The sequence below is a fragment of the Epinephelus lanceolatus genome, chromosome 8, assembly GCF_041903045.1.
Source record: "Epinephelus lanceolatus isolate andai-2023 chromosome 8, ASM4190304v1, whole genome shotgun sequence".
Lineage (NCBI taxonomy): Eukaryota > Metazoa > Chordata > Actinopteri > Perciformes > Serranidae > Epinephelus > Epinephelus lanceolatus.
In genome coordinates, this window is record NC_135741.1 from 43,318,438 (window position 1) to 43,430,431 (window position 111,994).

At 40.6% G+C, this 111,994-nt stretch overlaps 3 protein-coding genes across 4 annotated transcripts; 2 read left to right on the forward strand and 1 right to left on the reverse strand.

Moving 5' to 3' along the window:
• Positions 1-32,850: 32,850 nt before the first annotated feature.
• Positions 32,851-34,888, forward strand: pdyn (prodynorphin). Its single transcript, XM_033630078.2, has 3 exons — positions 32,851-32,980; positions 33,322-33,458; positions 34,082-34,888. The coding sequence occupies exons 2-3, from the start codon at positions 33,336-33,338 to the stop codon at positions 34,646-34,648; spliced, it is 690 nt and encodes a 229-aa protein (XP_033485969.1). The 5' UTR covers positions 32,851-32,980; positions 33,322-33,335; the 3' UTR covers positions 34,649-34,888.
• Positions 34,889-44,065: 9,177 nt separating this feature from the next.
• On the reverse strand, positions 44,066-72,361 carry gmeb2 (glucocorticoid modulatory element binding protein 2). Of its 2 annotated transcripts, none has more exons than XM_033630066.2 (10): positions 72,054-72,361; positions 69,927-70,079; positions 61,245-61,330; positions 60,762-60,886; positions 59,822-59,925; positions 53,979-54,136; positions 51,721-51,789; positions 51,475-51,612; positions 48,261-48,383; positions 44,066-45,079 (listed from the first exon to the last, which is right to left on the reverse strand). In XM_033630066.2, exons 2-10 carry the CDS (start codon positions 70,067-70,069, stop codon positions 44,454-44,456), a joined length of 1,572 nt encoding a protein of 523 aa, XP_033485957.2. In that variant the 5' UTR covers positions 70,070-70,079; positions 72,054-72,361; the 3' UTR covers positions 44,066-44,453. The 2 variants fall into 2 exon arrangements, with proteins under 2 accessions (XP_033485957.2, XP_033485955.2); XM_033630064.2 differs by having other exon boundaries at positions 61,233-61,330.
• A 2,227-nt stretch (positions 72,362-74,588) lies between these two features.
• tpk2 (thiamin pyrophosphokinase 2) lies at positions 74,589-102,172 on the forward strand. Its single transcript, XM_033630071.2, has 8 exons — positions 74,589-74,786; positions 74,885-75,126; positions 94,480-94,543; positions 94,617-94,747; positions 94,931-95,049; positions 100,556-100,688; positions 100,825-100,921; positions 101,036-102,172. The coding sequence occupies exons 1-8, from the start codon at positions 74,717-74,719 to the stop codon at positions 101,080-101,082; spliced, it is 903 nt and encodes a 300-aa protein (XP_033485962.1). The 5' UTR covers positions 74,589-74,716; the 3' UTR covers positions 101,083-102,172.
• The last annotated feature ends 9,822 nt before the right edge of the window (positions 102,173-111,994 follow it).

The window sequence follows — 111,994 nt, forward strand, 5'->3', positions numbered from 1 at the left end:
GGTCCAGTATGAGTGTTTTTGCTGGGTAGCAAAACATTCTGGTGCAGACTATATACTGGTGTTTACCAGCCTGTTACTCATGCGGCATTTGAAGATAATTACAAGCTCAGCTCTTCTTGAAAATGAAACAGGGCCTGTGCAGGCTGCACAGGCAATACAGCTCCTCCAGGATGGCACATCAATACGTGCAGTCGCAACAAGTTTGCTGTGTCTCTCAGCACAGTCTCAAGAGCATATAGGAGATACCAGAAGACTGGCTGATACACAAGGAAAGCTGGACAGAGCTGTAGAAGGACATCAACCCAGCAGCAGCACCAGTATCTGCTCCACTCCGCCAGGAGGAACAGGAGGAGCACTGCCAGAGCCCTACAAAGTGACCTCCAGCAAGCTGAGTAAAAAGCAAAAATTTTCAACTTGTGTAATTCGTTCATCAAGATCTGATGTGTGATTTAGGTGTTCCCTTAATTTTTTGAGGAGTGAGTTTTTGTATACTGATTTTTGTTTATGCTGATACACATTTTTGCTCTCATAAACTACTTAATAAACAATAAAAAGAAATATAAATAAAAACTGCAGAGTTGGTGATCAGGTAGTTCTGGTGTTGGGTGATTTTAACCATGTAAGCTTGAGAAAAGTGCTTCTAAGTGACAAGGACAATACTGCCCGAGAGGTGACAAAACAATCGACCAACAAATTTCTTTGTGCTATTCCAGAGGCTTTTTCACACAGTGGTTAGAGCTCCTCAAAGAGAGGTGGACCACACCTTGGTCTGTCTCAGTACATGCTTCCATCAGAAGCTAACACAGAAAACACACAAAGCAGCGGCAAAGTATAGCGCTTTTACAATAATTAGATATTCTGCAGCTGGGAGGTGTTTTTATGTGTTTCAGGAGGAAAGATATTCTTTGTAACATAGGTCAGCACGTCTCAGAAATCACAAGACCGTGTTTATTGACTGACTGGCTAAGCCATATGGTCTGAAAGGTGTTTCAAACGTAACTTTATTATTTAACATGTGGGTGTCATGCAGGAAGAAGAAGACTCGGCACCAGGTCCCCTAAGGTGCAGACGTCTGTGTGTACTGTATGCTAACGTGATACCACCCCCTTTCCCTGTGATTGAATTTTAAGAGGACAGACAGAAATGTGGATTCCAGGAACCAACATGTTTCGATTGTAATTTTATGCTTCACCTTTCTTTCTATTTCAGTGCTTATATACATACACATGTATATATATCTGACGTTATAACATGATCACCATGTATAACATTTAAATCTGAATTAGTAGTGTCCGTTGACCACTTATTTATAAGTTGGTAATACCCTGTTGCAGACAATGTGTGTTTGGTACCATTCAATAGCAGACAGCGCCACGTTTGTAAATATGGAAGCAATAGAAATGTTCCAAGCTGGGGCATCGGTAGCATAATGGATAGTGCCGGTGCCCCATGTACAGAGGTGATGCCTCGACGCAGTGGTTGCAGGTTCGAGTCCGGCTTGCAATCATCTACTGCATGTCACCCCCCACTCTCTCTCTCACCCCATTTCACTCTGTCCTATACATTAAAGGCAAAAAAGCCAGAAAAAACTAATCTTTAAAAAAAAAAAAAAAAAAAAAAATGTTCCAAGCTTCATTAATCATCTAGGAAGCAATTAAATTAAACTTTAAACTAAGCAAACGTACAGGAGGGGAGGAGTGAAATGTCCTGCCAGTGACAGTGAACTGCTCCTACTGGACTCAGCCTGACACAGGCAGCTGGCAAGGCCAATCACAGTGCAGAGGCCGGAGCCTGCCTGCCAGTCTCAACCCCTTGGAACAACTATAAGATGAGTGAGGTTAAAAAAACAGAGAGAGAGAGAAAGAGACAAAGAATCTTGAAGAAGAACTTTTGAGAAGCCGGCGGGCCATGCTGGGCCCCACCTGGCGTGACCCACCGGGCAATTTGATGGCATCCTGAGCAGAACTGAACATGCTGAAACCCAACAGAAAGAACTTTATGCCACTCGGTCTGCCTAACTCCTGCGTCCTGGACCAACAAGGTCAGGACTGAAGAAAGGCAGACTCCCTCACCCAAGCCAAGGTTGCCATGTGTGCTCAGGAACGCCCAAAACTGCCCCGTGGGACAGCACCAGGAGCAGTTCACACCAAGGAGCAACGCTGCTTCTCCTGTTCCCCCTCCAGAGCATCTTCTTTCTGGTCTGCTACAACTCAGGTGAAACAACATAATTTTCCTGTGCTGGGGTTTGATGTTTAGTTTAATCAGTATGGTAGGGAGCATTAGATAAAACTAGGTTTTCCCCTAAGTTTTCATATGTTTCCCTTTTTGCTTCCCATGCCTCTCAGTTGTTGAATGGTGCTTTTCACAGGTCCATATCAAAGTTTCCTCTGATAATTATCTTACCATTGCTCACTGCTTCATCTGGTTCACTCTGGTCATTCATTCATTCATTAGCATTGCTGTATTCATTTCATTCCACTCATAGTTGCATTTACTCATTGTCTTGTCTGCTGTTAGTTGTATTGCGTCTTAGTCTCCTGTGTCAGTAGTTTAGAATAAATGTTCGTCTATAAAGTCGTTGTCTTGGTTTTCTGTAGGATTACATTCAGTCACTTTACGGGTGCAAAGATTCTGGCTATTTGAGCTCTATTTGAATTGACAACTGATAATTAATAATTTCCCCAAAGTGCGTTTAACATTTTTGTCTGATCAACAAGAGGTGTGGTTTTATTAGTCTGACTATGAAATTATATCACTGGACGAATAATTAAAGTGGTTATGTCTAATAATTCTTATTAACGTCACTTTTTGCTAATATTGAGCTAATCAAACCAGTATTCATGGTGAAAACGTAGGTACCTGAATAAACTGTTTATAATAAAAATCAAAATTTACATATATGTAATGGTGGAGAATTTTGGTGAACATTTATTTAATAAATGCTGCCACAGAATACATTATAAATTATGAAACATCAATATTTCCTACAAAAGCTTAAATTACAAGCCAAAATTTACAGGTCACAGTGTAAGCATGATAAACCACATCTCGTTGCCGTCACCATCAAAGACAACAAGATAGAGGATCAGCATTGTTCCACTGAAGTTAAGGTTTTTGGCTCAGAATATGAGAAAAGGATAACGGCCTTTTTACCATTTTTACCAAGAGTGTCTCTGCGTTAGTTTGGTGCTACAGTATTTACAGTGAAAGATTCAGCATAACGTTTGACAGCCTTTGTTATCACTGCGATTACAGATAAGTTAATGAAGCTAAGCCCCAGAAGTTAATGTTAGTTTAACTAGAGCCCTATTGACAACAGCTAACAATGATGTACGATAACCAAAGCACAAAAACTAGAACAAAATAGGCTAATGAACTCCCAGCAAACAAGGTGACATGATGAAAAACGCAGCTAGGAGCTAACGATAACTTCATATTTCTTTCCAGCAAAGTGACAATATGTCACCTCAGACACGATGTTGACTTACCTCGTTAATCTTATTCACGTTGAGTTGATGTTGTGGTCTAACGTTACCACACAACTTTATTCAAAGGAGACACTTTCCTCGGTTGAGATGTGGTTTAAAGGGTAAAAAATACACCTTGTCGCCCAGCCTCTCAGGATACCTTGTGTCGGAGTTGCATGTACCCCATGCACACCGTTTGACCATTTTTAAACTTCAAATCTCAGAAAAAGCTCATAAATCCGAACAAAACTGACTTTCTGTAATGCATTTCAATGGACGTCCAGGCAGAGAATGTCCAAGTGTATGGGAATGGCTATACGCACTGTGATTGGCTCATTGTGTTTGAGGGCGGGGCTTAGCCATAGGTCAATTGAGATTGCCAATGTAAGAATGTAAACTATGTCAGATGACAAAAAAGGACTAAATTACAGAGCACAAGTTAAGGGAGCTGATGGGATCACATATTACTGGAGTTGTACCTTGTATTATTTCCATGTGACAAATGATTGATTGATTGATTGATTGATTGATCATCGCTATTTAATAAACAACAGTAGTTTTCAAATCAGGAGACAAAGTACACAAAGTATTCAACTATGAATTGAGAAAGGAAGTGTGAAAAGCTATGATAGAGTATAAAAACAGACTTAAAAATGAATTTTATTCTAATTATAGCAGAGATCAGTGGGAGGGATGTAATTAACCACAAACTATAAAACAAAACCTGTCATCACATATTCTGATTCTAACCTGCCTGATGAGTTGAATACATTTTACTGCAGGTTTGTAAACCCATGTAAACCCATGTCCACAGACCCAGAGAGCTACAGCTGCCATGTGCGAGACTTGTCTAGGACTTATCTTCAGGATCTTTCTGAATCAGAGGATGTGAGCCACAAGACTGGAGCCAGTCCGGAGGATCCAAGAAACTGCAAGCTGTGATGTAGGACTTTACAAAATATACCTATATTCTTATTGGCAATGCAATGGTCTCAACCCCTCAAAGTCTTGGTCTTGTCTCGGTCTTTATACACTCTGGTCTTAGTCATGGCTTGGTCTTGGTTTTGGTGGTCCTGACCATAACACTGGGATCAATGGATGATAAAAGACAGTAGTGTGTAAATAGAGCTTAAGATGGGAAGAACCAATAAATTGATTATAATTAATTTGTTATTATACAATATTTTTATTGATATTTATAGTAGTCGAGCATTTATGGTGACCTTGTTTGGCTTTGTTGTCTTTGATCATATAGGTGTATGTCTATGTGTGTGTGTATGTACAGTAAGAGCTAAAAAAGGCTGGAATCAAATCCTTGTATGTGTACACATACTTAGCCAATAAAGCTGATTCTCATTCTGATAAATCAATACTGCTACCTCAACTGTCACACAATGTTTCAGCCAACGCTACACTGAGCATCAGATCTAGACACAAGCGAAAGAAAAGAGGAGGGCCACAGACAGAAATCCCACTCCAGGTTGCTTAGGAACCTTTTGGCAAAGTGACAAAAGCTCATTAAGAAGGAGATAACGTGATGCTTAAACACTTGCCGCATGAGCCCTTGGAGAGGGACACAGACGAGATGAATAACGTACAACAGAGCTTCTTCATCATATTTAAATATGAATAAAGGAAATACAATGCATATTTTGTCACTGTGTAGGCAATATGTTCTGGACACATGGTCAGCAGCAACAAGCTCTGTGATACCCTTCTTCATTTTTCATTGATTCTTTTGAGTCTAAAGAATTACAATTTCACACAACCAGTGCCTTACAATAAAGAATTCTTTATTAGATTATACAAATGTCAGTGAAACCAACTGTCAGTCAGTGTATGTTATTTTAATCACTGTATGAGCATTAGAGAGATGCCACTCCCATCCGTGCATATTATTTACATACCCCAATTTTCAAATGTTCTGGCTGATATATATATTTGAAGGTCAATTTTGTGTTGTGTGCATTTTTGTGTTTCTGTGTTAATCTTGGAACTTTTTGTATTATTTTAGTTTGTAGACATTTTTTCTCTTCATAGATGAGTATCGTCCATGACATATAAATAAATAATCGTAAACTAAACTAAGGTGCTGAGAGTCTATATTTTAGTCCATGGCATTCTCCATCTTTTTCCCTTCATTTCTTAGTCAGCTCTCTGCTGTTGGCATGATAAACCATGAAAGCAAATAGAAAACAAGAAACTTTTAACTAAGAACCGCCATGTTTAGTTTTTCCTGCGTTCTTCTTCTACAGCATTCTAATAAATTAGTGTGTATGGGCCCCCTTTTGATTTTTGATTGTTTTGTTGTTTGTTTTTGCAAAGTCACTTTGCGCTCTCTGCCTTTTTGTCTTTCTTTTCTTTTTGGAATCCAGGGGTCCATTTCAGAAAGGAGGTTCAACAAACTCTGAGCCTAACCCTGAACTCTGAGTTGAGTAACTCTGAGATGGGAAACTCTGGGTTATGGGTTTCAGAACAGGTGATTTCAATTGGTTCGATCAACACAGAGTTTGTTCACTCTGAGTTAAGCGCATGAACCACGACTTTAAAAAAACGTCATCAATGGAGCCCTGATACCACGATTCACCATGGCAACAAGTTACAAGAAAAGGTTTGCATTTTTTTTACTCCTCTGGAGTTGGATATTTTAATGTGTTCATACAGCGAATTTGAAGCTGTTTTCAGGAAGAAGAGTAACACGGCTGCAGCAGCGAAGGAACGGGAGTTGGCGGAGAAAATTACTGCTCGAGTCAATGCGTAGCCTCAGTTTAAATTTATTTTATACATTTATGCAATCACAATAATGTTAGGCTACAGATGCAAACTGGAATGGTGTTAAAGCTAAAATTTAGTTCACTTAGATGCAATCCCACCTAATTATTTTTCAAGTGAAAATGGTCTAAAAACAAGTTACTTTTAGGTGTGATTTGTTTTGACTAAAAATGAGACATTTTGACTAGAAATGAGACACATATTCTTGGTATGATTTTGAGTTTTTGCAGTGTGATGCAGTCTGACATTTTGAGACAGTCAATCTACCTGCACATTAATGCTGTGAGTGGACTTACTATTCACATAGTCTCCTTAATTTTGTGAAGGGGCAATGATGGGAATGTGGGTTCCATCAATGCACCCTATCACACCGGGAAATCCTAAAAGAAATTAAAATGACTAATCCCAGTCTGAGGTTGCAGCACCATGTCATTAAATGAATATGATTTATAATCATAAATTTTAACTGATTTCTACATCATTCACCTGCAGTCCTGTGGAACTCCTCCTTGATGACCCTCACAGGTTTATGTCCAGGGAACACAACAAAAGAGTTAATAGATGTTTCAGAGCTAGGGACACTTTTCTCACGGCTCTGCAGACAATGGTCTTACTGATATATTCTGCATCTCCGATATTATACAGAAAACTCCCGTTCGCAAAAAACACGAAGAGCAACACAAAGAATCTGGGTAGATGAAAGTGCACGTCCACGGTTGGTGACGTTGGTTATGTCACGAAGAATGAGGTTATGGATATAAATGATGGACTGTGATGTGAAACGGTACCGTTCAAAAAGAAAATGTTCTGGAAGTGATAATATGTCAATTCTGGGCCTGTGAATAATCTCACGACGAATGCCTAACTCCCTCCTCAGTAACACTGCCTCTTCGTCCACAGGGTCCTCCAAGAACAGACATGCCATGGTCGAAAAAAGTAGATTTAGAACTAGAACACACTTTAGGATCCGACTTTACCTTGAGGACAGATGATCAAACTCGCTGAAACCCGCATGACACTAAACGAATGAATGAATGAATCACACTGCGTGTGTGGCGTAAGAGGGAGGAGACAGCTAGAAACTCGAGGTTCATTGAAGAAAACCTGCTCCCAACCAGGTTAGGTTCACAGAGTCAGTTGCCATAGTAACTGACACTGAGCTTCAGTTACCTCTCTTTCTGAAACGGGCTGGAGTTACTCCGCTTTCTCTGGTTTAAGTAACCTCCCTTTCTGAAACGTAAAACCCAGAGTTTCCCTCATTTCAGGGTTAACAGACTCAGAGTTTTCACTAAACCTGCTTTGTGAAACGGACCCCTGATTTCTTTTTGTTGGGGAAAGACATGACAGTGTGCGTCAGTGACCCAGCAGCGTGAGGAGCCACTCACTGGGCTCTAGCCTAGTGAAGGGGGGGGACTAAACAATTTTGCACCTTTAAGGAACAGTTTTTTTATTTATCAGAGGAAGGGGATGGCTGGGATGTGACTTTGTTTTTTTGGTTTGTTTGTTTTTTTACCCTCCCAGAAGCTACCACTGTTTCTTCGTGTGTCACCCTGAGTGACTGCTGGAAAATGCATGACCCTTCCTCCCAACACCTTGTTGTACAGTTCTGATTTCACAGGAAATGTACAGTTTGCATACAGTCGCTTTCAAAATAGACACACTACGTCGGGACAACATTGCAAATTGATGTTTCTTTTCCTTCAACAACAAATGCACGTGGTTACGTTTTGCACACAATTGGTTTTAGGCAACAAAAGCACGTGATTGGTTTTAGGAAGAAAGAACAAGGTTTGGCTATACAATCACACCTGAAGACGGGCCTTCCGAATGAAAGTCAGTGATTGTTGGACCCATCTAGCATTTTCCATTGACACCACTGGGCGCTGTTAAACAATAACAGCAACCAGCCGCGTATCATGCCGACATAAAAGGATGGCTTTTTTCATCCGTGTCTGGTGCCAGAAGTCACTGACCAAGCACCACTCTTCGACAAATTTAGAGTGAGACTGGGTTTACCCCCCCATCATAAATGAGTTATTCAATTTTAAAAACTTAACATTGGATGTTTAAAAGTTAAAAATCAAACACGAAATCCTGGGGTTGACAATAACCTTGGCTTCTCACTCTTGTTGTGCATGCCACTAAGTTTGTGCAAACAGTTTATTTTAATTTTAAATGAGACGTAGAATAAAGTGATTTTGAAGAAATATCACTATTTTGAGCTCAGATTTGGTTATGTTTTTTTTTGTGAAGCATCTGTCTCCTATGATGAAGTGCCGTTGGATATTTGAAAGTGCAGCGTAATTTCTGTTTTTACAGTTTCTGACTATGATAAATGGTGTCATTTTGGTGATTAAAAAAAACAAAAACAAAAAAACATCCCTGTTTCATTTAACAATAGGCTCTGTGCACCAGCTCCACTACTTCCTGAAAGGACGTAGGCATGAGTGTTTCCTGTCCTATACTATTGGATTAAGTGATTAATCAGGTGTGTGCTGGGTGTCCCGCACACCTGATTAATCACTTAACCCAATGGGACAAAAAGGAAACAGTTTCTACAAAATGTGTAACAATGTGTCATAAAGCCAAAACATATACAAACAGAATTTTGATAGTTTGGTAGTGTTTTAAATTTATTTCACCAGTGTTTAACTGATGCTCTATAAAAGGTATTCATATAATAGCTGTGTGTATTGTTTTGATGGAAAGAATCCGTTTTGAGAAGAGAGAACGTGGTTGTGAGTGCAGTGTTTCATTTTGTGGAGTTTTTCAGTTCTGTGTTTAGAGTTCTAAGAAATCGAGCTATAGTTTCAGGAAACATATTTAAAAGATTAGGAAAAACTGTGAAGTTAATACAGCAACATTATCAGAGTTCTGAGAATACACAAATTTTATTTATTTTGGCAAAACTTACAGTAATTGAACTGATATATAAAATGAGAAACACTAATGTTTAGACTGTCTTTCTGTGTTGACATCATATGGATCCATGTTTTACAACAGCAAAATTATATCAAAACATCTGTTTACAAACTCTCATATAAGTCATGCAATATAATCCACATGTCATTTATCCAGTGGTATGCTCAGTACTTCCCAAACACATGGTGTTTTTAAAGAAGACTCCGATGATTTGGGAGTTATGCCCTTTCTCTATCATTTTCATAGTGAGACAACATGATCGATATCATTTTTGTGTCTGTACGTCCCGTGGCTGGGTCACAGCGGTTAGCGTTGTGGCTTAGCTTAGCGAATACAATTGAAGTCTGTAGGGGGTCAGTAGCCTACTCGGTAAAAGTGAACAAATAAACGTTACAGAAACCCTGAAGCTGGCATTTCTGCACGTGCATTTAAAATAAACATGTTTAAACATTAATTTGAAAAACGAGGGTCCTTTTTAGTCGTTTTAGAAGAAGTTTGATACACGGAAGTATAGTGTGTTTACGTCCTGCGCTGTGATCCGCGGAGGGATACACCTATGGCAAGCCGTTTAAACATTTAATCGCCAGACTGGATATTTATTACTGATATCTGCAACATAATTTTGCCTAGTCAAAACTCTTATTCAAGATATCCGTAATTCAGTTTTGACTAGTAAGATTCAAACTACTTTTGCCATTCATGTGTATGGGGTTTGTCATTATAGATATCGCCAATGTAGTTGCGGATATCTGCAATTGTTATTGCGGATATCTGCAACTGAATTGTGGATATCTGTAATTAGAATTTAATTTTGACTAGTCATAATTCAAGTTCAACATGTCTTTAATTATCATCAATTGAAGATATCTATATGGTCCTTTCTAGATATCTTTTATTGAGTTTCAGATAGTCAGAATGACGTAGATATCTTGAATTCGAAATATGACTAGTCAAAATGACGTTGTAGATATCTGCAACTGAATTATGACTAGTCAAAATGACGTTGTAGATATCTCAAACTGGAATTATAGATAGTCATAATGTAATTGTAGATATCTATAATGACAAACCCCATACACATGAATGGCAAAAATAGTTTGAATCTTACTAGTCAAAACTGAATTAGAGATATCTGTAACTGTAGTTTTGACTAGTCAGAATGACGTTATAGATATCTTCAATTAAAATTCATACTAGTCACAATGACATTACTACTAGTCAAAATCACATTGTTGATATCTATAATGGTAATTCCGGATAGTCAAACTTAGCAATTAAATGTTAAAATGGCTTGCCATAATACACCGGTGAGCAGGCACAGGCACAGACGTAGCCTGTTTATTTAGCTTAACGATATCTCCGGACTATAGCAGTTGCAATGGACGACTTTGAACGCAATTTTGAAGAGTTTCTTGCAGCGGACACAGATCCAGAGCCATACCTGTTTGAGCCGGAGTATACAGATGACGGAGGTCAGGGGAGGATTGGTGGTGTAGCTGTGGGGCTTGCCAACCTATGCCTACGGAGGTGGAATCATTTTGCTGCACAGAATGGGATTCGGTGCTACCATCGTTGGGGAGGCTAGAGATATATCATCAGGAGGAAAACCACCACAGAGAGTGCATCACAATCAATCAATCAATCAATCAATAAATTTAATTTATAAAGCCCAGTATCACAAATCACAATTTGCCTCACAGGGCTTTACAGCATACGACATCCCTCTGTCCTTATGACCCTCGCAGCGGATAAGGAAAAACTTTAACGGGGAAAAAAAATGGACAGACATGCAATAGATGTCGTACAGAACAGATCAGCATAATAAATTAACAGTAATCCGCATGACACAATGAGACAGAGAGAGAGACAGAGAGAGAGATGCAGGTAATGACAGTAGCTTACAACAACATTATTGAAAGTAATAATATTATAGTTATAGTTCTGGCTACTGTGGTACAATATGTTGAAAGTATGTATTAATATCTGGCAGTATACATGTGTGACAATAGTCATATGTGTATAATAACAGTAGAAGTATGACTAATGACTAATGATGGCAGCAGCAGCAGGAGGCATCTGGCAGGACCACGGCAGCAGCACAACCACACACGTCACGTTGTCCAGGCACCGCTGCGATATGAGTTAATCTGAGAGACAGTGGAGCACAAAGGCTCCGGAGAAGAAGCCGAGTTAGTGACATCCAGAATGGCCGAGTTAGCAAGATGCAGTAATAGAATACGAGAGAGAGAGAGAGAAGGAGAGAAGGTGCCCGGTGTATTATAGGAGGGGGGTCCTCCGGCAGACTAGGCCTAAGTCAGCCTAACTAGGGGCTGGTACAGGGCAAGCCTGAGCCAGCCCTTACTATAAGCTTTATCAAAGAGGAAAGTCTTAAGTCTAGTCTTAAATGTGGAGAAGGTGTCTGCCTCCCAGACCGTAACAGGAAGATGATTCCACAGGAGAGGAGCCTGATAGCTGAAGGCTCTAGCTCCTGATCTACTTTTGGAGACCATGAGTAACCCTGCGTTCTCAGAGCGCAGTGTTCTGGTAGGATAATATGGCACTATGAGCTCACTAAGATATGATGGAGCTTGACCATTTAGAGCTTTATAAGTTAACAGTAGGATTTTAAATTCAATTCTGGATTTTACAGGGAGCCAGTGCAGAGAAGCTAAAACAGGAGAAATATGATCACGTTTCTTAGTTCCTGTTAGTACACGTGCTGCTGCATTCTGAATTAGCTGGAGAGTTTTTAAGGACTTACTAGAGCTACCTGATAATAGAGAGTTACAGTAATCCAGCCTAGAGGTAACAGAAGCGTGGACCAATTTTTCTGCATCTTTTCGGGTCAGGATAGGCCTAATTGGTGCTCATCCAGGTTTTTATGTCTTTAAGGCAGTTATGGAGTTTAGTTAATTGATTACTTTCTTCTGGCTTCATCGATAAATACAACTGTGTATCATCCGCATAACAATGGAAATTCATAGAGTGATTTCTAATGATGTTGCCTAAAGGAAGCATATATAGAATAAATAGGACTGGTCCGAGCACAGAACCTTGCGGAACTCCAAAACAAACTTTAGTATGTAAGGATGATTCATTATGAATGTGAACAAACTGAAAACGATCAGATAAATAAGATTTAAACGAGCTTAGTGCAGAACCTTTTAGGCCAATTAAGTGATCCAGTCTCTGCAGTAGAATTTGATGGTCAATAGTGTCAAACGCCGCACTAAGATCTAATAAAACAAGTACAGAGACAAGTCCTTTGTCTGAAGCAATCAGAAGGTCATTTGTAATTTTAACTAGTGCTGTCTCAGTGCTATGATGCACTCTAAATCCTGACTGAAATTCCTCAAATAAATTATTATCATGGAGAAAATCACACAGCTGGTCTGCGACTACTTTCTCAAGGATCTTTGACATAAAGGGAAGATTAGATATTGGTCTATAGTTGGCTAACACCTCTGGATCCAGGGTGGGCTTTTTTAGTAGAGGTTTAATTACAGCTACCTTAAAAGACTGTGGTACATAGCCTGTTAATAAGGATATATTGATCATATCTAACTAAAGGAAAGACCTCCTTAAGTAGCCTAGTTGGGATGGGGTCTAAGAGACACGTTGATGATTTAGATGAAGAAATCACTGCTGTCAGTTCTTGAAGAGAAATTGGGGAGAAGCAATCTAAATATATATTAGGTCTTACAGCTGTGTTTGAGGTTAGATAGGTACTATCTGAGGACAGGAGGTCATGAATTTTGCCTCTAATAGTTAGAATTTTGTCATTAAAAAAGCTCATAAAATCATTACTCCTAAGGGCTAAAGGAATACAAGGCTCAAAAATCACAAGGAGTGTAAACTTTGCAGCAATCACTAATCCTGGCGTGATTGAAACATTTTTTCATCTTCCTAAGATAAACTGGAAAAACTCACGTTGTGGATGTTATATTAATGGAAACACACTGGACATGAAAACGAACAGTACGACATGACCCAGATGTGCTGATCACCAATAACCTTCTATAATGTAGTCTGTAGTGAACATAGACTGTATAAATAAGGTAGTGACATGACACCACACAACAATCTTCAGTGGATATTTTTTTCTGGTGGCACACTGGCGGAGGTGAAGCAGTGTGGATCAGTGTGGGTGAATGAAAAATAAAAACAATAAACAGTTATGCATTACGTGACACTGTAAATGTAATAATATTACCAGAAATTCTGTTGGTAATGTGTTATATTACATTGTCACTGCAAAAATGTAATATATTTCTGTAAAATGTTACCCCCAACACTAGCCATGTGTATAGATAGAAGAAACAAAAAACTTTTAAAAACAAATGAACAGACAAAGCATTGAATGTTGCCAGGAAACCTGTAAACAAACGTCACAATGTCTCATATCTTAAGATAGAGACAGTAGTGTTAGCTTAAAGAATAACGAGAGATCAGCACCGTAAAGAATGATTGGTGGGACAGAAAAACAGCAGCTTCAGATACAACTCCTCTGTGCTGCGTCTAACCTGTGTAACCAAAACACTGAGGGCTCTAGTTTCCCGGCGCAGCGCAGGTGGCGCAGGGTGGCGAACCCCGTGCAGAGCTAGTTTCGAGCAGCGCAACTTCAGAGGCGCGTTCAGTTTGGTAGTTTGGCAGACCGAGGTGCGCTGAGATGGGCGTGGCGGCGCAGCAGGGGGAGGTGTCGACAGATCCAGCTTGGCGCAGTGACAGTTTCGTGCCAAAAGGCTTCACCGAAGATGCGCTAAAAGCTCACCATCTGAAACCAGGTCTACTGTCTGCGCGGGGGGAGCGCAGCCGGTGTAAGCCGAAGTTTGGCTGACCGGCGGACAGTGCACACACGTCACCAAAACCTCACAGGCAGGTTTCCAGAATATCAGGCACATTAACCATGCAATAAATAGCCACAAAACCACTATTCAATGCAACTACTGTATCTGCAATCAGCACATAAGTGTATCTCTATATCGACTGTCCCGTCACATCTGATGTCAGATCAAAGGGGATTGGCACCGTTTGGCACGCGTAATGGAAACCCAACCTGATTTGATTAACACAGCCTGCAAACTAATGGGTTCACATCCCTCTCAGCCAACCACAAACAGCCACAGCATCAGATAGGGACTATATATTCAGGATCTGTCATCTTAGAAAAGTCAAAAGAAAAGAAACAGAGTGAGACTGCGAGAGAGAACGAGCGCACGTGCGCGCGCGCACACGAGAGAAACGCAACATTGACTTACAATTGTGGTGACCTCTTCCCAGGCTACCTTTGCATCATCAGCCCGTGGAGGTCTGTTCGCAGTTCCGTATATTCGGACACTGCGAGCTTGGACCTCCCTCCCGGACCAAAACATCAGTTTCCTCCTGGGAGAAGTTTGGCTGTCTGACACTACTGCTCTCTTCTGCCATGGCGAATTGAGTAAACTCTCATTACACCTTCACGCGGCACATTTAAGGGCGAGGAGAGGGGCTCATTTGATTGATGTGATGTGTGTAAAACCCACTCCACGCCTTCTCTCCTCCCTCTTTCCGACTTGCGCCGGTAGGAGGGACGGAGGTGGAAAAGAGGAGTAGCTGCGCCAGGGCGCACCGTGTGCCAAACTTACAAAATCCGCCTGGCCACACCCAGTTGGCGAAGCGCAGGTGCGCTGCGCCTCCACCGCGCCCGGTCTGCGAAACTAGAGCCCTGAATCTCATATTTAAATTTTAAATCTTGAATTTGGAGAAAGTATGCTGTTCCTGTGTTTCTTTTATACAGCTCTTTGTCAGGCATTGGGCCTCATGCAAGAAGCAATATTCGAACAAATTTTCTCTTATTTTTTTTTTAGTGGCCAAGAGCACTCTGCAGTGGTCTGTAAACCATTTGTCCAATGTGAGGAAAACTTGAGTTGAGGAAGAAGTTGAGGATCATAAAAAAATGCACACATATGCAAAAATATATGATTTAGATTATTATGTTTTAGAGTAACTGAAATGATTGGATTAATAAATATGTGGGCTAAATAAATAGCCTACTATTAGTCAGTTGATCCCAGTCATTGTAATTTCAGTTACTGTGCTTCCTTCTGTTGACCAGTACTGGAATGTAAGTACAATTACTCAAGTACTATATTACAGTAAAAATTTAAGGTACTTTTACTTTACTTGACTATTTTAATCTCATGCTTCTTTCTATTTCTATTCCATCAGAAGGATATATACTATACTTTTTACTCTTCTTTAATTATCTTACAACTTTAATTACTAGTTGCTTTACCAATTAAGATTTTTGCACACAACCCATATAAAAATGTACAAATGACAGCTGAAACAATGAGTCAGTTGATTAAAAAATTAATTGTCCGCTATTTTGATAATATTTTAAATCATTTTTCATGCAAAAACATTTCATGGTACCAACTTTTAAAAAATGATGGCTTGCTGCTTTTCCTTTTCATTATTACTTTTGATTGATTAAACACATTACACATTTCACATACACATTTCCAGATTGTACTTTCATATTTTTACTTAAGCAACAAATTTTAATACAGGGCTGTTACCAATTACAGAGTATCTTTATAGTGTGGTATTAATACTTTTGCTTAACCCTCATCCTACCGACTGGGGTCCCCGCAGACCCCAGAGTTATACTTTTTGTCATATCTTAAAGGTGTTTTATTCGATCATTCCAATTTTTTATGACTTCGTCAGTCATTTTGTCCCTAATGACGTCATATCATTTTGTGTTTCTGTTGTAATTAGTCCTTTTTAAAAACACAAATATATTGGGGTCCCTGGTCACCCCAGTCAAAAGCATTCACTTTCGCCTATGCAGTTTTAATAGATGGAGCTATTTATTGAGTTCATGTTTGCCATGGTTCCTAAGTACCACACACTGTCAGGGGGGTTGGGGCACTCTGTCAGTCATTCTGAAGGAGACAGCAATGAATTCATCATCTGGATAGGGAACTTCCCAGACTGGAAGTTTTCAGAATGTGGCCAACGTCACTGGATCTACCTGAGACAGCTGGGACATGCCCTAGTCATGCCACACATGAAGAGGAGAGCTGATGCAGCCACACTCCAAGCCCCAGTCCGAGCAGCAATGGCCATCCTGGGATGAGGAAAACTCCACCTGCTGCTATGGACGTCCAACATTCTGTTGGAAAATCTACTCGGAAAAGGTGCTGCCTTTGCTCCAGAAGTACAGACAGGAGTACAGGCAGCAACTGTTTGCTCCTTCTGTCACCTTTGTGAGACAGTCAGGTTTCTTTGCTGTAGCTCATTTAAGTGTTTATTGGCCTCATCTACCAACACCTCTAATTCCATAGGGTCGAATTTTACTTTGCGCTTTCTCTCCAATCAATCAATCAATCAAATAAACTTTATTGTCCTTTACAGGAAATTCACCATGCTGCAAACCATAAAACACGCAAAACCCTCATTTAAATAGGGTGTCTCCAATACGTTTGCACCTCTTATCATTTACACAGTCACTCTTAGTAAATCACCCGCAAACCGCAATTCAGCCCCACACGCAAAATTCTAGATTGCACAGGCAAATTAGTACACACAAATTGGGATCTGAGTAGTGTCATATGTAGTGTTTTGGGGACATTACCAATGCTAATAGGTTACCTATGATCAAGTGGGATTCATCATTCAGCACACCTGGGTAAGATTTGGATGGTTAGAAACACTTGGTGCAACTGGAGTTCTCTTATTTTTTCTCTTAACAGAAAATTAAGAGAATGCTGCTGCATGAGGCCCACTGTCTCGGATTCTGAGCCTATTGGTCAATAATACCCTAGCATCGGCCACCTCTGACAAGGGACAAAAACACAGCTATTGTTTGAGATTTCCTTCATTTTCAGGTAGGTTTTGTAGATTTCAAGCTAAACGTTGTGCCTCTGGCACATTGGGTGTGAATCTCATTGGAAGGAGATAGATGGTTTTTTTCCCGTTCCAAAACCAAATTCAAACTGTAAACAGTGAAGGAATAGCTAGCTTATGCCGTTCTAATAAACTGTTGGTATGTTTTCCTACAAAAATGCTCCTAAATTCGTACACATCCCACATATTTTGAAAGGCTGTGATCACATGACCAATGCGCTGACAAAAGTAAACAAGGAAGCAGCCCTGAGCAGTCCTGTAGGAGGCACGCTGGGGTGGTAGACAGGTCACAAATACATGGACTTTCCACCAGGACTTTCCCCTGGACACACGTGTTTGGATCCATGTGAACTTTGAGTGGACTCATTTTAGGGTATGTCCTCACCATGTTTCTTTTCCTAAACCTAATCACAGTAACTTTACATTAATTATATACCTGTATGTTAAGGACATACCATCATTCATGGGACACTTATTCGAAGGATATCATATGAACAGTTGTGCATGCATTTTCATAGGATATCACACAAACCTGAGAATTTGTTGGCTAGCGAGCTAGCTACTGACGGTATAGCCTTCTGAATGTGAACACATGCCTCCTTTGCTTTGTAATGATTAGAACATTGTATAAAGACCCTCCCTGCTCTACAGGAACCAGTGAAGGAAAACAGGGAAACTTAACTGATTTTCAACCAGCTGTGTGTCAGTGTGTTCCTAGCTGTTGCTCATTTTTTCCCAAGTATTTAATAACTCTTCAAGGAGTGCAGTTAGTGACACTGTGGACTCCATGCTAGCTCGGACAGCTTGACAAACCATCCCAAAGGGGCGTGGCTCAGCGAAGAGTCAATTTACAGCCACCTGACCAGGGCTATGTTGTTCTAGACCAAAGTGTTACACAGACTGACAAAAGCCCCATTTTCACTAAACATGTCTAGTATAGTACCTTTAGAAACAAAAGTAACCCTTCAGACATGGTACCTAGACTCTAAGTCTATTTAACATTTCCACCACAGACAATACTCTTAAATATGGGCGGGATTGTTGTCACTCACTGCTCTGTCCAGCACTCACTGTATTTACTCAGTACCAGTGACAAAGAGGGAAGTCTGCACCTTGTTTATCATTCACCGAAAAAGGTTGTACACCAATGTTTTCAGAACAAAATGGAACAGGCTATAGTGAAAGTCTCTCTCCATGGGTTATTTAAGGTTTGTGCATTTAGTCCTTCTCAGACAAGCTCAGGGGTTTAGTGTTGCTGTAGTCCACAGGAAGGACACTCTGCTACACTTTCACTTTTTTTTCTCCAAGTGAGGATTAGAATATATGTAGTTCACATAATTAATTAATGAAATTAATACATATATTTTAAATAAGATCCACTCATTACTAAAGGTGTATGTCATCCAAGAGAGACAGTTAAGACTAACAGAATGGTCAGCGATGTCGTATTGAAATTTAAGGTGTACTGATGGATTCACATTGACAATTCACGCATTGAGTAACATTACAAGAAAACATTCCACCTTAAAAGTTGCCGGCAGTCAGCCCAGTTAATTAAGTTACATTTTTCTCAGACTACAGCTGGTGTGAGAGGCAGCAAAACATCCTTTCATTTTATAGTTATAGTTTACTACTTGCCACGGTATGAACAAAGGTTACGCAAGCTTCAAAACCAGCCACAACTCAGCCCTGAGCAAGAGTGAACGTTTGCTATTGACCAATCAACAGACAATAGTGTTTCTAGCTCCACCTTTTAGTACCTGATCTAGGTACTACCTACCTACTACCACCTACTACCTACCTTCAAATAGCATCAAATAGCCTATCAAATGGAGTTTAATAACGTGTGATATCTACTATCCATAACAAGCCAAATAAATCTTATTTCTCATTTTGGAATAAGAAATATCAACTTCAATCCAAGTGAAAGACTTGTTATCATACTGGAGTGACAACCACTTGTGGACTGTAGCATGTGCTGTATGTTGTTGCTCCACTCAGTTGTAAGCCCAAGATTTCTCTTCGTCCCTCCCATAAACAAAGATAGGACGACCTTGGCCCATCAGTGAGCTGCGAAGGGTTCAACCTTGAATGAGATGAGGCCCAATTGTCATGTGTGGATCATCTCACCGGGTCCTCCCACTATACAACACAGAGCACTTGCTGACCTCACTGCTGCTTATCTCATACACAAAGAACCCTGAAGGCATTTACCGACCACATGAACCACATGAATGTAAAGATGACACACAGTAGGTGTAGATTTAGAACATATTAGTCAAAAGAAATAATCTGTGCCAGACTTATGTACTGTTTTACTGTTGCTGTTTGGCAAAAACCATGAATTTGTATTTACCTTGAGGGCAAGGTATCGCTGTATGGGTTGTATTCATGTTTCCATTAGACAGAATATCATCTGTTGGAGCAATACATGAATAGACATGAAACTACCCTAGTTGCATCAAGACAAGGTTCATTCCTATTATGAGGCAATATTTCTGTCCCCATTAACTACTTCCTCATGTATTCTTTTTATTGTCTCACATGTTTATAACAAATGGCTTACATTAAAGATATAGGTCATCTTTATCACATACACATAGTTTAATGCATATATTATTTTTATTTTTATTTTTATTTTTTTACTTTACTGAGCTTTTTTGGTTCATTTGCTCAATTTTACCATGTCTTCCAGTACAAAGTAATCAAATTCTACAAAATTAACATGACATAAATTATAAAATACTAGACATATTCTTTAATTTTTGATTATTTTTTTTTTTTAATCCATGGAGTGTGTCCTTGTCAAGCTCGGGTCCTCTATTAGAGGCTTGGGAGTTTGAGGGTTCTGCGCAGCATCTTAGCTGTTCCTGGAACTACACCATTCTGGACAGAGACATCAGATATGATTCCTGGAATTTGCTGGAGCAACTCTCCCAGTTTGGGGGTTACAGCCAGAAATACTCCTGTTACCACTGGGACCACTCTGGACCTCCCCTTCTGTTCTTCTGTTCCAGTACTTCTAACACATTCTCATTCCAAGTCATGACATATCGCCACTTTGTCAGTGGCCTTTCACGTCTACATATTACGTGCAAGGTATCCTCCTTTGTCTGCTGTTAATGTCCCAGTCCCACTGCTACCAATGTCAGGACATCAAAAAAAGCACATGGTTAGGTTTAGGAAACAAACAATGTGGGCTCAGCAAACAATGTGGGCTTAATTCATGAGATTTCTGGGGAAAACCTGGTCTGATTAAGAGAGACGGCATTCATCCCACTTTGGATGGAGCTGCTCTCACCTCTAGAAACCTGGCCAAGTTTATTAGTAAGTCCAAACCTGGATAACCCAGAGTTGAGACCAGGACACAGAGTCGCAGTCTTAAACGCCTTTCTGAGCTTCCTCCTGTGCAGTTACCCACCCATAATGTTATAAAAAACAGTGTCTGTCCCCCGACCACCTAAATTATTTAAATCTAAAGTTAAAAAATATAAAAGCCTAATAAAAAAACACAGGGAACTTAGACACAGCTGTAAGAACTGATATATATTTGGATTGCTTCTGTCTGATTGACCTTCAACAACTAACCTTAATGATTTACTCTCCTAAATAATCAACGTGTCTCTTAGACCCCATCCCAAATAGGCTACTTAAAGAAGTTTCACATTCTTCTCTTTCTTTCAAAGATCCTAGAGAAAGTAGTCACAGACCAGCAGTGTCACTTTCTCCACAACAATAATTTATTTAAGGAATTTCAGTCAGGATTTAGAGTGCATCATAGCACTGAGACAGCAACAGGAAAAATTACAAATGATCTTCTGATTGCCTCAGACAAAGGACTCATCTCTGTGCTTGTTTTATTAGATAATTGACCATCAACAGAGACTGTAACATTTGATTGGACATAAAGGTTCTGCATTAAGCTAGTTTAAATCCTATTTATCTGATTGATTTCAGTTCGTTCACGTTCATGATGAATCATCTCTACATACTAAAGTTTGTTTCTGAGTTTCACAAGGTTCTGTGCTCGGACCTATTCTATTCACTTTATATATGCTTCCCCAAGGTAACATCATTAGAAATCACTCTGTAAATTTCCAATGTTATGCAGATGATACATAAGATGGCATTGCTCTGGCCTCAAGCACTACTGTAAGGAACCTCAAAGTAATATTTTACCAAGATTTGTCCTTTAAATCTCTTTTAAAATAAACTTCACAGACTACGTTCTTTCATCTGCGTACTATTGCAAAGATTAGGCCTATCCTGACCCGAAAAGATGCAGAAAAATTGGTCCATGTATTTGGTACCTCTAGGCTGGATTACTGCAATTCCCTATTATCAGGTTGTTCTAACTAGTATTTAAAACTCTCAAGTTGATCCATAATGCTGCGGCACGTGTACTGACAGGAACTTAGAAAAGAGATAATTTTTCTTCTGTTTTAGCTTCTCTGCACTGGCTCCCTGTAAAATCCAGAACTGAATTTAAAACCCTTCTGTTCACTTATAAAGCTCTGAATGGTCAGGTTCTATGGAACTATATTTGTGTCTTTATTACATGCGAGAAAATAAATGATACGAGAGAAAAAAAAATGTTTGAGAGAAAAAAAAATATTTTAGAGAAAAAGTTTTCACACTGATAGCAAAAAATAATAATATTTGAGACTAAATTTTTTTTTAGAGATTTAAAAAATGATTTCCAAGAAAAAAAAAAACTCTCAAAAAAGTTTTTTTTACTCTCAAATATTATTTTTTTGCTATCAGTGTGAAAACATTTTCTCTCTCTCTAAAAAATGTTTCTCTCAAAACATTTTTCTTCTCTCTCTCAAAAAAGTCTTTGCTCTCCTGTCAGGATTTTGCTTTCGCTGTGAAAATAATGTCATGGGTGGGGCCACGTTCCTATTGGCCAGTCTCAATCGAATTGACAGCTAGGTGAGGATCGTCTTGGGAGTCAAATTCAACTGAATCATTCATCCACCATGGTGGATTCACCGGCATAGATGCGCTGCGTTATTTGGGAGCGGATATGCATACATTAACGTTAGCATGTGTGGTCAAATGGAGAGGAGAGGGAAATGAACCAACAACGCCACCTGTGGAATTGCACCCCAGGGAATACACTCAAACCTGTAGACTACTCTTAACAACAGAAGGTCACACAGATTCGTACACTGGTAAATATGGGGACAGGAGATGGACTTCCAAATATAACAACACGGAGGTCCAAAGCCGCATGAATGCACAGCCGCGTTACAGTGTGCTTTAATCAGTCTGTGGAAAACCGGCAGAACAGCAGTGGAAAATGGAGCGGCCGCACCGGGGCTGGAGGCCGTGGATAGCCGTCCTTCAGGATGCCCAGCTGACGGCCCACGTCACCGTGCAGCCCCACACAGTGCGCAGAGGAGGAGAAGAGGCATAAGCTGTGGCCTCAGCTACAGCAGGACAGAGAGCAGGACAACCTGTTAACATAAAGTTAACAGAACTAGCAGGAGTAGAAATAAAAAAAAACAGAGCGAGCTTACCGGCGCGAAGGGAGCTTAACGCACAGCTCAAACCCAGTCACCGTCTCGCAGTGAGGAAGAGCAGACACCACGCTTTTCAAAGTCCCCTCCGAAGCTACACACAACAGGAACGGCCAACGTCGCTGTAAAGCGAAGAGTCACGGCAGCTGTGACATCATAATATGCTTTAATAGTACACAAACACTGCAGCACCCATGCCTACCTTATGAGTCCCAAGTTTGGGTACAGAAACCGGAGCACGACACACACAAAGCAACGCTAACCGGAGCAGGCCACACACAGCCCTCGCCAGGTAAACACCAGGTAGAAGTGAGCGCGCCCGTGAGGGGAAGACCAAATAACGCAGGTGCCACCACTGTGCAATTAGGCTCCGACAACTGGAAATTAGGCCCAGCTGATGCCAATTAAGGGCGGAGGTGTAGCAGCGCTCACCATGCCACACATGGAATGTTGGAAGAGAAAAGGACCGTAGTAAAGTAACGTTAATGGGATAACCTGGTTTACGGTAGCTAGCTAGAGTTAACACTAGCTGGCTAGTGCAGTTAATAACACAATCTCGGTAAAATAACGTTAGGTGAGAAAAGTGATTCATTATAGGAATGATTTTGATAACCATCTTGCTCAGCTAGCTACCCATCGAGTTGTGTGTGTCATCATCTTACCCAAACATTGGAGTCTCCACTCCCAAATAACGCAGCGCATCTATGCCGGTGAATCCACCATGGTGGATGAATGATTTAGTTGAATTCGACTCCCAAGACGATCCTCACCTAGCTGTCAATTCGATTGAGATTGGCCAATAGGAACATGGCCCTGCCCATGACATTATTTTCACAGTGAAAGCAAAATCCTGACAGGAGAGCAAAGACTTTTTTGAGAGAGAGAAGAAAAATGTTTTGAGAGAAACATTTTTTAGAGAGAGAGAAAATGTTTTCACACTGATAGCAAAAAAATAATATTTGAGAGTAAAACAAAGTTTTTGAGAGAGTTTTTTTTCTCGGAAATCATTTTTTAAATCTCAAATTATTTTTTTTTATATTCTATGACAAAATCCTTTCTCTCCAAACTTTTTTTAGTCTCAAATATTATTATTTTTTGCTATCAGTGTGAAAACTTTTTCTCTAAAATTTTTTTTTTTTTCTCTCAAACATTTTTTTTTCTCTCATATCATTTATTTTCTCGGATGTAATAAAGACACAAATATAGCTCCATAAGGTTCCCTCTATCTAGCTCATAGTGCCATATTATCCCACCAGAACACTGCACTCTGAGAATGCAGGGTTACTTGTGGTTGAGCAGTAACAGTAGACAGTAGTAGTAGTAGTAGTACAGTAGTAGTAACAGAGCAGCAGAGCAGAAGCCAGAGCCCTCAGCTAGTAGGCTCCTCTTCTGTTGAATCATCCTCCTGTTTTGGTCCAGGAGGCAGACACCGTCTCCATATTTAAGACAAGACTTAAGACTTTTCTTTCTGATAAAGCTTATAGTTAGGGCTGGCTCAGGCTTAGCTTGGGCCACCCCCTTGTTAGGCTGATATAGGCCTAGTCTGCCAGGGGGACCTCCTCTGACACATTGAGCCCCTTCTCACCTTCTCTCCTTCCCTCATTCTCAGATTCTGAAAAGTTGGTTCTTCTTCATTTTCTAACATTCATGTTCTAACAGTCCATACCCACTGAGTGCACAGTTGCCCACGTACAGTTTGACATGGTGTGTGTTTGGGATACAGGTCATAGGAAATTGCAGATTAAATAGTCAACTGAACCCATTAAGAAGAGCAATGTATTCAGACAGAGTTTTTGTGAATAACAAAACTTCAAATTTTGTGAAAAAAAAAAAAAACGGTAGAAACCTCAAGAAGAGCAACTGCGGAGGAATCCCTCTTCCAGGACGGACAGACGAGCAATAGATGTCATACAGAACAGATCAACAAAATAAATTAACAGTAAACCGTATGACACAATGAGACAGAGAGAGAGAGAGAGACAGAGACAGAGAGATGCAGGATAGATGGTAATGGCAGTAGCTTACAACAACATTAATGAAAGTAATAATATTATAATTAATAATAATATATTAATATCTGATAGTATACGTGTGACAATAATCATATGTGTATAATAACAGTAGAAGTATGACTAATGATAACAGCAGCAGCAGGAGGCATCTGGCAGGACCACGGCAGCAGCACAACCACACACGTCACACTATCCAGGCACCGCTGCAATACGAGTTAACCTAAGAGACAGTGGAGCACAAAGGCTCCGGAGAAGAAGCGGAGTTAGTGACATCCAGAATGGCCGAGTTAGCAAAATTCAGTAATAGGACACGAGGAAGAGAGAGAAGGAGAGAAGGTGCCCGGTGTATTATAGGGGGTCCTCCGGCAGACTAGGCCTAAGTCAGCCTAACTAGGGGCTGGTACAAGGCAAGCCTGAGCCAGCCCTAACAATAAGCTTTATCAAAGAGGAAAGTCTTAAGTCTAGTCTTAAATGTGGAGACGGTGTCTGCCTCCCGGACTGCAACAGGAAGATGATTCCACAGAAAAGGAGCCTGATAGCTGAAGGCTCTGGCTCCTGATCTACTTTTGGAGACTTTAGGGACCACGAGTAACCCTGCATTCTCAGAGCACAAAGTTCTGGTGGGGTAATATGGCACTATGAGCTCTCTAAGATATGATGGAGCTTGACCATTTAGAGCTTTATAAGTTAACAGTAGGATTTTAAATTCAATTCTGGATTTTACAGGGAGCCAGTGCAGAGAAGCTAAAACAGGAGAAATATGATCACGTTTCTTAGTTCCTGTTAGTACACGTGCTGCTGCATTCTGAATTAGCTGGAGAGTTTTTAAGGACTTACTAGAGCTACCAGATAATAGAGAGTTACAGTAATCCGGCCTTGAAGTAACAAAAGCGTGGACCAATTTTTCTGCATCTTTTCGGGTCAGGATAGGCCTAATTTTCACAATATTACGCAGATGAAAAAATGCAGTCTGTGAGGTTTGTTTTAAATGAGAATTAAAAGACAAATCTTGATCAAATATTACTCCGAGGTTTCTTACGGTAGTGCTAGAGGCCAGAGCAATGCCATCTAGAGAAAGCATGTCATCAGATAAAGAGTCTCTGAGTTGTTTGGGGCCAAGAACAATAACTTCAGTTTTGTCTGCATTTAACATGAGGAAATTGGTGCTCATCCAGGTTTTTATGTCTTTAAGGCAATTATGAAGTTTAGTTAATTGATAACTTTCTTCTGGCTTCATAGATAAATACAACTGTGTATCATCCGCATAACAATCGAAATTTACAGAGTGATTTCTAATGATGTTACCTAAAGGAAGCATATATAGAGTAAATAGGATTGGTCCGAGCACAGAACCTTGCGGAACTCCAAAACAAACTTTAGTACGTAAGGATGACTCATTATGAACATGAACAAACTCAAAACGATCAGATAAATAAGATTTAAACAAGACAGACAATCACACAGCTGGTCTGCGACTACTTTCTCAAGGATCTTTGAAAGAAAGGGAAGATTAGATACTGGTCTATAGTTGGCTAACACCTCTGGATCCAGGGTGGACTTTTTTAGGAGAGGTTTAATTACAACTACCTTAAAAGACTGTGGTACATACCCTGTTAATAAGGATATATTGATCATATCTAACTAAAGGTAAGACCTCCTTAAGTAGCCTAGTTGGGATGGGGTCTAAGAGACACGTTGATGATTTAGATGAAGAAATCACTGCGGTCAATTCTTGAAGAGAAATTGGGGAGAAGCAATCTAAATATATATTAGGTCTTACAGCTGTTTGTGAGGTTAGATAGGTACTATCTGAGGACAGGAGGTCATGAATTTCGCCTCTAATAGTTAGAATTTTGTCATTAAAAAAGCTCATAAAATCATTACTGCTAAGGGCTAAAGGAATACAAGGCTCAATAGAGCTTTGACTCTCAGTCAGCCTGGCTACAGTGTTGAAAAGAAACCTGGGGTTATTTTTGTTTTCTTCTATTAATGCTGAGTAATAGTTTGCTCTGGCATTGCGGAGGCCCCTCTTATACATTTTGAAACTGTCTGCCCAGATTAAACGAGATTCTTCCAGTTTGGTTAATCGCCAATTCCTTTCAAATTTTCGTGATATTTGTTTTAACTTACGGGTTTGAGAGTTATACCAAGGAGCAAACTTTCTTTGCTTTGTTAACTTCTTTTTAAGAGGAGCTACAGAGTCGAGTGTTGTTCGCAGCGAGCCTGTGGCGCTATTGACAAGATGATCAATACGGGAGAGGTTAAAGTCGGCATGGGAAACCTCTGTTACTGAAGGACTTGGTATTGAATTTAACAACGGAGTAATCATTTCCTTAAATTTTGCGACAGCACTATCTGATAAACATCTAGTATAGTAACTGTTGCTGAGTGGCGTGTAATCAAGTAAAAAGAAATCAAAAGTAATCAAATAATGATCCGATAGCGAGGGATTCTGTGGAAAGACTGTTAGGTTATCAATTTCAATTCCATACGTCAGAACTAGATCGAGGGTATGGTTAAAACAGTGAGTGGGTTCATGTACACCCTGACTGAAGCCAATGGAGTCTGATAATGAGATAAACGCGATAGCCAGGGAGTCATTATCAACGTCGACATGAATGTTAAAATCGCCTACAATAATAACTTTATCTGATTTAAGAACTAAACTGGATAAAAACTCTGAGAATTCAGAAACAAATTCAGAATACGGGCCAGGAGCACCGTACACTAACAACAAATAAAAGTGGCTGCGAGGTTTTGCAGGTCAGATGTAAAAGACTAAGAACGAGGCTTTCAAATGAATTATAATCTAGTTTAGGTTTAGGGCTGATTAACACACTAGAGTTAAAAATGGCTGCAACTCCCCCTCCTCGGCCGCTGCCTCGAGGAATGTGGGTATTATTATGACTGGGAGGAGTGGATTCATTTAGACTAACATATTCATCTGGACATAGCCAGGTTTCGGTGAGACTGAGTAAATCAATATGATTATCTGAAATTAATTCATTTACTAACACTGCTTTAGACGATAGAGACCTGATATTTAACAGTCCGCATTTAATTCTCCTGTTTTGTCTTCCTGTCACAGAAGAGGTTTTAATTTTTGTGAGGTTGTTATGCACAACTCCTTTTTGTTTAATTTTGGATTTAAATAATTTAGGTAGTCGGGGGACAGACACCGTTTGTATAAAACTATGAAAACTATGGCTGGGTAACTGAACTAGAAGCTCAGAGAGGCGTATAGGACTGCGACTCTGAGTCCTGATCTCATCTCTGGGTTGTCAGGGATTTGAATTACTAATAAAATTTGCCAGGTTCCTAGAAATGAGAGCAGCTCCATCCAAAGTGGGATGAATGCCGTCTCTCCTAATAAGACCAGGTTTTCCCCAGAAAGTTTGCCAATGATTAACGAAACCGACATTGTTTGCTGGACAGCCAGGGATTAAATGATGACATGCGGCTAAACATGTCATCACTGGTCAGATTTGGGAGGGGTCCAGAAAAAACTACGGAGTCCGACATCGTTTTTGCATATTCACACACCGAGGCAATATTAATTTTAGTGACCTCCGATTGGTGTCATTGCCGCCGACATGAATAACAATCTTACTGAATCTACGTTTAGCTTTAGCCAGCAGTTTTAAATTTGATTCAATGTCGTCCGCTCTGGCCCCAGGGATACATTTGACTATGGCCACTGGTGTTGCTAACTTCACGTTCCTCAGAATAGAGCTGCCAATAACCAGAGTTTTATCCTCAGCGGGTGTGTCGCTGAATGGGGAAAAGCGGTTGGAAACGTGAACAGGTTGGTGGTGAGCCATGAGCTTTGGCTTGGAGCTATGCCTCTGGCGAACGGTTACCCAACCTCCCAGCTGCACGCTGAAAAAAAAAAAAATTCAATCGGTTGCTATAGCGCCCCCCTTTGGCCAATTGATGTAATATTGCTTCATTCGCATCCTCCCATGACCCTCTACCACTGTGCCAAATTTCATATGGATTGACCAAGTCAGTGAGGAGAAAAACGTGGAACAGACACACAGACACACCCACAGACAGACAGAGTTTTCATCATTATATAGTAAGATAGTAAGATTACTGCATGTCACTAACTCAGCTTCTTCTCTGGAACCTTTGTGCTCCACTGCCTCACAAATTCCCTTGAGTCGCGGCTATGCCTGGATCGTGGATCGTGGTTACACTGCTGTTGTGGTCCTGCCTGATGCCGACTACTACTGCTATTATTATTATCATACTTCTACTATTATTGTACACATATGATTATTATTGCCACATTCATATACTGTCATATACTAATATTTACTTAGAACATATATGCTACCAAAATACTCTTTTTATTATATTATTAGTAAAAATCAGTGTTATCATAGCTATTGTCATTAGTGTCTGCCCTGCATCTTTTTGTATAATTTTGTCATATGAATTACTGTAAATTTATCATGTTGATCTGTTCTGTACTCACAACATCTATTGCATGTCTGTCCATCCTGGAAGAAAGATCCCTCCTCAGTTGCTCTTCTTGAGGTTTCTACCATTTTTATTCTCCATTAAAGTTTTTTTGGGGGGGAGAGTTTTTTCCGCTGTGAGGGTCCAAGGTAAGAGGGATGTCGCATGGTGTAAAGCCCTCTGAGGCAAATTGTGATTTGTGAGATTGGGCTTTAGAATTGAAATTGAATTGAATTGAAAAGCATGTCATTCGGTTTAGAAAAAAAACATCATGGTTTGGCTCTACATTCATACAGGAAGCGGACACTGCGCTCTAGGGTGAAAGTCCAGGCTTTGTTGTATCCATCCACCACCCCTCCAACATAGGGACTTTTCCAGCTCCTTATATTACATTGTTACCAGCAGCGTTTAAATCTGACACTGTCCAGCTGCGTATCATTTGGCTGCAACAGGTGCCATCCGGCTGACTGGTTGCAAAACATTACACCGCAAAAGGTAGCTTTTGGCGTCAGGTGTCCAATGCTGAAATCACTGACAAAGCGGTGGAATTTGATGACTTCGGAATGAGAATGGACTGGTACTTCTCAATTGTTTATGGGTTCTTGAGGCAAATTCCTAATGAGGAGAGGCATCTCTGTGCAAAGTTTCATGTCTCTACGACATACGGGGCACAAGATATGCCCATTCAAAGTTTGCAATTTCAGTCGGTTGCTATAGCGCCCCCCTTTGGCCAATTGATGTAATATTGCTTCATTCGCATCCTCCCATGACCCTCTACCACTGTGCCAAATTTCACATGGATTGACCAAGTCAGTGAGGAGAAAAACGTGGAACAGACCCACACACACACACACACACACACAGTTTTCATCATTATATAGTAAGATAAGATAAGATAAGATTAGATATAGTAAGATATAGCAAGATGAAAAAGAAAATAACAGTCTTTTAATTTATGCCTTAGCAATAGCCACTCTTGGAGAAGATCTGACTGAGGGGATTCAGGCCTACTTTTCATGCTCAGGCTCTAAATTCTTTCTCATCCTGCCATTCACCCTTTGCACACATGCTCACTCACTGTCTCTAGGTGTCATTGTCTGGGTAGGTCAATTGAGTCATGAGTTGATTCACAATCAACCAATAGCACAGCGACACACCTTCTCTGTCAGCCTATCATGTTACTGCTCCTCATTTCAAATATGGTTCTTTCTCTGCCTAGTTTTTTCTTACTACCGTCGCGCACCCTCCAGCTATCCATCACTGCCCAGTCTTTATGGATTCATCACCCTAATATCCCTCTGCAGTCAGCGGCCTCAGAGTTAGCAAAGACTTCTATTAAATCTTAATCAACACAAACCATCTGTTAATTTGTACACTCATATTCTGTATCAAATATTATCTTTACTCTCCTGTCTCTCCTGACTGACCTGCTTTCATCACTTTTTGTGAGAACAAATGAATGTAACATTACGAATGCCTTTGAGAAGAGGCTGTCCAAAAGTCTGCAGCGTTTCCCCCATGTGTGCAATTCACTGCATCAAGACAGCAGACTTTTCATTCCACCTTTGAGTGCTGCAATTTGGAACAGGTATAACAACACATTCTCATCTCCAAGTCATCAAATACCAACGCTTTATCATGCCCCCTCTGCGTCTCATACTGACATACTGGGCATCTTTTAACATCTTTATGTGATGCGCAGCTGTCTCCTGGGTGAAACCAGCCCATTCTCATTCCCAATGCGTCAAATACCCACATTTTGTCCGTGAATTCAACGTCAGACACTGACACATAGAGGCACCTTTCAGTATGACATGCGCCAGGTGGTGGCAGTTTGTGATGCTGGCAGCAACTACCACTCTTTAACGAGCAAGAAAGTCTGTATAGGGAGGGCATGAGTGGAGGTGGAAGGGTCAGAGAAACCCTGGTGCCTGCTGTTCGTTTCCCGTATGAAACCAAAAGGCAATAGTTTTTTTACAACAAAGTGTGTTAGCATGTATAGCATGCTATGGTAGAGACATATCATATGGTGCATGTCACGTGATGTAACATTACGTTTGTAGCAACGATACTTATTTTAAGTCAAACTATGACGTTTTTTTCTAAACCTAATCGTGTTTTCATTGCTTTACCCTAAGATAATAAACCTAAATATGAAGTGTTTTAGCTACATTTTAAATTTTGTTTGAAAAAGACAGTATGCATGTAATGAGCAGAAACTGTACTATTCCTGTGAAGGGAACCTAGAACGTCATAGTTTGACATGTATGTCCACAGACAAAGCGGTGGTTTTTGACAAGATGGGATAAAAACATGTTGGTGACAATGTAGCACATGGTTAATGTCGTCAGACAGTTAGGTTTAAGCTACAAAACTATTTGGTTAGGTTTAGTTAAAATGTCATGTTTTTGGATAAAATAAGTACGTTATGTAATTTGTGAAAACCCAATCAAGCCACCTACAACTGATGCCTCTTTATTTTTGATGTTACGGTACAGTTACACCTACAGCACGTGCTTGGAGTGGCCAAAAAGAAAGAAAAAAGACCAGAATTTCAGCATAGTTTCTCACATTTGAGATACCAACTGAAATAACATTGTGCTGCATATTATGTAAAATCCAATTATAATAAAAAATCTGTTATTTTTATTTAGCTGCAAAGTTAAAATATCATCAAATTATCATCTTTGGCTTGTCATAAAAACCTTTCCTTCATGGGTTAAATGACATTTCAGCCTGTTTTCGTTCCAGTCTTCAAATACCGCCACTTTGTCAGTTTCAGTGTCAGATACCTGACAGCAAAAGCCACTTTTGCATGTATTTTGAAAACAGACAATGCATGTAACAGGCTGAAGTTGACATGGCGTCCCAGAACGTCAGCAATCAACGCACCCAGGGTACCTTGCACATCAAATCTCGATGTGGGAAGTCCATGACCAAACATCAATATGTGATGAGGTCGGAGTGATAATGTGTTGATGGTTGCAGCGTCCCACAACATGAACAGCAGACGCAGGAGAATACCTAATGCATAATATGTAGACATGAATGTCCTGACAAAACAGTGCTATGGGATGAAGTTGTTGGACATTTTCAATGGATTTCCGTTCAGGATGAACCTAAATATGAGCATGCAAAGGTTCATATGGTTTGACTGTATAGTTCTTAAGAAATAGAAAGGGAAAGACGGCTCAAATGACATTACAGAGGATTCAGAAGTTCCTTATATTTATCCAATTTCATGGTGGTGGACAATGATAGGCCTATAGTATGATGTGGTTTGTTGTAAGGTTCCATGTTACATTCTGTTCGAATATGGTGAGCTATAATTCAACAGGTTATGCTTATTATTATGTTGATAATTTAAAATATTGTTCCATGTGCCTCTTTTTGACTTTGAGCACCTACCCCTCTGAGGGTCTTTGCACGGCCCTAGATTTTTGTTCATATAAGTGTGTTCTACTCAGCTCAGGTTTCAGTTAATGGCTGGATTCAAAATGATTTCTCTCTTGTACATTAGACTTCCTCTCAGTTTTAGTAAGAAAGAGAAAACAATTTGTTGGTTGATGTCAGTGTGATTTACAGCCCAGGGTTTGAATCCCGTAGAGATGGAATGATGATGATGATGATGAAGATGTGCTGATGGGATAACAGCGCTGCTGCTCCTATACCTTCACTGTGTGGGCGTTGTTAAAAACTCCCGAAGCGGGGAGGCGGTGGGATTATTTACGCAGTATATTTCCATCCTATTGGTCCCTTTATAGGGGCTGCTCTGATGCGTTGCGGTGACACAGCCAAGTCTCCGGCGATAAAAAGAAAGGCGACGAGCCACGTTAAGAGAAACTCAAGTGTTGGAGGGCGGACATTTGATGGTAGATGCGCCTCTGCGAGTCTTAATACGGCTGGAAGAATCTGTTCAACTCCTGAGGTACCGAATCAACACTTTATAATTCATTGTATTTCTAGTCTAAGTTAAATCCGCGTGTCATGTTTCTCTGTTTGGTGATAATTGATAAAGTGGTGAAAGTAAGACTTGGCGCCAGTGCACAATTACGCACTGCGCACAGGTCTACATGATCCATAACATCGGGTGTTTTGAGTTATTATCAATAGAGTGTTCAAGAAATAAGTAACTGTCATTAGCACAGGTGAAAGTTACTTCTTGAATTTCTAGAGTCTGGCAATCTTGAAACCAAGCCGGTCCAACTCTGAGCCAGTCTCATTTCATCCATACTCACCGGGACTGCCTGTGATGTTTTTGTGTGTCAGGGATCTGGTGAAGAATGGAGTGGTATGTCCTGGTGCTGATGCTGAGCTTGCCGCCCTCCATCCGTGCAGATTGCTCTGCACAGTGTCAGAAATGCGTGCAGCAGATCCTCAGCCCCGACGCCGTCTTCAGCAGCCTGGTAAGACCACAGAGACAAACTTAACACGGAGCTCATCTAAGGTGGAGAACAGTTACTGGGCTTTTATTGCGTTCTTTTGGCTTCATGTTAAAATCAGGCAGCAGAAACCTAAATTGGAATTGAACTGGCTTTTGTCTTCTACTTGGTGTTAAAAATCCAAAATCATGGAAATGCCCAACTTCCAAAAGCCTTATTTTCTCTTTCCGACAGAATTTAATTTACATTATTTCATCATTAATATTATTTTAATTTCTTGAAGGTAAATGCTGCAAATTTGTCAAGGTGCATAGCCTACTGATAAATTGTGTAGCCTTTAAAAGACTCATGAGCTACATTTGGAATATGGGTTACGGCAATCTCTGACATTTTAGGTTTGAAATTTTCACTCATATGTACCAATGACGCTTTAGTAAAGCAGATTATGTGATGTTAGCACTCCAGGAGAAACGTAAGGAAGGAACTGGGGTTCAGATAGTGGTCTAATTTTGTCAAACTGATGCTCAAAACCTTAGAAACGTATGCAGCAGACTAAAAAATCTGTAAAGCTTACTTCTAGTACCATGCACTTCACTGTGTGTGCACAGATGTTGGTTTTACACTCCTTTTCTCTGTGTGCCCTGCAGCCCTGCAGCGCGGAGTGTGAGGGGCAGCTGGAGAGCTGCGACCAGGCTCCGCGGCTGGCGGACTTCAGCCAGGATGAAGCTGCAGAGGAGGAGGAGAGACAGCAGGCTGACCTGGTCAAACGCTATGGCGGCTTCATTAAGAGAATTGACAAAAACAAGAACAAAATCTTCGCCACTCCGTGGCGCGACAATTACATTCTGAAGGCCGGAGCCCTGTCCAAGAAATACCAGGACTTGCTGAAGAGGCTGGAGGAGAGAGATGTAGACGCGCCACAGGACACGGGCGATTCTCCAGAGGACCAGATGCTCCGTAGTTACGTTAAACGTTACGGCGGCTTTTTACGCAAATTCGGCCCCAAGTCAAAGAGGAGTAGTTCAGCGGAGCAGGACAGCCAAGAGCCAGAGGAGCTGCAGAAGCGCTATGGAGGCTTCATGAGGAGGATCCGACCAAAGTTGAACAACCTGAAGTGGGACAAGCGTTACGGGGGCTTTCTGCGCCGCCACTTCAAAATCTCTGTGCGCTCAGTGGAGGAGCCATATTACTCCTATGATGACTTGAGCCTATAGATGAACCTGCGGGGGAAAAAAGAAAAACTACAAAGAACTTGTGCAGGTTCACTTGAAATGTCAACATTTATCCAAAAAGTATAATATGCCTGCCTATATTGCTTCTAACTCGGTTGCCTTCTGTGTAACAACTCTCATCTGTCTTATTGACATCATCGTCTGTTATTCAATAAATGATGCTTGTTTAATAAAACCATGAATAAAACCACTTTACTGTTTGCCCAACAAGTCAAAAGAAAATCGTACCTGTGCGAGTGATTTTAGCCTCAATGCCTTCCGACCCATCGTGCCAAACACCATTCAGAATTTTAGTAATTTAATATTTTCTTACTAATTGACAGATTCATACCCGGACATGGCTGGTAAATTCGGCATACATCATATAGCCTACACTGAGTGACACTTTAAATAGGCAACATTTTTACTTTAATCCTAACTTTGGTTCATATTCTAATTGTGAGTACAGGTAGGGTTGTAGCCTCTTTCGTGAAATATTGAGATAGGCCTACGTGGTGTGTTACTTTAGTGCTGTATTTATCATTTAAAACGAATATTTCTCATACACTGTAAAAAACAAACAAACTGTTTTAACTTTAAATAAACAGTGTCTGGGCTGCCTTAAAATTGGAAGTTGACTGAATCTGAGAAGACAAGTTTAGGTAATTTTGTAATTATTCAATGTGTCTTCTCAAAAAACATTTTTTAAAGTTAAAACAGTTTTTACAGTGTAACTGACAAAAATATTTTTTTCTGATGTGAGCTTAAAGATACCTTTTAAAAAGCAACTGATCTGAGCAAATATATAGTTCATGTCCAAGTGATGTAAAACAACAGGCTTTGGTCGGGCCGAATTTTTCACATTTTCCTACAAGTAACAATGCTTCTTTTTTAGCCATTTCCACCAGATCATTGTTCACAAGCTCATATTCTACAAAGCCTAAATGAATGTCTGCAGCTTTTCTTTTAGTGTCAATTAATCTAAATATTTTTTCTTTTTTTCCTCATGATCCAAAATCAAACTACTGTGCAGATAATTCAAGAGGTCGTTTTCAAATGCCTGGGATAACAGAAGCTCAATTGTGAAGCGTCTGAATCTGCTGGAGAAACTAACAAGAAGAAGTCTGACCAATACAAGAGCTGAACAGTGAGTTTGTTGCTCCATCTTGTGGGCAACAGACAGACGTGGCAAGCAAAGACGCATCTGCATCTAAAACTTAGTCAGCTTAAAATAAATAGAGAATAACAGTTACAGCTGTGTGAGTGCCCCCCTGCAGTGTCTGAATACCTAATTTATTTGGCAACTGGGGGGTTCTTTAGTTTAAAGCACAATATAAACTGAAATAATAGAGGCCTCAATGTGTCTCCTGCATAAAAATTACACGTCTTTAAATATTTTTATAAATATAACACTGACACACTATAATAATAATAATAATAATAATAATAATAATAATAATAACAATATTAAAAAATAGATTTTATTTGAAAAGCACCTTTCAAAACAGTCAAGGTCACTGTAAACAAGTAAACAAAGTGATAAATGACAATAAACTACAGGGGCCCGTTGTAAGTAATCCAGGATAAGTAGAAAAGCGAGGCTGGACAAATTCCCCTAAGTCCATCCTGGCTGAAGTTAATATTCCTCGGGAAATGTACCATGATGATTCTTGATTCACTGCGCAAATCTCTTATTGGCTAGGCCTATATATAACCTATCTCATTTAATGCTCATACAGCACAAATACAACTGGACAAAAGCAGGGGTAGCTAGACTCTGTCCCACATACAGAAACTGCCCTCTTCCTACAAGGAACATTATTCCAGTATACTGTACATGGAATCAACCATTTTATTCATTCATTAATCAACCTTTGGTGTTATGTGGACTGTCTGACCTTGGATTGTTTTGCAGTGTCAGGTGTCAGGTGATACACTGACCCTTCTGGAGCCACCAGAAGATAATCCGGTGAGTGTTATTCATTAAAGGCATATGCTTGACATGTCTTGCAAGTTTACACTAGGTCAATACAAATTCTATTTAATGTGGCAGGGTGTAGGCACATCTGCAGCAGATGAGGAGGAGATTCTGTCTCTGGACTCCAGAAGGTTTGAGGTAATCTGTCAATCTTGTGGAAATAATTTAGTCCATAATGTATAAGAAGTCAGTGATGTGGTGCTCATAGAAAGTGTATTTGTAGCATGACATGGATGCTGACCAGCCTGACAGCCTGCTTGGAAATATAGTGAGTATCGCCTGAAGGACATATGGTGTCCACAATTGCTGTGCTAATAGATATGTGTTTTACAGAATTCAAACTGTCAGACAGCTATATGCAAGTCACCTACAGAAGCAGATAGGGCTGGCAGATGTGAAGCGCCAGTGTGAAAAGAGAAAGCTGCAGGACATGGAGCTTGACAGACAAATAAAAAAAACCCTTAAGGAAACTGGACTTGGAAATTAAGAAACTAGAAAAAGAAGTAAGAGATTTTAATGCACACTGTAAGCATGACCGTGATGCAATGTATTAATCAGTTATTTCTCTCTTTCTCTCCCCAGCTCCAAGCAGACAGTGACTGATTACAGTATTTTTCATTTAAATAAAATGAGGTCAAAGAATATTGTGGTTTCTTCTTCCTGTTTTCATTCATTAATGTAAAGTACACTGGAGTTATTGGTCCAGTTAACTGGGAATGTGATTTGGGAAGGTCATAGAGTTATGAAACCTAATAACCACTAATTGTGTGCTATGCCAAATACACCTCCTTGTATTTGTATTCCAACATTTAATCCTTTTATTGGTGAGGAAATCTGCATGTCAAAGTATCCTTGGGTAAGATGCTGAACCCCAGATTACTCCCAATATTGTATGCACCCTGTGTGGTAAACTGACGGCATTAGTGTGTGTCTTAGAATGGGTGAGTGAGCAGCTGCACACTGCTTAGCGCTTTTATCTTAAGTGCTTTATACTTTCTATAAATGAAAAATTAAAATAATATCCTGCTATAAGCAGCTATTTAATAAAAACTGCAAACAAAGCAGCTATTTTAACAACCCCCTGCTAAAAGCAGCCATTTTAAGAACGAGAAACAAAAAACAGCTCAAACCATCTGTATGACGGTCATTGCACGGTTCCCTGCTGTGCAGCCCTGGGTTTGCGGACCCAGCAGTCTGCAGAGGTAGCGGATGCCTTTCCTGAGAACCTGTACCGCTCGTACAGGTGGTCATCATCAAAAAGCAATGGGTCCGGCCTGTCCTGAAGCGCTGTCTCCCGTCATAATGCCCCTTGCAGAATTAGTGCCTCTTCATCCAAAACATCAAAAACATCAGGTTAAACTAAGCTTGGCTGTTAGCCTGGTCGGAACCAGGCTAACTGCACAGAATAAATCTCCATGGTAACATATGTGCCTCTGCTTTCAAACAACTGAATCAAAGCTAAATTAAGACAGGATAGCCAACATATCCCGGCTTAATCCCTTATAGGTTTTGAACAACGGGCCTCAGGAGAAGATAACACTGCAGCCAACATAATTGGTGCTTAAATGCAATATGATGCATACAGTATGCAAAAAAGACCACTCACTGTATATTGAACTTTTCTTATATATTTCTTTGTGGGAAATGTTTATATCAATATATGCTTGATGGACATCATGTAAGTGGCAAAACATAGTTCATTTTTCTCCTTTTTCATCATTAACCAATTCCGAATTTAGTAATAGCTAATAGTCATGTGATGACAGCTGACACCATTACATGCAGAGTTCCCACACATTTTCATGGATAAAATTTCAAGGCTTTTCCAGGACTTTTCAAGGACCCATAGTAAAAGGTTTTTTGTTTGGTTTTGGTTGTGTTTTTATTTTTGCCCACTTGCTTGGCATCATATTTTCAGCTATACCCAGGGAGAAAAAGACGAAACGTACACGATGGTGAACAAAACACTGTCACACATTGAGGCATATTAAAGCTATGGATGTCGACAGCTACAGAAAATTAATTTGCTGTTAATGTTACATTAGGTGGAGGGTTATCCAGTGAAGATCATTGTAACAATTTCATTAAACACAACAAAATTTCATGTTTTTCCCCCAAAACTTTCACTGATTTTGACTAATTCTGTGACTTTTCCAGGCCTGGAAAATGTGATAGTGAAATTCCATTACTTTTCCAGGTTTTCCATGACCGTGAGAACCCTGTACCTGACACCTGAGTAAACTCCAATTGTTGAAGACATCCAGAAGTAAGTGGACCTTGAATCAACTTGCAGATTTTTTTGTCTTCTTTTCAATTTAGGTTTTTCTCCTCCCTTGTAAGGTTGAGATAAAAAAATAAAATAAAAAAACACCCGACAGCAACAAAGCAAGCTTTAGGCCCCTATCACACGGAAAGCATTTTAGCAGCTGGAACTGTACTTGTTTGTAATGAGATTTTTTGCTCGTTTCCGTTGTAACGCATTGAGTGCTTCTGTGCTCTGGGCACCGAGCCTTCTGAACTCCTCAAGTTGAAAAAACTTCAACTCAGAGCAGAAGTGCGCCCACATCAGTTCCACTTTCCCCCATTATCCAATCTGATGATTTGAGAGGTGGGTCTTCTGTGGTGGTCACGACAACAAGTTTACAGTTGGTAAACAATGGAGGAGAAACTGGTGGTAGTGGTTGCTGGATACTCAGAGCTATATGGCCTGACGATAGACAGCAGGTTGTCAAACCGCCCCTGAGTCACCCTAAAATATGGCTGGAAACAGCCATCGTAGAGATGAAGCCCCTGGACCAACTGGTGGTAGGCCTACTCCATGTGATCCACCCTCTTTCTTAGGGTCTCATGTACCCACACAGATCTCGGTTTCCCTGCACCCAACAAATTATTTACTGACAGCTTCTTACCCTCAACCAGAGCTACAGCAAGTACCCTCTGCCTGTCCATTTTAGGAACTCGATACTAGCCTAATTACTGTCAAATAAACAAAATATAAATAAATAAATGGTAGATTGATTACACAGGGAGGTTAGGGTGAGGAGGTGATGTGGAGGTTGCCTAGCAACAAGAAAAAGGCACAGCAGGTGTTTTTTTACTAATGGCATTCAATTAAAAAACAAAAAAGGCAGTGCTGTGCACCAGGGGCCGTATTCACAAACATTCTGAGAACACTCCCAGAGAGCTCCCAACTTAGTCTAAAAACTAAATGACTATCATTTATCATAATTGGTCTGCACATATCCCACATCTGCATGCACATATGAGATAGTTTACTGCACCCAATAAATGCGTCAGGGCACAACAGAAACACATCCATCCTCCAAACCTGCGACATTTCACAGATATCAGGCAACTGACAGGTGTAATTGAGCTCACCTGGAACCTCATCAAAGGAGGCTCCACCAGCTACTCTATATAAAGGCGTTGTCACATCACACATGTTCCCCCAGGACATCTCGCAGGCCGCAGGGGCTGGAGGGAGCCATTTTTTCAGCGATGGCGCACCAAATGTTTTGGGAACAGTGAGGTAACCAGCATCTTGTGAATGGAGGGGACGGCGAGGAGAGTAAGGGATGATTAAGTCAGAAAGATAGGGTGGGGCCTGACCATGTAAGGATTTGTAGACTAGCAGTAGGACCTTGAAATTGGACCAAGCTGGAACAGGGAACCAGTGAAAGGATTTGAGAACCGGGGTGATATGCTCAAATTTTCTGGAACGGGTGGGGATTCTGGTAGCAGCATTTTGAACAAGTTGGAGCTTTTTAGTAGTGCATGCAAGCCAGAGAAAAGGACACTGCAGTAATCAAGCCTAGATGAAATGAAAGCATGAATCTGGGTTTCAGCATCAGCTGTGGTGAGCATGGGGCAGATCTTGGAAATGTTATGGAGGTGAAAGAAGGCTGTTTTGGAGATTTCCTGAATGTGAGCATTGAAGGATAGACTAGAGTTGAGAAGGATGCCCAGGTTTTTTACACTGGGACTTGGGGTAATTATACACCTATTAAAGTTGAGGATAAGGTCAGAATGAAGAGGGAGTTTGGGCCAACAATGAGCAATTTGGTTTTATTGGGGTTTAGTTTTAAGAAGTTTTATGACATCCAATTTGTGACAGTGAGTCACAAATTCAAGATTAAATTCAAGATTAGTGATTTGTGAATGACCATTGGGAGTGAGCGGCATGTAAATTTGAGTATCATCTGTGTAACAGTGAAACTGAATGCCATAGTGGCAGAGAATGGGTCCAAGAGGGAGCATGTATAGGGAAAAAAGCAGAGGGCAAACAACAGAACCCTGTGGAACACCAAAGTTGACTGTAGACTAATCAGACAGAGAGGTTTTATATGAGACACGTTGAGTTATGTTAGCTAAGTAAGAGGTGAATCAAGAAAGTGCAGAGTCACAGATGGGGGTGGGTTGATATACGCTTTAACAGGATGGTGTGGTAAACAGCGTCAAATGCTGCACTAAGATCAAGTAGGATGAGGATCGATGATGAACCAGAGTCAGAGGATAGTAATAGATCATTTATCACTTTGGTGAGGGTGGTTTCAGTGCTGTGAAGTGATCTAAAGCCAGACTGATGGGGTTCAAAGAGATTATTGGAGTTGAGATAGTCAGTAAGTTGTTTGAAGACTACTTTTTCCAGTACCTTGGAGAAGAATGGAAGGTTGGAGATGGGTCTAAAATTGTCAAGAACATCGGGATCGAGATTAGGTTTCTTGAGCAGAGGTTTAATAACAGCAGATTTGAAAGAGGAGGGCACAACCCTGGAAGAGAGAGGTGTTAATAATGTTGAGAAGATTGGGGCCACGTATAGGCAAAAGTTCTTTTACAAGTTTAGCTGGAAAAGGGTCAGATAGGCAGGTTGTAGACTTAGCAGATAGCACCAGACTAGAGAGGGTGTCCAGGGATACCATGTCAAAATGAGAGAAGGTAGTCTAGTGATGAGTAATGAGTTGGTGTCTAGTGAAGGGTTCAGCAGCCATTGTGGGTAAAGAACTAGTAATCTGATTTCTGATATTGCTGATTTTGTTGTTAAAGAAATGAACAAACTGAGAGGCAGTAAAGGGAGAGCTTGCTATAGGGGAAGGTTTATGGGTAAGTTTGGTTACTGTATCAAAGAGGAACCTAGGATTGCCTTTATTAGTATTGATGAGAACTGAAAAATAAGAGGCCCTAGCATTTGAGAGCATCTGCCTGTAAAGAGCTGAACTGTTGCTCCAGTCTATGCGGGCGGCTTCTAGTTTGGAAGTGCGCCACTTCCATTCCAGCATCCTACACACCAGTTTTTGTGAACGGGTTTCGGTGGTGAACCGGGGCGAAGGGAAGCAGTGGAATCGAGGGAATCAAGTAATGAAGAATTGAAGTTGTCTGTGAATTCATCAAGGGAGTTGATTTGATCTGGGAGAGAGTCGAGTGCCCTAGGCAGGAGATCGGCAAATTTATCAGTTGTGGAAGTGTCAATGGTCTAAGTGTCCTTTGTTGATAAATCTACTGGGGGCAGGGAAATTTGAAATTTAATAAGATAGTGATCAGAAAGTGCTGGTGGATAAGGGAGGACAGAAATGTTAGAAACGGTGACACCGCGAGTGAGAACTAGATCAAGCATATTGCCACTAGAGTGTGCCTGTTCATGGATTAACTGAACAAATCCAAGAGTGTCAATTAGGAATATGAAAGATTTGGCAAATAGGTCAGATTTGGAGTTTACGTGAATGTTGAAATCACCTATGTTATAAGTCCAGGTTGCAAGGTCATAAAGAAAATTGGAGAATTCTTCGAGAAAAGAAGAGTAGGGACCAGGTGGGCGATAGATTAAGATAAAGTAAAAAGGAAAGATAGCAGAGTGATCTGAACTAGAGTGTAAGGGGCGATTAACTCACAAAATGAGAGTTTGATTTTAAGATCAGGTGATAAATTCAGAGATGAGTTGAAGATCAGCCCAATGCCCCCGCCTTCGTCCTAGCGACATGTGAATGTGTAGTTGGCAGGGGAAGCTTCAACTAAAGGGAATTCATCATAATGTTTCAGCCATGTTTCACATAGTCCCATGATGTCAAGTTTATGTTCTAAATTTAGGTCATTGACAAGCAGAGCCTTTTTTGAGAGTGACCTGATGTTGATGAAACCGAGTTGTAGATAGTTCTGACTAGTGTTGACAGTGGGATGATCAGCAATGGGGATAGTTTTTATTTCAATTAAATTACCATGTGTTCTGTGAGACAGCAGGTGAGGATGAGAGGTAGGGTGGCATAATCTATTGTTAGATATAACACAGATTGAATAAACAGGAGGAGAATCGGGTAGGAGGGGGCTACAGTTGAGGGGCTACAGTCATGAACTGGAGCTGGGGAAATCCAAGCCGTGGGTATGGGAGATCTATAGCCAGTGGAATAGTCATTAAGACAGTTGGGACTCACCCCGCATCATGCTATGATGTCAAAATCTGTCAATTTTGTCCTTCCGTGAACTGATCACGTTAAGATGATCATTAGCAGAGACACAACGCTGATGAATGCAAGTAGGATACAATGTGGTCAGGATACAGTGCAGGTCCTTAAGTTCATTTGTCCTTTCGTCCATCTTTCATATTTTTGTTTAAATATAATACATTTCCACATGATTCTCTTACCAAGACTACTTCTTATTTAGTTGTAGTCTTGTTTTCGTCATGAAAATAGGTCATTAACAAATATTTATCGTCTTAGTTTTTCATTACAATTATTAGAACACACATACACACGAGCAGCAGGGAAATACTGCATTAGGTAGCAGCGCTGTGTGACTTATGCGCTGATTAAGTGGTGCGTGATTGATTTGCCTGACATCGATTGATTTAGTTTCAGCACCATGGTAGTGAGCGGCTCCCGTTAAGAGCTTCTTAAAGAGCTATCTTAAGAGCGGTCCTAAGAAGGGCATTAAAAACGCATCTGGGAAACACTCGTATCTTAGCGACCCTTCTTAGCCAACACATTCTTAACTGTACTTAACCACACATATTATCCCTGCACAATCTCACCTGTAGCATTTCATTTACTCACTGTCATTTTGTATTTAAAGACCGTTTCTGCGACTTCTTTGTGTTTCCACCATTTTCTCCTCTGCTTAGGAAACTCTTAAGCCTCTTAAAAGTCCTCCTTCCTGCTCCTAACAGTTTTTCCCCTTAGGAGCTCTCTTAAGGTCTAAGATGCTCTGTGAATAACTTTTATCTTTACAAGGACCTAGTCTTAACTTTAAGGGGAAATTCTAAGAAGACGTCACAATGCTAAGGATTTTCTTAGAATTCTGTCACTAGGATCAACTCTTAGCACTAGGAGGCTTTGTGAATACAGCATTTTCCCACCTGCAAAACACTTTCTGTGTGATCTGGGCTTTAGAATGTGTATCCACGTCAGTTCCTCACTGACATGTGTCAGTGTTGAAAATATGTAAACATACAGTTTGTTCTTAAAACTGAGCATTTATTACCAAACTGAACAATACTGATTTTTTTCCAGCCTATATGGTGTGAATCCCTACAGACACTGCTGTATCAAATATATTTGTTACAAATACATATTTACAGTAAAATCACTACTGACATACACACTCCTCACACCAGATGCCACTCTAATATAAATTTAGCTATCTTGAAAGTTGAAGGACATCTACACAGAAGGCTGGTGTGTCTTCTTAAATGACAAATGAAAAACACTGCATCGAATTATCTGTACAGGTCAAAATGTGGACCAGCCCTCAGCCGCCACAGGGAGTGCACACTCAATCCAGGGTCCACAATGAAGGCAATTACTAGCAGGGAGACAGGGGAGAGAACAGCTGTCCTGTGTCTTACTGCTGCTTAGCCGGCTGCTCCCCGTCTTCCTCTCTAACCTGCTTTGGCTGACTTTCATCATCACCATCAGCCTGGCCTTCCTCCTGTGAATCATCTGTGGCAGTTGCCGTGGCATCCACCACACTGATGCTGCCAATCTGTTGTTGGACGGCACTTTGTGCGGTGGCCAAGCTCTGCAGCGTGGTCGGCAGTGTCACTAGCTGGAACTGAGGGCCTACCACCTTAACAAAGGCGGTGGAGGCTGCCGAGCCACCAGCCGCACCCTCCTGACCTGCCGCCGTGGACAGCACAGTCAGGTTAGAGGCATCGGCCGCCAGCTCTGACCCAGAGAGAGAGGAGGTCAGGAGGGTGTACCCACCCAGGTTTGTGCCAGAAGGGGCTCCAGCCACGGTCAGCACCTTACCCAGCGGCAGGCCGGTCAGCTGGTTGAGAGGCAAAGTGATCTGGGCAGGGGCTGTATTTACCGAGGCCGGGCCAGAAACAGCGCGGGTCAGCCGGGGACGCTTGAGCACGGGGGGTGCAGGGACTGGGGTGAGGGTCATTAGGACGTTGTTGAGGTGCTGGGATTTGCTCTTCAGCTCCTTGGCTCGCTTCCTGTGTTCGTCACACTGCTGCTCCAGAGCTGCAGGAGGAGGTGACACATCATTAATGTATGAACACACACGACATTTGTATTTGTATGTTTTTTAAATGTCCTTTTATATTGAATTGGCTTATTGGCCTGTTTAAGTTATTATTATTAATATTATTATTATTATATTACTATTAACCCTTTAAAGGGACAGTTTAGTTTTTTTGAAGTGGGGCTGTATGGGGTACTTATCTATAGACAGTTTATTACATACACTAGATGTCAGTCAGCACACCTCCAGTTTGGAGAAGCAGACTTGAGTCTGACATAAAAGCTAAGCAATGTGCTGTTGTGGAGGGGTCAGCAACAAAATGAATTTTAGCCACCAAAGAAATCAATATGAGTCAAAGTGTATGTTATACTGAGAGTATTTTCACTACTTCATCTCACCGTCAGATAGTGGTTTTTTAATTGAAAAATTGAAGCCATTATATCATTCTCTTCAAAGCCAGACTCCTCTGAGAAGAACTAATTTTAGTTTGCTGAGCACAGGAGCCGCTGGTCTATTGCTGCCTCAAACAGTTATTTTCTTTGTGTTATTGCATGACTTTGGCGTTTAAAAGGCTTAGTTCGGATTCACCAAAGTCACACAATGACATGAACTGACTAACTGATAGAAGCAGGACTCAACCAGCAGCTCCTGTGTTCACAGAGCTAAAATTACAGTTGCTCTCAAAGGAGTCTGGCTTTGATGAAAACATAGACGGGAACTGAAGCTGTTAGCAGCTTCCCACCAGAGCAGGCTTTCTGACGGAAAGGTAAAACAGTGAAAATACTTTCAATATAGTGCACACTACGAATGCATGACATTGGATTTTTTGCCAATACCCAATATACCGATATATAACAACTCATTTGGTCTATAATCGACACTGGTATCAACTATATCCATTTTTTTCCACACTCAATTTTAGTTATTATGTAGTCTCTTCGGTAGTGGAATTAATTAATTCTGTAGTGAAATTCAATGTATGCAATATTCACTCATTGTGCAAAATAAAAAAAAAGCATGTTGGCTGATTCTGATAGTTCATTATAAAGCCGATATTGGCTAATACTGATAACGTGCCGATATTATTGTGCATCTCTAGCATACATCTCAACTGATATTGATTGGGGATATTTCTCTGGGCATTTTAGCCTATAATTGACAGGACAGGGGAGTGTGAAAGGGGGAGAGAGAGTGGGGGAGTGACAAGCAGCAAAGGGCCACGAGCTGGAATCAAACCCGGGCCGCTGCGGCAACAGCCTTGTACATGGGGCCACCGACGCCCTGATATTGATTTTTTTAGGTGGCTAAAATTCATTTTGTTGCTGACCCCTCCTCAGCAGTACATTGATCAGCTTCCATATCAGACTCCAGCCTGCTTCTCCAAACTGGAAGCGTGCTGACTGACATCTAGTGTAGGTAATATACTGTTTATGGATAATTACTCCATACAACCCCACTTCAAAAAAACTGAACTATCCCTTTAATACAGAATGCAGGGTCATTTCTCTCGCCAAGGCCTATTGATATATGTAGTACATTTAATACTCCAAAGTGGCAGCCCAAAGTGCTTTAAAGATTACACAGGTAAAAGCACAAGAAACATATGATGAAAACAATAAAAGCAAACAGGTAAACACACAGAGTAAAACAGTAAAAACAATACACAGTGTAAAAACAACAAATCTGATTTCAAAGAAAATGAGTTAAAAGCAACAGTAAACAGGTAAGTCTTTAAGCTGGGGTTTGAAAGTGGTCAGCATTGTCTCAAGTTCTCCTGGAAATTTGTTCCACATTTGAGCAGCACAGAGGCTGAAAGCAGCTTCACCATGTTTAGTTTTAGCCCTGTTTCCACCAAACACTTGCAGTATGGTACCTTTGGAATCAAAGTAACCCTTCAGACATGGCATCTAGGCCCTTGGTCTGTTTAGCGTTTCCACCACAAACAGTACTCTTAAATGTGGGCGGGGTTATTGTCATTCACTGCTCCATCCAGCACTCACTGTATTTCCTCATTTTCAGAACAAAATAGAACAAACAAGTGAGAGTCTCTCTCCATGAGATATTTAAAAATAAATGGTGGAATGGAGCTGTTCCTTACCGTCCCCATTTTTGGTCACCCCTCTGTTGGGGTACCTGGCACACAGATATGGTAATAAAGGTGGAGCTGTGAACACTTCAGTCCGTTAATCGGTTCATACCTCTGTTCATACCATGGCAAGTCTTACTTGGTAAAGTATAACTATAAAATGAAAGGATGTTTTGCTGCCTCTCACAGCAGCTGTAGACTGAGAAAAAACTGGGCCAACTGCCGGCAACTTTTAAAGTGGAAGGTTTGCTTGTAATGTTACTCAATGCATGAGCTGAAGACATGAATCCATCAGCACACAGAAATTTCAATATGACAACTTTGACTATTTCGTTAGATTTTATTGTCTCTCTTGGATGACATACACTTTAAGTAATGAATGGATCTTCAAGCATTTCCTGTGACACTAAACACTAATCCCCTGTGCTTGCCTGAGAAAGACTAAATGCACAAACCTGCGTTTTTTACACATCCCATGGAGAGAGAGACTCTCACTGCAGCCTGTTCTGTTTTGTTTTGAAAATGTTGGCATGCAACCCTGTTCTGTGGACAAAAAATGTGCAGACTTCCCTCTGTGTCACCAGTGTTTAGGAAATACAGCGAGTGCTGGACGGAGCAGCAAATGATAATAACCCCGCCCACATTTAAGAGTACGGTTTGTGGTGGAAACGCTAAATGGATCTAGGGTCTAGGTATCATGTCTGAGGGGTTACTTTGGTTCCAAAGTTAACATACCGAAAGTGCTCGGTGGAAACAGGGCTAAAAGGTCTGTGAGGTTCATACTGGGTCAGGAGATGTGACAAATTATCTTAGATCTGTATCAATCAGTGATTTTTGGATAAGCAGCAGAGTTTTGAAGTTGACTCTGAAACTGGTAGCCAATGCAGTGATCCAAGAACTGGAGTATATGCTGAGCCTTTCATATTACAACCCTGGCAGCAGCATTCTGAATCAGCTGAAGCTCTCTGATTGGTGCCTTAGACAGACCTGGGAACAGTCGATTGCATTCTCAGAGCTTCAGAGATGATTTAAGACTCAAAGACACATGATTCCATCCTGAGTGTAATATCTCTGTTGAGAATTCTTGTACTGACCAGCGAGGCTGCGAGTGTACTGCTCTCTGTAACGGTCCATCTGGCTCTTATGACTGGCCAGGACCTTCTTCACTAGGTCCAGCATCCCAAAGTTCTGTACTATATTGTTGAGCAAAACAGCATCTGGAAAAAACAACAAACAGTTAATGTTCAATTCAATGTTCAGTGGGACACAAACATGTTAAACATAAAATGGGAATTCAACAGATTTTACACATCAGCTGTTTCCAACTGTTGTGGAGAACTACCGCATATGTGAGAAAGCAGTTGTAGGAGCCAAAATAATTGAGCGAGTGTCCAAAGTTTTTTAAAATGGGGGCCAGAAACAAGAAAAAAAACGCATTATATGGGTCATTAAAACAATTAAAAAAGACACACAAATGCCAACTGTTTCATCTTTAAGTGTAAAAAGTATTCAACTATCCACTGCTCTTGAAAGCGACAGCCCTTGGTCTTGGCTTAATGCTTCTTTGCTGTGGTCAGGTTTGCCAACCTAGCAGGAAATCTCTTGTGTTTGGTAACTTTTCATCTGTCTATGAAAACACACTAGATTTGCCTGTGTGATTCCTACTTGATGTATGTCTGCAAAATGTACGATTGTCCTGCCATCATAAGGTGAATGAAAAAAAAATGCAAAGTGATCTCACTTGATTAACCAATATTGTGTTAAACATGAAGTATCTTTTGAAAGACCAGCAGCGGGCCATTTATAATCTGTCTGAGGGCACCAGTTGGACCCCAGACCACATTTTAGACATGACTGCTCTAACCCCTTTCTGTTGTTCAAGTTTCCCCATCCAGTGGCAGTGATGGATGGGGATAAAGGCCAAAGGAGGCTGCCTGGAAGATGCTGTCCTTGACCTCACATCCTCAAGGCCATCTGCAGAGACTGTCCCTGCTTTTTTTTTTTAAATAGAATCCTTAGTTTATCTTTATAAACCTTATTTACAGTTAAATTTTTACCTTCTGAGCACTGTATTAACTTTTTTTTTTGGATTGTTACAAGTTTAACAGATTTTTGCTAAGCCACCACAGTGGTTATATACAGTAACCAATAACACACTCTATCTCTCTTTACTAGGATCTCCTCTGTGCTCCTCCCTCTGCTGAGGTGACTCACTGTCTGCAGGTATGGCTACCTCTGATCAATTTTAAGATGTGTGGTAAACTAAGCTAAACAGTACCAAAAGACAGCTTTTGTTTTAGCTTGTTTTTAACAATTTGCTATTAGCTGTGCTATTTAACATATCCTGGGCACTTTGTAAAGATTGGACAAACAGTGTCTGATTTATAGTTTGATTTGTGTTATGCCACAAACATTTTTTGTATTTGTAGTGCCCCTTAATGGTGGATTTAAATGAACCTTTCAGGGTATGTTCCGAGTACTTATGTGGACATTTCTTGCAAGTTTTATTATGATTAGACCAGTGGTTGTGGAGTTGAGCAATTCCCCTTTTAAAGTTCATTCGACAATATCTTCAAAACGCAATGAGATATTAACAAGTGTTTGGTAACTTTTATAAAGCTTTGTTCGGTGATGATCTCCAGAAAACATGTTTTTTGACAGTTTAAGAGGGTATGTCAAAAATGTGCTGTTTTTTTTTTTTTTAATTCAAAATGTTAAAAAATCCAGTCAGTCAGCCCCTAATGGTTGTTGAGGCTTTTCTGTTGAGCACATTGAGTCTGACAAGTGTGTCACATTTCAAGTCAATCCAACTTACTTTCGGCGTAGAAGTTATGACTGTTCGAAGTTGACCTTTAATTATAGAGCCCTCATCAGGCTGACCCCAGTCAGCACTGGCACACAACTTCCAATCATTGGTGAAGATTCAATGTGTCTACAATGTACCATCTCACAGGAATTTGTGAGAACATTTCTGGAGAAAAATAATTAATCAGCACAAAAACGACAAGGTTTCAGCCCCTCAGGCTTGAACCTCTAATTAGAGACAACAATTACCCCTTTTTGACAGTCATGGGCTGGCTTGGTTTGGTTCGGCCCATCAGCCCAGCACAACAGGGATTTGCATTTTCATTCCAACAGGGCTACAACAGGAAGGTGTTTCTAAAATTGATGACGGCTTGTCTTGAGTGATGATGTTTAAAAGCAGCAGGCTGATTCAAGGCTGAAGTCCCCTGTTAAAAGTTTAGCTGTTGGAGGTGAGCTGTTTGCAGAGGTGCAGTAAGAGCCTGTTGTCTGCAGCTCTGCATCTAACATCTCACTGTGGCTGTTGCTGCTTTTACTTTTTCTCCCTGCAGCCTAAGTAGACTTGCCTTTGTTGAGGAGAAGCTGCAAACAAAGTTCTGCAAATTCAGTGATAAACACATTTCATTTCCTGTAGATTCTTCACAGTAGAAGTCCCCCATTATTTAGTTATGTAAAAACTTTTATTGTGAAGCAGCAAAAAAAGGAAATGCTGAGTTTTCGAGCAGCAACTTCACACAACTTCTAATACAGCTGATAGTGAACATGAAACAGTAAAATAAAGCAGATATCTAAAGTAAAAACAGGACGCAGGAGAGAAACTAAACTCCAAACCACAAGGATTCAGTTAGACACTACAAGAGTACTAAGAGTTGAGCACACAGAAACTTTTAAAAAACACCTTTCTCTCTGGTCTCCTGCAGACAGAGACAAGTTCAGAGTTGCAACACACCCAGCTTGTTTAAGGGGGAGAAGCAGGGTCATCCAGGGGTTGGCTCTGGTCAACGAGAGGTCATCGCTACCCACTTGAGGGTGGGCAGCCCTGCTTTTAGACCTACTCTGGAGAAGGTCAATCTCTGACACAGCTCGGCTTGGCATGGCGCGTCTTAACTGATAATAGAAATGAAAATCAGCGTGGCATGGCTTGACTCGGCGTGGCCAAGAGTGACAGTGGAAAAGGCCCAGTACTGTGGTTTGTGACCAGCACACCTTCAACAAGTCATCAAGGTAAACTACTTAGTGCAGTGGAAAAACCCACTGTGACACTGTGTGACTGCTCGCTGCTGTTCACAGTACAGCTCTCTGCACGAGGGAAGTGTTCAAGCTGTAACGGTGAGATGAGTTGCTTGTTTAGTATTGGTTGGATGGAGTTTGTATGTTCTCCTTGCGTTCCTGCTCCCATTCCTTGATGTTAATTTCAGCTGCAGTTCTCCAGTTTGTTGTTGTAGATACATGGCCAACTCCTGCTTGTGTGTGTGTGTGTGTGTGTGTGTGTGTATGCCTACTAACCTTTGACTTGAAGTGGAGGGTCACACACTCTCTCCTGCAAACCCTTCAGCACCTCCTGCAGCTCCTTCTGGAAGTCCTCCATCACCTCCTCCAGCAGTCCAACCTCCTTCACCGCTCGCCAGAATGCCACAGAGTCCTCTGGACACAGACACAGACACAGACACACTATATATCATAAAGAATAATACAGTCCGTAAACCATTTCACTCAACACGATGGTGAATGTATAAGCACGTCTTTGATCACCTCCGATGGCTGTGACCCACTCTGAAGTTTCTTCTGTCACCTCTGGAAACGAGGCTGCTGCTCCATTCACTACAAGACAAACAGTAAACATCACTAAACCACATTACTAGATTGAAGCCCTGTTTCCACCAAGTAGCCCGATTCAGTTCAGTTTGATTTTATTCCGTTTTTTCCCATCCACTGTGAAAAGTTGTGGATGGTACCAATGGAACCGTTCAAAATGGCCCCATTTTTGGTCACCCCTCTGTTGGGGTACCTAGCACACAGATGTGGTACTAAAAGGTGGAGCTGTGAACACTGCAGTCTGTTGATTGGTCAATAAAGAACAGTCACTTTTACTCAGGACTGAGTTGTGGCTGGTTTCATTAGAAAATGAAAAAGATGTTTTCTTATATTTTATTTTTAGAGAGAAAAAAAAAAAGCATCATGGAGTGTCATTCATGCACTACACTACTATACAGCAATGCTAAACCCCTGAGCTTGCCTGAGAAGGACTAAATGCCCACAAACCCACTATTTTTAAACATCCCATGGAGAGAGAGACTCTCACTGCAGCCTGTTCTATTTTGTTCTGAAAATGTTGGCATGCAACCCTGTTCTGTGGACGATAAACGAGGTGCAGACTTCCCTCTGTGTCACCGGTGATGAGGAAATACAGCGAGTGCTGGACAGAGCAGTGAGTGACGACAACCCCACCCACATTTAAGAGTACTGTTTGTGGTGGAAACGCTAAACCAGCTGTTACCAACTGGTCCAGCCACGGGTCCAAATTTGTCCTCAGTCATTAGTTCAAGGTCCACACAGTTTAATACATTTAGCGTCACACTTGCGTTTGGCCATGTCATCAAGCTAGTTTGCTGTCGCTGTTAAGTAGCTATCTGTTATTCATTCACACTACAGCAGAAAACAGCACTTCAAAATAAAGTGTGTGGGTTTTTTTTTTTTTTTTTTTTACAAACTTGACACATTTGCGAGTCACTTGCGGCCCATTCAGAATAGACCTGTGACCCACCAGTTGGGAACCATTGCGCTGAACTGATCCAGGGTCTACGTACATGTCCATAGGGGTTACTTTTGGTTCTAATGGTACTATACCAACAGTTTTTGATGGAAACAGGGCTTTAAACTCTGACAGTTTGTCTTGATCTGTTGCTGTATTCATTCTGGTTTACAATGCAGATTTTGAATATGCTTCAGAAGTTTTATGGCATAAAATAACACTGCAATATTTTGAGACTATATCACAATACACAATTATAGATATTGCGATACTTTGAAATCCACTCCAAAGTACTGTAGACTACTAAAACACTATTAATTAATTAATTAATTTACAATTAAGTTAAATAAAGTAGCTACTGTCCTAAGAAAGTTAAACACAATACCACTGAAACAAAGTTAAATAAAATACTGATAAAACTGATTTAGAAAAAATACTGTTATAATAAAGTTCATTATTATTATTATTATTATTATTATTATTATTATTATTATTATTATTATTGTTATAATAATTAAATAAAGAAAAGTGAAACTACTGGTGCTTTTATTTTGGAGCACCCGGCTCATATCAGACCAGAAGTGTTGATGTTTTTGCTGTGAACTTGAAGCTTCCAGTCAACAGTTGCTGTTAGCAGTTAACACAAAGTTAAACTGTTGCTGCTCCAACTTTAAACATGTGGTTTCATTCACTGTGAGCTGGAAACAAACTAACAGCTCTCCAGCTCATATATTAACAATATTTGCAGGTTGCACTGTGCTCCTTGGTCATAAAATGTGACTAAATTGTAGCATTGTGGAGCCCTGCAGATGAAATACACACCTCGCCTGCTATCGCGTAGGAGAAAGTGATCTGGATGGGTGGAGGAGTGTGTGTGACGCATCATGTTTGTGAGTCTTTCTTTTTGTTTGTATGTGTCTGTGAGAGGGGGAGAGCCACAGGAGAGAGTGAGAGAACCTAAACTCCAAAGCGAGTCTCATTTTAGTGGCTTAAAAAAAACAACAACCTGTGACCTTTTATACTCAATGTTCGTGATATGATCATTTTATACATCGCTTGTGGAACAAGCCATGATACATTGCGCATATTCAATATATTGCAAATCCCTAATATATACCCTCTATTAATACCAGGTGGCCCCATATATCAGCAGGTATACCAGTGTAACCATTAGTTAGTGAAGCATCCCGTAACAGATCCAGCACTGTGATCAAAATGAGGCCTGAACTAGTACGGTGGCTGAGGCTGCGGAACTTACAATCAGCTGATGAGGGCGTCGCAGGAACCAGTTCAGTGGACTGATCACTGCTGATGGACACTTTGGTTCCCACAAGGTCTATCTTAGTGCTGCGGCATGTGTTGGAGCAGACTTTTGTATGCTGGTAGAAGTCCAGTTCACCTGAGTCCATGATCTTCCTGTGAAATGAAATATGATAAAAGGCACAACATCAGAATACACTACTTTATGTTTACTGACCGCCATGTCTGACGGAACAGTGTCATCCTGAGGCACACCAACCACTGAGAGGAAGGAAGAGATGGAAACAAATATGTTTGTGAAATTATAAAATAAGTCATCTATCACTCATTCTTGAGATTTGGGTGAAAACTTTATTTTGGTGGGTTTCTGATTTTTACTCTTCAGTTATGCTGGGAAATATATTCTAAAAACAATACAATATACACAATATATTTTTCTTATTTTATTGTTATTGAAATTGAAACCAAGCAAATCCAGGAGCATATCCATCGAGGAGAATTCGTAAACCAGAGATTTCACATCAATGACACAATCATTCCGATGGTGTCAGAGCAGCCAGTCAAGAGCTTAGGGCAGTCGTACAACGTGCACCTCAGAGACTAAGACCCGGACAGTCTACAGCGCGGATGAGCTCAAGTTAACTTGTACTAATTCAATTCATTCACTAATTCATCTTCACAAAAGACAGCGGCTGCAAGCTTGTTTTAATTTAATGTCTAAATAATTACATTTGAGAGGCAAACATGAAGCATATTGTGAATACTTACATACACCATCAACCAGAGACTGACATTAAGGAGAGGAGCAGCGATCAGCATGTACCCCAGCTGACCAACACACACTGCAGCATTAACCAAATTATCACACCTCTGTGGGGAAGAAATTAACCCTCTGCTCAGTCAGTTTTACATTAAAAACCCTGTTCCTGGCCTGCACAGTTTCTTGTCTTTCACCGGCGCTAACGAAGAGAGAGGCTGCTCGCAGCTCCTCTACTGGCATAACGTAAATAATAACATAGCAGCAGCGGCGGAGCACTCCACCTCCCCCTCATGTTATTCTCATACATACACAGGAGACTGTAAGGTGCTTTTAAATCAATTCATGAATTTATCAATGCAGTTAACTTTTTAAAATAAAAAGGATGTGGACCATTTATTATTGAATAGAACATGGATTGCATACTGTTTCAGGGGACATATTACAGTAGGCTATGCAAACACTGGGCCCTACGCAGGCGTGTGTTTATTCCATATATATGTATATCCCACAATGGACAAACATGAGCATCAGCAGATGGATACAATCTAACTGGCACCCCCTGGTTCAAAAGTGAGGGTATGGAGGTAGGTTGAAGGGGAAAGGGACCTGGACAAGAGCCACACTGTATGCAAGTAAAATAATCTGTTTATTTAATTATGGATCACCAAAAGTACAGTATGCTATATTTTAAAAGAAAGAGAAAAATAAATTGTGTGCTGAAATTAAACTTTATGATGCATTGTGATGCATCAATAATAGTTTTATTATCAAATCATTACCCTCTGACTCGTAATCGAATCGAATTGTGAGGTGCCTGGAGATTCCCACCCCTGTCCCTCCTCCTATGCCTGGACTATGAAACACCACTCCCTTCATAAGAGCAGGATAGCCCCCCGTGTAAAACCATCTGCAAGAGTGTAAACATCTCTCCTGGATACTACCCGGGACTGAAAAATGCAGCTTTCCACCAGAGTTTGCTACAACTAATCTCAGGCTGGACCTGATCTTGTGGTCAACCTCAAATAAGTCCTTGTACATTGTGGAACTAACAGTACCATGGGAAGCTGCAGTTGGGGCAGCTTATGAACGCAAAAGCCTGAAGTACACAGACCCAGCAGCTGAGGCAGAACAACGTGGCTGGCATACCCAGGTGCTCCCTGTAAGTTGTTGGGTGTAGAGGATTTGTAAAAATGAAAAAAGCCCGCACATTGCAGGGCTCCTATTTAGCGAGATTTATTTCACCTAGTAGTGACGACGTGACTCGTCAGACGACGTGACTTGTCACTACTAGGTGAAATAAATCTCACTAAATAGGAGCCCTGCAATGTGCAGGCTTTTTTCCATTTTTTCAGTTTCAGACATTTCATTTTTTCAGTTTCAGACATTTTTGGCTCAGCACCTGCACGTTTTTGTTTGTGGATGTGCGTGTTTTTGCATTGCTTTGTAGAGGATTTGTAGCCACATCATCAACCAGGCTTCTGAAGAGTATGGGGGTTTGAGGACAGGCCTTCTGACAAGTCATCAAGTCACTATCAGAGCCTGCTGAGCGAAGCAGCAATTGGCTTTGGATGAAGAGGAAGGACCCAAACTGGTCCAACATGAGGGGTAAAGGCGGAGGGGGTGCATCTGAGATGCCAGGTGGCCCCTGAGCCCTCTGGAGGTGTTGCAGGCCTATCAACGCAACACCAATGAAGGAGGGTGCCCACCTGATGACCCCAGTGAAGTGATTACCCCTCTCCCACTCAAGACACCAGGTAAGAGCTGATTACTCTTAGGAATTCTAACAGCAAGTCCTATTAGCTCAACTTATAGTTCAATAAAATTAAAATTAAAAATATTGTAAAATGCATACTGAAGTTTCTATGTTCCTATGACATAGAATTAAATGCTTAAACAACAATAAACTTACATTAAACTGGCATAATATTCCTGTCAAACAAGAGTGATGAGATACATTTATTTCATTTCTGGTGTACTCAAAACATTTATGTTACTGTATTGTACCAAACTAAAAGTTCTGAGTGCAAGCTGTTTCTAAAAAAAATTTAAGAGTGAGAGAATTGGGATTTACAATGTACTTGGGCAGTATTCCCGCCTTTGTGAAAACCAGCAAGTGAGACTGGAGTCCTTAGGATATAGCTAGCCCCTTTTCTGCCTTATAAAATTGTTCTGATAGAAAACTGATAAAGATATCGCCCCTAATGCTCTGACTGCTCTGTTTGGTGTGTGGCCTTCACAATCACTTCACTGTTTCTTTCTCTAAAAAAGATTTAATTGCATTTACAACCCTGCTGGCCAGGAGGTTAATTCTGTTGAAATTGAAATCCACAGTCCCATCCACCTATAAGATATGGATCAAAGAGATGCTTTATTTTCTCAAGCTGGAGAAAATCAGACTGACCCTGTCTGGTAGAACTGATTCATTTGATGGGACTTGGAACTCTTTTTTGTCTTATGTGAACAGCACAGAATGTCAGATCTCTTTGGACTGAAATGGGAATTACAACAATGCACCTTGCATGAGATGTTTATTTTTTTATTTTTTTTTTCTTGCTATGTAACTTTCCAGCTTCTGTTTTTCTTGTGCTTGAATGGGGTAGGTGCCAGGGGTGGTAAGTGGGGGGAGAGGGATGTTGAGTCTTGTTGTATGGCTCTGTTAAACTGACAACTGTAACACAGAATCTGTGAACCACTGTATTTTTATGTGAAAAAAAATCAATAAACTGATTGTTAAAAAAGAAAGAAAGAAAACTGATGGCACTGACAACAATCAGCAACGCATCTTTAAAGGGCCAACATGTTCATAAAAAATATATTTTAGAACAAAGATGATTATAGCAAAGTACATTTTTACACAGACATTGTCAGTACTATTAGTGTTTGATTTTGAAGGCTTTTAACACATTTTTTAATTGAAGTTGTGGATTCTTGTCTGGGACAAGGCTGTTTTCTGGCCCATGGCAAGTTTAGAAATTAAAAGAAATGAAAGCAGATTAAATAGTTTAAAAATCATATTTATGTCATGCATTGAAAGCCTTTGAAAATAAGGTTTCACCCCAGAAATGGAATTAGTGTGTTAATGGTAAGTTAGAATTTTAAGGGTATTTTTGGTAAGATGATTTGTCCCAATTCTCAAGAATGGGTGATATACAATCTTGCACAACATTTGTTTGTCTCTGCTCTGAAATCCTCCTTCAACTCTGTCTATCTTGGTCTAATGCTGACATATTTTCATATTGTCATTATCACCATGTCAACATGCTAACTGGAAGCAGGTTACATGCTAATGAAACGTTAGCATGTTGACTGTAGGCAAGTTAATGCTGATTTAACTTTACATTTAATGTTTTCCTAGTGGTGAGGATCAATCAGAAATGTAAATAGCAAAGTTGGCTGAACACTGAACATGTCTGAACGATGATTCTGTTTAGATTACAGCAAAGAGGCACAAATGGAACTATGGATGTTTAGTCTTGGTACTAATAAAATATATTCAAATGGCTGCAGTGGCTCAGCCTGGTTTCCCTACAGTAATTCAGTTTGGCTAAAGCAAGCAGACTATTCTCAGCATGCCTGGAGTTCTTTGATGCAACCAGTGGTGAAAAATATATTGAAATTCTTTATTAAAGTAAAATTAGCAACACTGCAATGCAAGACCTTTCTATTAAAAGACCTAAATTGAACATTGTGCTGAAATAAAAGTATGGATGTATCGGCTTTAAAATGTTTAGTTTAAAAAGTAAATGGACTCATTCTCAATGGTCCCTTTCACAGAATGAAATTATCAATGTGTTATCTTAATCTTTAAAATCACAACAATTGACACAAATTCAATCCATCTCTGCATTATTTGTGACCGCTCAAATTTTGTCAAATTCCAACAATATTACTGCAACATTATCTAGTCTGGAGAACGTGTTTAAATGTTATTAATCACCAAAATAGTTAAAGGGTCCAAAAGTCAGTCAGAGTTTTCTGTGGCTCTCTTTTAACCTGGCTTGCTCGGCATGTGACTTATGCAGCAGACCTAACCTGGTAGGGACCAGTTTATGTTCAGAGTTTTGGCTTAAAATCTGCTAAAAAGCTCCCTTCACAGTTCCTCACGCTATAATAAATGAGAATATATGAGCAGCACAGATTGCTGACCACGGGAATCCATTAAAAATGCACTTTATTCAACTTGATGAGCTGTAACTTTACATAAATGCAACTGAACAAAGCCTTGCAATGCAATTACAGTAACCTCAGAGCTTGCTGTATGCATCGTGTCACTTTTTTCCCCCCTTTTTTTTCTTTAAGAACTACAGATGTTTGTAGTGTTCTCTAGTCCATTTGTCCACGCTGACTATAAAAGAAACCTTCTATAAAAATCACAGGCAGCACAATAGTTCACTATATTTTTAATCAGGATGAACTTGTGCTTGAAATGCGGGATAATTCCCTCAAATCCTACCATAATGTTACCACTTTGGATTATGTTTATATGCTTAGTTCTGACTTGCTGACATCTGTTTTCCACTGCTGGCACATTACAGCTAATTGATTAGTCTATTGGTATTTGTCACAGCTAATATTCAATCAGTAAAAATGATACTTTTTACTGATTTTGTGATTTGACTGACTTTGTGATTTGTCCAAAAATTAAAGTGACTTACACATATCCTTCGTTATGGGACAGTGTCAGACCTAAATGCAGCTCTTGAGTGTAACATTTAAATCTGCTGCATCAAGTTTGATCTTAAACAGCTTGAAATCAATTTTAAATGACATTCTGAATGCATCATTGATTCGTTTTATGTGAATGCACACTGAGCCTGAAGCAGAAAGCCTGGGACAGTTAATAATCATTTTTGTGTTAGCTGTTATCTCTGACTGAGGCTTTAAGGTTTGTTGAGCCAGCTCAGGCAAAGTAAACCTGGCTCACTTGAACTGGCTTTGTGGCACAGCCCTCTGGACAACAGCATTGGAAACAGATGGGTTTTGTTGAGTATATGCTGAATAACAAAGGAAGCTGTAGGGTCTTTATTCAATAATATCAGACCAAGTAAAATTCACTGTTAGAGTATTTGATGTGTCCAGACCTGAGCATGGTGCCGTTGAGGCGGATGGCTCTCTTCCAGTCCTTTAGAGTGGATTTCCCTGCTAAACACACAAACTCCTTCGGGCTGATGAGCTGTTCATTGAACTGATTAGGGAGGAAGTAAAAACTATCAGAAGCTGTTAATGATCCACTTAATCCTTAACTTAATCTACTTCTACTTTGAAGGAAAACCACAGTATTATAAACCTGGACCTTATTTCCCCTTGTTTTTGTGGCAAAGTGACTAATGGAGACAACATTTTTTTTTAAATTGGTCAAGAATTGAGAGAGAGCGCTGCAGCCCCAACTATAAAAACAGGCTGTTAATGTAAACCCTGCAGGTAATTGAGTACCATCAATTTACGACCAATAAAGTGCTTGTTTTTGCCACTGACAGGCTCAGATTGTTATGAGAAGTGTCTGACGACATTATGGAAAGGATCCCACAGAGAAAGGAAATTGTTTCCTGTACTTTTCGCTTGTTTCGGTCTGTTTTGTTTCCAAGTCTCACAAAAGAAGATGTCTCTTTCTGAAATCTCACAGCCTTTTTTACATCGTCAGAATCATCTTAACATTCAGCCATGACAATGAAAGTCTTTTAGGAAAAGCCTTAGGAAATCTTTTTGTGCTCCAAAACAACAAACTCTTCCTCTCTTAAACCCCCACTCCACTGTTTTTTTATCCTCCCACAAGTCAAATCTCTGTGCATCTCTTGACGACACACAATTGCCTGCAGGGATCACAACCTGTTTTGCCAATGTGGCTGCAGCAATGTCACTCAATACTGAACCAAGTGCAAAAACTTTATCTCCATTTTTCACAGACACAAAAACATAAGAAAATAGGGACCACATTGTAAAATACTAAAGTCTCCCTTTAAATGTGTTAGGGAATTAGATTTTAAACAAACTGTGAAAAACTGTAAAAATGACAGTGTGTACCTGGACACATTTCACATTGATTCCAGGGCAGACAAATTTCTTCCACACTAGCGTGGCTTTGGCATCTCCACAGGTGATTGGGTAGAAGACATCTGCTTCCACATCCACCTCCTCTGTTAATTTCACTGCAGAGACAGACAGAAAGACCCTCATACAACCATCCAGTCAATTCTTTATGTGATCATAATAACTGATGATATAAGAAGTATTTACAACATTATAAGATGATCTCATTTGGATCATAGACTGGGAGGACTGCACTGACTGAAACAGCAGTCAGAAACAACATTGCTGACTGCAGCAATGTTGTGATTTGTTCCACTGACTTCACAAAAACTTAGAATAACAGAACATCACAGATAAACTCTTCTCTTCTAAATTTCACCATTCTACTTTACATTAAACCAAGACTAAAGTTTAGATCAGCTGCTACTTAACAGCCACATTTTACAAAGCGTAATAAAGTCGTACAGGTCACGTTACCAATGACTGCCTCTTCTCTCGACATTGAATCTGTTCTGCTGGCCTCAGCTTCTGCTTCTACTGGTGCTACTGTGAGGATGCTCTCCCTGGAACAAGACAGAAAAAACTGCAATGTTTAAGTTTTCATTTAGCAAACTGAACAAGACAATCTCCTTCAAAATTCACATTCGGTTCCCTAAGTCTTTGCTTGTAACCACCAGTGTTGGGCTCATCACACTAAAAATATAATACATTACTCATTACTCTTTTCAAAAGTAATATTATTACTTTACTTATCACTCCCTGCCAACAGTAATGCCTTTCCCGTTTACACGTAGGAAAAACGCACATATTTTCATGTGGTTTGGCCTCTTGTTTACACGCAAACGGAGTTTTTTTCACGGAAAATGATCATTTGTAAAAACTCCGGCCAACGTGGAGATTTGGAGATTTCTGAAAACACCGTTTATGTGTTGCCGTCTAAACTGGGTGAAACGGGGTTTTAGGTTCTGAAACGTCACAGCATGCGCCAGCAAATGTTTGACGTCATGTGAGCGACCTATGTTTACACTTTGTTTGGCTACTGATCATGGATGCTGTTAAGGTGGTACTCATTTTTACGTTTGTGCAAAGCGACATTTAAGAGTAGCTCCACTTCACTGTCAGTCCACACAAACGAACCTCTCGCCATGTTTACTGTTTTGAAAGGAGCAGGAAGTCGCGCGTCTTATTCGTTGTTGTTGTCGATTCTGAGGATTGTGATTGGCATGCATGGCTTCATCCTTCTCCCTACACTGCCGCCCATAGGTTTGGCATAGTTATGACGGCGCTAGATGGCGTATTTATCCGGGTTCATGTAAATGACAACATTTTTGAAAACGATGTTGTGTGCACGATGTTATTATTGAAAACGGAGGGGGGAAATATTCATTTCTCTAAATACCCGGCTATGTGTAAACGTGGTGTTTGTGTAGCTAAGGCTGTTTGGCTTGCAAATAATTAGTTTTCATTTATTCATTTATTTATTTTTACCTGGGGTCTGCAGTTGCCTGTGACCAGTATCTTCTAGGGGTGGGGCAAAAAAAAAATCAATGCAGCATAATATCACAATATTTTGCGTGGCAATATTGTATCGGGAAAATGACAGCAAGTATTGATCTTTTATTATATTCATTATTAGTTTTTGCAAATACACATTTTAATACAACTTGTAGCACTACAATAAGAAAAATTAATTGCTTTTTCAGTCCATTAGATGGTGCTGATGTTTTTTTTCCTGGTGAGGTCAGCAGAGGTCTCAGTCAGCCGCATTTGGCGGGAAGTTCATCAAAACAAAGATGGAGGCAACGGAGAAATAAATCAGTAACGAGCCATCCGCATTTAAATCAAATGTCTGGAGTTATTTTGGATTTTTTGACACAGAGGAAAAGGAGGACTTGGACACGACACGTGATTGGCAAGCAGTGTCATATGAGAATAAAATAGTCTGGGAATACTATGAACATGAGGGCTCACCTAACACGCCACCGTCCAGAGATAACTTCAGTAAAGTTGGACATACAGTACAGGCCAAAAGTTTGGACACACCTTCTCATTCAATGCGTTTTCTTTATTTTCATGACTATTTACATTGTAGATTCTCACTGAAGGCATCAAAACTATGAATGAACACATGTGGAGTTATGTACTTAACAAAAAAAGGTGAAATAACTGAAAACATGTTTTATATTCTAGTTTCTTCAAAATAGCCACCCTTTGCTCTGATTACTGCTTTGCACACTCTTGGCATTCTCTCCATGAGCTTCAAGAGGTAGTCACCTGAAATGGTTTCCACTTCACAGGTGTGCCTTATCAGGGTTAATTAGTGGAATTTCTTGCTTTATCAATGGGGTTGGGACCATCAGTTGTGTTGTGCAGAAGTCAGGTTAATACACAGCCGACAGCCCTATTGGACAATTGTTAAAATTCATATTATGGCAAGAACCAATCAGCTAACTAAAGAAAAATGAGTGGCCATCATTACTTTAAGAAATGAAGGTCAGTCAGTCCGGAAAATTGCAAAAACTTTAAATGTGTCCCCAAGTGGAGTCGCAAAAACCATCAAGCGCTACAACGAAACCGGCACACATGAGGACTGACCCAGGAAAGGAAGACCAAGAGTCACCTCTGCTTCTGAGGATAAGTTCATCCGAGTCACCAGCCTCAGAAATGGCAAGTTAACAGCAGCTCAGATCAGAGACCAGATGAATGCCACACAGAGTTCTAGCAGCAGACCCATCTCTAGAACAACTGTTAAGAGGAGACTGCGCGAATCAGGCCTTCATGGTCAAATAGCTGCTAGGAAACCACTGCTAAGGAGAGGCAACAAGCAGAAGAGATTTGTTTGGGCCAAGAAACACAAGGAATGGACATTAGACCAGTGGAAATCTGTGCTTTGGTCTGATGAGTCCAAATTTCAGATCTTTGGTTCCAACCGCCGCGTCTTTGTGAGACGCAGAAAAGGTGAACGGATGGATTCCACATGCCTGGTTCCCACTGTGAAGCATGGAGGAGGAGGTGTGATGGTGTGGGGGTGTTTTGCTGGTGACACTGTTGGGGATTTATTCAAAATTGAAGGCACACTGAACCAGCATGGCTACCACAGCATCCTGCAGCGACATGCCATCCCATCCGGTTTGCGTTTAGTTGGACAATCATTTATTTTTCAACAGGACAATGACCCCAAACACACCTCCAGGCTGTGTAAGGGCTATTTGACCAAGAAGGAGAGTGATGGAGTGCTGCGGCAGATGACCTGGCCTCCACAGTCACCGGACCTGAACCCAATCGAGATGGTTTGGGGTGAGCTGGACCGCAGAGTGAAGGCAAAGGGGCCAACAAGTGCTAAACACCTCTGGGAACTCCTTCAAGACTGTTGGAAAACCATTTCAGGTGACTACCTCTTGAAGCTCATGGAGAGAATGCCAAGAGTGTGCAAAGCAGTAATCAGAGCAAAGGGTGGCTATTTTGAAGAAACTAGAATATAAAACATGTTTTCAGTTATTTCACCTTTTTTTGTTAAGTACATAACTCCACATGTGTTCATTCATAGTTTTGATGCCTTCAGTGAGAATCTACAATGTAAATAGTCATGAAAATAAAGAAAACGCATTGAATGAGAAGGTGTGTCCAAACTTTTGGCCTGTACTGTATATTCACAGATTTGGACTTTGCCGGTCAACAACTTATAAACGAAATATTGTTGAAGCACATACGACACTACTGTCTTACCTTGGTGAGGTAGACAACAAGCTACAACGTAAATTTCCTCAGAACAAGCCGTCTTTTGAGCTCGGCCAGTAACATTGATCTCTATGCACAACCTGTGAAACAAGTGCACAGGGACGTCTACAAAGTGCAACACCAAAAAAGAGATCTTACAAAATTATTCAATAGATTCAATACTATGCAGTGTAGTCTCCCCAAAATCACCTCCGACATTAATAGTCTCCTGCTGATCATACTACAACACTTAATTTGGAGGAATATGCTTTTTCATAAATTGGCAGAATTGTTCTGGAGTAAATTATTTAATAATGTTAAAACTATGCAGTGTAGTGTCCCCAAGATCACTTCACACATTAATGGTCTCCTGCTGATCATACTACAATACTTAATTTGGAGGAACATGCTTTTTCATAATTTTTTAGAATTTGTATTAAGAAAATTATTCATTAGATTCAATACTTTGCAGTATTGTCTCCCCCAAATTACTTCACACATTAATGGTCTCCTGCTGAGCATACTATACATAGCATACTATACTACTACAACACTCAAATTTTGAGGCATATACTTTTTCATAATTTTGCTGAATTTTTATTAGGAAAATTATTCAATAGATTCAATACTATGCAGTGTATGTCCCCAAAATCACTTCACACATTAATGGTCTCCTGCTGATCATACTACAACACTAATTTCAAACATCAAGAGACCATAATTGCTAAGTGAAACCACCTAGCTCTTAAAGATTTAATTATTTTTTTCAATCCTTTTTTTTTTTAATGATATTTTTAGGGCATTTTGCCTTTAATGGACAGGACAGGTAAGTTCTGAAAGGGGGAGAGAGAGAGGGTGGATGACATGCAGCAAAGGGCCACAGGCTGCAGTTGAACCCGGGCCACTGCGGCAACAGCCTTGTACATGGGGCTCCTGCTCTACCACTAAGCCACCGACGCCCCTTTAAGCAGAATCTTTTTTACTGCAACCACTGGAGAAAGTGTTTTTCTTCAACCCTTTACATTTTCTCATTTAGAAACTTTATCCAGTGGTCAGTAGTTGAAAACCGGGGTTCAGTCAGAGCAATTTATTGTAGTCCCAAAATAAACATAGCATAATACTGTAGAAATCATGTATGATGCTCCATTTGCTTGCCTAATATTTCTGTTGTTGTTTTTTGACATTGTTAAAGCATATTGTGATTTGGTCAAAGTGGTGAAACTCTGGATTTGTCGTGAATAAAATTATATTAAGAGAAGAGCCATCAAAACAAGTTCACTCAGTTAATCCTTAGCAAACTTACACAGAACAAATTCACACAGCCAAAAAATAAAAAGATACAAAGTCACTCAGCAGTGTTCTTGAGACATGAATTGAGACTCTGAAACAAGATTTTGACCAGGTTTAACACAATAAAATTACATCAGAAGAAAAAAACACTTCTTGAATATCTATACCACATATAAAACTGTACATTATTGATGAATAAATCCCCACAATCCTGATTTTGACATACATTAAAAAGAAAAATAGAATTACTGCTTTTATCTTTCAGGAATAAATATTTGCAGTCTGTATTGTTTTTTTTTTCTAATGAACTATAGACCATACACAGATGTTTATTTCAGTTGCACAAATTTTGCAACAAGTTTGACTTATGCCTGTCTGAAAGCAGCCATGGCTGGAGTAATGGGAATCTTCTATCTTTAAACATTTTCAATCCTTACATTCTCTAAACCCTCCAATCTATTTTAAGACTTTGCCAAACTCCCCCAAATTATGGAGAAGCATATTTCTCCAAGCTAAGTGCTGTAGTATAATCTAAATGAAACAAGTATTATTTGTGAAGTGATTTTGGAGAGGCTACACTGCACGGTATTAAAATTATTGAATAATTTCCCTCCCCAAAAAACAGCAAAATGATGACAAGGTGGGTGTTGCAGTATGATCAGCAGGAGACCATTAATGTGTGAAGTGATTTTGGGTAGACTACACTGCATAGTATTGAAACTATTGAATAATTTTCCTAATAAAAATTCAGCAAAATTATGAAAAAGCATATGCCTTAAAATTGAGTGTTGTATGTTCAGCAGGAGATCATTAATGTGTGAAGTAATTTGGGGGAGACAACACTGCAAAGTATTAAATCTATTGAATAATTTTTCTAATAAAAATTCTGCAAAATCATAAAGAAGTGTATGCCTCCAAACTGAGTGTTGTAGTATGATCAGCAGGAGACCATTAATGTGTCAAGTGATTTTGGGGACACTTCACCACATAGTATTGAAAGTATTGAATAATTTACTCCAGAACAATTCAGCCAATTTATGACAAAGCATATTCCTCCAAATTAAGTGTTGTAGTATGATCAGCAGGAGACCATTAATGTCGGAGGTGATTTTGGGGGAGACTTTGTTGCACTTTGTAGACGGCCCCTGCACACTCGTTTCACACTTGGCTGTGCATAGTCATCAATTTTATTGGCCGAGCTCAAAAGACGGCTTGTTCTGATGAAATTTACGTTGTAGCTTGTTGTCTACTTTACCAAGGTAAGACAGTAGTGTCGTATGTGCTTCAACAATATTTCGTTTAAGAGTTATTAACCCGCAAATTTGGAATCTATGAATATATGTCCAACTTTACCAAACTCCAGAGATAGCATTAGCCGCTGACGGCAAAGCTAATGCTAAACCCACTCCGCCGAAAAATCTACACCGACCACACTTAGCTCGATAAAACTACCATCCAACTCTGAGAGAGTGAAGAAAATAACACAGTCCATCACCTACTTCATGTGCAAAGATCTGGGTCCATCCAGCGTTGTTGAAAACAAAGGCTTTTGTTACATGCTAAAAACACTGAAACCCAGGTACGTGACTCCATCCCCACATTTTTTCACCGACACAGCCGTATTCAAGCTCTACAAAGAAGTGAAGCATAAAGTTGAGGAATCTTTGAGTACAGCAGGAAGGGTGGCATTGACTCGCGACGCCTGGACAGTGGTCACCGGTCCACTGGTCAGTGGATTTATATGTGACAATAACAGCACATTATCTCACATAGGACTGGCGACTGCTGTCTCATGTTCTCCAAACTAGAGCAGTACATGAGTCACACCAGAGCAAACATTGCAGACCTCCTGCAAAATGCAACACAAGAATGGGGGATTGTGGTTATAACAGACAATGCTTCTAACATGGGTGTTGCCATTCAATTAGCAGGATACCTGCATGTGAAGTGTTTCGCCCACGCGCTTGATCTGGTCTCACAGAGGGTATTGGAACTGCCAACAGTTCAGTTTGTCAGGTATATGCAGCATTTCTGACAGGTTTTGTGACAGCGTTGGTCAGTCTATATGCTTTGTATCACATTTTGCTGCAATAAAAATGATTAAAATCAGATGAACAGACTGAAAACTTTGTCTTATGAGGTAAAACTGATGTTGACAAAGTTTTCCTTTGGGAAAATAATTTGCAGTTGGAACTAGGGTTGTCATGAGAACCGATACTTCGGTACCATGTCCATGCCAACACGCAAAAAATACGTCGGTACCTGTTTTTTTTCGGTACCGTAAGTACTGGATACAACTTTGCCCTCAGCGGGCTCTCTCGGCCACCATAGATATCTCCCCCTTAACCAACCGAGACCTGACAGGCACGTTTTATGTACTTACCCATTTGTAGTGCTAAATATTAATTCTCCAAGCGTTGGAATAATCACTGGCACGCGAACCCGTCCATCCTGGGCTTTGGGTCCAAACTCACTTCTTCTTTTTTGGGGCTTATTGGAGATTTGCAAACACGGTGCACTACCGCCACCAACTGTTCGTGTGTGGTTTGTATTTTGACGGGACAGCAATGGCCGCTGCACAACACGTCTTTTGGGTTTTGGTGTGAATACACATGTGCTGCCGCAACACTTGTGAATCGCTTGCAGTGTAAATGAGGCCTTAGAGTTAAAGTTAAAGTTTGAAACAGTTTTAATAAAGTAGTGAATTTAGAAATACATGAGTTCTGTTTTTTTATTTTTATCGTGGTATCGAATGAGTATCGAGAATCGTGGAAATTCACTGGTATTGGCATCAACTACTGAAATTCTGGTATCGTGACAAGCCTAGTTGGAACAAAAAGGTAATAAATCGCAATATATTTTATCGCAATACTCAGCATACCACTATAATACTGTTTTGTGATCTAAGTATCGTGATAATATCATATCGTGGGTCATATGGCGATACCCACCCCTAGTATTTTCCTGCTGTCAGTTGTAGCAGCTGAGGTGTTTCAGACCAGGGGCCGGTTGCACCAACAGGGCTTACGCCTGGCCTTAAGCTAAGTCGGTCATAACTTGGTGGTCTTAGTCCAACCTAATAGTTACACCGGTTACACCATCTAGGCTTAAACCTTCTTCTTACTAAGACCGGGCGTAAATCTTACGCCTAGTCAAAAACAGGTGCAAGGTCTCTGCGCTCTAGAGCACATGAGCGCAGCTTGATAATAGCATGTCTCATCCACTGTCTGTACAACGAGCAGGCATTTAGACGGGAGAGAGTGATTAGGGACATAAGCAATCCAATGGACGTAAATAATGACTGGGCTGAATAAAGGGCTGATTGAGAGTTTTCGATTCGGTAGGAGAGATCTATTTGAACTTACTGAAGAGCTGTCACCAGTTTGTGTCGGGCTGCAACGCAGCACTACCACCAGCCTTACAGTTGCTGATTGCACTCCGTTTCTATGGAAACGGAGCCTTCCAAAATACAGTCCTTCCAAATACAGTGTCCACAAATCTACTGCCTGTTGGGCCATCCACAGCTCGATTTTCTAATTCCATTGTCAGTAAAGTTACCCTTTCTTTTTCATTGATCCTCCATGTTTTCTTCAAATCTTAAACTGTAAATAAACTGTCAACACAGACCAGGCGTACGCCCTGTTGGTGCAACCGGCGTAAGTCCACTCCTTAAGACTGGTCTTAACAAAGACCGTCTTAGGAGTTACAACCGGGCGTAGTAAAGACCAGTTGGTGCAACCGGCCCCAGAGGTTTAAGGACGTGTTTTTCGCAGTGGAAAGGGTTTTAGTTCTACTACCTGCAGCAATGGTGTTCTTGTCATCTTTTCTCCCAGCAGAATCAAAGTAATGGGAATATTTTCAGCCGCTAAGGGAAGTGTTTCCATCTTTAAAACTAGCTTGCTGCTTTGTGATGTGCCTGTGCAGCACAACGATTATGAAAATGAGTCTGCTGATGTGACTTTTATGTTTCATGTCAGTAGTGATGTGATAATAAAAGTAACGTTGTAACAAGTTGTTTGGCTTTGGGGTAACTGGAATATTATTACTGAAATTGTATTCGTAATTACACTACTTACACTACTTGTTACTAGTAATGCGTAACTACCCAACACTGGTGACCACTAAGCTGTGTGCACAGTGTGTATATGTTACCCTGGCTGAGGGGTCAGCTCTGCAGTCACCAGCACTGCTTTATCCTCCTCCACCACAGAGGGGAGGTCCTCACCCACTGCTTCTGGTATGGTGACGATCACAACCTCACTCATTTCCTGCATGCTGACCTCTGATGAAGCCATGGAGGACAGACTGTGTTGAACAACAAATAGCATGACAGCAGAGAGGGAAAACCATTGTTATTAATATAATTTTTCATATTTAAGAAGCTGAATGATTACAAGAACAGGGTTTACATGATAACATTAAGTTTCCGAAACTGGCTACAACATTTTCAGACCAAGAGGCAAATTAAATAGACTCAGGAGGGCAACAGGCAAGAATGTGCAACACGTGAAATACAGAATGGGAGACACTAAAGACTGTACTGTTTAGACTTTAATAATGGGTAATACGAGCTTTGGGTAATGACAAGGTTATTAAACTTCAACCATACCCAGTGTTTACACTAATACAATGCCTTGCCAAACTATTCAACCCCTCTTGGAATTTTTTTTTTTACTTTGTTGCATTACAACCTGTAATCTAAATAGATTTTTATATTTGGATTGTTTTTTTAATGGACCTAAACAAAAAGTCAAAGTTAAAGTGAATTGAAAATAATAATCACCTTTGAAAAAGTTTTGAAAAATAAAAACTGAAAAATGGTGCATGCCTATGTATTTACCCCTTCTGCTATGATGACCCTAAATAAAACCTAGTGCTACCAGTTAGCTTGAAAAGTCACGTAATTATTCAAATAAAATCCACCTGTGAGCAAGTGTCACATGAACTCAGTGTATATCAGCCTGTTCTAAAAGGCCCCAGAATCTGCAGTATCAATAAGCAAGCGGCACCATGAAGACCAGGGAGCTGTCCAAACAGATCAGGTTTTGGAGAAGTACAAATCCGTGGTAGGTTCTAAAAAATACCTGAAACTTTAAATATCCCACTGAGCCCAATTATATCCACTATAAACATAATTAAAAAAAAGAATATGGCACCACAACAAACAAACGAGAAGGGCATTAATCAGAGAGACAACAAAGAGGCCAAAGACAACCCTGAAGGAGTTGGAGTACCTGTACAAATTACTTTGTACAGGTACAGGACTCAGATCAATATCGAAATAGTAGCAAAATTATAACTGACTCATAGTTCCAGCTGCACTTGTACATTTTGTATGTTTTGAATGCAAATCTATAATTTGTAAAGTAACCACTAGCTAAAGCTGTCAGATAAATGCAGTGGAGTAGAGGTAGATAGTGGCATAAGAAGAAAAGACTCAAATTTGTGCTTACAGTTACATTCCACCACCAGCTGCATCTTATGTTATATTATCTCCATGAGTTTGTGAGTATGACTTGACTTGTGACTTGCTTGACCTTACCGATGACTTGACTCGACTTGCTTGACTTGTAGCAAGGACTCGCTTTGACTTCCTTGATTTTCACCACAGTGACTTGGGACTTGCTTGAGACTTGAAGGATATAACCTGAGACTTGCTTATGACTTGCACATGTGTGACTTACTCCCACCTCTGCTTTATAGCAAGGGGATGAATACATACACACTCACCATTTTTCAGTTCACTTATTTTTCAGATTTTTATAAACCAAGGTTGTTGCTTTTTCATTTGACTTATCCAGTTTCGACTAGTTTCTATTGGTCTGTTACAAAAATAAATCTAAATAACAAAAGACTTAAATTACAAGATATAATACAACAAAATTGGATAAACGCCGAAATGAGGTGACTAAATTAGCAAACGGCTGCATCAGAGAGAGAGACAACACGGTGAATCTCCATCATTGTTCAGCTCGGACACACTGCGCATCCTCGGTCCTAGTTAACGTTACCTTGTTCAACAATCACAGTATCGTTAAAGAAAACGTGAAATCAGTCTTGTGTGAGTAGCATGTATGCCGTTAGGCTACCTGAGAGTATACCGTTACTCTACTAGTGAATATCTTGTGATGGCCTCAAGGCTGTAACGTTACTTCAAGACCAATTTAAACGTGTAACGTTAAGAGTTTTGAATGCAATTTGGTGTGCTAAGTTAGCTGAGACTGTGCGGGACCGCATGAGCCATAGGAATAAGGCAGTTAAGATATGCATAAGCCTTACCTTTTGGTCCTAATTTAAAAACGTCTTCAGTTGATTACTGTTGCCTCGTCTTGTGGATAAAGGTGAGGGTTCTGACTGTTAGCCTCGCAGACGAGCTAGCTAACAGGAGAGTTTCGCTCATAGATCCACTGAGCTAGCAGGTGTCGCCTTCATATCTCAAACACAACAGAGCTTCTTCAGCAGTTTGGGGGCTAACGTTACTCATTTAATGTCAGTTTCACACGATAAAATGTTCTTTCCCCCTATCATTCCTTCCTTTTTGTGCTCATTTGTGGATCTTCTTCTTCTTCTTTAGTATTACTGGCGAGCGACAGACAGACGTTAAAGGAGGTATGGCGCCACCTACTGTACCGGAGTCTATGATTTATGGGAATGGTGATCTCTGCTCTCAGACCTTGCGTCAGATGCTTGCCACATAACCATCCTGTTTTGAAATCTGATCATTGTATGAGATGGCTCTGTCTGCATCCTTTGATGATCGAAATTTAGTGTTGTGGAGTTGTGGCATCACTGCAGACTGAGGAATGTTCAGGAGAGTGGTCTGAAAGCATCACCCCTCTCCTACAAGGTCTAGAAGGGGAGTGGTATAGCAATTAACACCATTGACTTCAACTCTTGTTGTGCCCCCCTGCTTAGTGGTCCTGCTTCAGTGATAAATATCTTCTTACTGCATACAGTTAGTGTCAAGTCTTTCAACATGATAGTGCAGTTCATCAGCAGGGGAACTGAAAGATGTCAAGAGGCACTGGCCTGGGACTGGGAAATTCTGACACTGGAAATCTCTGACGCGGCCTTGAAGTGTCCATCTTAGATGGGTTTTGACAACTGCAGGTGACCCAGAAGGACCCAATCTGATGCAATGAGAGTGATGAAGTGGGTGTGATCTGAGCCTATGAGCAGCAGTGGTGAAGCTTTGTTAATGGATGGTAATGGATTTTTTTGTAGATGCTTGTATTTTCTTTGGAGGGATAGCACAAGATAAGTGTGGTCTGAAAGCATCACCCCCTCGTCTCCTACCATGACTCCGATCTCGTCAGTCAACAATAATGGCGCCATACAGATATTATCTGATAATTTCTGGAAACACTTAACCTAATCCTACCTTCCATCACATTAAACTGTGGCACAAATGGCAGAGGGACAAACTAGATCTACAGTTAAACTCCATTGTGATGACTGTTGACTCCCAACTACCAAGAGCCCGTTGGCCTGAAGGAAAGGTGACTCACCTCCTTCAAAGCAAAGATGGCCACATCAGGACAGCTGAAGTTGTTGTCAAAGACAAGTCCTATCTCAGACCTGTAACTCATCAGATTCTACTTCCTGCCCTCCCTGAAAACACAGTCTCTGTGGTAAAGATTTTTCTTTTTCTTTATTTTGACACTTTTCCTCACTTACCTCCCTTCCTTTACCTCATTTCCTTTTCCTGATTGGTTCCTTTCACATGTTCACTCATTAACCTGACTGAGCTCACCTGGGCCCTATTTCAGAGAGCAGGATTTGTGAAAACTCTGAGTATGTTCAGCCTGAGATGAGGAAAAGTCTGACTTTTCTGTTTCACAAAGCCAGTTCAGAGTAACCCTGAGTCAGTAACAATGGCAATATACTCCATGAAGCAAACCTGCTGAGTGGCAGGTTTGCTTCATCTAAGCCTGAGATTGATCGCCTGCTGAGTGTGTAGCAGGAAGGAGAGAAATGGCGTGTCCTCTTGTGAATTAAGTCATGGACGTTGAGGCACAATTTATTCAGGGGCTGTTGGTCATTAGACCCTGTTTGGATGTCTTATAATTCCCAGAGGAGTGTCTATGAAAGCTACAATTTCACCTCACACTCTACCATTTATCTTAACAATCTGTTCCACCCACATAGATCAAATATTACACATCGTGGATTCGCATTATCATCGGAGCAAATTTTATGCATTGCCCTTTGATTCTTCAGCAGCAACAGTTTTAAACATAACATCAGAGATACTGAATACATCAGCGAGGCAATGATTTGTCGGCTGTCAGAAAAGTCTCTGGCTCTGAAAAGACTTTTGCCCATTTTTGTGGTTTTCCCTGGGCATAAATCAGAATGGATCATCACAGAGGAATTCCACAGAACTAAATGAACAGAATGTAATAAACAACAAAAAGCATTAAGCACGAAAAGCAGTTTTATACACACACAAACACACACACACACACACACACACATATATATATACATATACATATATGTATGTATGTATAAAGATAAGGTAAAGGAAATGTGTGCATATTTCCTCCTCCTTTTTGAACATGTAAGACTACATTTTTGTTGTTTATTACAATCTGTTCATTTAGTTTCCGTTCACTTTCAGTTATTGTTATTTGTCTCTATCTTTTTTGTTGTCTGTTTATCATAAATATCAATCAATCAATCAATTGATAGACAGACAATTCAGACAGACAGACAGAAAGAAAGAAAGAAAAGTGCTGCCTGGCAGACCACTCTCAGGGAAAATCTATAAAGGAGTATTGAGCAGTACAGCAGTTTGGTCAGCCACGAAGAAGAAGCAGACATGCGCACCAGTGCGCACCGCTGTGGGTACGTGAGTCTATCGCTCGGCTGGTTATAGTTAAACTCAAACACAGTTATTGTAGTGGTGCCTGAGAGGTAGTTTGTTGTCATACGGAAAAATGGCCAACTCTGCCTGGTCAGAAAAAATACTCCAACTCCTCCGCCGAATGAATAACTTTTATTTACCAGGTATAACAGTTACTGTGACACTGAGTGAAAATACAACATGCGGTCGACCGAATGAAAGGTTGTCTTTTAAAATAACTACTTTCAACCTGTTCCCACAGGCTCCTGTCGTGCTAACTGCTTTAGGTTTGAGATAAACGAAGCACAGGTGGGCTGGATTCCTCCCCATGTAGCTTCACTGTTGACACGGTATCCAGAGGTGTTCAGCCCGCCACACGTTGGCGCTGTGTCACTGAATCCCTGCCTGGACTCATACGACATGAGGTCTGAGGCTGTGGACGCTGTCCTGCAAAGACTGAGACAACACAGCTCCCTAACCTGCCTTAAAGGATGGAGAGATGAGGTGAGACAGGACACACACACACACACACACCTCTGTTAGTTATAGCTCGGATGCATGGATTTTGGTAATATGAGACTCAATATCATCATCATGGGTTTTTTTTAGGCCAACCAAGTTTAAGGTTCAGTGTGATAGATTTTGGGGGATTTAGTGGCATAGAGAAGTGAGGATTGCAGATTGCATACCAGGAGCTGAATTATCAGCAAAGGTCTCTTCCTCTCCAAAACAAACAAGCCAGGGCTTTAAACTGGCAAAACACTGAATAAAGCAGTTGAACTTTATAAATCAGTGTTTCTCTGACACTCTTAGGCATGCGAGAGATGGGAGGCTATCCAACCATATGCTAGTCTTTGCTCACCTTTTTACTGATCCAGATGTTCAGGAGGTTTTTACTGGGATCTGAATTATCAGCAGAGGTCCCCTCCTCTCCAAAACAAATAGATCCTGTGATTTAAAACAGTAAAAACACTGAATAAAGCAGTTTCACAGTACAAATCAGTGGTTTTCTGATGCTGCTCATTGCGGAGAGGCCTCTAACTATGGTGGCCAGTGCAGAATCGTGAATGACCCTGTCTAGCGCTTGCGTTTGCTTTGTCCGTTCTGGACTACTGGTGCAACATGGCTGTCTCCCTAGATGAAGACCTGCTCCCTTTATAGATAGAAAGAGCTCAATCTAAGGTAACAAAACATAACGATTTTTATTTTGAGGTGATTATACACTATGAAAATATACTTCATATTCCATTACTGCCAATATGTCCCCCTAAATCCTACACACTGAACCTAAACATCGACCCGGTTCCTTTGACAAAATGACACTAAATGGGAGTTTTCCATTGGATTATGTATTATTGCAACAACAACAAAAATCAGCTCTGTTGCAAACTTAATAATTACATGTTTTGTTCAGTAAGATAATCTTCATAAATGAACACCACTTATATGATTTTTTTTTTTTTTTCAAGATGAGACTGTAAAGCGGTGTTCACCATGACGATGTTCTGTAGTCTGATTTAGCCACTTGTTTGCTACAACTTTTTTTAAGACTTCAAAAAAAGCTTCAAAATTGGGGCAGGTATGTAGCCTCCAAAAGACCTAATAGTTCTTAGCAGTTCCTCTGGAGAAAGCTCAACATGTTTGCCTTCTCAGGCAGAAGTCGGAACCTCTCCTGGCTTATAGTGTTCCCTGCAGTTGAAAAAACCCTCTCGCTAGGGGTGGAGGAGGCTTGAGCACAGAGGTAACTTTGCAATTTTTGTGAGGAGGGGCAGAGTTGCTCTCCTCTCCCACCACCACATCACAGGCTCTTCAGCCATGAGGGTGGAAGGTAGGCCTTTGTAGAGCTCGACCTCCAAATCAACACGCTCACTGAGGGACAAGGTGTTCTGTTGGATGATCAACCTCAGCTCCCTGTCTTCCTCTGAGAACAGCTCCTCCAAGGCACTTCTCTTTGTATTGTACAATGATGAAGTGTTTGGCTCCTCTGTTACTTCTCCTCTGTTTCATTCAAACTCCTCTTGTTGCTGCTGTTGTGTGTCCATCTGTTCTGGCCCCCCTGACAGCGCTGGTGTTGCTCCTGTTTGTTTGTTTGTTTATTAGGATCCCCATTAGCTTTTGCAGCGCAGCAGCTATTCTTCCTGGGGTCTAGCACAGGTACATACATATGTACCAAGGACAGTACAAACAATACATTAAAGCTCCTCCATTTTAATCTATCAGCTTTTAGAAGTGTCATTACAACAAAAGCCCCTTTTCCACCAACATTTCCAGGAAATTTTATTACCAGGAATTTGTTTACCTGGGTAAAAGAATTCCTGGTAATCTGTGTGGTTTGTGTTTCTACCTCAGCTCAAGTTCCGGAAACTTTATTTAGATTAGCGTGATGACGTAGATGATTCGGCGTGTGCCCTGTATTTGGCTCCGCCAGCTTGGCTGGTTACATGCTGGTGTAGAGAGTAGGGGCTGTTTGTCTCTTAAGACTTAAATCTTTTAAGATACAGTACAGGCCAAAAGTTTGGACACACCTTCTCATTCAATGCGTTTTCTTTATTTTCATGACTATTTACATTGTAGATTCTCACTGAAAGCATCAAAACTATGAATGAACACATGTGGAGTTATGTACTTAACAAAAAAAGGTGAAATAACTGAAAACATGTTTTATATTCTAGTTTCTTCAAAATAGCCACCCTTTGCTCTGATTACTGCTTTGCACACTCTTGGCATTCTCTCGATAAGCTTCAAGAGGTAGTCACCTGAAATGGTTTTCCAACAGTCTTGAAGGAGTTCCCAGAGGTGTTTAGCACTTGTTGGCCCCTTTGCCTTCACTCTGCGGTCCAGCTCACCCCAAACCATCTGGATTGGGTTCAGGTCCGGTGACTGTGGAGGCCAGGTCATCTGCCACAGCACTCCATCACTCTCCTTCTTGGTCAAATAGCCCTTACACAGCCTGGAGGTGTGTTTGGGGTCATTGTCCTGTTGAAAAATAAATGATCGTCCAACTAAACACAAACCGGATGGGATGGCATGTCGCTGCAGGATGCTGTGGTAGCCATGCTGGTTCAGTGTGCCTTCAATTTTGAATAAATCCCCAACAGTGTCACCAGCAAAACACCCCCACACCATCACACCTCCTCCTCCATGCTTCACAGTGGGAACCAGGCATGTGGAATCCATCCGTTCACCTTTTCTGCGTCTCACAAAGACACGGCGGTTGGAACCAAAGATCTCAAATTTGGACTCATCAGACCAAAGCACAGATTTCCACTGGTCTAATGTCCATTCCTTGCGTTTCTTGGCCCAAACAAATCTCTTCTGCTTGTTGCCTCTCCTTAGCAGTGGTTTCCTAGCAGCTATTTGACCATGAAGGCCTGATTGGCGCAGTCTCCTCTTAACAGTTGTTCTAGAGATGGGTCAGCTGCTAGAACTCTGTGTGGCATTCATCTGGTCTCTGAGCTGAGCTGCTGTTAACTTGCGATTTCTGAGGCTGGTGACTCGGATGAACTTATCCTCAGAAGCAGAGGTGACTCTTGGTCTTCCTTTCCTGGGTCGGTCCTCATGTGTGCCAGTTTGGTTGTAGCGCTTGATGGTTTTTGCGACTCCACTTGGGGACACATTTAAAGTTTTTGCAATTTTCCGGACTGACTGACCTTCATTTCTTAAAGTAAAGATGGCCACTCGTTTTTCTTTAGTTAGCTGATTGGTTCTTGCCATAATATGAATTTTAACAGTTGTTCAATAGGGCTGTCGGCTGTGTATTAACCTGACTTCTGCACAACACAACTGATGGTCCCAACCCCATTGATAAAGCAAGAAATTCCACTAATTAACCCTGATAAGGCACACCTGTGAAGTGGAAACCATTTCAGGTGACTACCTCTTGAAGCTCATGGAGAGAATGCCAAGAGTGTGAAAAGCAGTAATCAGAGCAAAGGGTGGCTATTTTGAAGAAAGTAGAATATAAAACATGTTTTCAGTTATTTCACCTTTTTTTGTTAAGTACATAACTCCACATGTGTTCATTCATAGTTTTGATGCCTTCAGTGAGAATCTACAATGTAAATAGTCATGAAAATAAAGAAAACGCATTGAATGAGAAGGTGTGTCCAAACTTTTGGCCTGTACTGTAAGTGTCAAACTAAGTTAGTCTACATACAGATAGCTGTCATTTGGGCTTATTAGTAACAATTCACTATCAGCTGAACTAGCATGCTGTCCTCATGTAAGACATAATGTTAGTGTCAGTGGATGAGAGACTGTGGACGGAGCATATTGAATATCGCTGTCTACATGTTTACATGTTCATGCTTGCTGAACACATGTATTGATAAAGTATTGGCTTCTTACTCGCTAAGGTTTAATGTCACTTACAGCAACAACTGCGGTCAACTCGAGCCATTTTCAAGTTATCTTCACTTTGTTTCCATCGCGGCCGCTTGGCCGTTCACCGGTTACCGTGTCGCATTGGTGTGTGTGTAGATGTGTGTAGAGGAGATCAGTGTCGGCACAAAAGAACCGATTACATTAGCGCTTATCAATACTAAGATCTTTAATAATTTAGTACCGAACTTCCGGTTGCACGAGGGTGGAGATGGCTGCGTGAGAACTTTGCTCCCGACCGCACTGCCGCAAACTCCCATATAATACAGGAGATTTACCTTATAGGAGTTCAGTAATATAAACTAATGTTGGGAGGAGACGAACGTGGCCTCAGTATGTCGCTAAGAAGCAAAAAAAAAAGGAAGCTGATACGGAAAACGCAGGCTGTAGCGACGAGGTGGCTATGCTAGGTGCGGTCTCGTTAGCTTCCATCCGTAACGCCATAAATGAAGCCATGGCTAGTGCTACGTCTGAACTGGAGAACAATATCTCTAAACAGTTCACAGGCTTCCAGAGCAACATTCAAGAGGATATCAAAAAACAACTTGGCGAAATGAGATCGGATATTAATCTGAAGATGGAGGAGACCGTGAAGAAAATTGAAGTGGTGTCACAGAGTCTGGGGGAAGCAGAGCAACGGGTAGGAGAGGTGGAGACGTTCAGTATTGAAGTGCATGAAACTTTAAACCAGATGCAGAGGACGCAACTCGAACTGAAATCAAAACTAACCGAACTCAAAGGGCATTCCCGTCGCAACAACATAAGGATTTATGGCATAAAAGAAGGAGCCGAGGGCACCTCAGTGATTCGCTTCGTGGAGAACCTTATTCAAACTGAACTGGGAGAGGGCACACAGAGCTCCCGGTCCCAAACCAGCTGACAATGCCCCCCCAAGATCAACCATCGTTAAATTCCCGAAATATTCAACCAAAGAGTGGATCATCAGCGCGGCGTGGAAAAAAACTATCACAGTGGACGGGAATAGGTTTTTTTTCGACCGTGACTACGCAACAGCTGTAATGGAAAAAAGGAGGGAATACCTGCCGATTAAGAAAGTACTGAAAGAGAAGGGAATCAAGTTCCGCACACCGATGACAAAAATGCGTGTTTTCCTAGACTCGGGGACAGTTACATATGATAACGCGGATCAAGCCGGAGATGATCTACGAGCAAAGGGGTTCCCGGTTCCTCCGAGACCCGAGGGCAGATCAAGGGAAATGTCACGGCCCCACTTCAGCTGGGAACAGGTGAAAAGACCCCAGCGCACAGACGGCAGGGAATATCAGCAAAGGATCCGGGACAAGCTCCGCGAGTTTCATCGGGGGACCGACACAGAACCTGAGGACTGTTAATTCGTATCACCCCATCATAACACCAGCTTTCTTGTACACCCGGTGACGTTTTCACCTCTATTATTTGTTATTGGACAGAGATGGTAGGCTACATCCCTCAGCCCTTTTGAATAGCTTTCACTCCGTTATCTGTTTAACAATACATATTAAAGCGCACGTATGCAATATTTTAAAGTCATAATTAAGGGCAGAGTAAGTTAGTTAAGTACACTATTGAGCACATTTCTTCTCAATGTGTGTAGGTTTTCCATTGAATGCCACTCTGATTATGCCAGTAATATGGTTAATCTGGACCTACATCACCAATTTAGTGTTTATTTTACATGCAGTGCACCTTAACATAATACAGGAGACTTTTTCAATTTTCATAGGCCAATACTTCTGTATCACTTTAGTTTAAGAATTAGGCAGTTGGTCTGCAGTGTTTGAATGACAGCCACCCACTCAAACAATCTGAGGGGGCCCCGCAACCCAGCGGCTGAAACATCCCCCTATACAAGAGGTTCAGGGATTACCTCTTTCATGGAAGACCTTTTTTTGTTTATTGTAACGTTTTACTATCTTGACTGTTCTGTTATTACTGTTCATGTTTCTTATTTGCAGGGGAAGCGAGTGAGTGTCCAGGAGAATACCGGTTTATAGCTGAGTAACAAAGAATTTAAGGTTATCACCCTAAATGTCAATGGTTTGTCGACTCCTGTCAAGAGAAGCAAAGCAATATCCAAAATAAAAAGGGAAAAGGCACAAATTATATTTTGGCAAGAAACCCATTTAACAGATCAGGAGCATGAAAAGAGTATGGGTTTTAAACATACTTACTATTCATCTTTTAAAGCAGGACGCAAGAGGGGCGTGGCTATTTTGATACCAAACAAGGTTCATTTTGAATTCCAGTCAGAGATTAAAGACAAGGAGGGCAGGTTTATAATGGTAAAGGGCAAATTAGATGATAAGGACATGACCCTGTTGAATGTATATGCGCCCCCAGGCAGCAACAAAACATTTTACAAGAGAATATTTGATTTAATAGCGTTCCAATCTACCGGAGTCTTGATCTGTGCAGGAGACCTTAACGTAATTTTGAACCCAAAGTTGGATACAACTAATCAAAAAAGGAAAATCACTCCTACTGAAAGATGGATTAAAAGGAGAATTCAAGACCTGGGCTTGATAGACGTCTGGAGGGATTTCCACCATCAAGATAGGCAGTTTACTTTCTATTCAAATCGTCACAATGCATATTCAAGAATTGACCACATACTTATGCATAACTCAGAGAGGCACAGGCTAAAGGAATGTGAGATAAACCAGAGAGATATATCAGATCATTCTAGTGTCCACTTGAAGTTACATCTAGATGCTAGACCCAAAGTGACAACATGGAGATTAAATGTAAGCATGTTAATCAGCCCTGAGTTTAAAGGGAAAATAAAGAAAGAATTAAAAACATATTTGGAAGACAATGATGACGGTAATGTGAACCCAGTGATGTTGTGGGACGCTGCCAAAGCAGTCCTGCGGGGGAAAATTATATCAGAATCTGCATTCATAAAAAAAATGAAAACTCAAAAACTGTTAAACCTGCAGAAACAACTAAAAGAACTGGAACAACAACATAGTAAAAGTTAAGATCCACAATTACTTCTACAGATGAGACCACTCAAACAAGAAATAGATAAGATTTACTGTGATGAAGTAGAGAAAAATCTCAGGTTTACAAAACAGAGATACTACGAGGCAGGCTCGAAAGCATCCAAGCTGTTAGCCTGGAGGCTGCGAAAACAGCAATCAGAAAATACAGTCTATAAGATTAGGGATCCTGCCACTAAAAAAGTTACATATAAACTAGAGGGAATACAGAAAGCATTCGAGAAATTTTACCAGACCCTGTATACCCAACCCACACCGTTCGAACCTGCTAAAGTAGAAGAGTTTCTGAGCCAATTGGACCTGCCCTCCTTGGGGAAATTGCAAAATGAAAAATTAACAAAAGAAATATCAGCTGAAGAAATCGACAAGGCAATCTCCTCCCTGAAGTCTTGTAAGTCTCCAGGGACAGACGGATTTCCAGGGGAATGGTATAAATCACTGAGGGAGCAATTAATACCAATATTACATAAAAGCTTCAATTACACCCTGAGGGAGGGAGTCATCCCCCCGTCTTGGAGGGAGGCTACCATCTCGGTGATTCCAAAAGAGGGCAAGGACCCAAAAGAATGCGGCTCTTACAGGCCTATCAGTGTTTTAAATCAAGATTATAAATTATATGCAACTATTTTAACTAAAAGAATGGAGGAAGTGATCCCTTTTTTGATTGACGAAGATCAAACTGGATTTATTAAATGTAGACAAACACAGGACAACATAAGGAGATCCCTCCACACCATTGAACACATAAAAAAGGAAAAAATTGGAGCTATTTTACTTAGTATGGATGCGGAAAAGGCATTTGATTCGGTGGGGTGGGAATTTCTTTATACAGTCATGGAAAAATTTGGCTTCCATGAGAAGTTCATTAAAGGCATCAAAACACTATATACGTCCCCCGTAGCCAGAATTAAGGTAAACGGAGGCCTTTCAGAAACTATCCACCTGCAAACGTGGCTGTCACCAGGGCTGCCCAGCCAGCCCAGTGCTCTTTAACCTTTTCATTGAACCTCTCGCTCAGGTTGTAAGACAGAATCCTGACCTTGAGGGCATCACAATAAAAGGCATAGAATACAAAATATGTCTTTATGCGGATGACGTGTTGGTCAGCCTAAAAAACCCAGAGTCAGGAATCCCAAGATTAATGGATTCCCTGCAGGTGTATGGACACCTGTCAGGCTACTCCCTTAACGTTGATAAAACACAAGCCCTGACGTTTAATTTTGTACCATCATTAGAACTTAAAAACAAGTACAGGTTTAACTGGGACTCCACCTCTATTAAATACTTAGGCGTTAAATTAACTAAGGATATACCACAGTTATTCTTTGAAAACTATGTGAGAATAAATTCACATATAAAGGAAGATCTAGACAGATGGGCCTCTCTGCCCCTAGATCTTGGATTTCATCTGGAATGGAAAAGCTCCCAGGGTGAGATACAAAACTTTACAGTTGCCAAAGCATAGTGGGGGGATGGGCTTACCGAGGCTCAAAGATTACTATTTAGCGGCACAAATAAGACCACTGCTGCTCTGGTGCAATAAAGACTACTTCGCAAAATGGAAAGATGTTGAGTTATCATTGTCAGACAGGCCTATACAGAGTTTTTTAGGAAGCCCAATGGTGGCTAAACAACATGATATCCAGAGCCAGTGGGTTAGATTCTCTATAGAAACCTGGTTTGGCTTGGTGAAACAACTTAACATTCAGAAAGAAATTCAAATTTTAATGTGGCCAACCCATGACCCAGATTTCAAACCAGGTATGAATGACGGAGGCTTCACTCAATGGACGAGAAAAGGACTCTCCACATTATGTCTATTCATCGAAAACCAGGAATTTATAGACTTCAAGACCATATCTGATAAATACGGCCTTGCTCGGCAGGATTTCTATAGGTACCTCCAACTCCGGCACTACTTTGATAAGAACATTAAAGGACTTATACAGGAAAATATATCAGGTATTACCAAAATGTTTATCAAAGCCTATAATAACAAACTGTCCAGAAAGATCATTGGCGAACTATATAGACATATAGCTGAATTAAGAGGCCATTCAACAAACTATATTAAGGCGAAATGGGAAAAAGAGTTGGGAATCGTAATTACTTCTGAAGACTGGACAAATGTAATTAACACACAAATCACTACTACAGCCTCACAACTATGGAGAGATTTTTCCTGGAAAAACTATATCCGATTCTTCATAACACCAAAGCAAAAGTCTAAACAGACAGGACTACAACCCACATGCTGGAGAGGGTGTGGACACGGTATGGCAGATCATACACACATATTTTGGAGCTGTCCCACGCTTAAACCCTTCTGGGAAGGAGTTCAAAGTATTATCAGTGAAGTCTTGCAGTATAATTTTAATTTCACTTGTTTATCATTCTACCTGGGCAATATGGACACAGAATTACCAAAAAAAGACAGATACCTCCTAAAAATCTTCATGGCTGCCAGCAAAAAAGCCATAACAAGAAGATGGCTCAACACAGAACCTCCCACGGTTAATCAGTGGGAGGCCATAATTAAAGACATCCAAACAATGGAACTACTGACGTTTAGTCTCAGATTACAAAGGGACAAAGGTAATGCCCTCTGGGAAAAATGGAGCACTTATATTACAAGAAGAGGTGATAACCAACCTTGATGCCTTATATATTTTGGTTTTAAAAAAAACAATATTGCAACTATATTGCTGTAATGTATGTGACATACGACCTACTCGCAACCCCACAGTTCTCTCATGTTTCGTTCCTATGAGTGTTCATATGTATGTGTGCAACTGTGTATGATTGTGTATGACTATTTAGACAAATGGGTGTAAGTGAACATATACACTCGTGAGATCAGGTGCACAGGCATATGTGTACGTATACCTTTTGTTCCTCTCTCCTTTTTTGTTGTTTCTTTTGTGTCTATAAGGGCACTACATGGCTAGCATTTGTATTACTTAGCCGCATCATATTGTACCCATACCTATTTCTGTTCATTACACTGATGCTGCCCATGTTTTGTACAAAAAAAACATGAAAAAATAAAGTTTAAAAAAAAAAATAATAATTTAGTACCGGGTTTTGGTACCCACCTTAATCAAAACAGAAACGAAGTGAAGCTTGTAGAAATGAAATAAAGCTTGCGGCGGCTGCCCATACCAGGAAGCGCGGAACGCTGCAAGTGTGTGCTCCACCGATCAGTGTTTTTCGGCAAACAGCCCTGCCCCTCAAGAATTCTGGGTAATCTGAAAAGTCCTACCTCCCTATTACGTACTTTTTCCAGGGATATGTGGGGTTGAGGGAAAGTTTTTTACCCGGGTAATTTCGGTGGAAACGCACGGAGGCTTTTCAAAATTCCGGGTAATTGATAAAAGTTCCTGCGATGGAAAAGTGGCTAAAGATGTTGATACACTTTCAGAACTTCTAACTGATGAAGTTTCTTGTTAGGAAGTAATCTTTTAGTTTTATTTTAAAATTTGTCATGTTCTTCTGTTGAGTGGTATAATTTGGGAGTGATTTCCATTCTTTCATTGCTCTATATATTACCGTCCATTGCCCAACTGTATTAAATTTAGGTAAGGTAAAACAACCTCCAGCTGCTTGTCTTGTTGCATAATTATGCATTCCAGCACTAAAAGACAATTTTTCATGACAGATCATACCCTCTGGGTTGTGATGACATTCCTCATAAAAAACATCAACAAGTATTTTAATAAAAAATAAATCCAACCACAAAAGGTTTTCATGCATTTTGTTCACATTTGTTCTTCATCCACAAGCTAGAGCACCATGTGCTACGTTGTTCTGAACTATTTGCAGTTTTCTTATATTTCCTTATGAAGCATTGGACCAAACAATCGAACAATAATCTAAATATGATAAAACCAAAGCTTGAATCACTCTTAATCCACAATAATGCAGAAGCAGAAAATCCTTAGTGTTTTAATTTCTTCAACAACAAATCAATCAATCAATCAATTAATCAATTAATCAATCAATTTTATTTATAAAGCCCAATATCACAAATCACAATTTGCCTCAGAGGGCTTTACAGCATACGACATCCCTCTGTCCTTATGACCCTCACAGCAGATAAGGAAAAACTCCCCCCAAAAAAACCCTTTAACGGGGGAAAAAACGGTAGAAACCTCAGGAAGAGTAACTGAGGAGGGATCCCTCTTTCAGGACGGACAGACGTGCAATAGATGTCATACAGAAATCATGATCTAAAATATCAAAAGCAGCTGAAAAATCTAAAAACACTGTTCCTATTATTTTCCTCTTTCTGTTGCCTTATACCAGTTATCTGTCATTTGCGTTAGAACAGTGGCAGTCGAGTATTTTTCCCTGTATGCATGCTGAAAATTATTATTTTAAAAATAAGACTGAATCTGTTCATACATATATTTCTCCATTATTTTACTTAAAATAGGTAATAAACTTATTGGTCAAAGGATGTCATTACAGTGTTCCCAAATTAATTCCAAAAATTATTTCTGAATATAATTTATAAATATTGTAAGTGACACAAAACACACCCAGTGACGGCAGATAAAATACCTGAATTCATTTGACTGAATGACTGAAATATCTATTATTTTTTGGTGCTCCAGTTATGTGACAAGTCGTCTTCCAGGCTATGTCTCTCTCGCAGCGATTCTGCTAGTCATAACGTGACAGTAAGCTAGTTGTGACATAAATGTAAAAATATGGACATAAGGAGGTTTTTAAAACGTCCTGCTCCAAAGGACACAGACAGACAGTAATCAGAATCTAACACTGTAATAACAAACACCCACAATGATGGGCCAACAGAGACAGCAGCAAGCTCGCAGCCAACTTCGAGCAGCTCTGGAGCAGCTCCAGCCAAGGTCCACTCTACTGAAGAGCTAGTGGGTAACACAGATGATCTAGGAGAAAAACAAGCTTCTCCCAAGCAGCCTGCTTTGTCCGAATCCCCCTCTAAAGTTTTTGGGAAAGTAAAGCAATTGTTTTCCATCGACTACTATAAGAATCACCCTTTGCTTGAGTATTCAGTTAGAAAGGATGCAGTTTTCTGCTTTGCATGTCGCCATTTCCAAACTGAGCACAGAGGATGCCTTCAGGAAGGGTGACTGGAAAAAAACTGAGCAACAAACTAGAAAAACATGCAATATCACAGGCCCATCTGAACTGCATGATTAAATGGGATAACTTTAAAGCCAGTACATCCAGGAGTGGATCGATTGCAGCTAAACTGTCTGAGAGCCATAAAGCTACAGTGGAAAGGAACAGAACGTATCTGGGCAAAGTCATGGATGTTGTGAGGCTACTGTCCAAACTTGGATTGCCTTTTCGTTGACACTGTGAGGGAGAAGGGTGAGAAGCTTGTGTCAATTTTTTTCTAAGTTTGCAGTTTTTTGTCCAAATATGACTCTGATTTTCAAATCATGCAGTCAAATTACTTCAATGCCACAAGCCCCGATTTCCAGAATGAAATAATTGACATTTGTGCAAAGATCCTACATGCCGTAACAGTGGAAATGTACAAGACATGATTTTTCTCGATTACCGCAGAGGCTCGGCGCTCCAAAACCCAGCAGCTGTCACTGTGCTTGAGATATGCTGAGCAACTTGAAATCAAGTTTTTTGTGTTTAATTAATTGCTCTGCATCCCACAACGCGAAAGCGCACTTCGTGTCCAAAAGGCAGGCTGACTCTTGGAGCGATGTATGGAAGTCAGTTCAACAGTTCTGCCTTGACAACAACATTGTGCTTGAAGAAAATACTGCCTGTCAGACTGGTGTTCCCTGTGCACCCAAAAGAAAACGTGTTCCCCTCCTTTGACGGTTTCTTGATTACCAGTACTTTGGGACAAATAGGGAAACAGCCAGCGAGGAGATTCCAGAGTCTCCAGGCTATCAGCAGAAACTGTATCTCCCTGTGCTTGATACTCTTATTAACAAGCTGGAAAGAAGATTCTCCGGAGAAGCATTCGAACCGGCACAAGTGTGTGCTGCAGTTTTTGCATACAATAAAGATGGAATAAAACCTCTAATAGGGAAGTATGCCCGGCCACTCAGAGTGAACTCTGACCTTGCTGAAGTCGAAATAGAGCTTGACAAAGCCTCTACTGCAAAGCCAATTTCCTTGGAACATCTGCAAAAAAACATTGAAAAACAGAGCTATCCAAATCTATACAATTGTGACTTTGCCCATTGGATCTGCTACTTTGGAGAGAAGTTTTTCAGCTATGCAGAGAATTCGGAACTGGTTGCGATCAACTAGGGGGGCAACAAGATTTCCGTCCCTTGCACTACTTCACATTGAGAGCGACATCACCTGAGACCATAGTGGACATATACGCAGGGCGCAAACAAAGATGTTTACTTCTCCACTAGGACATTTCACAATGTAAGTTAAAATCTGCTTTGCAATTTAATGTCCGTGGTATTTATTTAGCATTTATGAGTCTTAATGCACATTTGTATGTAAAATTGTTATGCTTCACCCAGGGTGGTAGGGTCAGATCTTGAAACTGTCTAGGCCTATAGTCGTCCCAACACCCCCCCCCCATGGTCCTCCTTGGTCATTGCTTTTTTGGAAACTGCTCCGTGAATCTCTCGATCAGTAGATATAGCGAGTTCCATCTGGTCTTGACATCCAGTATGAGCGAGTGTTGTGGAAGGCCTGAAACAAAAAAACAACAACACAAATTTAATTGCCACACTTAAATATTGAGATTGTGGTCCTGACCCAGGCTGGTCCACCCATCTGTTGTGATGGCCAGCTTTGGCATATCCTTAAGCTCACTGATCACATGGGCCTTTTCTTTTACCAGGTAGGAATTTAAGTGTCACTGAGGTCATTTCTTGGGGGAGGGGTATATTTGGAATTTGAATTATCCTTATTTGATTGTTGTGGGGGTTTTTTGTACTATATAACTAATATAATTCTCTTACTAGATATATACTAACAAACTGTTACATAAAGCCCTTGGACTCAGCTGCAATCGTGAAGGGGTTTGGGGCTTGTCTTAGGCTTGGACCACCGTTAGTGGAGGGGGGAGTGGGTTCTTTCGCTGTGTCTGCAGCTTAACAAAAAAGTTGCCAAATCGTAAAATAGGTGCATTCATATTCAAACTGACCGTATATCAGACATACATACATACATAACATTACCTGAGGTGGATGGCAAAACGGGAGATGAACAACGAGCTAGGCGGTCAAAAACGGTGCATTTCTCCATTTGTATATGATGTGCTTTCGCTAGGTGTTTTGAGAAATTACTGGTGTTTCCACCCTTACATGCAAAACAGCTGCTGCACTTGTGGCAGCGAGCAGTGTCGGCATCAACTCTCGACAAGTATAACACACTTGTTGCTCAGGAAAACTGTTGAGCTGTACATCTTTTCAAGATGGTGGCACCCTGTATGGCAGCGGCTACTCCAGCTCTCGATAGCAATATGCGATTTACATTAAATATGTTGTCGAAGTACTTTACTCGGACTACTGAACTCCGGCTTATCCAGCAATTTTTCCAGCGATTTACTAGCCTGGTGAAACCATCCTGATCTCGCGAGCTTATATTCAATTTCGCTCCGCAGATCAGTCTGGCCATGCAATCATTAAGGTGCATTCTGGCATTGGTTAAAGCTTACTGGGCCAATCACAACCATTTATTACTTTGGGTCGGGCATGTCATCAGAATAGGAGGGACAAGGAAAGAGTGAATGCATTTCGTAAACAACCAACATGGCTACTGATTTTGAAACTGCGATGGTAAATGTGTTGAACGAACGGGAATGTATATTTTCTTTAAAAGCAGAACAAACGGCTGCACTGAAAGGTTTTATTGAAAAAAAGGATGTGTTTGCCATCCTTCCTACGGGGTTTGGTAAAAGTTTAATTTATCAACTGGCTCCGTTGATAGGGAAAAAGATGGGACTCAGTGAAAACCCAGTGGCTATTGTTGTTTCTCCACTAGTTGCTCTCATGGAGGAGCAGGTCAGGGAAGCGACCAAGCTGGGAATCACAGCCATGCAACTGGGAGTCCACAGTGAGGAGGAAATCCGCAAAAATGGCAACACTCTTTCCCAGATATCATCACAGCTCATCTCCGCTGCAGCTTGCTGGTCTGTTTACAGTGGTGTTGTGCTAGCCTACATCACTCGTTCACTTCGTTTACATCTGATTGGTTTTCCGTCCTTACAATTGCATGAAGGGGCACTTTGAGTGACAGCCATTGATACCGCCCCGTGGGAATAGAGGAAATGTACACTCCGTGTCCAGACCCATTCGCGTTTTGCGAATTGGGTCTGGCAACGCCAGACTAGTGATTTACTGGCTTTGGAACCTGAAACACTCTGCGTGCTAGGCATCCTACACTGGCAAGACCCAGGGGCGTGCAGCAGCAGACTTCCGTACCACCACTGGCCGATATAGGAGGCGGTGCAAGTGGTGTGTGAGATCTAGGAAGCGAGGCAGTCGAGCGGGTAAAGGCGTGGAGCAGGCTAAAGACCCTACAGACCTGCACTTCCATCTGCTCTGCTATCCAACGTTTGTTCGGTGGAAAACAAAATGGATTATCTTAGTCTGGATTTAACTATGCAACAGAAGGTGAGAGACTGCAGCGCCATCATCCTCACAGAGACATAGCTTAATCTGGGCGGACAGGAGTCATGCTCTCAGCGGCAAATCTCGAGGTGGAGGTGTGTGCATTTACACAAACAATAATTGGTGTACAAATGCCGAAATTGTCTCAAGTCACTGTTCTAAGGATATAGAATTTCAGACATTAAAATCCCGACCATTCTACCTGCCAAGGGAATTCGCAGCTATCAACAATACAGCTGTGTACACCCCCCCCCCCAGTGCAAACACAAAAGACACACTGTCCACACTGTATCAGTCTGTCAGCTCAATGCAAAATTCTAACCCTGCCTGTCTACATAATCGCTGGTGACTTTAAACAAACGGACGCGTTTCAGCACTTGGCTTTCCTCAGTGTTAATAACACAAGTGCTGAAACGCGTCCGTTTGTGATACTGCTGTGCGTTATTAAAAGACTGATATATATGATATTTGTGAGTGTTGACATTTGGATTTATTCAGTTTGTGAGTTTTGGGTCGGCACCCTGTGATTTTTCAAACGGTGAGTCAAGCACGTCAATTCTTTTGTTTTGCATATCACTGACAACCTGACATGGAAGGGGGCACAGCAACACCTCCACTTCCTGCGCGGATGATGAGAGCTGACCTTCCCCCTTCTGCCCTCACCACTTTTTACAGGGGCGCCATTGAGAGCATCCTAACCAGCAGCCTTTCAGTTTGGTATGGCAATTGCACTGTTGCCGACCAGAAGGCTTTACAGACAGTGGTGAGGACAGCTGAAAAGATCACCAGAACAGCCCAACAATCCATCCAGAACTTATACCCGGCCTGCTGCTGGAGCCACTAATATGATCAAAGACCTTACACAGCACATGAACTGTTCACCGTCCTACCATCTGGCAAGCGCTACCGCAGCATGTGGTGCAAGACTGCCAGACTCAGCAACAGCTTTTTTCCACAGGCCATCAGACTACTCAACTCACTCAAGAAAATATCATGACATGTCACTCCTGTGCCACACACACCCACATCGACTGATTGGACTGTCATAAACCACTTAAACTCATGTCACTACTATGCACTTTATACTCACAACATAGTTCTATGCTGCTGTTCAGCACTTTGCACTTTACCTTTTATTACATGCCTCATCACTGTTCACATCCCTGGCACATTGTACATAACTTTTTTTAAGTGCAATACTTGAAAAATGCTGTGCAATACTATGTCTGTCAGCGTCTATCTACATGTCTATGTTTATGCAATAATGCCTACTGTCTGTCTATGTTGTGTTTAGGTGAACTTTTTGCTGTCTGTGTGCACTACTTTTTATGTTAATTGTTTTTTACAAACCAGCACATTGGAGTGTGGAGAAATATAATTTCATTCTGCTGTGCCATTCCTTATTGTATGGTTTTGATTGACAATAAAGTTTACTTTGACTTTGACTTTGAACTTAGGAGCGTTTTACTCTCCCCGCCATTGTCACTCTGAGCGTGGGTATCTGTCTGAATGTATGAGACAGTAGTGATGTGTGAGTCATGAACGAATTGAAACCCCTGCTACCACAAGCTAACTGCAAAGAGGAGACCAGGCAACATGCCACGCAACTGTTATTCTAACTGCATTTATGTAAATATATTAAGCTAATCGCTGTATTAGCCCTGTGGGAAAAGATACAACTCAGGTACTTGTGTCAGTTCAACTCTCCCTCGCCCTCCATGCTCTGAGCTGTATCACAGGCTCCACAGAAAATGAAGGAATCACTTTGCTCAGATGCGGCCTTTGCTACAAGTCCCCTCTTTCTGAACTCATTCACTGACACCGCCCCTGCTACCGCAAGCTAACTACAAAGAGGAGACCAGACACCATGTGACTATTGTGCAATTGTTAACTGCATTTGTGTGAATATATCAATTTAATGTGTTAATCTGTATTAGCCCAGTGGGAGAAGCAACAGCTCTGGTCCTTATTTCAACTCAACTCCCTGGTCTCCTCCCTGCCTTGAGCTGAGCTGTATCACAGGCTGAGGCCACAGAAAACGATCAATTCACTCACTCACTCACTCACTCACTCACTCACTCACTCACTCACTAACTCACTCTGTAGCTCCAACTCCCAGCTCACCAGCAGCACGAAGCTCACTCACACTCTCCCTGCTCGGAGAGCTCCTCCCTTACCTGAGTAGTGTGCTCACTCTGGGTGACTGACTCAAGTGATTCGAAAACCCGATTCACTTTAGTGAGTGACTCATACAAACTCAAGTCAGTAAAAGGAATCGAGTATCCCATCACTGTGAGACAGAGTGGCAGAGCTGGCCCTGCCCCGCCCCTCACACATGCAGCAGGCTGTGAGGCTGTGAGGAGGATGAATTCCTCAGATACAGAGAGCAGAACCGTTAATGTCGGAGCTTATCAATAATATGATCTTTAAAAATTAAGCCCCAGGGCCTGTTTAATACCGGGTTTCGGTACCCATCCCTTGTGAGGTATTTACTAACAGGGGTTATATTGAAAAACAAAAACTGAAAATCTCTTAAGCTTGAGTTAACCACAGAATTTATTTTAGGTATCTAACCAAAAACCCATTCAAAAATTCCATTCACTTAAAGACGAAGGCACCAGAAGTGCTAAAAGGCTAACTCATATCTGGGTTTTAGGACTCATTCCTGCATCACTCTACACAGCCCTGCTGTTGCCAACCCTAATGGGCACAATATGAAACTTAAGGAGAGTTCTAAGTACACTCATGCCCCTTTTCAAGCACCACCCTAGCATCAAATTGATGTCACGTCTGTCACTCTTCTTTTGCCTCCCTGTTGCTATCATGCTGTCTAAAATCACACACCGCCGTTGTTTGGTTCTGTGAAAAAATGCAAAGGTGGCATAAAGAAGGGACTAATATAGTGCGGCCTCTGAGTAAAAAGGGCTTCAGTCTGCACAGTAACGATCTTTGCAGTATTGATTTTCCACTAACGCACCTACCTGACCAATCACAAGCAGCGCCGCTGATCGAGAGCACACCAATTGGCACACATAGCTGTCAATCAAGATGCCACATTCCCTATTTATAGCATCAAATAACTAGTTCAAAGCAAACTTATTAGAAAAATGAACACTGGAATATACATGAGCGTTGTAAGAAATACCTAAAATGGTAGGGCTGCTCGATTATGGAAAAAATCATAATCACGATTATTTTAGTCAAAATTGAAAGCACAATTATGCAAATGATTATGCAGCGCACGTGATGACTTAAATTGTTTACACGACGGCATGTCATTTCTGTCTCTCACACACACACACACACACACACACACACACAGACACGTGCGTGCACACACACACACACACACACACAGACCAACCTCTCTCGCTCTCCCTCTGCTGTTTTTGAAATCTTCCGCGATCACCTGCCCCTCGCATTATTCATAGTTCACCTACTTGACTGGCTCGTGGAGCAAATAGAGGAGAGAAGGGAGGGGGCGGTATTGCGCATGCACGGCTTCCGTAGAAGACAAAATAACATCTCCAGGCGTCCGTGACCAAAAATCATTTACCCTCGATTTCATTAATTTTTAAATCGTTTGACCTCCAAATTGTAATCGCGATCACCAGACGATTAATTGCACAGCCGTATAAATGGGTCTTTGGGAAAAATCTATTTGACGTGCACTTTGAGTTTTTAGGTTTTTTTAGGGAATGACTGCTAAAGCTTTTCCGTAACTTTGATGCAATTTCTTCCAACTCACACACTGGACTAGACCTTGGACTGTAACAATCATGAAGGCAAAAATCCCATCGGAATACCTAAAGTGACCCAAGGTGTTCTCAATAACAGCATATGTATCACCATAACTCAGAGGCATTCCTATCTTTCAGAAGTACAGTGTGATGTCAAAATTCTCTGACCCTCCTTTGATGTGGATGGAAAGAGCAGCTACAAGTAAGTTTGGCACACAATTGCAGCTTTTATCAGTGTTAGTGTTGTATTAGCTTACCGTGATGTTATACTACAGGTCTTTTTGGGGTGAAGCGGTATGGAGTCCATATCAATGGTTACACTGTCAGTGACAGTGGGGAAGTCAGCATGTGGCTAGCACGACGCTCCCCTACAAAGCAGACATACCCTGGACTACTGGACAATGTGGTGAGTACAAACTGTAACTGACAATGTTTGGATAAACTGCACAAGTAGATACAACAAACTGTGAATTAAAGGAGTAGTTCAACATTTCTAATTCTAAGCTCTTCCAATTCAGTTTCCCACAAATGAATCAAGAAGACTAATGTGATGTGATGTGATGTGATGTGATGTGTTGTATATTTGAAGGCAGCAGGTGGTCTGGCTGCTGGTGTTGGCATCAAACACACTCTGGTCAAAGAATGTCAGGAGGAGGCATGTTTCCCAGCAGCCATTGCTGAGAAGGCTCATCCTGTATCCACAGTAAGGTGAGCTTAATATCACCACTCATTACAAAATAGAGGATCTTGGAGTGAAAGAAGAAGTTAGGATTACCTTTTTGGCATGTGTGCCAGGTGAGCAACTTCATTGGAATGAACAGATACCATCTTGCCATCTGGTATCTAGTTATTATTAATATCTATGACAGGAGCATACATGCATGCACAGGCAAGGGATGTGTTACACATGCCTCGTAGTGGTCCCAAACTATTCCACTGATCTACAGGTGGCAGTATGCAGTAGCTAAGGCAAGGAAGAAGCTGACTGCTGACAGGGAAAACAGATGTAAACAATGCAGGTTTTAAAATGTCCAAAAGAAATCCACTCTGTTCTATAAGGAAAGAAGTTCAACAGACCTGAAGGATACACACAATGCATTTTGGTGGGAAATGCAGAATACAAACATAATTTTTGTTTGTTTACATGAAAACTCAACACTTTACAAAAGGACCATGGGGATTGGTGGTCAGGTGGAATGCTACATAGTTTTGGACAGAGGCTGGACTGGAGTTTGTCCTTCCAGTCCTATGAAGGACCTTTCTCATGGACAGTTTTAGGGCTGGGCGATTAATTGATTTTATCAATTAATTTGAGTTCATAGCATAAGACTATGTTTAAAAATTAAAATCAACTTAACTTAACTTGGGTAATTACAATAATTATGGCTCCACCTTGGCTCCTGTAGTTGATGGTAGCCTCCGACCCCTGTCATCCAAGGAAGTTTATTTCTCTTCCGACACCCACACAGGATATCAACATGGGGGCTTGTGCTAGGAAGAAAGGAGGTGAGTTAATTCCCAAAAAAGGTTTGTGTCCTCAGTCATCTGGAACTGGTTTGGTTTTGCAGTGTCTGACCTCATGCAAAGCACTGTCCACTGTAAAGTTTGTCTTAAGTCTGCAGCAACTTAAGTATGGCAGTATGACTTTTTTGTTGTTGTTTTTTAAGGTTTTACATAGGATGTTTACATCAATAAGATGGTTGTAACAATCAGTGTGTTATTCAAGCAAATGAAAAGAAAAAAATGCAAATTAAAAAATTAACAATACAGGCCGTAACACATTGAAAATATTGATGTTATACAACATGGCAAGGGGCAGAAAACCAATTTCCAATTTAAGAAAGTAAAGAATATCTGTAATCCAACGAAAATGAGAGGAAGGACTTTTGGCTTTCCAGTTAAGGAGTATTAAATGTCTTGCCAACAAGGTTACAAAGGCTTTAGTTTGTTTCTTAGATGCAGACAGAGAGGGTGAGCAGGAGACACCAAACAAAGCCATGAACGGGTTTGGTTTAACTGTTACTTTAACAATGTATGAGACAGTTTTAAAAACTTCTGTCCAGTAGTTATACAAAGCTGGACATAGCCAGAACATGTGTATGTGATTTGCTGGGAAATGCTGACAACGATAACATGCAGGAGACACCTTATTGAAAATTTTAGATAGTCTAGCATTGGTGTAGTGGGTGCCCTGTACAATTTTACATTGTATAAGTGCATGTCTTGCACAAATACAGAACTTAATGGACCTGGTGTAAAATGTCAGACCACAGTTCATCAGAAATTTCTTCTCCCAAGTCCTCCCACAAGGCCTTGATGGGGTCCAATGTTTGCGGACACATTTTAACAGCACTGACTCTTGCATCTAATGACAGATTTAGAAGTGACCAACAATCAAAATACTTCTGGGTTGTAGACAACAACGAGGTAAAATTATCTTTATAAAGATAAAGATGACCTTGATTCCCAGATAGGTGAAATTGTTGTGGCCAATTTTGAAGGGGAATTTATGTAGGGGAAATTGCTTAGCTCCATCATTTATAGGAACTATCTCACTTTTGCTGAGGTTCAGTTTGTATCCAGAAATCTGATAGGGACTTAAAGGGCAATCTTGGCAAATGGATCAGTGCAGGGGAAAATAGTTCTAATAGATGCCTTAGGAGATGAATAAAGTATTTTAATCCAAGAGATGAAATTTTTACCTAGACCAAATTTCTAGAGAGAGTAGAATAGATAGTCCCACTCGACTCTGTCAAACGCTTTCTCTGCATCTAGAGAGATGAGCGCTTCCTGGGTGTTTAACATTGGAGGACTATAGATGGTGTCAAACACATGCCTAAGGTTGGTAAAAGAATGTCTATTACGGATAAACCCAGTCTGGTCATGTGATATTATAGATGGGAGGACGGATACAAGGAGTATAGTTAACAGTTTGGATAATAATTTAAAATCTACATTTAAGAGACTTAGAAGAAGTGAAACAAAGAAAGAAGTGGCTCCTTGCCCTTCTTTAGTATAAGGAAAATATTCGCAAGCATAAGGGTTTGGGGGAGGCAACCAGAATTAAAAGATTCATTATACATGTCCAAAAGACAGACAGAGCCAGCTGATGCCAATTTTTTTTTTTCATAAACCTCTGATGGGAACCCATCAGGCCCAGGACACTTCCCGGTTTGTAAGGATGACACTGCAGTATTAAGCTCAGCAAAACTTATTGGTTTTTCCAGTTCCTCTCAAGCAAAAGATTCAAGGGAGGGAATGCTCAAATTATCAAAAAAGCCATCAAAGTTAGGCGAGGCTGATGCATGGTCAGAAGAATACAAAGACATGTAAAACTGTTTGAATACATTATTAATCCCAAGAGTGTCTGTAGTTCTGCCTGTGCCCTTCTGAATCTGAGGAATTTGATGAGATGAGATCATCTGATGTAACTGGTGTGCCAGCAGCTTACTAGCCTAATCACCATGTTTATAGAAGGAAGACCTTGTCTTTAATAGAAGCTCAGTGGTAAACTGTGATGTAAGCACATCATATTCTGACTGTAAAGATGCATGTGCTTTATATATTTCAGGAGACTGAGAAGTGGCATATAGAGCATCAAGTTGGGTAATACAACGAGCCAATGGCGCTGGTTTGTCTTTCCTGAGTTTTTTCTCATGACCAGTATATGAGATTATTTCCCATCTAATGTAGGCTTTCTTCTTGGGTTCTTGGGTTTTATTAGCATGCAAGAAAAGTCAATCTGTCTAGAGATTTAACCAACAAAATCCTCATTGGAGAGCAAACTTGTGTTAAATCACTGAGGAGGATGAGAGTTAGTGGAACTTTGAAAAGAAATCTTTACAGTGACAGGTGCATGGTCAGAAACAAGTATTGCATCATAACTACAGTCAGAGACTGATGACAGTAGTCTATTGTCAACCAAAAAGTAGTCAATCCGAGTGAAAGCACGATGAACACTTGAAAAAAAAAAGAATATTCTTTTTTTGTGGGATTAAGTAATCGGCAGTCGTCGAGAACCGTTCAAAAAAGACTTAATCAATTTGGCTGATTTTTGAGGGTGTACAGGCCTGGACAGGAAACTATGAGGCAGGTGGCTTAACAGTTCAGCCCCTCAGTTCAGAGTCTGCTCAAACAGTCAGCAGGGAGCATACAACAATAACATAACCTAAAAAAAAAAAAACTCCTATGGGCTTAGCAAGTAAAAAATAGGCACTTACGTACTGAACTTAACAGAAGAGTCGGATATTCTATACAAATGACTCCAAAGCAGACATATTGGTCACTGAACTAACAAAAAGTTAGAGTGACAAAATGGGTTAACTTTCAGCCAAAACTATGGGGCTGTGGTAACCCCCTTTTTTATGTCTTCATTCACAAAGGTGCCAAATCAGGGTCCTCAAACCTGTGAAACTGTCCATTGGGGAGTGAGATACGCAGCACATTGGGGTAGAAGTAGCCCGAACTTCACATTTGGACATGACTGAAGCACTTTCTTCACCTTGATAAAACCAGCCCGTTTCTTCTCGACGGTAGGATTAAAGTCAGGGAAGATGGAGATCACTCTCCCTCCATTGGTCAGAGGAGAGAGTTCACTTGCCCGCCGAAATATTAGGTTCCGAGTCTGGAACAAATTCACCCTGGCAATGAGCCGTCATGGTGGGTCCCGGGCATTGCTCGCAGGGTGCAATGCACCCAATCCAAAGTGGGTTTGCTGTCGAGCTTAAGCAGGTTCTGTAGAAGCTGTGCCATAAAATCCGTTGGTTGGGCTCCCTCCGACCTTTCTGGTATGCCCACAATCCGAATAATACTCCAGCGCGAGCGCGCCTCAAGATCCTCACATTTCTTGGACAGAGAGTCGGCCAAAGTGGTCAGTTTGCAAACTTGAGCTTTGAGGTCGGCTAGTTGGCTGCTATGGCTGTTAGCCGAGTGTTCAAGGTCTGCAACAGTCTCCCAGAGAGCTCCCAGTTTGCTCTCGAGGGGTGAAATAGCCACTGTAATCTCTCTCATGACAGTTTCAGCAATGATGGAGTCAAGCTTGTTAACAATATCAGCGCGCATTTCGTTCAACATCGACTTGATACTGGAGAGCAGGGCTTCATTAGCATGGGGCGACTTCTCAGGAGAGTCAGGGAGGTCACGTCCAGGCAATGTCTGAGGCTTTCTGCGGCCTCCTTTGGCCAAGTCAGATTTTGCACGGCCAGACATTGTAACACAGTATAGATAAATGCAGTTGTTGCTAACCGAATTTATCACTCAGAGTCGTTTAGAAAGCAGCTTTGCACGAATAAAATATATTTTAAAGGCACATTCCTCGGGAGAAGCCACCAAACACGTCCTACATGTTGCGCGGTCAGTAGCCGCGCTACTGATATGGTACCACCAACTTGTCAAACACTGCTGGAGAAATGACAGTTTATAAGTGAGTAGAATTTATCTGTAGTTGTAGGAAAACCCTTTCTCTTTGATTTTAATTTCTGATACATGAATGAGCCTAACTGGATTAGTTTAAAGATAAAAAACACATAGACAACATAATGAATAAAAGTTGACTAAAATGTCATGACTGAAACCAGGGCAAAACTATGAAGGATAAAAATGACGAAAATGAGACTAAAACTGATAAGCATTTTCATGTCAGGACTAAGACCAAATCTAAAATAGCTGCCAAAATAAACACTGATTTGATGAAAATTATGTTTGCACTTTATTAATCCCAATAGGAAAATTAATCTTTGTAACATGCCAGAGGGCAGGCCTGCTCATGCCAGAGGCAGCAAACAGGCTTGTGTTCTTTATGAAAAAAAAAAATATATATTACAAGCATCTCATGTATGATTTTTTTTCCTGTAATTTAATAGCATGCTACCTGACATGTTTAATTTGTTTCCAAAAGTGTTTTGTCTTCTTTATACATTTTGTTAACAGGAGGCACCTTTTATGTATTTTTTATAAGTGAGTTTGGTTATAGACAGGCTTGCAACAACCCAAAATGGAAATGCTTTTGTTAACTTTTATTGTTAAAATAAAAGCAAACATTTCAAAGTAATTCCTTTGTCTTTTGTATTATTTTTTTTATAAAGAAAAAAAATCATAAATTGAGTGCAGTGTGACAAACAGGAAAGACTTGAATCAGAATATAAACATTACAAAAGAAAAGTAAAAGTCAAGCCTCATTAGATTCCATAACTAACTACTTCAATGTATTTTCTAGCTACACCTATGAGGATGAAGAGGGTGTGTTTGCAGAATGTCAGTTTGTCTTTGATTTGGAACTTCCTCTGGAGTTCAAGCCCAGAGTGGGTGATGGAGAGGTCCAAGATTTCTATCTCCTGCCCATAGATAAGGTTAGTATTGCTGACATATTCTAAATAGTAATCCTGTGAAATAGTAACAATATTGTAGGAGGTGCTACTGAAAGCACCAAGAGTTAGATACCTAAAATACTGGAGGGGTAATGTGATTGCTTGTTCTTGGTTTCAGGTAAAGGAACTGCTAGCCACTGATGACTTCAAACCTAACTCTGGCATGGTGGTCTTGGACTTCCTCATTCGACACTCGTTTATTGAGCCAGACACAGGTCTGTGGCTGTCTATAAAATGTCCACTGTTTAAAAAACATGGAAATTAAGTTGACAACTTTAGATCTCTTTTTTTAAGAAAGTATTTTGTTGATCTTATCATTTTCATTTCAGAGTCAAGCTATCAGGAATTTGTGGCAGGACTCCATCAGCCATTATAGAGTGAAGCTGCAGAATGGCACTGTCAGATGCCATGAAACAGTTACATTGTTGTTTACACTTATCCCCACAAATATTTTGTGTCTGTAGTTCTTGTTTGAAGAGAACATCCACCAAGACTCAGCTGAACCTGGAATCTGGAGGCAGGAAACATCAATGAGTTGATTGTTTCGCATGATAACTGGTGAACTGAGGGCTAGATTTGGGACTGAGCTTTATCCAACAAAACTCTCCATAAAACTGAACATGAAGTTTCCCATTGCAGCTCACATATATTCTCTTCCCTCCTCTGGTATACTTTAGTTTCCCTTGCTCATTTTTGTTATTTGCATAGTAAGTAACATTTTGTTTGTTGTAAACGTCATTTTTTAAGCTTTTAGCTGATTATCATCAACATAATATAGTTTCCCTCATTAATTGCTGAAATAATACCAAACTTGAAGAAGTCAAACTTATTATATTGTCATTAGGGGAGAGTGGGGGTGATTTGAGCCGGTTGGAGAGTTAGCCACCCCATATTTCTAGGCAACCGTTGAAAGAAATGTTCATGTGACCACACATTTTAGTTGAATCAGCAATTTTACCCACCCTGTTAAGAGAGAGGCACACAGAATAACTAGTACGCATATTTAAGTTCAAAAAACTGTTTTTTGTTGTTCAAAGTGATGTTGTTGTTTTTTTCATTCAAGGATTCATGTTTTTTTTTGTGTGTGAATAATTACAGCCAAGTTTGAAATAATGTCATGTGTTAGTGCTTTAGAAAGCTACAATGTGAAGCTATACGGTTTGCATGATATTAGCTCTATTTTGCAGGATGATGCAAGTTTTTAAAATGGCGGGGAAGGGGTGATTTAAGCCAGTGGCTCAACCATTGTGATTATTATCAAAATGTTGTTTTAGTCTAATTCTTCATTGCATTCTGAACGCTGAAATAATGTCATTTTAAATCATGTTAATTTTAGACCTAAAATTGTCATTCCATGTGTCTATAAATGGAAAACAGGCAGGGCGTCAGCTTCTCTTGTGGAAAAACTGGAGCTGGAGAAGGCTCATAATAAAGAGAAAATAAGAGGCTGAAAAAAAGGAAGAAAAGGGCTGAAAATGAGAGGAAGAAAAATGCTCTGAAGGGGTCAAAACTAAGAAGAAATCTCTGGTCTGCAGTTGCACAGAAGAAAGTAAGATAAACCACTAAGCAAAACCATTGACTATGATAGTTCAGAAGATGACCTCAGTAATGATGATGATGATGATGATGATGATGATGATGATGATGGTGATGATGGTGGTGGTGGTGACAAGAATCTGTCCACTCACAATTTGTCATTGTGAAGATTGCTGCTAAAAAGAAATTCTACAGTAACATTGGATTGGTGCAGAAGTTTGAGGGTACTGACATCAGTTCAAAGTTTCTGAAGGCGTGGGGATACTGCAGATGGAGAGCCCACCTTCACATTCAAAGAGAAAAATGAAGGACTCATCCCGAGAGCTGATGTGCTGAAGAAACGACTGAAGCTGCAAAAACTTGGTGGCACAGCCAGAAGGGAGCAGATGTTCCTTTTCCCCTGTAGAATGTGCAAGTGGGATGTTGAGTAGCAGTCCAGTTCTGTGAGAATTGCAGGAATCTGTCCATTTTGAACTTGTTTTAAAAAAAATTGGTTTTGTTGAAGAAAACTGGCCTTTGAAGTTGAACTATCTTTAAGTAAAAACTTTAAGAGCCAAGAAACCACTTTTTTGGGAAGTCATTCTGGTTTAGTCTAGATCCAAAGTGAATATTCCCAGAGATGCTCAACATCCTGAAATATATGTGCATATAGTACATCAAACCTCTGCACCATTCCAATGTTAGTTGGTGTCATGACTGTCACGTCCTCACTTAGAAGTGGCCTCTAGTAAAAACTGTCTCAACTCACCCCGCTCCCCCCTATTTTAATATCTTTAACCGAGAGCTGATGTGCTGAAGAAACGACTGAAACTGCAAAAACTTGGTGGCACAGCCAGAAGAGAGCAGATGTTCCTTTTCCCCTGTAGAATGTGCAAGTGGGATGTTGAGTAGCAGTCCAGTTCTGTGAGAATTGCAGGAATCTGTCCATTTTGAACTTGTTTTAAAAAAAATTGGTTTTGTTGAAGAAAACTGGCCTTTGAAGTTGAACTATCTTTAAGTAAAAACTTTAAGAGCCAAGAGACCACTTTTTTGGGAAGTCATTCTGGTTTAGTCTAGATCCAAAATGAATATTCCCAGAGATGCTCAACATCCTGAAATATATGTGCATATAGTACATCAAACCTCTGCACCAATCCAATGTTAGTTGGTGTCATGACTGTCACGTCCTCACTTAGAAGTTGCCTCTAGTAAAAACTGTCTCAACTCACCCCGCTCCCCCCTATTTTAATATCTATAAACATATATTTGCGCGTGTATGCAGAATCTGTAGGCATCAGGACAAGATTTGGTTCCTGAAGCTTTCTTTTTTTTATTTGTAGTCTGAGTAGCAACAACCAATGATGTTTGAGCAGCAGGTGTGTGGAGAATAGAATAGAAAGAACTGTCCAGCAGCTCATAAAAGATAAAAACAAAATAAAATACATTAAAATAAGTGCATAAATAGAGATTAAATTAAAATAAAATTATTCCATGGAATCCATTCCACAGTCGAGTCCAGTTGTGGTTAGGGAGGGAGGGACGGACGGACCGGACCGGACAGGACGGGCTAAACAGATTTGGGTGGTTTTTAATTGTAGAGATTTCAGTCTTTACAAGGTGCAGGAGTATATGTCAGTCAGACAGTTATGGTGTGATGGAGATGATCACAGCATGACCGTTATAATATAGAATCCTACAATAAATCCGACACTCAGTTAAAAGGAAAAGAGTTTACACATACCTGAAGAATCTCAATGCAGATGTTCTTACAAGAGACACACAGATAACAAACACAAGAAACTTAAGAGAGAGTGGGTTGGACAAGTGTTTGCCTCTTCCTTTAATACCAAAGCAAGAGGAACTGCAATCCTCATAAATAGGAACACCCCCTTTATTGTTACTAAAGAGACTGTTGACCCCATGGGCAGGTTTGTGTTTGTCCAGGGGCATAGTTACTCTAAATGTTGGTCCTAATTTTGATGACCCTGTGTTTATTCAAAATATTTTCCTCCATATAGCATAAGCAACTGGAGTGATTCTAATTGGTGGGGATTTCAGTCTTTGTCTGGACACAGTCCTTGATAGATCCTCTAATAAGCCACTTTCTCTTATCAAGGCAGCTAAATTAACAATTTCTTTTATGAGGGGCATTAACCTGACAGATGTTTGGAGGTGGTTACACCCAGGAGACAGAGATTATTGTTTTTACTCACATCCTCATGGAACCCACACACACATTGATAACTTTTTGCTATCCACCCAGCTATGCCATAGTGTTGAATGCTCAAGACCTTGCTCACTTACTTAGTGACCACTCCCCCTTGGTTTTGTCCATTTCCATGCCTAATAAGGTAAAAACAGCCTATAGATGGAGGCTTACCCTATCCTCCTCAAGCAACCAGATTTTTGCACCTTTATCAGAGAACAGATTACATTTTTTACACTAACAAATCAAAAATCTGCTCCTAATAGTTTTATTTTTTGGGACATGCTCAAAGCCTATTTAAGGGGGCAAATTATCTCCCACACAAAAGCATTGAAAAAGAAACATCGTGCTGAGCTTGATACCCTGGAGTCTGAAATTCTAGCACTTGAAAAAGCACATCAGATAATACCTAGTAAAGACTTGTATAGAACTCTGGTAAACAAAAAACTCTAATAACTATAATAGCCTGAATACATACCAAACCAAGAAATCCATCGTAACGTCTAGACAAAGATACTATGAACTCGGATAAAACGCTATTAAAGTGCTGGCCTGGCAGTTAAAAACAGAAGAAAGTGAGAGAGCAGTCAATGGCATGGAAGTAACCACTGGTAGAATCTCTAACAACCCCGTCAAAATTACAGATGCTTTTAAGAAACATTATAGTGACTTGTATACTGCTCAATCAAATGGGGACTTTTCAACAATAGATTATTTTCTTTCCGCACTTAATCTCCCATCTTTATCTGATGAAGACAGAGAGCTTATGAATAAATCATTTTCAATATCTGAATTAACTGAAGCTATTAAATTGTTGCCTTCAAATAAATCTCCTGGGGAAGATGGTTTTCCCACTGAGGTTTATAAGGTATTTAAAGACCTCCTGACACTATTGTCAATGGAAGTCCTTGAACTAGCTAGGTAGGAAAAATGATTACCCAAATCATTCTCTGTGGCCATTATATCAGTTACGCACAAAACAGGAAAAGATCCAGTAAAGTGCACCTCCCATAGGCCAATTTCCCTTTTAGATACTGATTATAAGCTAGTAACCAAAATGATTTCCAAGAGATTGGAGACACTTATTCCCTGTGTTGTCAATTCTGACCAAACTGGTTTTATAATTAATAGACATACTTCTGATAACTTAAGACGCTTTTTAATATTATCCACTTTGCCCAGAAAAACAACCTACCCAGTGTTGCACTCTCCCTTGATGCCAAAAAGGCTTTCGACTGGCTAGAATGGCCTTATTTCTTAAAAGTTTTTGAAAAATTTGGCTTCGATGATCAATTTGTAGATTTAATAAAATCATTGTATAGGGCCCTAGGATTGCAGTCAATGGGATTTACTTCAGACTATTTCCCTATCTTCAGGGGCAACGGGCAGGGTTGCCCAGTCCTGCTCTCTTTGTACTTGCCATGGACTCACTGGCTGAAGCTATCCGAGTAGACTCTTAAGTTTTGAAATTGGAAACAAAAAGTAGAGAATGACATGACTCAGCAGATGAACCTCCCTTCTACTATACCAGGTGGAATTAATGTTATCAAAAAAAAAAAAAAAAATTATTTATAAAATTTTTAAAAAAAATTATCAAGACGAATGTCTTGCCTAAATGTTCATGTTTCAATCCCTTCCAATTCATGTTCCCTCTGCATTTTTTTCTTCACTGGACAAGCTGACCAGACACTTTATTTGGCGAAGTAAATCCCCAAGGCCCACTTTAAATAAACGTACCCTACATTATGCAAAAGGAGGGTTAAAACTTTTTGGCTCAGCAGTTTGAGGGGATCCCTCACTCTTGTGGCTGAATATTGAAAGGCTGGAAATGAACAAGCTCAATCTGTTCGATATTTTATATAAATGGGATGGAAAGTCAATCAGAAATACTACCCGTAATCCTTACATTATTCACTCAGTCCAAACTTTTAAAATACACAAGATGTTTCGGTCAGGTTTTCTCCCTTTCCCTTGTGGGAAAATAGGCTTATGCCTATCTTGTACCAGAACGAAATCTTTAATTCTTGGCCTAAAAAGGGTACCACTTGCTTAAAACATTGTTTTAAGGATGGAATATTTATGTCTTTCCAACAATTAAAGGAAAAATACTATCCAACGTGTCACCCATTGAACTTCTTTTTCATGATGGTCAACCAATGGTTACAAACATCTCCAAGATTTATGAAATCCCGTTACCTTTTATCTCAATTTATGAACTGGAAAGATCTAGACTTAGGTGGGAGAGGGATTTAGATATAGAGACTGATCCTGCACTGTGGAAAGACCTATGTATCAACAAGGTTACTTGTACACTAAACTCAAGATATAGATTATTTCAGTTCAATTTTCTTCATCAGACATATCTCACTCCTTCCAAGCTTCATGGCTTCAACCCCAATTCTCACCCCTTTGCTTTAGGTGTGGCCTAGCTGAGGGCACTCTCCTTCATTCCACCTGGCAGTGTAGTAAACTACAAGGCTTTTGGCAGGGGATCTATGATGCCCTATCCACAATCCATGGAGTCACTTTCCCAATGGATCCGGAAGTATGCCTTTTGGGCAACCTCTTAGATTCTAATATCAGACATAGCCATTCCATTAAGCTTACAGAAATTCCATTGGCTACTGCCAAACTGTAGGTTGAAGTCAGATCTCCCATTACCTGTTGGATTGTGGCTCTCAGAAGTGAACAGTTGCATACCTCTAGAGACAATAACTTACTCACTAAAGAATAAGATACACCCTTTCTATAAAATATGCCAACCTTTTATTAATTATATGGAAAATCTCCAATCCCACATAACTGGATGACTGTCTGCATGTTCTGTCTATTTTCACCACACTTGTATTATAAGAGACCATGCAGTTATGGACAAGACCACCATATCTCTCAACCCCCCAACCTCCCACCCATTTTTGTAGTGTAGTATTTAATTTTATTAGTTACATTTGTATTTGTATGGTTGGTGTCAATTTATTCTATTGTCTGTTAATTTATTTTGGATGCTTTTGTTATGTAAAGTTGGTGTTTGTGTATTGTCAATTTGTGATTGTGTGCTTTGTATATTTTTAAAAGTTAAAATAAAATATACAAAAAAAGAGACTGATGTGAACTACAGTTTTTGAAATTGGGCCAGTGTTAAGGGAGCAGGCAGCAGCTGTAGGCATAAGGTCACAGCACCCACAGGTGCACCATCGTCTCCCAGCTTCATGGCCTGCAGCAGCTGGTTCAGCTGTGGTAGCCACAGACCATTTCCCTCTCTGCATCCTTTCTGGTTGATTCTTGGCTAGTTTTGCATTTTTCCAGTGCCCTCACCACTAGTGGTATCATGAGGCAGTATCTGCAGCCTCACAGAAGTTGCTCAGGTAGTGCAGCTACTCCAGGATGGCACATCCATATGTGCAGTGGCCAGAAGGTTTGCTGTGTCTCCCAACACAGTGTCAGGAAACAGGCCAGTACACCAGGAGAGGTGGAGGGGGCCGAAGGAGGGCAACAACCCAGCAGCAGGGCCACTATCTGCTTCTTTGTGCAAGGAGGAACAGGAGGAGCACTGCCAGAGCCCTCTAAAATGACCTCCAGCAGGCCACTCGTGTGCATGTTTCTGCCCAACTGTCAGAAACAGACTGCATGAGGGCCCGACGTACGAAGGTGGGGCCTGTGCTCACACCCCGGCACCGTACAGCCCGACATTTGCAAGAGTACACCAAAATTGGCAGATTCGCCAGTGGCACCCTGTTCTCTTCGCAGATGAGAGCAGGTTCACACTGAGCACATGTGTCAGACGTGACAGATTCTGGAGACACAATGGAGAACTTTCTGCTGCCTGAAACACCCTCCAGCATGACCGGTTTGGTAGTGGGTCAGTGATGGTCTGGAGAGGCATATCCTTGGAGGGCCGCACAGACCTCCACGTGCTAGCCAGAGGTACCCTGACTGCTGTTAGGTACCGGGATGAGATCCTCAGACCCATTATGCTGGTGCAGTGGGCCCTAGGTTCATTCTGATGCATGACAATGCCCAGCATCATGTGGCTGGAGTGTGTTAGCAGTTCCTGATGACGAAGGCATTGATGCTATTGACTGGCCCGCTCTTTCCCCAGACCTGAATCTAATCGAGCACCTTTGGGACATCATGTATCGTGGCATCCACTGCCGCCACATCGCACCACAGACTGTCCAGGAGCTGACTGATGCCCTGATCCAGGTCTGGGAGGAGATCCCCCAGGAGACCATCCGTCGTCTCATCAGGCGCATGCCCAGACATTATAGGGAATGTATACAGGCACGTGGAGGCCATACACACTACTGAGCCACATTATGAGTTGTCCTAAGGAAATTCAAAGAAGTTGGATCAGCCTGTGATCTGACGTTTCCACTTTGGTTTTGGGTATGATTCTGAATCCAGTCCTAAATGAGTTAATGATTTTGGTTTCCATGGATTGTTCTTACATTATTTTGTTCTCAATGAATTACACTGTGTAATCAATAAAGATTTTCATCTGTAATATTTCATTTATCAAGATCTGGGATGTGTGATTTAAGTGTTCCCTTTATTTTTTTGAGCAGTGTAATAACAATCTGAGTTGCTCTGTGGTAAAAAAAAATAACCACTTTGAATGGACATACAGTGACAGTGTTCAGTTTCCCCATGTGCTTCCATTACAGCCCATCGGGCCCATCCGGCTACCCACTCCCTCAGTGTTAGACCAACTTCAAAAATTGTTGTTCACATCAGTCTCTTTGACCAATTTACACAGGAAAATAGGGTGTGGGCTGAAAAATGCCTAAATTATGCTCTGTTTGAGCTGCGATGTTACAATCTTGTGGATAAGGGAGTACAGTCCCTCTTTTGCTTTACAATAAGACTCTCATCTAATTCTAAGTCTTTGCTCTTTCAAAATTACTTTGAAATAAGTTTGTCCCACTGATTACATTGTTGGTCAGGGAGATCTAATAGAAGGGACTGAAAGCTAAGAGGTGTGGGTTCCCATCTCCTTATCTCCTCCCCAATAATTTGATGTAAGAGGGCAGAAATTAATGGAGAAATTATAGTTTTTGGAACATTCAGTTTGTAATTGGAGAGAGAACCATATTGTTTTATTCGTAAGAATAACTGTAAAAGGAGATGTTCAGTGGTTAGGCTAGTGTACTAATATGTTGATGTCCTAAAGATGTGTGTGTGTGCTACCTTTTATTCAACACTGGAATTATTTAACCATTGGTTTAGCACCACAAACAAATACTAGGAAGGTGCATCCTCTTAAAGAGCTAATTGTACAAATATATTTTCAGTATGTTCTCCTCCCTTCATATCCATCCCTTTTAATATTTTTGTTTTGAGTAAAAATTGCAAACACAAGAGGTCTAATAGAACAGTTCTGTCTTTGTTCCTTGTGCTAACACAAAGGGTTGGACACTGCACCATTTATCTTAATTCTTGCACCTGGTTTGGCATTAACAGCTTGTGTAGCTTTAATAATAGTAGTATGAAAGCCACATGTATCCAGAAGTCTGTACTCGTATATCATTTAAAAATATGCAGTCTGATTGCTTAAGTGGGTATGATTCATATTTGGGCACACCCAGCTGATGCTGTAATAAGTGTTTTATGTGAAACTTTGCTGAGCAAATCTGCTCTGAACCAGGATATTAGCATTCATGGTTATAATGTATAAAGACCTGACCAGCCCAAAAGGGGTGGGGGTATTGTAGTCTTCATCAAAAATAAGTTTGATGTCAATGTGCTTCTCTACATCATTGAGGTAGTAATTTGAATTTTTAGCTCTGGAACTTGAGGTCTCTGAAATGCTCCATATTACTGTTGTTGGTTGCTATAGGACACCTTCAGCAGTCAGTAGTGCTTGACTCCATATTTCAGCCTCTGTCGGGGTTGAATTTTGATGAAATTGTCATTGGTTTAGCTACACAGTGTGACTTTATAAAGACTGACCCACCTGTGAGTGGTAGACTACAGCATGATTTATAACAGTAACAGAAATCGCGTTAAGACACAAAGCATGCAAGCAGTGACACCAGCGACAGAATGTGTTCATTCTCAGTTACTGTTTATTTCCTTTAGAATACATTAAAAAAAAAAAAGTGTGAGGAAACCATTGTGTACAAAAACAAAATTCCTCTTGCAAATCACCAACTGTTTAGGAGTTGCTTTCATTTTGCATTTCATAATTTGACATTTCAAAAGGTCAGTGTGTATACCACACTGACCTTTTGTTTTAAGCTGTGTGCAAATAATACAACATAAGCCAGTAGAATATCACAGTTAAAATAACATACAACAGAATATGAAGCGAAAAAAAGAATAGTTGTAGACATAAGTGAGCTGGCATAGTAGAAACAAAACACACTTCCAATAGTATCAACCTGACATACAGGTACACCAGACACTTCCAAATAAAAGCTGGGATTTAAATAATGGGTGTGCCCAATAACAGCTGAACAACAAATAATGGCTGGGTTAAAAACACAGAGGGTGGAATTATCATACTATCAAGTGTCACATTCTATAATTCTGTATAATGTTAATTTCCACAGCACTCATCCCATCAGTACCAAAGTCATGTCATACTCACTAAAATATTTCACTTCCCCAACAGAAATACTGTTTTCATTCACTAATCACTTCCATGTTGCATTTTTTTTTAATTGCTGGGAAAGTACCGTCAGTGAAATGCTGCACTTCTGTAAATGTCAATTAAAAGTCTGCTGGTAACAAGAGGAAACCCTATGACCTGCTGGAAGTATTTTAATGTAAAATCTGTACATAAAGTGTTGCGTTTCATTGATGGTAACTTAAAAGCAGAAAAAAAAAAATCACAGCAAAATTTAAGTGAAAATAGTAAATACCATAAAACTACAATTAAACACTCAGTCCCTTCTACAAGCCTGGTGTGGCTACATGTTTAAAAATAAAGGCCTGTCTCAATTAGATGCTTGGTCTGGTTGCCAAGCAGTTCATTTTTACAGAAGTTCTTGGATGTATAAGGCAGGCTGTTGGCTACCCACTTGGGGTAATGTTAGTTGGCTGCTTCAATTGCACATACAGATATAACCATGAGCACCAAAGAAGACCCCAAGTCCTTTAGATTTACTGCATGTTAAACAGAGACTAAAAAAAAAAAGGTGACTACCTGCCTCTGAAGCTGCCATGAAGTCAGAATATGTGTCCGTTCCTTGATTACCTGGCAAGTTATTCATATTCCTTTAGTTGGTTCGGCTTCACAGAGCAAAATAATCCTAAGTGTTTTTCATAAAAATGAATGATTGTTTTCACAAGAAAAAGTGGTATTGTGTCAGTTACCGGGTGCTGAGAAACAATCGTCAAAACTCTTTCTCTCTAATGCACTGTCTCTTCAGAGTTAGATCAAATGAATCATTTATAATTAACATGTTATTCTTTATACAATTTTTTATATTATATTTATATTTTTTATGATTTTTATACAAGTAATATTCACACTGGTTTAAATTAACGATTTGATTATATTTCCCATCATTGCTTAGCAACAGTTTCGTATAAAAGGAATTAAAGGCCTGTCCCACTGAGACGC

Excerpts from the sequence above, each read along its gene's own strand:
- pdyn (XM_033630078.2), top strand. The coding sequence starts at position 33,336 with ATGGAGTGGTATGTCCTGGTGCTGATGCTGAGCTTGCCGCCCTCCATC. Across the intron at positions 33,459-34,081 it reads ACGCCGTCTTCAGCAGCCTG|CCCTGCAGCGCGGAGTGTGA; the intron begins GTAAGACCACAG and ends TGTGCCCTGCAG.
- gmeb2 (XM_033630064.2), bottom strand. The coding sequence starts at position 70,069 with ATGGCTTCATCAGAGGTCAGCATGCAGGAAATGAGTGAGGTTGTGATC. Across the intron at positions 59,926-60,761 it reads TCAATGTGAAATGTGTCCAG|TTCAATGAACAGCTCATCAG; the intron begins GTACACACTGTC and ends CTCCCTAATCAG. Across the intron at positions 48,384-51,474 it reads CCCTCCACTTCAAGTCAAAG|ATGCTGTTTTGCTCAACAAT; the intron begins GTTAGTAGGCAT and ends TGTTTTTTCCAG.
- tpk2 (XM_033630071.2), top strand. The coding sequence starts at position 74,717 with ATGGCCAACTCTGCCTGGTCAGAAAAAATACTCCAACTCCTCCGCCGA. Across the intron at positions 94,544-94,616 it reads GATGGAAAGAGCAGCTACAA|GTCTTTTTGGGGTGAAGCGG; the intron begins GTAAGTTTGGCA and ends GTTATACTACAG. Across the intron at positions 100,689-100,824 it reads ATCTCCTGCCCATAGATAAG|GTAAAGGAACTGCTAGCCAC; the intron begins GTTAGTATTGCT and ends TCTTGGTTTCAG.